We start from the raw sequence: 144,179 nt of genomic DNA on the forward strand, positions 1-144,179 counted from the left end.
CACATAGAATACTGTGGACAGTACTGGTCAGACCACACATAGAATACTGTGTACAGTACTGGTTAGACCACACATAGAATACTGTGTACAGTACTAGTCAGACCACACATAGAATACTGTGTACAGTACTGGTCAGACCACACATAGAATACTGTGTACAGTACTAGTCAGACCACACATAGAATACTGTGTACAGTACTAGTCAGACCACACATAGAATACTGTGTACAGTACTAGTCAGACCACACATAGAATACTGTGTACAGTACTGGTCAGACCACACATAGAATACTGTGTACAGTACTAGTCAGATCACACATAGAATACTGTGTACAGTACTGTTCAGACCACACATGGAATACTGTGTACAGTACTGGTCAGACCACACATAGAATACTGTGTACAGTACTAGTCAGACCACACATAGAATACTGTGTACAGTACTGGTCAGACCACACATAGAATACTGTGTACAGTACTAGTCAGATCACACATAGAATACTGTGTACAGTACTGTTCAGACCACACATGGAATACTGTGTACAGTACTGGTCAGACCACACATAGAATACTGTTTACAGTACTGGTCAGACCACACATAGAATACTGTGTACAGTACTGGTCAGACCACACATGGAATACTGTGTACAGTACTGGTCAGACCACACATAGAATACTGTGTACAGTACTGGTCAGACCACACATGGAATACTGTGTACAGTACTGGTCAGACCATACATAGAATACTGTGCACAGTACTGGTCAGACCACACATGGAATACTGTGTACAGTACTGGTCAGACCACACATAGAATACTGTGTACAGTACTGGTCAGACCACACATAGAATACTGTGTACAGTACTGGTCAGACCACACATAGAATACTGTGTACAGTACTGGTCAGACCACACATAGAATACTGTGTACAGTACTGGTCAGACCACACATAGAATACTGTGTACAGTACTGGTCAGACCACACATAGAATACTGTGTACAGTACTGGTCAGACCACACATAGAATACTGTGTACAGTACTAGTCAGACCACACATAGAATACTGTGTACAGTACTGGTCAGACCACACATAGAATACTGTGTACAGTACTGGTCAGACCACACATAGAATACTGTGTACAGTACTGGTCAGATCACACATAGAATACTGTGCACAGTACTGGTCAGACCACACATAGAATACTGTGTACAGTACTGGTCAGATCACACATAGAATACTGTGGACAGTACTGGTCAGACCACACATAGAATACTGTGTACAGTACTGGTTAGACCACACATAGAATACTGTGTACAGTACTAGTCAGACCACACATAGAATACTGTGTACAGTACTGGTCAGACCACACATAGAATACTGTGTACAGTACTAGTCAGACCACACATAGAATACTGTGTACAGTACTAGTCAGACCACACATAGAATACTGTGTACAGTACTAGTCAGACCACACATAGAATACTGTGTACAGTACTGGTCAGACCACACATAGAATACTGTGTACAGTACTAGTCAGATCACACATAGAATACTGTGTACAGTACTGTTCAGACCACACATGGAATACTGTGTACAGTACTGGTCAGACCACACATAGAATACTGTTTACAGTACTGGTCAGACCACACATAGAATACTGTGTACAGTACTGGTCAGACCACACATGGAATACTGTGTACAGTACTGGTCAGACCACACATAGAATACTGTGTACAGTACTGGTCAGACCACACATGAAATACTGTGTACAGTACTGGTCAGACCATACATAGAATACTGTGCACAGTACTGGTCAGACCACACATAGAATACTGTGTACAGTACTGGTCAGACCACACATAGAATACTGTGTACAGTACTGGTCAGACCACACATAGAATACTGTGTACAGTACTGGTCAGACCACACATAGAATACTGTGTACAGTACTGGTCAGACCACACATAGAATACTGTGTACAGTACTGGTCAGACCACACATAGAATACTGTGTACAGTACTGGTCAGACCACACATAGAATACTGTGTACAGTACTGGTCAGACCACACATAGAATACTGTGTACAGTACTAGTCAGACCACACATAGAATACTGTGTACAGTACTGGTCAGACCACACATAGAATACTGTGTACAGTACTGGTCAGACCACACATAGAATACTGTGTACAGTACTGGTCAGATCACACATAGAATACTGTGCACAGTACTGGTCAGACCACACATAGAATACTGTGTACAGTACTGGTCAGATCACACATAGAATACTGTGGACAGTACTGGTCAGACCACACATGGAATACTGTGCACAGTACTGGTCAGACCACACATAGAATACTGTGTACAGTACTGGTCAGACCACACATAGAATACTGTGTACAGTACTGGTCAGACCACACATAGAATACTGTGTACAGTACTGGTCAGATCACACATAGAATACTGTGTACAGTACTGGTCAGACCACACATAGAATACTGTGTACAGTACTGGTCAGACCACACATAGAATACTGTGTACAGTACTGGTCAGACCACACATGGAATACTGTGTACAGTACTGGTCAGACCACACATAGAATACTGTGTACAGTACTGGTCAGACCACACATAGAATACTGTGTACTGTACTGGTCAGACCACACATGGAATACTGTGTACAGTACTGGTCAGACCACACATGGAATACTGTGTACATTATTGGTCAGACCACACATAGAATACTGTGTACAGTACTGGTCAGATCACACATAGAATACTGTGTACAGTACTGGTCAGACCACACATAGAATACTGTGTACAGTACTGGGCAGACCACACATAGAATACTGTGTACAGTACTGGGCAGACCACACATAGAATACTGTGTACAGTACTGGTCAGACCACACATAGAATACTGTGTACAGTACTGGTCAGATCACACATAGAATACTGTGTACAGTACTGGTCAGATCACACATAGAATACTGTGTACAGTACTGGTCAGATCACACATAGAATACTGTGTACAGTACTGGTCAGACCACACATAGAATACTGTGTACAGTACTGGTCAGACCACACATAGAATACTGTGTACAGTTTTGGTCAGACCAGACATAGAATACTGTGTACAGTACTGGTCAGATCACACATAGAATACTGTGTACAGTACTGGTCAGACCACACATGGAATGCTGTGTACAGTACTGGTCAGACCACACATAGAATACTGTGTACAGTACTGGGCACCAGTGTACAATAAAGATATAGTGGAGCTGGAGAGGGTTCAAAGATGGGCAACCAGAGTAATATGGGGAATGGGAGGACTACAGGACCCAGAAAGATTATCAGAATTAGAGTTATTTAGTTTAGAAAAAAGAAGGCTTAGGGGCGACCTAATAGCTATGTATAAATATATCAGGGACCGTACAGAGATCTCTCCATGATCTATTCATACCCAGGACTGTATATATAACAAGGGGGCATCCTCTACAGAGGAAAGAAGGTTTCTACACCAGCACAGATGAGGGTTCTTTACTGTAAGAGCAGTGAGACTGTGGAATCCTCTGCTGAGGAGGTGGTCATGGGCAACTCTGTAAAAGAGTTCAAAAAGGGGTCTGGATGCATTTTTGGGGAATAATAACATCACAGATTATGTATATTAGATTTATAGGGACAGAACATTGATCCAGGGATTTATTCTGATGCCATATTTGGAGTCGGGAAGGAATTTTTACCTCTAGTATGAGTTTTTTTTGCCTTCCTCTGGATTAACTCAGTAGGGACTCATTAGGGTTATAGGTTGAACTTGATGGACTCTGGTCTTTTTACAACCTTATTAACTATGTTACCCCCATATCTGTAGTCAGTGTGCATGCTATCGCACCCAAACCTATCCCATGTGAACAGTGGTGTTGTATGATAGTGCCAGATCCATTCATCTACTTTACTATTGCCTTGTTAGTTTACACCATGACCAGACTGACCAGCCGGTCCATTCGGACGTGGTCCAAGGGCCCGGACGGGTAAAGGGCCCGCTGGTGCTGGGGATCCAGGACACTTGTCCAGGATGCCCAGACAGAAAAGCATTGCCTTTCAGGTCCGGCAGCTAAATTTCTCCTGTGAGCTGCGGGCTGCGCACTCTAGTTCTAGTCCCCAGCACCAAGTTCTATCAGCTGGGGCAGGGACACTGCCTCTTTAAGAACAGCAATGCTTTCTGGGACAGAAGTGCCATGCACACGTCTGCTCCCTCCCCTGACGTGTCCCTGCCTCAGCTCCTGTGCTCCGCACCGTCTTCCTTGAGAAAAAGTTCAGCCACATACCCCGGACATTCCTGGAGCCGCCTGGGCAGAGGAGAGAGCGAAGACAAGAGGCACTGACCTGGTGAGACCCCGTGCCGCCATGTGTCTGCAAAACTGTGTATTTAATCTTTTAATGTGTGCAACTGTCTGCTGTGCTCTGTATCTAAATCCGTTATGTGTGATACTGTCTGCTGAGCCCGTGTATCTAAATCCGTTATGTGCAATATTGTCTGCTGAGCCTGTGTATCTAAATCTGTCATGTGTGATACTGTCTACTGATGCTGTGTATCTAATTCTATCATGTGTCATACTACTGCTGAGCTCGGGGCTGGACTGGCAATTAAGCGATAAAGGCCATGTGAGATAGGCCACAATAAGGCTAGGTTCAGACTACGGAATCTCCGGGCAGAAAAATTTCCGCCCAGAGACCCCGAGTGCGGCCAGCGCTGACTGAATCAGTCGGCGCTAGGACCACGCGGACACTTCAGTCTCCAATAGACTGCAATGTGTTCCGCGAGTATTTCTGCCTGAAGAAAGAGCACCGCCATTCTTCAGGCAGAAATTTCCAAGTGGATTTTCCATTCACAAATTCCGCTTCACAAATTCCGAAGTGTGAATTTGTGAATGGAAACCCATTCACTTCACTGTACATTTTAGCAAGTGGAATTTCCGCCTGCAATTGCAGGTGGAAATTCCGTAGTCTGAACCTAGCCTTAAGGGGCCCTGAGCAGAGGAAAAAGGAGCAGAGGAGTAAGGAGGGTTTAGGGGTATGATGGGGTAAGAGGGATCTGGAGGAGGAGGGGACAGAGGGATCTGGAGGAGGACATAGTGGTGTTGGGACAGAGGGGTCTGGAGGAGGGGACAGAGGGATCTGGAGGAGGACATAGTGGTTTCAGGACAAAGGGGTCTGGAGGAGGGGGCAGAGGAATCTGGAGGAGGACATAGTGGTGTCGGGACAGAGAGGTCTGGAGGAGGGGACAGAGGGATCTGGAAGAAGACATAGTGGTGTCGGGACAGAGGGGTCTGGAGAAGGGGGCAGAGGGATCTGGAGGAAGACATAGTGGTGTCGGGAAAGAGGGGTCTGGAGGAGGGGCAGAGGGATCTGGAGGAGGACATAGTGGTGTCGGGACAGAGGGACCTGGAGGACATAGTGGTGTCGGGACAGAGGGGTCTGGAGAAGGGGGCAGAAGGATCTGGAGGAAGACATAGTGTTGTCGGGACAGAGGGGTCTGGAGGAGGGGACAGAGGGATTTGGAGGAAGACATAGTGGTGTCGGGACAGAGGGGTCTGGAGGAGGGGACAGAGGGTTCTGGAGGAGGACATAGTGGTGTCGGGACAGAGGGGTCTGGAGAAGGGGGCAGAGGGATCTGGAGGAAGACAGTGGTGTCGGGACAGAGGGGTCTGGAGAAGGGGGCAGAGGGTTCTGGAGGAGGACATAGTGGTGTCGGGATAGAGGGGTCTGCAGGAGGGGTCAGAGGGATCTGGAGGACATAGTGGTGTCAGGACAGAGGGATCTGGAGGACATAGTGGTGTCGGGACAGAGGGGTCTGGAGGAGGGGACAGAGGGATCTGGAGGAGGACATAGGGGTGTCGGGACAGAGGGGTCTGGAGGAAGACATAGTGGTGTCGGGACAGAGGGTCTGGAGGAGGGGGCAGAGGGATCTGGAGGAAGACATAGTGGTGTCGGGACAGAGGGGTCTGGAGGAGGACATAGTGGTGTCGGGACAGAGGGGTCTGGAGGAGGGGACAGAGGGATCTGGAGGACATAGGGGTGTCGGGACAGAGGGGTCTGGAGGAAGACATAGTGGTGTCGGGACAGAGGGTCTGGAGGAGGGGGCAGAGGGTCTGGAGGAGGGGGCAGAGGGATCTGGAGGAGGACAAAGTGGTGTCGGGACAGAGGGGTTTGGAGGAGGACATAGTGGTGTCGGGACAGAGGGGTCTGGAGGAGGGGACAGGGGATCTGGAGGAGGACATAGCGGTGTCGGGACAGAGGGGTCTGGAGGAGGGGACAGAGGGATCTGGAGGAGGACATAGTGGTGTCGGGACAGAGGGGTCTGGAGGAGGGGGCAGAGGGATCTGGAGGAGGACATAGTGGTGTCGGGACAGAGGGGTCTGGGGGGATAGAGAGGTCTGAAGGAGGATTTAGGGGTCTGAGGGAAAAGGGGTCTGGAGGCGGATTTAGGGGTGCAGGGGACAGATGGGTGTTAGGAATATATTTAGGGGGCACAGTATCTGGCAGGGGGTTATAATGATTATCTTCTTATGGAGGATGAGGATCTGCGGACAAAGTGAGAACCTATGATCTGCTTGTGTCACACTCTGCAGAGAAGATGGAGCTTGTAGAAGTCATGGCGTCTGGACCAGATAAAGAAGAAAAGAAGACAACAGAGAAGACATCACTCAGGTCACTGATATCATTGTGTGTTCTGTCTGACTGTCCCATCAGCCGGAGTCTATTGTAAGTTCTGCAGGGATGATGGGTGATAATGTACTCCAACCTGTGGCTTTGCAGCTATTACAAAACTACAACTCCCATCATGCCTAGAGCTCTCCAGCATAGTCCAAAATGATGGGAGTTGAGAGGTCAGGCAGGAACACTGGGTTGGCACAATCCTTTGTAGTGGACACTATTATGTTTTAACGGTCTCCTGTATGGTACAGCTATGTACTGAGCACACAGCCTATGTACTACTATACATGGCACACAGTGTGTGGCACTAGTATACCCTAGGGGCACAGTGTGTTACATTATTATATCCTATATATCCGGGCAGCACAGTATGTGACATTATTATATCCACAATAGGTGGAGGTCAGCACTTCCCTAGTTGTGGTGCACGTGGATGGATCAGGCCCAGAACATAGTAGAGAAGTAATCCCAGCACTCACCATATGTTCAGGGATATGCAATAAACTACATTGAATATATGGTAAGTGCTGGAATTACTTCTCTACAATTATTATTGGTGGCACAGTGTGGGGCACTGTTAAACCTGGTGGCACAGTGTGCAGCACTGGTATATCTAGGAGGCACAGTGTGCGGCACTGGTATATCTAGGAGGCACAGTGTGCGGCACTGGTATATCTAGGAGGCACAGTGTGCGGCACTGGTATATCTAGGAGGCACAGTGTGCAGCACTGGTATATCTAGGAGGCACAGTGTGCGGCACTGTTAAACCTGGTAGCACAGTGTGCAGCACTGGTATATCTAGGAGGCACAGTGTGCAGCACTGTTATATCTAGGAGGCACAGTGTGCAGCACTGTTATATCTAGGAGGCACAGTGTGCGGCACTGGTATATCTAGGAGGCACAATGTGCTGCACTGGTATATCTAGGAGGCACAGTGTGCTGCACTGGTATATCTAGGAGGCACAGTGTGCAGCACTGGTATATCTAGGAGGCACAGTGTGCTGCACTGGTATATCTAGGAGGCACAGTGTGCAGCACTGGTATATCTAGGAGGCACAGTGTGCAGCACTGTTATATCTAGGAGGCACAGTGTGCAGCACTGTTATATCTAGGAGGCACAGTGTGCGGCACTGGTATATCTAGGAGGCACAGTGTGCGGCACTGGTATATCTAGGAGGCACAGTGTGCGACACTGGTATATCTAGGAGGCACAGTGTGCGGCACTGGTATATCTAGGAGGCACAGTGTGCGGCACTGGTATATCTAGGAGGCACAGTGTGCGGCACTGGTATATCTAGGAGGCACAGTGTGCGGCACTGGTATATCTAGGAGGCACAGTGTGCGGCACTGGTATATCTAGGAGGCACAGTGTGCGGCACTGGTATATCTAGGAGGCACAGTGTGCGGCACTGTTAAATCCTGGTGGCATATAGAGTATGTAGCATTTTATAATTGCCCCCCACCCCTTCTTTTGTGCTAAGGGTGTAAGGGACCCGCTACGTACAGGTGGCCGTGACGTGGCTAGTGGGCTTGCACTTCATGATCATCAAGTACACTAACGACCCATTAGTGTAATACATTTTGCTGAAGATCACTGTGCATGTTGTAGATGTGCGACCATTTCTGAGTTATTTCTCTATTTGAATTCACAATATATATTCACTATATTTTCTAAAAACATTTTTTATTTTTTGTGTTGGAGTGAGACATGAGGAGGGATTTTGGTGGAATGGGGGCGAGGCCATGGCAGAGTCTTCTTTGATGTACAAGAAGATTTGATTTGTTATTAAAACTTTTTTCACATTCGGAACATGAAAATGGCTTCTCCCCTGTGTGAGTTCTTTGATGTTTAACAAGATGTGATTCCTGAGTAAAACATTCTCTACATTCTGAACATGAAAATGGCTTCTCCCCTGTGTGAGTTCTTTGATGTACAAGAAGATTTGATTTGTTAGTAAAACATTGCCCACATTCTGCACATGAAAATGGCTTCTCTCCTGTGTGAGTTTTTCCATGTTTAACAAGATGTGATTTCTGAATAAAACATTTTCCACATTCTGAACATGAAAACGGCTTCTCCCCTGTGTGAGTTCTTTGATGTACAAGAAGATTTGATTTGTTAGTAAAACATTGCCCACATTCTGCACATGAAAATGGCTTCTCCCCTGTGTGAGTTCTTTGATGTTGAATAAGATATGATTTCAAAGTAAAACATTTCCCACATTCGGAGCATGAATATGGTTTCTTTCCTGTATGAGCTCGTTGATGTCCAACACCCCTTCTGTGACCTTTATTTTGCTGAACATCCTGTGATGACTGAGAAGACAGGACCTGTATATAAGGATGAGATGACAGATCTTGGCTGTGAAGGGCTGAGGGTGTATCTGGGATAATGGAATGTTCTTCATATGTATCTTGTGTGATATCATCATCTGCTTTATAATCTGAAGATATAAGATTCTCCTCTGATCTCCTGCTACAAGAATCTGCAGAGAATAACACAGATTTTATTATCAGTATTAACCCCTTAACAACACAGGAAATTTAAGCTTTTGCGTATTCAAGAGCCAAAAATCTTATTTTGCTATAAGTCTTGTTTCTTGCGGCGCCGATCCTTCATTCACTGTGCGGTAAAATTATTTGTCAGGTGAATACGATCACTACGATACCTAATTTTCTTGGTTTTTGTTACGCTTTTCTACTTTGTAACCCCTTAAAGGGACACTCCACTGCCCCAGCGTTCGGAACATTTTGTTTTGAACGCTAAGTTCGGGCTGCGGGGGTTGTGATGTCACGGCCACGCCCCTTGTGATGTCAAGCCACGCCCTATCAATGAAAGTCTATGGGAGGGGCAGGCTGAAGGGGTCATGATGTCAAGACCACACCTTGCGACATCACGCCCCCTCAGTGCAAGTCTACGGGAGGGGGCATGGCAGCTGCCACACTCCCTCCAATAGACTTGCATTGAGTGGGCATAGCATGACATCATTTGGGGCGTGGGCATGACGTCACGACCCCCACAGCCCACACCCAGTGTTCGCAACAAAATATTCGGAACGCTGGGGCAGTGGAGTACCCCTTTAAAGGGGTACTGCAGCCAACATTTACTTATTCCTTATCCACAGTAAAGGGGATAAGTAGCTGATCATGGGGGGGGGGTCCAACTGCTGGGACCCTCCGTGATCACCGGAATGGGACCCTGGCTCTCTCAGTGAGGAGCGCGTGTCGTCTACCAGTAGTCCAATGATCCATTGATTTCTATGGGAATGCCCATGATGCCGGAGTGCTGGACTCGGGTCTTTTCGGAGCTTCCATAGAAATCAAAGGAGCGGGTGCCGTCTACCCCATGTGCTCCTCACTGCCCGGTCCCTTTTCAGAGATCTCAGGGGGTCCTGCGGTCGTTTTTGGCGCCATGATCTGTTTTTTTTAATCGGACAATTTTTGTTTTGCTGGAAATTTTTTATTCCTTTTTATTTTATATCATGTGACCAAAATCATCATTTTTGGCGCTTGTTATTTTTTAACACTTATGCTGTTCACTGTGTGGTATCATAAATATTATATTTTAATAGGCCGAACAATTATGAACACGGCGATTCCAATTATGTTTTGTTAGTTTTAGTTTTTTTTTTGGGGGGGGGGGGGGGGTTAGGGGGGTGTAAAATGGGAAAAAGGAATAATTACATTTTTTTGTTTATTAGGGTAGGGGCTGTTATATCATTTTAAAAACATTTTATTATTTTTTACCTGACACTTTTTTCAGTCACATAGTCACTTTTATATACAAACATCAGCTTTGCTGTATAATGCTGTGCTATGACATAGCATTATACCGGCTGATTGGCTAATTGGCTATTACTGATACAGCCTAGCCGGCCTACAACATTGAATCAGCAGTAGGGGCTGTAAGGAGATCCTCCACTATCATCTTAGCTTATCGGACCCCCGTGATCTCATTGCAGGCTTCTGGCAGCTTTCACTTTATACGTTGTGATCAGCCCGTCATTAGCAGAGAGTGTCCTGCTGATGGTAGCCGACACTGCTATGAAATGAGCGAAGCTCCTGCGCTCGCTTCAAAGTTGCTGAACGTTTCAGGTCGTACATTATGACCCTGGTGCGTCAAGACACTCACACTAGCACACAAGGTACTGACTTTAGTATCAGGACTTTGAGTGCAGCGGCCGCAGAGTGGCGAAGCTAAGAGATCCCAGCCCCTCCAATCATCCAAGTACTGGCCGGCCGTCAGGACACCCAGAACATCTGTAATGGCGCGGCAATGACGTCTTATTGCACCGCCAGCACCATGATAGAATATTATTTTATTTTTACATATAATCCACCACTTTGCTAATATGGAGTGGGGGGCGGGGAGAAGCCTACCTACCAAAGGAGGGATGGAGAAACCACCTACCTAAGGAGGGGAGGACTTAAGTCACCTATCTACTTAACGGGTAAAGGGTGGAGAAGCCACCTACCTACTAAAGGAGCGGGGATGAAGAAGCCACCTACCCACTTAACGGGGGGGGGGGGGACTAAAACCACCTACCAACCTGGTGGATGGAGAAGCCCCCTAATTACCTGAGGGGCTGTTAGATGGAGAAGCCACCTACCTAGGGTGGGGGAGCTGAAACCACCTACTTACGTAAGTACAGGGAAGAAGCAACCTACCTTCCCATCTGTCAATCTCAGTTAAGTGGGGGGGGGGAGGGGGCCTAATTGCTATATGGGGGCACAGAAGGGGCCTAATTGCTATATGGGGGCACAGAAGGGGCCTAACTGCTATATGGGGGGCAAAGAAGGGGACTAACTGCTATATGGGGGCACAGAAGGGGACTAACTGCTATATGGGAGCAAAGAGGGGCCTAACTACTATATGGGGGGACAGAAGGTGCCTAACTGCTATATGATGGCAAAGAAAGGGATTAACTGCTATATGGGGGCACAGAAGGGGACTGCTATATGGCAGCAAAGAGGGGCCTAACTACTATATGGGGGCACAGAAGGGGGCTAACTGCTATATGGGGGCACAGAAGGGGACTGCTATATGGCAGCAAAGAGGGCTTTTTAAAAATTTTTTGGGGGGGAATGACATGTTAACGCCATCCACTGTACGGGAATAATAACATAGATAGTTCAGACATTTACGCATGCGTCAATATCAAATATATATATTTTTTTAACACTTTTTGGGGTAAAATAGAAAAAAGGGTAAATTTTAATTTTTACTGGGGGAAGGGCCTATTTACTTTATTTTTTATGAGTCCCCCTAGGGCAGGGGTTCTCAACCAGGGGTATGTGTACCTCTAGGGGTACGCCACGGGTTGTGCGGGGGTACAGCAATTCGCTGACAAATACCGGCCATGCATTGGGCAGTATTTGTCAGCGCAGAGTGGGGATTGGACGCGCAGTCATCGCGGCAGCTCACAATATGGTACTGCGGCCAGAGCTGTGGCCACGGCCACTTTACGTGAGCTGCAGTGGCTGCCATGCCTGAGGTGCCGGCACAGCGCAGAAGGACGTCCCACGCCATTGCGGCCCTCTGACTCCCGCCGAACGGGATAGACACAGGCCTGGTAAGCATGTTAGACTAAGTGTAACACCACAGTATGGGAGGGTGTTATTGTATGTATGTCATATATTGGCCCAGGGGGACCAGAGGGGGGGATAATGGCACAAGGGGATTAAGTATCGCACTAGAAAATTAAGCACACACCATTATGAAATTACCATATGTTCTGGCGTATAAGACAACTTTTAAACCCAGTAAAATGTTCTCAAAAGTCGGGGGTCTTCTTATACGCCGGGTGCTGCAGTCGGCCGGGATGCCCAGAGTATGGATTATCCATAACCCGGGTGTCCCGTCCGAGATGAATTACCCCAGTCACATTTGGGACATCCCTGTCCCCTTAAATGGGCACTGTCACCAACTTTATTTTTTGATATGTTGTAGTACTTATGTACTACAACTTATCTCTAATATACTTTTATTTTTTTTTATTAAAATGGTTTAATTTATATTTGAAAACCGGCCACTAGGGGTCTCCCTCCTAGTGGCCGGCTGCAGCCTGGCGTGACGTCACGCCTGAAAAAGGACTGATGCGGCCGGGCATCGGTCCTTTTTCATTCAGCCTGCGCTCCCTGCCTGTCAATCAGACAGGCAGGGAACGAGCGCATTGGTTTCCCGGCCACTGGCTGGGAGGCCACTCCTCCCGCACATCGTCGCCGCCGCTGTCCCTGCACGCCCGCTGTCGGACTCTGCAGTAAGTGTAATGAGGGAACGGGGTATGCGGGCGGGGGGTTTGTGATGGAGGGAACAAGGTATGCGGGGTGCGGGGGGTGTTTGTGATGGAGGGAACGGGGTATGGCGCAGGGGGGAGGGAGACGGAGGGGATGGGCTAGCGCCGCATGTAACTAACTAATAGTTTTTCTACACAGGGTTCCTCCAGCTGTTTCAATACTACAACTCCCATCATGCCCTGACAGCCAATAGATATCAGGGCAAGCTGGGAGTTGTAGTGGTGAAACAGCTGGAGGCACCCTGTGTAGATGAACTAAGGGCAGAAGTCGCCCCCAGCAGGCACGTGGTGCCTGCTGGGGAAGTCTGCCTGATAGTGAGCACACTGCCAGGCAGACAAAAGGCATTTTTAATATAGTAAAAATAAAAATTAAAAGCAGGGAGGGGGTTAGGGATAGATTGGCAATAGGTAGGGACAGGAAAAAAAAATAGGATGGTGGGAGCTACTCTTTAAGGATCCAGCCAATTTTCAGTGTGGGACCAGAGCGTTTTTTGCACATCTGACCACTGTCACTTTAAGCATTAATAACTCTGAGATGCTTTTACCTTTCATTCTGATTCCGAGATTGTTTTTTCGTGACATATTCTACTTTATGTTATTGCTAAATTTTTCTTGATACTTTTGTTTGATTCCCAAATTTGATGAAAAAATAAAAAATTTAGAATTTTTCTAAATTTGAAACTCTCTGCCTATAAGGAAAATGAATATTCCAAATAAACTTTATATTTATTCACATATACAATATGTCTGCTTTATATTTGCATCATAATGTTGACAAGTTTTTACTTTTGGGAGACACCAGAGGGCTTCAAAGTTCAGCAGCAATTTTCCAATTTTTCACAACATTTTCAAAATCGTAATTTTTCAGGGACCAGTTCAGTTTTGAAGAAATTTACACCCCACTGGTGTTTGACAGATCTTTGGAACAGTGGACTGTGCAAATGAAAAATAAAATTTTTCATTTTCATGGACCACTGTTCCAAAAATCTGTCAGACACCTGTGGGGCGTAAATGCTCACTGTACCCCTTATTACATTATGTGAGGGGTTTAGTTTCCAAAATGGGGTCACATGTGGGGGCCATTGTTCTGGCTCTATGGGGGCTTTGTAAACCAACGTGGCCTTCAATTCCGGATACATTTTCTCTTCAAAATCCCAATGTCGCGCCTTCTCTTCTGAGCATTGTAGTTCGCCCGCAGAGCACTTTACATCCACATATGGGGTATGTTCTTACTCAGAAGAAATGGGGCTACAAATTTTAGGGGGGGTTTATATCCTATATTCCCTTGTGAAAATGAAAAATTAAGGGTAACACCAGGTTTTCCCATCCAAATTTAATGAAATTTCGTCAAAAAACTGTGGGGTGTTAAGGCTCACTATACCCCTTGTTACATTCCGTGAGGGGTGTAGTTTCCAAAATGGGGTCACATGTGGGTATTTATTATTTTACGTTTATGTCAGAACCGCTGTAAAATCAGCCACCCCTGTGCAAATCACCAATTTAGGCCTCAAATGTACATGTGCTCTCACTCCTGAGCCTTGTTATGCGCTCGCAGAGCATTTTACACCCACATATGGAGTATTTCCGTACTCAGGAGAAATTGCGTTCAAAATTTTGGGGGTCTTTTTTTCCTTTTACCACTTGGGAAAAAGTAAAAAGTATGGGGCAACATTAGCATGTTAGTGTAAATATTTTTTATTACACTAACTGGCTGGTATAGCCCCCAACTTTTCCTTTTCATAAGGGGTAAAAGGAGAAAAAGACCCCCAAAATTTGTAGTGCAATTTCTCCCGAGTACAGAAATACCCCATATGTGGCCCTAAACTGTTTCCTTGAAATACGACAGGGCTCCGAAGTGAGAGAGCGCCATGAGCATTTGAGGACTAAATTAGGGATTGCATTGGGGTGGACATAGGGGTATTCTACGCCAGCGATTGCCAAACAGGGTGCCTCCAGCTGTTGCTAAACTCCCAGCATGCCTGGACAGTCAGTGGCTGTCCGGAAATGCTGGGAGACTCCGTTTTGGAAACACTGCCGTACGATACGTTTTTCATTTTTATTGGGGGGGGGGGGGGGCAGTGTAAGGGGGTGTATATGTAGTGTTTTACCCTTTATTATGTGATAGTGTAGTGTGTTTAGGGTACATTCGCACTGGCGGGGGCTTACAGTGAGTTTCCCGCAAGGAGTTTGTGCTGCGGCAAAAAATTTGCCGCAGCTCAAACTTGAAGCAGGAAACTCACCCGTGTGAATGTACCCTGTCTGTCACATGGGGGAGCAAACCTCCAGCTGTTTCAAAAGTACAACTCCCAGCATGTACTTACAGACTGTGCATGGAAAACCTTCAGTTAGGTTCTGTTACCTAACTCACTATTTTCCAACCAGTGTGCCTCCAGCTGTTGCAAAACTACAACTCCCAGCATGTACTAATCGCCGAAGGGAGATGTAGTTATGCATCAGCTGGAGGTACGTACGCAACTACAACTCCCAGCATGCCGAGACAGCTGTTTGGGCATGCTGGGATTTGTAGTTTTGCAACATCTGGAGGGCTACAGTTTAGAGACCACTGCACAGTGATCTCCAAACTGTGGCCCTCCAGATGTTGCAAAACTACAAATCCCAGCATGCCCAAACAGCTGTCTTTTGCAACATCTGGAGGGCTACAGTTTAAAGATCACTGTATAGTGGTCTTAAACTGTAGTCCTCCAAATGTTGCTAGGCAACTCACCGGCTTCCGTAGGGACCGAAGGGGACCGTCGCCGTTCGCTGCCTCTGCCGATAGGAAGTGGACCTTTGGCACCTCTCCCCTTCGGTTTCCCCGTTCTGTCCCGCCTATTGTGGGTGGGCAGAATGGGGAAACCGAAAGTTAACCCCCCGCCAGCGATCTGCTATTGGTCGCCGCTTCTAGACGACCAATAGCAGGGATAGGAGGGGTGGCATCCCTGCCACCTCACTCCTATCCCTTCGGGGGATCGTGGGTGTCTTGGACAACCCCAATCCCCCTTATTTTCCGGGTCACCACAGACCCGTATGACCTGGAATAGCCGCAAATCGCCGGTCCGATGACCACCCCCCCCCTGGGCATTTGCACGGGGTGCCTGCTGATAAATATCAACACTCACCCCGGTCCGGTCCCCGCCCGATGAGGACCGGAATTCCCACGGATATACAGGTAAGCCCTGGGTCCTTAACTACCAGGAAGCCAGGGCGTACCCATACACCCTGGGTCCTTAAGAGGTTAAAAACACAGGGGCCTGGGAGGTAGTGCATGCAGAGACGTCACTGATGTCCCGTGCGCCCATGGAAACGGCAGAGCGGAGCAGCGAGGATGCGTAAGTTACCAGCATGTCATCTTCGGTGCTCTGACCACCGCTCCTCTGGTCCCGGGACCTACTGCTATGGCTGATAGGCCACAGCAGTAGATTGTGACCCCTGACCAGAGGAGTGGTGGTCGGAGCACTGAAGTGGGGCTGTACACAGGCATGCAGCCTCCAGCCATACACTGTATATGTATGTCTGTGGGGGCCACTGCCTACCAAATGTGGGGGAACTATACTGCCAACCTAATGTGGGGGAACTACAACCTAGTGTGGGGGGGGGGGGGAGAACTATACTGCCAACCTAATGTGGGGGAATTATAACCTAATGTGGGGGAACTACCGTATACTGGCAACCTAATGTGGGGGGAACTATACTGCCAACCTAATGTGGGGGGAACTACAACCTAATGTGGGGGAACTACAACCTAATGTGGGGGGAACTACCATATACGGGCAACCTAATGTGGGGGAACTATACTGCCAACCTAATGTGGGGGAAATACAAACTAATGTGGGAGAACTATGCTGACAACCTAATGTGTGTGTGGGGGGGGGGGGGGGGGACTATGTAAAAAACCTAATGTGGGGGAAGTATGCTGGCCACCTAATGTGAGGGGACTATATAGACAACCTAATGTAGTGGGAACTATGCTGCCTACCTAGTGTGAGGGAACTATGCTGCCTACCTAGTGTGAGGGAACTATGCTGCCTACCTAGTGTGGGGGAAACAAAAGCAAAGGTACAGTACATCGCAGTAGAGGGGTAGTCTTATACGGCGAGTACATCCCAAACTCTATATTTTAACTGCAACAGTTGGGCGTCGTCTTATACGTGGGAAAATACGGTAAGTACTTTTATGACTTATTTTGTCCACAGGTACCCCTCGCACGTAAGTTCCGCATGAGGGGTTTCCGCAGACATACTTTTACCCTTTGGGAGTACAGTCGCGAAAAAGGTTGAGAAAAGGTTGGGGACTTGCATGTTTGCTGAAAGGAGTACTCCGGCGCGCACTTTTTTCCTTTTATCCCGTCCGGGCTGCAAAATAAAAGAAAACACACTTTCTCTTACCTGCCAACGAGCCCCTGGAGCTCCGGAGGCGGGACATCGCTGCGGCCAGTGATAGGCTGAAGCTCAGTGTGACGTGCCGGGCTAACAGGAAGTAAGAAGAATACAGCCCGGGGACCCAACACCTGTACCGGAGTGTACCGGAGCTCCGGGGGCTCTTGGCAGGTAAGAGAAAGTGCGTTTTCTTTTATTTTGCAGCCCAGACGGGATAAAAGGAAAAAAGTGCGAGACGGAGTACTCCTTTAAACAAATCGATGGAGTACATATACACTGCATCTCAGTCACACCTGCGGGGGTCCCGCCGCTGGGCCCCCTGCGATCTCCCTGCAGCAGTGAGATCACAAGGGTCCCAGGTTTAAAATGATCCGAGAAAAGGGCCAGACTGGTGGTCACTTTTGGAATCTAGTGTCATTTAGGATTGAGAAAGACAAAAACTCCTGAAGATTTCTGGCCAAATCTCATCTTGTATAATTTCGGAGAGTCCACGAGAGAATTATTCCAGTGCACTTCTTCCAGACATGAGCTGCTCTGCCACAGAGTGAGAAAAGACAGGGAGATTAAAGGGGTATTCCACCCCTAGACATCTTATCCCCTATCCAAAGGATAGGGGATAAGATTTCAGATCGCCGCGGTCCCGCTGCTGGGGACCCCCGGGATCCCCGCTGCGGCACCGCGCTATCATTACAGCACAGAGCAAGTTCGCTCTGCACGTAATGATGGGCGGTACAGGGGCCGGAGCATAGTTACGTCATGGCTCCGCCCCTCATGACATCACATCCCGCCCCTTTTAATACAAGTCTATGGGAGGGAGCGTGGCGGTCGTCACGCCCCCTCCCATAGACTTGCATTAAGGGGACGGGCCATGATGTCACGAGGGGCGGCGCCATGACGTCACGCTGCTCCGTCCCCCGTATCGCCCGTCATTACGCACAGAGCGAACTCGCTCTGTGCTGTAATGATAGCGCGGTGCCGCAACGGAGATCCCAGGGGTCCCCAGCAGCGGGACCGCGGTGATCTGACATCTTATCCCCTATCCTTTGGATAGGGGATAAGATGTCTAGGGGCGGAATACCCCTTTAAAGGGGTACTCCGCTGCTCAAGAATTTGGAACATTTAGTACTGAGCACTGGGTGTGGGCTGTGGGGGTCATAAGGTCACGACATACCTACTCAATGAAAGTCTATGGGAGGGGGCGAGACGGTATTAAGGAAAAGCCTAAAACAGAATAAAGGAATGAAGTGAAGTCAGGACCGGGATCAGGAAACAGAGAGCATGTGGGACAGGTCAGGGTCATACATGGGTCATCACAACCAGGAACAACAGGAGAGTGCCTGAAGATCAGAGACCATTCAAGGGTAAAGCCATACAGAACTGTAGTAGATTAAATAGCCAGGACCCAGCAGGGAAAGGGCTGGTTAATTAGCTGGTAGCCATGGAACCAGTTGCTGTTTGATGAGAAACAAGTAATGGATCGGGAGAAGGGAGAGGACCCTAGTTATGTCACTATATCCATCCTCCAAAAGACTCTTCTGCTATCTAGTATATGTCTCCATGTTGTGTATGGTGTTATCTGGTATATGTCTCCATGTTGTGTACTGTGTTATCTGGTATATGTCTCCATGTTGTGTATTGTGTTATGTGGGGAAATATATGTCTCCATGTTGTGTATTGTGTTATCTGGTATATGTCTCCATGTCGTGGATTGTATTATCTGGTATATGTCTCCATGTTGTGTATTGTGTTATCTGGTATATATCTCCATGTTGTGTATTGTGTTATCTGGTATATATCTCCATGTTGTGTATTGTGTTATCTGGTATATGTCTCCATGTTGTGTATTGTGTTATCTGGTATATGTCTCCATGTTGTGTATTGTGTTATCTGGTATATGTCTCCATGTTGTGTATCGTGTTATCTGGTATATATCTCCATGTTGTGTATTGTGTTATCTGGTATATGTCTCCATGTTGTGTATTGTATTATCTGGTATGTGTCTCCATGTTGTGTATCGTGTTATCTGGTATATGTCTCCATGTTGTGTATTGTGTTATCTGGTATATGTCTCCATGTTGTGTATCGTGTTATCTGGTATATGTCTCCATGTTGTGTTATCTGGTATATGTCTCCATGTTGTGTATAACGGGTTATCTGGTATATGTCTCCATGTTGTGTATTGTGTTATCTGGTATATGTCTCCATGTTGTGTATTGTGTTATCTGGTATATGTCTCCATGTTGTGTATTGTGTTATCTGGTATATGTCTCCATGTTGTGTATTGTGTTATCTGGTATATGTCTCCATGTTGTGTATCGTGTTATCTGGTATATGTCTCCATGTTGTGTATTGTGTTATCTGGTATATGTCTCCATGTTGTGTATCGTGTTATGTCTCCATGTTGTGTATTGTGTTATCTGGTATATGTCTCCATGTTGTGTATTGTATTATCTGGTATATGTCTCCATGTTGTGTATTGTGTTATCTGTTATATGTCTCCATGTTGTGTACTGTGTTATCTGGTATATGTCTCCATGTTGTGTATTGTGTTATGTGGGGAAATATATGTCTCCATGTTGTGTTATCTGGTATATGTCTCCATGTTGTGTATAACGTGTTATCTGGTATATGTCTCCATGTTGTGTATTGTGTTATCTGGTATATGTCTCCGTGTTGTGTATTGTGTTATCTGGTATATGTCTCCATGTTGTGTATTGTGTTATCTGGTATATGTCTCCATGTTGTGTATTGTGTTATCCGGTATACGTCTCCATGTTGTGTATTGTGTTATCCGGTATATGTCTCCATGTTGTGTATTGTGTTATCTGGTATATGTCTCCATGTTGTGTATTGTGTTATCTGGTATATGTCTCCATGTTGTGTATTGTGTTATCTGGTATATATGTCCCCATGTTGTGTATTGTGTTATCCGGTATATGTCTCCATGTTGTGTATTGTGTTATCTGGTATAGGTCTCCATGTTGTGTATTGTGTTATCTGGTATAGGTCTCCATGTTGTGTATCGTGTTATCTGGTATATGTCTCCATGTTGTGTACTGTGTTATCTGGTATATGTCTCCATGTTGTGTATTGTGTTATCTGGTATATGTCTCCATGTTGTGTATTGTGTTATCTGGTATATGTCTCCATGTTGTGTATTGTGTTATCTGGTATATGTCTCCATGTTGTGTATTGTGTTATCTGGTATATGTCTCCATGTTGTGTATTGTATTATCTGGTATATGTCTCCATGTTGTGTATTGTGTTATCTGGTATATGTCTCCATGTTGTGTATAGTGTTATCTGGTATATGTCTCCATGTTGTGTATTGTGTTATCTGGTATATGTCTCCATGTTGTGTATTGTGTTATCTGGTATATGTCTCCATGTTGTGTATAGTGTTATCTGGTATATGTCTCCATGTTGTGTATTGTGTTATCTGGTATATGTCTCCATGTTGTGTATTGTGTTATCTGGTATATGTCTCCATGTTGTGTATAGTGTTATCTGGTATATGTCTCCATGTTGTGTATTGTGTTATCTGGTATATGTCTCCATGTTGTGTATTGTGTTATCTGGTATATGTCTCCATGTTGTGTATTGTGTTATCTGGTATATATGTCTCCATGTTGTGTACACATAGGGATATTTCATGTCCATATTGCAGAAGTAGTATCACATTAGTTTGCATTTTGGCTGAAAGGATGAATATACAGCAAGAGACAGGACAGATAGATTAAAGAATCTGTGACCCTTCTCTGTATTTAATGGTTACTAATCACCTGGGTGGTTACCTGTAGGAATGTCCTCCTTATACTGGTCATCACCGCTCACATCTGTCTCTTCTTCCTTTATATCTGTAGCATTAATATGGATCAGAACTTTCCCTGTAGGAATGTCCTTCTTATACTGCTCATCACTGCTCACATATGTCTCTTCTTCTTCCTTCATATATGAAGGATTAATATAGATCAGATCTTTCCGTGTAGGAATTTCCTTCTTGTACTGCTGATCACCGCTCATATCTGTCTTTTCTTCCTTTATATCTGTAGCATTAAAATTGTTCAGATCTTTCCCTGTAGGAATGTCCTCCTGAAACTGCTCATCACCGCTCATATCTGTCTCTTCTTCCTTTATGTCTGTAGCATAAAAATTGTTAACATCTTTCTCTGTAGGAATGTACTCTTTATACTGCTCATCACTGCTCACATCTGTCTCTTCTTCTTTCCTTAATTCTGTAGTATTATTATAGATCAGATCTTTCTCTGTAGGAATGTCCAACTTATACTGCTCATCACCGATCACATCTTTCTCTTCTTCTTCCTTCATATCTGTACGATTAATATTGATCAAATCTTTCTCTGTAGGAATGTTCTTCATATACTGCTCATCACCACTCACATCTGTCTCTGTAGCATTAATATTGTTTGGATCTTCTCCCTGATTCATAAGATATGAAACAAATATTGTAAAGGTCATCAGACATGAGCAGGAGATGAGGAATCATGGAGGGTGAGGGGACTGACCACAAGAGCTTCACAGCCCTTCTACAGATCATAGGGAATATCTCCATCTACCTGATCATCTTGTGGAAGAAGAGGACGGGGACACCTCTCTGGTGCTGTTCTCTTACTGGATCTGACTGTAGGGAACACATACAGAGACTGAATTCATTCTTTACATACAAATAATAAGAGGACGTGTGTATATAGTCATGTCTATTACCTGGTGATGTGAGGGGCTGCTGATCCTCCATCATGACCTGATCCTTGTACTGATCCTTGTGTCCTTCTACATACTCCCACTCCTCCATGGAGAAATAGACCGCCACGTCCTGACACCTTATAGGAACCTGACACATAATGATACAGTCATCACCCCGACCCCTCCAGTGGTGTTACTGTATAATGTCCCAGCATTCCCAGCAGGGTCACCTCTCCAGTCATCACCAGACCCCTCCATTACTGTATAATGTCCCAGCAGTGTCACCTCTCCAGTCATCACCAGACCCCTCCATTACTGTATAATGTCCCAGCAGTGTCACCTCTCCAGTCATCACCAGACCCCTCCATTACTGTATAATGTCCCAGCAGTGTCACCTCTCCAGTCATCACCAGACCCCTCCATTACTGTATAATGTCCCAGCAGTGTCACCTCTCCAGTCATCACCAGACCCCTCCATTACTGTATAATGTCCCAGCAGTGTCACCTCTCCAGTCATCACCAGACCCCTCCATTACTATATAATGTCCCAGCAGTGTCACCTCTCCAGTCATCACCAGACCCCTCCATTACTGTATAATGTCCCAGCAGGGTCACCTCTCCAGTCATCACAAGACCCCTCCATTACTGTATAATGTCCCAGCATTCCCAGCAGTGTCACCTCTCCAGTCATCACCAGACACCTCCATTACTGTATAATGTCCCAGCAGGGTCACCTCTCCAGTCATCACCAGACCCCTCCATTACTGTATAATGTCCCAGCAGTGTCACCTCTCCAGTCATCACCAGACCCCTCCATTATTGTATAATGTCCCAGCATTGTCACCTCTCCAGTCATCACCAGACCCCTCCATTACTGTATAATGTCCCAGCAGTGTCATCTCTCCAGTCATCACCAGACCTCTCCATTACTGTATAATGTCCCAGCATTACCAGCAGTGTCACCTCTCCAGTCATCACCAGACCCCTCCATTACTGTATAATGTCCCAGCAGTGTCACCTCTCCAGTCATCACCAGACCCCTCCATTACTGTATAATGTCCCAGCAGTGTCACCTCTCCAGTCATCCCCAGACTCCTCCATTACTGTATAATGTCCCAGCAGTGTCACCTCTCCAGTCATCACCAGACCCCTCCATTACTGTATAATGTCCCAGCAGTGTCACCTCTCCAGTCATCACCAGACCCCTCCATTACTGTATAATGTCCCAGCAGTGTCACCTCTCCAGTCATCACCAGACCCCTCCATTACTGTATAATGTCCCAGCAGTGTCACCTCTCCAGTCATCACCAGACCCTCCATTACTGTATAATGTTCCAGCAGTGTCACCTCTCCAGTCATCACCAGACCAATCCATTACTGTATAATGTCCCAGCAGTGTCACCTCTCCAGTCATCACCAGACTCCTCCATTACTGTATAATGTCCCAGCAGTGTCACCTCTCCAGTCATCACCAGACCCCTCCATTACTGTATAATGTCCCAGCATTCCCAGCAGTGTCACCTCTCCAGTCATCACCAGACCCCTCCATTACTGTATAATGTCCCAGCAGGGTCACCTCTCCAGTCATCACCAGACTCCTCCATTACTGTATAATGTCCCAGCAGTGTCACCTCTCCAGTCATCACCAGACTCCTCCATTACTGTGTAATGTCCCAGCAGTGTCACCTCTCCAGTCATCACCAGACCCCTCCATTACTGTATAATGTCCCAGCAGTGTCACCTCTCCAGTCATCACCAGACTCCTCCATTACTGTGTAATGTCCCAGCAGTGTCACCTCTCCAGTCATCACCAGACCCCTCCATTACTGTGTAATGTCCCAGCAGTGTCACCTCTCCAGTCATCACCAGACCCCTCCATTACTGTATAATGTCCCAGCAGTGTCACCTCTCCAGTCATCACCAGACCCCTCCATTACTGTATAATGTCCCAGCAGTGTCACCTCTCCAGTCATCACCAGACCCCTCCATTACTGTATAATGTCCCAGCAGTGTCACCTCTCCAGTCATCACCAGACCCCTCCATTACTGTATAATGTCCCAGCAGTGTCACCTCTCCAGTCATCACCAGACCCCTCCATTACTGTATAATGTCCCAGCAGTGTCACCTCTCCAGTCATCACCAGACCTCTCCATTACTGTATAATGTCCCAGCAGTGTCACCTCTCCAGTCATCCCCAGACCCCTCCATTACTGTATAATGTCCCAGCAGTGTCACCTCTCCAGTCATCACCAGACCCCTCCATTACTGTATAATGTCCCAGCAGTGTCACCTCTCCAGTCATCCCCAGACCCCTCCATTACTGTATAATGTCCCAGCAGTGTCACCTCTCCAGTCATCACCAGACTCCTCCATTACTGTATAATGTTCCAGCAGTGTCACCTCTCCAGTCATCACCAGACCCCTCCATTACTGTATAATGTCCAAGCAGTGTCACCTCTCCAGTCATCACCAGACCCCTCCATTACTGTATAATGTCCCAGCAGTGTCACCTCTCCAGTCATCACCAGACTCCTCCATTACTGTATAATGTCCCAGCAGTGTCACCTCTCCAGTCATCACCAGACCCCTCCATTACTGTATAATGTCCCAGCATTCCCAGCAGGGTCACCTCTCCAGTCATCACCAGACCCCTCCATTACTGTATAATGTCCCAGCAGTGTCACCTCTCCAGTCATCACCAGACCCCTCCATTACTGTATAATGTCCCAGCAGTGTCACCTCTCCAGTCATCACCAGACTCCTCCATTACTGTATAATGTTCCAGCAGTGTCACCTCTCCAGTCATCACCAGACCCCTCCATTACTGTATAATGTCCCAGCAGTGTCACCTCTCCAGTCATCACCAGACCCCTCCATTACTGTATAATGTCCAAGCAGTGTCACCTCTCCAGTCATCACCAGACCCCTCCATTACTGTATAATGTCCCAGCAGTGTCACCTCTCCAGTCATTACCAGACCCCTCCATTACTGTATAATGTCCCAGCATTCCCAGCAGTGTCACCTCTCCAGTCATCACCAGACTACTCCATTACTGTATAATGTTCCAGCAGTGTCACCTCTCCAGTCATCACCAGACCCCTCCATTACTGTATAATGTCCCAGCAGTGTCACCTCTCCAGTCATCACCAGACCCCTCCATTACTGTATAATGTCCCAGCAGTGTCACCTCTCCAGTCATCACCAGACTCCTCCATTACTGTATAATGTCCCAGCAGTGTCACCTATCCAGTCATCACCAGACCCCTCCATTACTGTATAATGTCCCAGCAGTGTCACCTCTCCAGTCATCACCAGACCCCTCCATTACTGTATAATGTCCCAGCAGTGTCACCTCTCCAGTCATCACCAGACCCCTCCATTACTGTATAATGTCCCAGCAGTGTCACCTCTCCAGTCATCACCAGACTCCTCCATTACTGTATAATGTCCCAGCAGTGTCACCTCTCCAGTCATCACCAGACCCCTCCATTACTGTATAATGTCCCAGCATTCCCAGCAGTGTCACCTCTCCAGACATCACCAGACCTCTCCATTACTGTATAATGTACCAGCAGGGTCACCTCTCCAGTCATCACCAGACTCCTCCATTACTGTATAATGTCCCAGCAGTGTCACCTCTCCAGTCATCACCAGACCCCTCCATTACTGTATAATGTCCCAGCAGGGTCACCTCTCCAGTCATCTCCAGACCCCTCCATTACTGTATAATGTCCCAGCAGGGTCACCTCTCCAGTCATCTCCAGACCCCTCCATTACTGTATAATGTCCCAGCAGGGTCACCTCTCCAGTCATCACCAGACCCCTCCATTACTGTATAATGTCCCAGCAGTGTCACCTCTCCAGTCATCACCAGACCCCTCCATTACTGTATAATGTCCCAGCAGTGTCACCTCTCCAGTCATCACCAGACCCCTCCATTGCTGTATAATATCCCAGCAGTGTCACCTCTCCAGTCATCACCAGACCCCTCCATTACTGTATAATGTCCCAGCATTTCCAGCAGTGTCACCTCTCCAGTCATCACCAGACCCCTCCATTACTGTATAATGTCCCAGCATTCCCAGCAGCGTCACCTCTCCAGTCATCACCAGACCCCTCCATTACTGTATAATGTCCCAGCAGGGTCACCTCTCCAGTCATCACCAGACCCCTCCATTACTGTATAATGTCCCAGCAGGGTCACCTCTCCAGTCATCTCCAGACCCCTCCATTACTGTATAATGTCCCAGCAGGGTCACCTCTCCAGTCATCTCCAGACCCCTCCATTACTGTATAATGTCCCAGCAGGGTCACCTCTCCAGTCATCACCAGACCCCTCCATTACTGTATAATGTCCCAGCAGGGTCACCTCTCCAGTCATCACCAGACCCCTCCATTACTGTATAATGTCCCAGCAGTGTCACCTCTCCAGTCATCACCAGACCCCTCCATTACTGTATAATGTCCCAGCAGTGTCACCTCTCCAGTCATCACCAGACCCCTCCATTACTGTATAATGTCCCAGCAGGGTCACCTCTCCAGTCATCACCAGACCCCTCCATTACTGTATAATATCCCAGCAGTGTCACCTCTCCAGTCATCACCAGACCCCTCCATTACTGTATAATGTCCCAGCATTTCCAGCAGTGTCACCTCTCCAGTCATCACCAGACCCCTCCATTACTGTATGATGTCCCAGCAGGGTCACCTCTCCAGTCATCACCAGACCCCTCCATTACTGTATAATGTCCCAGCATTTCCAGCAGTGTCACCTCTCCAGTCATCACCAGACCCCTCCATTACTGTATAATGTCCCAGCAGTGTCACCTCTCCAGTCATCACCAGACCCCTCCATTACTGTATAATGTCCCAGCAGTGTCACCTCTCCAGTCATCACCAGACCCCTCCATTACTGTATAATGTCCCAGCAGTGTCACCTCTCCAGTCATCACCAGACCCCTCCATTACTGTATAATGTCCCAGATGTGTCACCTCTCCAGTCATCACCAGACCCCTCCATTACTGTATAATGTCCCAGCAGTGTCACCTCTCCAGTCATCACCAGACCCCTCCATTACTGTATAATGTCCCAGCAGTGTCACCTCTCCAGTCATCACCAGACCCCTCCATTACTGTATAATGTCCCAGCATTCCCAGCAGTGTCACCTCTCCAGTCATCACCAGACCCCTCCAGTACTGTATAATGTCCCAGCAGGGTCACCTCTCCAGTCATCACCAGACCCCTCCATTACTGTATAATGTGTCAGCAGGGTCACCTCTCCAGTCAATAGCTCCATCATCTTGTTGATGAGTTCTCGGATCTTCTGTTCATCCATTTCCTCATGTATCAGGGACTGAGGTGGGGGCCCCGGGATTGGGTTCAGGGTTCCTCCCCATCCTTCACACACAGGGGCCCGACAGCGCCCACTAGAGGACTTCTTCACTACTGAGTAATCCTGTGTATGGAGAGATACATTAATATAATTAAATAGATACATACATAGATGTTACGCCGAGCGCCCCGGGTCCCTGCTCCTCCCCGGAGCGCTCGCGGCGTTCTTCTCTGTGCAGCGCCCCGGTCAGACCCGCTGACCGGGAGCGCTGCACTGGTATCACCGGCGGGGATGCGATCCGCGTAGCGGGACGCACCCGCCCGCCCGCGGGTCGCATCACAATCTCCTCACCTGCCCAGTCCTCTTGCTGTCCTGTCCCGGCGCGCGCGGCCCCGCTCTATAGGGCGCGCGCGCGCCGGTTCTCTGAAATTTAAAGGACCAGTGCACCATCGGTGCCTGGCCCAATCAGTACCACACTTGCTCTATGTGTATAAAAACCCACTTCCCCTTCCTGTCCTTGCCGGATCTTGTTGCCTTGTGCCCTGTGAAAGCGTTTAGTGTGTTCCCAAGCCTGTGTACCCAGACCTTCTGCTGTTGCCCATGACTACAACTCTTGCTGCCAGCCCTGACCTTCTGCTACGTCCGACCTTGCTCTTGCCCTGTCCCTGTGTAACGCGCCTGTCTCAGCTGTCAGTTGGGGTTGAGCCGCTATCGGGTGGAACCACTTGGGGGTTACCTGCCGCTGCAAGTCCATCCCGCTTTGCAGCGGGCTCTGGTGAAGACCAGTAACCCCTTAGACTCCGTTCCCCTGGTACGGCCCACGCCATCACCTCACTGACACAGAGGATCCACCACCAGTGTCCTCGCTGCATACCAGTCCGGATCCTGACAATAGATAAGAATGAGGTCATGTGACATCACTCCCAGAATCCCTCACCTCTCCAGTCATATCCATCTGTTATTACATAGATAGGAATGAGGTCATGTGACATCACTCCCAGAATCCCTCACCTCTCCAGTCATATCTATCTGTTATTACATAGATAAGAATGAGGTCATGTGACATCACTCCCAGAATCCCTCACCTCTCCAGTAAGCCGGAAGAGTATCTGTAGGGTGAGGTTTATGATCCTGTCGGCCATCTTGTTCCTGTCTCTCTCCATGGTTGATGGGTCATCCAGGAGAATTCTCTTATATAGAAGATATCAGCAGAGGATCCTGGATTGGAGAAACCTGAAGGGAAGAAGAGGAGACGATGATAAACCGCACCAGATTCTATGGAGAAATAAAATCCATTTCCTGGAGATAATCTGGGGAAACATCTGAGGAGACATTATAGTCAATCATGGAGGCTGTAAACCTAGTCAGGGGATCCATCATAGTCTGGGGCGGAGTCATGGGGGATGGGCAGAATATGGAGACAGGAATCCACCGTCCATGTTATCCAGGTAATACCAGAAGCCATGAGTGGTGAGAAGAGGGAAATGGTGGACAAAGTGTCTGAGGACTCTTCATCATCCAGTAGATGTGACCTGTCATGGTCGGAGGTCACTGTCCTATGTCACACACCTTCTCTTACCATCCTATTTTAACTATAGTCAGTTATTCTGATGCCAACTAGGTGTTTACCCTGACCACTGGAGGGCGCCAAATATCAGGACTCCAGACAATAAACAGTTACACATATAAGGGATTTGGTGACACCGCACTGGAATCATTGATAAAGGGATCATCCATCTGGGATATTTCCACACAGGATCGAGACCTTCTGCCTCCCACTAATCCCAAGGATTTCCTCACATTATCACCTTCTTTTATATACATACGTATACGCTTATTGTGAGCGGCTTTACCTCATCTCACCTTCTCTCATAGTGGACTGAGGACATCTAGACCTGATATTCCTTCATTGTATGTATCCCACTGCAAACAAACCATTGTGCCTCCCCTCAGGGGTGTAAAGACCTTCACTCAGAGCAAACATGGTGGAAACATTACAACAACGAGACACAAACAAACCATTGTGCCTCCCCTCAGGGGTGTAAAGACCTTCACTCAGAGCAAACATGGCGGAAACATTACAACAACGAGACACAAACAAACCATTGTGCCTCCCCTCAGGGGTGTAAAGACCTTCACTCAGAGCAAACATGGCGGAAACATTACAACGAGACACAAACAAACCATTGTGCCTCCCCTCAGGGGTGTAAAGATCTTCACTCAGAGCAAACATGGCGGAAACATTACAACAACGAGACACAAAAACCATTGTGCCTCCCCTCAGGGGGTGTAAAGACCTTCACTCAGAGCAAACATGGCGGAAACATTACAACAACGAGACACAAACAAACCATTGTGCCTCCCCTCAGGGGTGTAAAGACCTTCACTCAGAGCAAACATGGCGGAAACATTACAACAACGAGACACAAACAAACCACTGTGCCTCCCCTCAGGGGTGTAAAGACCTTCACTCAGAGCAAACATGGCGGAAACATTACAACAACGAGACACAAACAAACCATTGTGCCTCCCCTCAGGGGGTGTAAAGACCTTCACTCAGAGCAAACATGGCGGAAACATTACAACAACGAGACACAAACAAACCATTGTGCCTCCCCTCAGGGGTGTAAAGACCTTCACTCAGAGCAAACATGGCGGAAACATTACAACAACGACACACAAACAAACCATTGTGCCTCCCCTCAGGGGTGTAAAGACCTTCACTCAGAGCAAACATGGCGGAAACATTACAACAACGACACACAAACAAACCATTGTGCCTCCCCTCAGGGGGTGTAAAGATCTTCACTCAGAGCAAACATGGCGGAAACATTACAACAACGACACACAAACAAACCATTGTGCCTCCCCTCAGGGGTGTAAAGACCTTCACTCAGAGCAAACATGGCGGAAACATTACAACAACGAGACACAAACAAACCATTGTGCCTCCCCTCAGGGGTGTAAAGATCTTCACTCAGAGTAAACATGGCAGAAACATTACAACAACGAGACACAAACAAACCATTGTGCCTCCCCTCAGGGGTGTAAAGACCTTCACTCAGAGCAAACATGGCGGAAACATTACAACAACGAGACACAAACAAACCATTGTGCCTCCCCTCAGGGGTGTAAAGACCTTCACTCAGAACAAACATGGCGGAAACATTACAACAACGAGACACAAACAAACCATTGTGCCTCCCCTCAGGGGTGTAAAGACCTTCACTCAGAGCAAACATGGCGGAAACATTACAACAACGAGACACAAACAAACCATTGTGCCTCCCCTCAGGGGTGTAAAGACTTTTGTGACACGGTCACATGACACATTTCTGTGCTTTTCGTACTTTAGTTCACATAAAGCTTTGGTGGGATCATAGTTGAATGGATCCGCGTCACACTGGGAATTATTGTCCAGAATCCGGGCAGAAAGACAATCTGGTCTCCAGGGTTGGGACGACACTATGTCGGGAGTTTGAATCCTGACGTGGATGTTGTCCCTCCAGGTAACCACATTATGGATCCTTTTCATCTGGAACACGTTGTTTGTGGTAACAAAGGGGATGGAACAGAGGGGCCCGAGCAGAGAAGGCTGAGGGAGAAGCCTCTGAGGAGAGACCATATGTTACCGCTGTGCCTCGTGTGCAGTCTGTGCGGCCGTAAGGAAGGAGGTAGAAGCAGCCACCGGGACCACAGCGGCGGCCATCTTAGATTGCTGTATGGAAGAAATGGCTAATACCCAGAGAAGAATTTAACCAGATGACAGGATGGGCGGGGAGGTGACCTGCAGCCCTTCACTATACAAACACGCCTCATTCCATAGACCTGCATTGAGAGGGCGTGACAGAACGAGGGGCGGGGCTTTGCCAGCACAACCCCCGCTCCAATCGTTCTGAACACTAGGGCAGCAGAGTACCCCTTTAATGGGTTAATCATTAGCAGTGAGTCCTGGCTGCTTATAGCTCCTAAGCTCTAAATCCCATATGGGGTGCAGAGCGTAAATTAGCGCTGGGCGTTATACCGGTTCATACCGAATACCGACATTTTTGTGCTGCACGATATGAATTTTAACCCATACCGCAATACCAGTTGGGCCCCTCCCCTTCAGGAATGAATGAGCCCAGCGCTGCGCTGTCCCCCACATCGGGGAACTAATCAACAGTCACCCGCGAGCGCTGTTCTGCCCCCCAATTAATTATCAGCCCAGCGCTGTCTCCATCGGGGTAAATACTGATATGTCACACGCATGCGCTGCCCTCCTCATCCTCATGATTGTTGCGGCCGCCGGCGCTGACACTCTATACCAGTGGTCTTCAACCTGCCAACGGCTGTCCGGGCATGCTGGGAGTTGTAGTTTTGCAACATCTGGAGGTCGGCAGGTTGAAAACCACTGCTCTACACTGTGTGGTATCCCTATGTCCGGGATGCAAAAAATAAACAAAATAATCTTTAACTCACCTCCCATTGGTCCGGTACCGGCCTCATCTGCTTCCTAGTGAATGGAACGTCGGACAGCCGTCAGCCTATCACCGGCCACTGATAGACTGAGCCCACTGTCATGTAAGAAGACGCCCAGAGCTCCTTACATGACAGTGGGCTCAGCCTATCAGCGGCCAAGGCGGAACATCGCTGCGGCCGGTGATAGGCTGACGGCTGTCTGACGTTCCCGTCCCTAGCGTAAGGCCAACGTCGGAACATGCGTGAGTTTATTTTGTTTACCTTGTGTCAGCGCCGGCGGCCGCAACAAACAGCATTAGGAGGGCAGCGCTGGGCTGATAATTTTTGTTGGGGGGGCAGAATAGCGCAGCGCTGGGCTAATTAATTTTTGTTGGGGGGGGGCAGAATAGCGCAGCGCTGGGCTGATAATTAATTTGGGGGGGAGGAAATACTGTTTTATACCATGGAACCGCCGAAAGTTACAAAAATACCGTGATACGCACATTTGGTCATACCGCCCAGCCCTAGCGTAAATGTACCGCATGTTCATAAAGGAGTTTTGTAGGGACCCCCTGCGATCTCTTGTACGGGGCCGCGACAGTCCACAGGAAGGGGGCAAGCCAACCCCTGCATGGAGTGGCGGCCAAAACGCCCCAACCATGTATCCCATAGAAATACAGGGAGGAAGTGCTTCGGCAGCTGCTTCCTGCGAAATGATGGGGACCCGTACAGGAGATCGCGGGGGATCCCAGCAGTTGGACACCCGCAATCTATAACTAATGTTATTTTTCACTGCCCTAGTCCTTTAAGGGTTAATAACATCCCCAATAATCCTGATCTGATGGTGACTGCACACACATACCTGTATCTGTAGAGGAGCCGTGTGCTTACAGGACCTGCGATTATGTCACCGTCATGTGATCAGTCACATTGAGGAGGAGTCACATGATCAGGGGCTGCTGTTCTGAGAGATCTCCACACACAACAGCAGTGACTGCCCCACCAGGACCTGCTCTGTATCTGCTACATGCTGGAGGTGTAGGACCTGTGATGATGTCACAATCATGTGACCAGTACATTTTGAGGCAAAGTTTAGCAGTATAGATGTGACTGTGGATGAAGGACCTGTGGGAGGATCATGTGACAGAGGGCGGGGCTGAGCAATTCAGGACAGGAGAGATTGTATTTGAAGGACCTGTGATAATGGTCATGTGACAGCAGAGTCCTTCATACACTGAGCAGATGAGCCTAGAGCAGCAGCCCCTGATCATGTGACTCCTCCTCCTCTATGTGACTGATCACATGACGGTGACATCATCGCAGGTCCTGTAAGTACACGGCTCCTCTAGAGATACAGGTAGGTGTGTTCTCTCCCTGTCAGGATTCTCTTACGTCCCTCCAGCAGCACAGATGGTATATTCCTCCCCCCCCCGCACACTGGTATGACCCATGCATTGTACTGACAATAAAACCTTACAAGGGTTAATCGCACCCCCTCCCCTATATAGAGGCCGATCCCCTCATCATGTGATTTCTCCTTTGGGGATTATTTTTATGTATTTTTGTGTTTTTTTTTACTTTAATATAATTTTATCTTTGCTCCCTGGTGAGAGAAGGGTTAATATATTGTGTTGTTTCTGCTGCTGTTTGTGTTATTCCGCCATCTTTACTCATTTCCTATATCTCCGCCCAGTTGGCCCCCAGCTAGAAGCCCCGCCCTCCTGTCCTTGTGGCCCTATTCCTGTTATGTCTTTACCTCTAATATGTCAGGTTCTTCTTCTCCTTCTGGTTCTCTCCCCGCGGTGTCCACATGTCTCCCCGGCCGCCGCCATCTTGTAGAAGGAGGTTTATGGAGAACTGGGCCGACTCCTCTGTGGATCCAGGCTCTGCCGACACGCCCCCTCCCATAGACATGAATGGAGGGGGTGTGGCTGTGACATCATGAGGGGCTGTGACATCACAAGGGGGTGTGGCTGTGACATCATGAGGGGTTGTGGCTGTGACATGAGTCTCATGATAGATTCTACCAGACGTGGCCCCCGTGGATGTGATTCCAGGATCCTGTGGAGTCGCCGTCCTGTTGTGTCCTCCAGCGTGTTCTCTGCTATATTGCTGGGTCATGTGATTGGTCGTCCATTCCCGCCTTATGCTCCCCCCCCCCCCCCCCCCCTTGTTCCCCTTCACCCTCTATCCTCCCTTTTCCTTCTCTTTTCTTTACGTTTACCTTCTTGTCTTTCTTTTCGTGTTCTCGGTGTTTGTTCTTCTGTATTTGATTCTTTGCCGCCAAAGATTCTGAAAGATTTTCTGGTAAATTTCCGAGGACGTCATCATAGAGGAGAACTCATCCGAAATCATTGTGACTATAATGTCTCCTCAGATGTTTCCCCAGATTATCTCCAGGAAATGGATTTTATTTCTCCATAGAATCTGGTGCGGTTTATCATCGTCTCCTCTTCTTCCCTTCAGGTTTCTCCAATCCAGGATCCTCTGCTGATATCTTCTATATAAGAGAATTCTCCTGGATGACCCATCAACCATGGAGAGAGACAGGAACAAGATGGCCGACAGGATCATAAACCTCACCCTACAGATACTCTTCCGGCTTACTGGAGAGGTGAGGGATTCTGGGAGTGATGTCACATGACCTCATTCTTATCTATGTAATAACAGATGGATATGACTGGAGAGGTGAGGGATTCTGGGAGTGATGTCACATGACCTCATTCTTATCTATGTAATAACAGATGGATATGACTGGAGAGGTGAGGGATTCTGGGAGTGATGTCACATGACCTCATTCTTATCTATGTAATAACAGATGGATATGACTGGAGAGGTGAGGGATTCTGGGAGTGATGTCACATGACCTCATTCTTATCTATGTAATAACAGATGGATATGACTGGAGAGGTGAGGGATTCTGGGAGTGATGTCACATGACCTCATTCTTATCTATGTAATAACAGATGGATATGACTAGAGAGGTGAGGGATTCTGGGAGTGATGTCACATGACCTCATTCTTATCTATGTAATAACAGATGGATATGACTGGAGAGGTGAGGGATTCTGGGAGTGATGTCACATGACCTCATTCTTATCTATGTAATAACAGATGGATATGACTGGAGAGGTGAGGGATTCTGGGAGTGATGTCACATGACCTCATTCTTATCTATGTAATAACAGATGGATATGACTGGAGAGGTGAGGGATTCTGGAATAAGGAAATGGATGAACATAAGATTCTAGAACTCATCAACAAGATGATGGAGCTGCTGACTGGAGAGGTGACCCTGCTGGGACATTATACAGTAATGGAGGGGTCTGGTGATGACTGGAGAGGTGACACTGCTGGGAATGCTGGGACATTATACAGTAATGGAGGGGTCTGGTGATGACTGGAGAGGTGACACTGCTGGGACATTATACAGTAATGGAGGGGTCTGGTGATGACTGGAGAGGTGACACTGCTGGGACATTATACAGTAATGGAGGGGTCTGGTGATGACTGGAGAGGTGACACTGCTGGGACATTATACAGTAATGGAGGATTCTGGTGATGACTGGAGAGGTGACACTGCTCGGACATTATACAGTAATGGAGGGGTCTGGTGATGACTGGAGAGGTGACACTGCTGGGACATTATACAGTAATGGAGGGGTCTGGTGATGATTGGAGAGGTGACACTGCTGGGACATTATACAGTAATGGAGGGGTCTGGTGATGACTGGAGAGGTGACACTGCTGGGACATTATACAGTAATGGAGGGGTCTGGTGATGACTGGAGAGGTGACACTGCTGGGACATTATACAGTAATGGAGGGGTCTGGTGATGACTGGAGAGGTGACACTGCTGGGACATTATACAGTAATGGAGGGGTCTGGTGATGACTGGAGAGGTGACACTGCTGGGAAATTATACAGTAATGGAGGGGTCTGGTGATGACTGGAGAGGTGACACTGCTGGGACATTATACAGTAATGGAGGGGTCTGGTGATGACTAGAGAGGTGACACTGCTGGGACATTATACAGTAATGGAGGGGTCTGGTGATGACTGGAGAGGTGACACTGCTGGGAATGCTGGGACATTATACAGTAATGGAGGGGTCTGGTGATGACTGGAGAGGTGACACTGCTGGGACATTATACAGTAATGGTGGGGTCTGGTGATGACTGGAGAGGTGACACTGCTGGGACATTATACAGTAATGGAGGGGTCTGGTGATGACTGGAGAGGTGACACTGCTGGGACATTATACAGTAATGGAGGGGTCTAGTGATGACTGGAGAGGTGACACTGCTGGGACATTATACAGTAATGGAGGGGTCTGGTGATGACTGGAGAGGTGACACTGCTGGGAATGCTGGGACATTATACAGTAATGGAGGGGTCTGGTGATGACTGGAGAGGTGACACTGCTGGGACATTATACAGTAATGGAGGGGTCTGGTGATGACTGGAGAGGTGACACTGCTGGGAATGCTGGGACATTATACAGTAATGGAGGGGTCTGGTGATGACTGGAGAGGTGACACTGCTGGGAATGCTGGGACATTATACAGTAATGGAGGGGTCTGGTGATGACTGGAGAGGTGACACTGCTGGGACATTATACAGTAATGGAGGGGTCTGGTGATGACTGGAGAGGTGACACTGCTGGGACATTATACAGTAATGGAGGGGTCTGGTGATGACTGGAGAGGTGACACTGCTGGGACATTATACAGTAATGGAGGGGTCTGGTGATGACTGGAGAGGTGACACTGTTGGGACATTATACAGTAATGGAGGGGTCTGGTGATGACTGGAGAGGTGACACTGCTGGGACAATATACAGTAATGGAGGGGTCTGGTGATGACTGGAGAGGTGACACTGCTGGGACATTATACAGTAATGGAGGGGTCTGGTGATGATTGGAGAGGTGACACTGCTGGGACATTATACAGTAATGGAGGGGTCTGGTGATGACTGGAGAGGTGACACTGCTGGGACATTATACAGTAATGGAGGGGTCTGGTGATGACTGGAGAGGTGACACTGCTGGGATATTATACAGTAATGGAGGGGTCTGGTGATGACTGGAGAGGTGACACTGCTGGGACATTATACAGTAATGGAGGGGTCTAGTGATGACTGGAGAGGTGACACTGCTGGGACATTATACAGTAATGGAGGGGTCTGGTGATGACTGGTGAGGTGACACTGCTGGGAATGCTGGGACATTATACAGTAATGGAGGGGTCTGGTGATGACTGGAGAGGTGACACTGCTGGGACATTATACAGTAATGGAGGGGTCTGGTGATGACTGGAGAGGTGACACTGCTGGGACATTATACAGTAATGGAGGGGTCTGGTGATGACTGGAGAGGTGACACTGCTGGGACATTATACAGTAATGGAGGGGTCTGGTGATGACTGGAGAGGTGACACTGCTGGGACATTATACAGTAATGGAGGGGTCTGGTGATGACTGGAGAGGTGACACTGCTGGGACATTATACAGTAACACCACTGGAGGGGTCGTGGTGATGACTGTATCATTATGTGTCAGGTTCCTATAAGGTGTCAGGACGTGGCGGTCTATTTCTCCATGGAGGAGTGGGAGTATGTAGAAGGACACAAGGATCAGTACAAGGATCAGGTCATGATGGAGGATCAGCAGCCCCTCACATCACCAGGTAATAGACATGACTATATACACACGTCCTTTCATTATTTGTATGTAAAGAATGAATTCAGTCTCTGTATGTGTTCCCTACAGTCAGATCCAGTAAGAGAACAGCACCAGAGAGGTGTCCCCGTCCTCTTCTTCCACAGGATGATCAGGTAGATGGAGATATTCCCTATGATCTGTAGAAGGGCTGTGAAGATCTTGTGGTCAGTCCCCTCACCCTCCATGACTCCTCATCTCCTGCTCATCTATAATATCCCACGTGACTTCTCCTACTGTCTGATGACTTTTACTATATTTCTTCCACATCTTATGAATCAGGGAGAAGATCTGAACTATGTTAATGCTCCAGAGACACATGTGAGTGGTGATGAGCAGTATAAGGAGGACATTCCGACAGGAAAATATCTGAACAATATTAATGCTACAGATATGAAGGAAGAAGAAGAGACAGATGTGAGCGGTGATGAGCATTATAATGAGGACATTCCTACAGGGAAAGATCTGAACAATATTAATGCTACAGATATAAAGGAAGAAGAAGAGACAGATGTGATCAGTGATGAGCAGTATAAGGAGGACATTCTGACAGGAAAAGATTTGAACAATATTAATACTACAGATATGAAGGAAGAAGAAGAAACAGATGTGAGCTGTGATGAGCAGTATAAGGAGGACATTCCTACAGGAAAAGATCTGAACAATATTAAGGCTACAGATATGAAGGAAGAAGAAGAGACAGATGTGAGCAGTGATGAGCAGTATAAGGAGGACGTTCCTACAGGTAACCGCCCAGGTGAGTAGTAACAACTTAATATAGAGAAGGGTCACAGATTCTTCTGCTGTAATAATTGTGTAGAATTCTCTAATCTCTCTGTCCTGTCTCTTGCTGTATATTCTTCTAGTCACCCAAAATGTAAACTAATGTGATACTACAGCTGGAATATGGACAAGAAATATCCCTATGTGTACGAGGCCATCACGCCCGCTCCCATAGACTTGCACTGAGGGGGCACGGTGTGACATCATGACCCCCACAGCCCACACCCAGCGTTTGGAACTAAATGTTCTGACCGCTGGGGCAGTGGAGTTCCCCTTTAATCTCCCTGTCCATTCTCCCTCTGTGGCAGAACAGCTCATGTCCATGTATCAGAGATCTCGAGGAGCTTTTGTCTTTCACTATTCTAATTGACACTAGGTTGCGAGAGAGAGATCACCATTTTGGGACCCTTTGAGGAGGCCTTCTGTCAGATTGTCACCTCGCCTTTCATGCCCCCCTCACGCCTCCATCGCCTCCCTCACCTCCCATGCCTCCCTCACCTCCCATGCCTCCCTCGCCTCCCATGCCTCCCTCGCCTCTTATGCCTTCCTTGATCATATAGTGACGGTATAATACTACCGTACTGATACTGAATGAAACCCCTGTACGCAGACCACTATCACCCTAACCTCTTAAGGACGCAGGGTGCACCCGCTCCCGTGCTGTAACACAGGGTCGGGCCCGGCACCTAGCAATGACCGGGACCGGTGGCTAGTACCGGACATCACTGATTGCGGTGATGCCCGGTATTTACCCTTTAGACGCGGCAATTAAAGTTAATTGCCGCATCTAAAATAAATAAAAAATGCTTCCCGGCAGCTCAGTCAGGTTGATCAGGGACACTGTGTCGAAACCGTGATGTCCCGATCAGCTGTGAGGATGCGGAGGGTCCCCACCTGCCTCCTCGGCGTCCGATCGTCGCTCTATTGCTCTATGCCTGAGATCCAGACAGGAGCAGTGGAGTGCCAATAACACTGATCAGTGCTATGCTTTGGTACAGAACAGTGTTTTCAATCAAAGCATTGTATGTAATAGTCTCCTATGGGGGCTATAAATGTGTAAAAAATATAGTTAATAAATTTGATTTAACCCCTTCCCTAATAAAAGTTTGAATCACCCCTCTTTTCCCATAAAAAAAAAAAATGTAAAGAAAAATAAATATAAACATATGTGGTATCGCCGCGTGCGTAAATGTCCGAACTATAAAATATATCGTCAATAGCGAAATCGTAAAAAAAAAAATTCCAAAGTCCAAAATAGCATCTTTTTTTGTCACTTTTTATACCATAAAAAAAAATGTATAAAAAGCGATCAAAAAGTCAGATTAAAACAACAATAGTACAGATAAAAACTTCAGATCACGGCGCAAAAAAAGAGCCCTCATAATGCCCCATACGCAAAAGTAAAAAAGTTATAGGGGGTCAGAAGATGAGAATTTTAAACGTATAAATTTTCCTGCCTGTAGTTATGATTTTTTCCAGAAGTCCGACAAAATCACCTATATAAGTAGGGGATCATTTTAACCGTATGGACCTACAGAATAATGATAAGGTGTCATTTTTACCCAAAAATGAACTGCATAGAAACGGAAGACCCCAAAAGTTACAAAATACCGTTTTTTTTTTTTTATTTTGTCCCACAAATATCTTTTCACCATAGATTTTTGGGTAAAATGATTGATGTAATTACAAAGTACAGCTGGTGGCACAAAAAAACTGTGCAAATATGGAAAAACGTTGAGTCCTTAAGGGGTTAAACCCCTTTCCACCCTAGAGGGGTACTCTGGTGGAAAAATATTTTTTAAAAAATCATCTGGTGCCATAAAATTATACAGATTTGTAAATTAATTCTATTATAAAATCCTAATCCTTCCAGTACTTATCAGCTGCTGTATGCTCCACAGGAAGTTTTTATTTTTGCACTTTCATTTTTTCCCTTATCACCTTCTAAAAATCATAATGCGTTCAATTTTGCACCTACAGACACACATGAGGCTTGTTGTTTTTTGTGTCACCAATCGTACTTTGTAATGACATCAATTATTTTATAACAAAATCTGCGGCGAAACAAAAAACTTTGCTTGTGGGGTGAAATAAAATAAAAACTCGCCAATTTCTAGGGCTTCCGTTTTTATGCAGTGCACTTTTCGGTAAAAATGACACCTTATCTTTATTCTGTAGGTCCAGACGGTTACAAGGATACACAATTTAAATAGGTTTTATTTTATTTTACTACTTTAAAAAATTCATGCACCAACATTAACCCCTTAAGGACCAAGGACGTACCGGTACGTCCTTGGTCCTGCTCTCCTGATATAGCGCGGGGTTACACAGTAACCCCACGTCATATCACGGCGGGCCCGGCGTCATAGTGAAGCCGGGACCCGCCTCTAATAGCGCGCAGCGCCGATCGCGGCGCCGCGCGCTATTAACCCTTTAGCCGCGCGCTCAGAGCTGAGACGCGCGGCTAAAAGTGAAAGTGAAAGTTGCCGGCTAGCTCAGTCGGGCTGTTCGGGATAGCCGCGGCTAATCGCGGCATCCGGAACAGCTGACAGGACAGCGGGAGGGCCCCTACCTGCCTCCTCGCTGTCCGATCGCCGAATGACTGCTCAGTGCCTGAGATCCAGGCATGAGCAGTCATCCGGCAGAATCGTTGATCACTGGTTTCTTATGAGAAACCAGTGATCAGCATAGGAGATCAGTGTGTGCAGTGTTATAGGTCCCTATGGGATAACAATGATCAGTGTGTGCAGTGTTATAGGTCCCTATGGGATAACAATGATCAGTATAAGAGATCAGTGTGTGCAGTGTTATAGGTCCCTATGGGATAACAATGATCAGTATAAGAGATCAGTGTGTGCAGTGTAATAGGTCCCTATGGGATAACAATGATCAGTATAAGAGATCAGTGTGTGCAGTGTTATAGGTCCCTATGGGATAACAATGATCAGTATAAGAGATCAGTGTGTGCAGTGTTATAGGTCCCTATGGGATAACAATGATCAGTATAAGAGATCAGTGTGTGCAGTGTTATAGGTCCCTATGGGACCTATAACACTGCAAAAAAAAAGTGAAAAAAAAAAAGTGAATGAATATCATTTAACTCCTCCCCTATTAAAAGTTTGAATCACCCCCCTTTTCCAATAAAAAAAAAAAAAAACTGTGTAAATAAAAATAAACATATATGGTATCGCCGCGTGCGGAAATGTCCGAACTATAAAAATATATCATTAATTAAACCGCACGGTCAATGGCGTACGCGCAAAAAAATTCCAAAGTCCAAAATAGTGCATTTTTGGTCACTTTTTATATCATTTAAAAATGAATAAAAAGCGATCAATAAGTCCTATCAATGCAAAAACCGTTACCGTTAAAAACTTCAGATCACGGCGCAAAAAATGAGCCCTCATACCGCCCCATACACGGAAAAATAAAAAAGTTATAGGGGTCAGAAGATGACAATTTTAAACGTATTAATTTTCCTGCATGTAGTTATGATTTTTTCCAGAAGTACGACAAAATCAAACCTATATAAGTAGGGGATCATTTTAATCGTATGGACCTACAGAATAAAGATTAGGTGTCATTTTTACCGAAAAATGTACTACGTAGAAACGGAAGCCCCCAAAAGTTACAAAACTGTGGGTTTTTTTTCAATTTTGTCGCACAATGATTTTTTTTTCCGTTTCACCGTAGATTTTTGGGCAAAATGACTGACGTCATTACAAAGTAGAATTGGTGGCGCAAAAAATAAGCCTCATATGGATTTTTAGGTGCAAAATTGAAAGAGTTATGATTTTTTAAAGGCAAGGAGCAAAAAACGAAAATGCAAAAACGGAAAAACCCCCGGTCCTTAAGGGGTTAATATGTTTAAAATTCTCCTCTTCTGAGCTCCATAACTTTATTTTTCTCTTCCATATACGCGTCTGTATGAGGGTCATTTTTTGCGCCGTGGTCTGTAGTTTTTATCGGTACCATTTTTTTTTATGGGACTTTTTTACCACAATTTATTAATATTTTAATGATATATGAAGTAACCAAAAATGCACAATTTTGGACTTTGGTATTTTTTTACGTGGACGCCATCGACCGTGCTGTTTGGCTAACCTTATATTTTAATAGTTCGGACATTTATGCACACGGCGGTACCACATGGGATTTTTTATTTTTTTATTACATTTATTTAAAAAAAAAAGAAATGGGGGATTCAAAATTTTATTAGGGGAGGGGCTTATTCACATGTATTAACTTTTTTATTTATTTTTTTGCCCCCATAGGGGACTATTACCTGCAATGTTCTGATTGTATATACTGATCAGTGCTATGCCATAACATTGATCATTGTTATCAGTGCTCTGCTGCTTCAGTCTTGGAGTAATAGAACACTGATCAGACGGCGAGGAGGCAGGTAAGGGCCCTCCCACCGTCCTCTCAGCTGATCGGGACATCAGGATTTTGTGGTGATAAAGGAATAAAAGGGATGAATAATTGCACCACATCATGACCACCACCATTACCACCATATAGTGACGGGATAATACTGCCATACTGATACTGAATAATACCCCTGTACACAGACTAATATCCCCCCATACAGTGCCCCCGGCTCTACACAGGCACTGCAGACCATATAAGTGATTACAGTGCAGTTACATGTAGTGAATCACAGGGGGCGTCTTCCTGAAGTCGTTCTCTTTCCTTTTCGTCCCCACAGTATCTGCCGGAGAAACATGTTAGGCACCGCACGTTTCCAGCACATTTCCCAATTCTTTCCTCAGTGCCCTAAATAGTGTCGATAACGCCAGTATGAAGGCAGATAATGGCGGTAGGTAGATAACGTTGGTAGGTAGACGGTGTAGGTAGGTAGTGGTGGTAAGTAGATAGATCATTTTACCACAAAAACAAACAAAAAATACATAATTTGTGGCTTCCATTCTTATGCAGCGCACTTTTCGGTACAAATGATGCCATCTATATTGTGTCCAAACAATGACATCGATACCCAATATATATAGGTTTTGTGTTATTGGATTACCGTATTTATCGGGGTATACCACGCACCGGCCTATAACACGCACCCTCATTTTACCACGGATATTTGGGTAAAAAAAGTTTTTTACCCAAATATCCATGAAAAAATGAGGGTGCGTGTGTGCGCGTGTATACCCCGATACACCCCCAGGAAAGGCAGGGGGAGAGAGGCCGTCGCTGCCCGCTTCTCTCCCCCTGCCTTTCCTGGGGTCTAGAGCTCTGCTGCCGGCCCTTCTCACCCCCTGGTTATCGGGGCTGCTGCCCGTTCTGTCCCCCTGACTATCGGTGCCGGCGCCGACAGCCAGGGGGAGAGAAGGGGCAGCGGCACCCATTGCCGGCGCCGCTGCCCCGTTGCCTCCCCCCATCCCCGGTGGCATAATTACCTGAGTCCGGTCCGCGGACTGACGTCATGCGCCGCGCCGTTCAGCGCATAGCAATGACGCCGGGGACGCACGACGGAGGCCTGGAGCAGCGCGGACCGGACTCAGGTAATTATGCCACCGGGGATAACCAGGGGGTGAAAAGGGCCGACAGCAGCGCTCTAGACCCCAGGAAAGGCAGGGGGAGAGAAGCGGGCAGCGACGGCCTCTCTCCCCCTGCCTTTCCTGGGGGTGTATCGGCGTATAACACGCACACAGACTTTAGGCTAAAAATTTTAGCCTAAAAAGTGCGTGTTATACGCCGATAAATACGGTATATTATTATTGTATTCTATTGTATTATAACTTTTTTGTAATTTTTTTGTAATATTTCTGCCCCCCCCCATAACACTTTATTTTCCTGTATGAGGGATTGTTTTTATTTGCACCGTGATTTGTAGTTTTTGTATAGATTGTTCTTTTGTTTCGCTTTTTATACTTTTTTTTCCTGCTATTTCTTACATTTGCACCATTCACTGTGCGGTTTAATTAACAACATTATATTATAATCGTTCAGATATTTACACCAAATATGTAAAAAAAATTTTTGTTTTACATTATTTTATTCCAAAAATGGGAAAAGGAAGAGTGGGGGGTGGGGGGGGGGGTGGGGGGTGTAATCAAACTTTTATTAGGGGAGGGGCTATTTCACCTTTATTTAAAAAAAAATTCAATATTTTTATTTACTATTTTTTCTGCTATAAATCAGTGATCTGAAACCTAAGGCTCTCTGCCTGCTGCAAAACTACAACTCCCAGCATGTTGCAATATATAATAGTATAGGTCCTGGTACAACATGCTGGGAGTTGTAGTTTCGGGTCGGCTGCAAAGCCAGAGGCTGTGTCAAGGAATGCTGAGAGTTGAAGTTTTTACTACATCATCCAGCATGCTCTGATACGGCCTATGGCTCTGCAGCTGACCCAACCCAAAACTACTCCCAGCATGTTTCACCATATACTAGTATAGTAAAAGTAATGGTGCAACATGCTGGTAGTCACAGTTTTGGGTCTGCTGCAGAGGTATAGGCTGTATGAGGGCATGCTGGGTGTTGTAGTTGGTAACTGCCACTCCCAGCATTCTTTGAATCCCAGCATCCGTGACATCACACATCCCCGCCCCCGCCCACATTCCCCCCCCCCTGCAGCCCGCCCCCTCCAATAGACTTACACTGATAGGGCGTGGCTTGACATTACTAGGGGTGTGACCGTGACATCACGACCCCCGCAGCCCGAGCCCAGCATTCATAACAAAATGTTTTGAACCCTGGAGCAGTGGAGTGCCCCTTTAAGGGGTTACAAAGTAGTAAAGCGTAACAAAAACTATGCAAACTGAGTATTCACCTGAGAAATAATTGTACCGCACAGTGAATGAAGGAAAAAATGTTATGGCAAAATAAGAGTTTTGGCTCTACTCTTTTCCTTCAAGCCTCCACCCAATTACCCCCCCCCCCCTCCCCTCCGTCTCCTTATAACTCTAATCTAAATATTAAGTTTTATATCTTGTCTATTCTCCCTATGTCTTAAACAACTTATGATTATTTGAAGTTTGTTGTCCGTGCCCATGAACAATTCATACAGTATATTTTTATATCATGGCTAAATTCTGTAATAATTTATTACAATGAATTATCTTAAAATGAAGTATTAATGTCCGGATATCCCCTATGATATTTAGAGACTCATTGTCTGAGGAGTTAAAGATGCCCCCCCCCCCCTCTCTGGTCCGTGATGGGCTAGAACTCAGTACACATTGCGCCGTAGCCAGTGTGATGTCTGTGTCTTAGCCATAGACCTACCTGTCAAATACCCTAATATCTGTCTACATCATCGCTCCGTGCCGCTAAGTGATTAGGCATCGGCTCTGACGTGCGCAGCTGCACACGCCCTCGGTGGTTGCGTCGACCGGGGGCGGGGCCTAGCGCATACTTAGCCGCGGCCATGAACGGATGTGACGTCAGACGCCACACGCTCGCCGGAACCTGCGAGAGAGCCAGTAATTCCCGGCTCCCTGCTGGATGCAGGTGTCTCACGCCGGACAACTGTATAACTGCAGTAACCGTGAGTACTATAGTCTGTCACCGTACAGATCTATAGAAAATTCTCTCCACAGGACACTATTGTGAGTGGGATTCTTTTGTTTTATTTTGCAGGTGATGCACAATATCAGCGGCATCTGAACAATTGAGCCTTGGGACATATTCATATATATGAGGAAATACAATTTCTTTTTCCCTTACAGGACTGTCATAGTGCAGATGTAGCCATATACTTTGTACATGATTCTGTCGTTTGGGTCCATGGGCTAATTGTATCATATTATTTTGCAACTGCTGGAGGCTGCCTTTAAATTGCCTCCGATTCTTGTGATTCGCTGTGGTTATAATCATGTCCACAGCATCATATAGTTGTCTTGATTTAAACAGCCCCACTTACTTGACTTTAGTGGGCTCCATTTCTATGTGAAGTTACGATTGTCTTTTGCATATACTTCCCTGATGACACCACCAAGGCCGGTGGTAGAAACGCGTTGGCGGTATATTTAGAGTTTCTGACACTGTTTTTTTTAACAGTTTATGCGCGGGACTTTGTGTGGCTGGGCCCAGCCGCACTTAGCCAGTGCATTCTTTCTTTTTTTTGCCATTGTGCAATGTTATATTAACAACACTAAGTAATTTACCTTTTTAACTTAGTAATAATAATTAAAGGTTACGTTTTATAGCACATCCCGAGAAAGATATTCTCTATTTTGTTGTTCTCAGAAGAAAGCTTATATTTCCTGAGTTGTTAAGGGGTTAAAATAAAATCTGTGTTATTCTCTGCAGATTCTTGTAGCAGGAGATCAGAGGAGAATCTTATATCTTCAGATTATAAAGCAGATGATGATATCACACAAGATACATATGAAGAACATTCCATTATCCCAGATACACCCTCAGCCCTTCACAGCCAAGATCTGTCATCTCATCCTTATATACAGGTCCTGTCTTCTCAGTCATCACAGGATGTTCAGCAAAATAAAAGTCATAGAAGGGGTGTTGGACATCAACGAGCTCATACAGGAAAGAAACCATATTCATGCTCAGAATGTGGGAAATGTTTTACTTTTAAATCAGGTCTTGTTACACATCAAAGAACTCACACAGGGGAGAAGCCATTTTCATGCTCAGAATGTGGGAAATGTTTTACTCAGCAATCACATCTTGCTGTACATAAAAGAACTCACACAGTGAAGAAGCTATTTTCATGTTCAGAATGTGGGAAATATTTTAGTGAGAAACCAAGGCTTGTTAAACATCAAAGAATTCACACAGGGGAGAAGCTATTTTCATGCTCAGAATGTGGGAAATGTTTTACTAATAAATCATACCTTGTTGTACATCGAAGAACTCACACAGGGGAGAAACCATTTTCATGTTCAGAATGTAGGAAGTGTTTTATTGACAAATCAAATCTTGTTCAACATCAAAAAACTCACACAGGGGAGAAGCCATTTTCATGTTCAGAATGTGGAAAATGTTTTACTGAGAAATCAAGTCTTCTTTATCATCAAAAAACTCACACAGGAGAGAAGCCATTTCCATGTTCAGAATGTGGAAAATGTTTTATTCAAAAATCACATCTTGTTAAACATCAGAGAACTCATACAGGTGAGAAGCCATTTTCATGTTCAGAATGTGGAAAATGCTTTACTTGCAAATCAGGTCTTGTTAAACATGTAAGAACTCACACAGGGGAGAAGCCATTTTCATGTGCAGAATGTGGGAAATGTTTTACTGAGAAATCAAATCTTAAAAAACATAAGAATTCACACAGGAGAGAAGACAATTCAGAGCAATAAATGACGCAGATAACACATCTATATATTAACCATGTACATAGGATATCTGACATTTATATATATATATCTCATATACTGCAGGGTCTCAAACTGGTGGCCCTCCAAATGTTGCAAAACTTAATTTCCTAGCATGCCTGTGAGGGAAGTCTGCTTGTTATACATTTTATATAACCTTTTATAATAATCCTTTATATGATTATACGCCATTTTGTATATCATCACCATGTTGTGTATAGTCCACCATCTTGTCTATGTTCCTTCATTATGAACGGAGTGTGAACTTTACCAGAATTATAACCAGGAAACTTGTAAACAAGAACCACAACTGCTGAGCGTACAGAAAACTCCAAGGCTACTGAGTCTGAAGATGTTCACACTTCCCGTCCTTCCTACTTACAGATAAGACGCCTGTTTGTAACCAGGTATCATTGGGGAGTTTGCCGTCCTTTCATCTTTGTCTATAAGAATTCTGCTGTATGTAGTAAACGTCAGAAGACGCTGTATACAGATCCCAGTCTGTGTCATTTCTTCCAATCTATCAGGCCTGATTGATAAAACATTTCCAATTTGGCCTCGAACAGCAAATGTACCTGAAGGAATTGGTTAAATTCCTTAACATGGCCGACAACGGTTATCTGCAGCCAACGGCTGTCCGGGCATGTCCTGGCATGCTGGGAGTTATACAACATCTGGAGGGTCACCAGTTTGAGACCCCTGATATACTGCATCTCCAAACTTGTTACCAATTATTAATAAAGGTTTTCTTTCTTATATGATTTATTATTCTTATATTCATCTCCGCACACTGGACTTATAATAAATGTAATATTGTCCCTGAGGTTGTTTATAGGGAATGTAACGCGTCAGGTTCTTAAATCTTAATATTTAACCCCTTCAGGACCCCCCCTAAAAAAAAAAAAAAAAAATCCCCCTGACCCCCTAATAGGTCCTCAAGGGTCCGCATTTGGCCCCCTTTAATTTTTTTCTTATAATGGTGTGTGATTTCTTTTTTTTTTTTTATATAACAATTTTATAAATTTTCCAATGCCTTAGATACAATAATAAGAAAAAAGCGTGATACATCGCCAAAGGTTAAGCTTGACATTGAGTATTGACAAGACATTTGCAGCAAATATAGTAATATAATAAATCCAACGTATCAAATCAGCGATATTCTCCGTACCGCTTCTCGTTCACCTGACACTATCATGTTTGTACGCAACGGCCATCATAGATGCGTTACTAGTAATAAGTCTACTATTGTGATGACCGCATTGAGACATATCAGAAATAACGAATAAACAGTATTCGAGAACAAAACATATAAACATTATAACCGGCTCTCTTCAAGCATTCATTCCCTCCCCTCTACTGCAAGCGCTCCTAGAGTTCCCCATAAAGACTCCATAGTGTACCACTCAGTCCTACTGAATTTATTCATCAGATGTCTCCTGTCCCCATCAGGCATGATCCTCTCTATAACTTTCCTCCACTTGGAGAAGAAGGCCCTTGTGTGTTTGTCTGGATCTTTCAGAGTCTCCCCTGCCTCCAATCCCAGTAGATGAATTAGTGTATCCCTGACCTCCGTGAGCGTCGGCACAGTAGCCACAAGCCAGTGGCGTAATAAGCACTTCACCCCTATCAGCAAAGTAACATGGACATCTTTAGCCGCGAGCGTGGCCAAAGCACTGTCATTTGTCGGTTTAGGAATATGGTGAAAGATAAAGTGTAGTGGTTCCAAGGGAATGTGTATGTTCCAAATATGGGAAATGAAGGCCTGAATAGTCTTCCAATACTCCCTCACCTGGTCGCATTCCCAAAGGCAGTGCCACAGGTCAGCCCTGTCCCAATGGCATTTCGGGCATGCTGTTAAATAATGAGCAGGAACTTCCCAGTGTGAAAATGAAAAGCATAAATCGCCCTGTGGAGAATCTTGAAGTGCATTTCCCTCCAGTCCTCCCCATTTCCCTCCAGTCCTCCCGTGTGATTTCTAATCACACACTGTTATATATAAATTACACCAAACAAATTAACTACACACTTCCCTGATAAGACCTCTGGGGGTATTTTTTTCTCTGGGTCATAGGTCACTGAGTCACTATCAGGGACTTTTTTATGTTGCCTCAAATGCGCAGCGCTCTCCACATGAGCGGCGCATTTGAAGCAACAGGTTAGGGACGGCCACACACATCACATTCCCAGAATGATGACTCAGAGCATAGGGTTTGGGGCGGGCATATTTTTTAGTTTTGGCTATGCTCTGGGTCATCAATCTGGGAACATAACAACCTATTTTGTAATTTTACGTCCCACTGTACCCCAATTTAGTAACTCAGTGTACCCCATGTAATGTTCCTTGAGGGGGGGTCCCACTCTTCTGGCTCCATAGGCAGCTATGTAAATGCTCGAGGCCCCTGACTGTGCTCCTGCTCCTCCAAGACCTGGTGTGCGCCCGCAGAGCTGTTTATGTCCTAATATGAGGTATTTTCTTACTCCAAAGAAATGTATGTACAAATGTACAGTGACATTTTATCCTATTACCACTTGTGAAAATGAAAAATTTGGGGTAACCCCAGCATTTTAGTGTAAAAAATCAAATTTTTCCTTTTCACATCCCATTATAATGAACATTTATCAAACACCTGTGTGGTGTTAAGGCTTACTGTACCCCTTGTTACATTCCTTGAGGGGGTTTAGTTTCCAGAATAGTATGCTATGGTTTTTTTTTGTTTTTTTTTGCTGTTCTGGCATCATAGGGGCTTCCTAAATGCGACATGCCCCCCAAAAACCATTTCAACAAAATCTGCTTTCCAAAAGCCAAATGTGACTCCTTCTCTTCTGAGCATTGTAGTGCGCCCGCAGAGAACTTTTTTTTATTATTCTTTATTTTTCTCTTCTTTTCGTATATACATAAAACATAAACATATTGGCATAAAATTGTAGGATTATACATTTACAAATTTGGGCAACAAAAGTTTAAAGAAAAAGAACGAAGAGAACAGGGGAAAAAGCAAGAAAGGGAAGGGGAGAGAGAAAGAGGAAGAAGAAAAAAAAAGGGGGGGGGAGACGGAGTTATTAAGATCTAAATTCAAGCCAATTTGCCCATATAGAAGTAAATCTTGACAATTGGTTATTAGCAGAAGCAATGGATTTTTCCATACTATAATTATAGTGGATTTTATTGATAATATACTGAAGGTCAGGTGTTTCTACGCTTTTCCATTTTAGTGCCACTGCCGCTCTGGCAGCTGTGAGAAAATGTCCCACTATAACTGCATCTGCAAAATGGACCTCCTCGAGGCCCAGGTTCAGTAATGCCACTTCTGGGCCCCAAGGGGGAGTGTAGCCTATAATTGTACGCAGAGTAGAGTACACTTTACACCAAAAGGGTTGTATCTCTCTACAATCCCACCATACGTGAATCATATTGCCTTCTCCTTCATTGCAGCGCCAGCATATGTTAGATTGGCCTGGGAACATTTGTGCCAGTTTATACGGTGTTAAATACCATCCATATAGAATTTTTTGAGCTATTTCTAAATGAGAAATATTATGGGAGATCTTAATATTCAGACTTTATATTCTGCCCACAGAGAACTTGACGTCTACACATGGGGTATTTCCATACTCAGAAGAGAAGGGGTTACAAATTTTGGGGGGCATTTTCTCCTATTACCCCTTGTAAAAATTAAAAATTTGGGGAAAAACCAGCATTTTAGTGAAAAGAAATTCCTAAATGTGACATGCCCCCCAAAAACCATTTCAGAAAAACACTCTCCAAAATCCCATTGTCGCTCCTTCCCTTCTGAGCCTTGTAGTGCACCCACAGAGGACTTGACATACACAAATGAGGTATTTCCTTACTCGAGAGAAATTGGGTTACAAATTTTGGGGGATTTCTCTCCTTTTACCCCTTGTAAAAATTCAAAAACTTGGTCTACAAGAACATGTGAGTGTAAAAAATGAAGATTTTGAATTTTCTCCTTCACTTTGCTGCTATTCCTGTGAAACACCTAAAGGGTTAACACACTTACAGAATGCCATTTTGAATACTTTGAGGAGTGCAGTTTTTATAATGGGGGTCATTTATGGGGTATTTGTAATATCAAAACTGAACTGGTCCCTGAAAAATTCTAATTTTGATAATGTTGTGAAAAATTGGAAAATTGCTGCTATACTTTGAAGCCCTCTGATGACTTCCAAAAGTAAAAACATGTCAACTTTATGATGGAAACATATAGTAGACATATTGTATATGTGAATCAATATATAATTTATTTGGAATATCCATTTTCCTTATAAGCAGAGAGTTTCAAAGTTACAGAAAATGCTAATTTTTTTTAATTTTCATCAAATTTTGGAACTTTTCAACAAGAAATGATGCATGTATCATCGAAAATTTTCCACTAACATAAAGTAGAATATGTCACAAAAAAACTATCTCGGAATCAGAATGAAAAGTAAAAGCATCCCAGAGTTATTAATGCTTAAAGTGACAGTGGTCAGATGTGCAAAAAATGCTCTGGTCCTTAAGGTCGAAATGGTCTGAGTCCTTAAGGGGTTATAATGCATCAGCTGGAGGACTCTATATGACAATATGACGGTGAGCCACCTCAGTGGATTCCTCCTCGTCTACAGTCAAATGGTGCGGTGGAAATGTCCAACCTAGACACTGTGTTTCCTCATCTCTGTCTTTGTCCCCCTCCTACTGCTATGCAGAAGGATAGCACTAGCCACAAGGAGAGTCAAGCTTTAGAGTGTGTTGCCAAGGTGGTGGAGGGGGAATTGGTGGCCGAGCTTAGCACCCGCAGGACTGGTGGTGGTAGGTGTGATGAGGAAAATTTAAGGTGTCATAATGGCTATGCTGAGGGCAAGCAAGGAGCCCAAGAAGTTTATGAAGAAAGGAGTAGTTTGGATGAAGAGGAGTTTGTTTTTGAGGATATTGTGTGGGAGAAGACATGGGAACCAGTTGAGGAGGAGTTGACGTGTTCAGAGCAGGATGGTTGTGGCAGTATCAGCGAAGAAAAGCATAGTCAAAGTAGGTGGTAAAAACTGTGAAATGTAACAGATGTAGGGCTGCTGTTCTGATGAGCTCAGGTGACACAGACGCTGCTGCATGTGTAGGTTCTATAAAACACCTTCCAGAGGAGGAGCACAGTCAGGTGGAGCAGTCACTGCCCGGTATTCTTTTCTACCTTACCAGATGCAGACAACGTGGTACTATGTCATCTGTACATACAGAGAGTAAGCCGTGGCCAGGGTCCGAGTATAAGAACTACGTCTCTATGTAGCCATATGGAGTGTCACCACATGGGACTGTCAAGACTGTATCAGTTGGAGAATCTATGTCCTCCAGACAACAGTATTTACCCTGTTGTACTGCGCCTTAATTTGCACCTGGTCAAGCTGTTGGTAGGTGTTCCCGCACTATCTTGTTGACTCCACGGCCTTCAGGCTTCTGTGAGCAGAACAATGCATGCTACCATAGATACATGGAGTAGTAGCTATAGCCAGGGCCAATACATGTCCCAATGGTTCAACATCCTGCAGAATGAGGCTTCACTGTAACAAGGCCAGGTAATTTTGGTGACACCACCACGGTTGCACTAATCAGGTTGAACTGCTAAAACCACCCGCCTATCCTCCCCCTCATGCGGGTCCTCCTCTTCCACAAACATCTTGCATCACCCCACAGGGAAGAGCATATCTTATCCTTCTCCCTCCTTTCATCACTGCATAATCAAGCGCTGCCATGCTGTGTTACATCTGCTTAGCCTGGGAAACACACAGGAAGTTTTATCACACTGGCTCTTTGGTCGTGATCTGACATTAACCCCTTAAGGACTTAGCCCTTTTTCACCTTTAAGGACTCGGACGTTTTTTGCAATTCTGACCACTGTCACTTTAAACATTAATAACTCTGGAATGCTTTTAGTTATCATTCTGATTCTGAGACAGTTTTTTCGTGACATATTCTACTTTAAAATAGTGGTAACATTTTGTGGTAACTTGCATCCTTTCTTGGTGAAAAATCCCAAAATTTGATGAAAAATGTGAAAATTTTGCATTTTTCTAACTTTGAAGCTCTCTGCTTGTAAGGAAAATGGATATTCCCCAAAAAAATTTATTCACATTTCCAATATGTCTACTTTATGTTTGCATCATAAAATTGACGTGTTTTTACTTTTGGAAGACACCAGAGGGCTTCAAAGTTCAGCAGCAATTTTCCAATTTTTCACAAAATTTTGAAACTCGCTTTTTTTCAGGGACCAATTCAGGTTTGAAGTGGATTTGAAGGGTCTTTATATTAGAAATACCCCAAAAATTACCCCATTATAAAAACTACACCCCCCAAAGTATTCAAAATGACATTCAGTCAGCGTTTTAACCCTTTAGGTGTTTCACAGGAATAGCAGCAAAGTGAAGGAGAAAATTCACAATCTTCATTTTTTACACTCGCATGTTCTTGTAGACCCAATTTTTGAATTTTTACAAGGGGTAAAAGGAGAAAATTTATACTTATATTTGTAGCCCAATTTCACTCGAGTAAGCACATACCTCATATGTCTATGTAAAGTGTTCGGCGGGCGCAGTAGAGGGCTCAGAAGCGAAGGAGCGACAAGGGGATTTTGGAGAGTACGTTTTTCTGAAATGGTTTTTGGGGGGCATGTTGCATTTAGGAAGCCCCTATGGTGCCAGAACAGCAAAAAAAAAAAACACATGGCATACCATTTTGGAAACTAGACCCCTCTTGAGGAACGTAACAAGGAATAAAGTGAGCCTTAATACCCCACAGGTGTTTCACGACTTTTGCATACGTAAAAAATAAATTAAAAAAATTCACAAAAATGTGTTTCCCCCCAAATTTCCCATTTTTGCAAGAGTTAATAGCAGAAAATACCCCCCAAAATTTGTAACCCCATCTCTTCTGAGTATGGAGGTACCCCATAAGTTGGCCTGAAGTGCACTACGGGCGAACTACAATGCTCAGAAGAGAAGGAGTCATATTTGGCTTTTTGAGACCAAATTTTGCTCGGGGGGCATGTCGTATTTAGGAAGCCCCTATGGTGCCAGGACAGCAACAAAAAAAACACATGGCATACCATTTTGGAAACTAGACCCCTCGGTGAACATAACAAGGGGTTAAGTGAACCTTTATACCCCACAGGTGTTTCACGACTTTTGCATATGTAAAAAAAAATTATTTTTTTTACCTCTAAAATGCTTGTTTTCCCAAAAATTTAACATTTTTAAAAAGGGTAAAAGCAGAAAATACCCCCCAAAATTTGTAACACAATTTCTCCCGAGTAGAGCGATACCCCATATGTGACCCTAAACTGTTGCCTTGAAATACGACAGGGCTCCAAAGTGAGAGCGCCATGCGCATTTGAGGCCTAAATTAGGGATTGCATAGGGGTGGACATAGGGGAATTCTACGCCAGTGATTCCCAAACAGGGTGCCTCCAGCTGTTGTAAAACTCCCAGCATGCTTGGACAGTCAACGGCTGTCCGGCAATACTGGGAGTAGTTGTTTTGCAACAGCTGGAGGCTCCGTTTTGGAAACAGTGGCTTACCAGACGTTTTTCATTTTTATTGGGGAGGGGAGGGGGGCTGTGTAGGGGTATGTGTATATGTAGTGTTTTTTACTTTTTATTTTATTTTTTGTTAGTGTAGTGTAGTGTTTTTACGGTACAGTCGCACGGGCGGGGGGTTCACTGTAGTTTCTCGCTGGCAGTTTGAGCTGCGGCAGAAAATTTGCCGCAGCTCAAATTTGCAGCCGGATACTTACGGTAAACCTCCGCCCATGTGAGTGTACCCTGTACATTCACATGGGGGGGGGGGACATCCAGCTGTTGCAAAACTACAACTCCCAGCATGCGCTGACAGACTGTACATGCTGAGAGTTTTAGTTTTGCAACAGCTGTAGGCACACTGGTTTTTTAGCTATTTCCTAACCAGCAGATGGACCGGGTCCTTTATCCTATAGTATCAGCCTTTTTATGTAGCATAAGCTATTTCCTAATCATCAGATGGACCAGGTCCTTTATCCTATAGTATCAGCCTTTTTATGTAGTATAAGCAATTTCCTAATCATCAGATGGACCGGGTCCTTTATCCTATAGTATCAGCCTTTTTATGTAACATAAGCTATTTCCTAATCATCAGATGGACCAGGTCCTTTAGCTGCCTCATCTAGGGTTTGTGATAAATAAAAGTATCTGCAGCGTCTTATGTTCAGAAGAGACGATCTTCAAGGGAGACGCGCGGATCCTGTCTGACGCCTTGAATTAAAGTCTCTATAATCATAATGAGAAGGGGGCGGGGACAACACTGACGCGTTACATTCCCTATATACAACGTCAGGGACAATATTACATTTATTATAAGTCCAGTGTTCGGAGATGAATATAAGAATAATAAATAATATAAGAAAGAAAACTTTTATTAACAATTGTTAACAAGTTTGGAGATGCAGTATATCAGGGGTCTCAAACTGGTGGCCCTCCAGATGTCGTATAACTTTAACTCCCAGCATGCCAGGACATTCCCGGACAGCCGTTGGCTGCAGATAACCGTTGTCGACCATGTTAAGGAATTTAACCAATTCCTTCAGGTACATTTGCTGTTCGAGGCCAAATTGGAAATGTTTTATCAATCAGGCCTGATAGATTGGAAGAAATGACACAGACTGGGATCTGTATACAGCGTCTTCTGACGTTTACTACATACAGCAGAATTCTTATAGGCAAAGATGAAAGGACGGCAAACTGCCCAATGATACCTGGTTACAAACAGGCGTCTTATCTGTAAGGAGAAAGGACAGGAAGTGTGAACGTCTTCAGACTCAATAGCCTTTAGGGGGCGTGGCCTGACAGCCGAGGCGCATGGTCGCAGTTTAGAGCAGCTCCGTACAGAAGCCTACTAAAACGACAAAGAAACCGCCACACACCGTTCTTTTGACTCCCCATCACCTCCGGAACATATGCCACTATGACTGCCAGGCGACGGAGACAAGCCAAGTTAGATTCCCTGGCGCAATTCCTTTTTGTCCCCCGAACGGCACGGGTCAAGATGGCGCCGGCGGCCCTGCAGCACACACAAGACGCGCTCAGCAGAGTGGCGACAGAGCCTGCAACTCTCCGCCGCTCCAGCGCAGAACGTCCTTGGTACCTGCCACACATACCTCTGCAGAGCCGCCTGCACGGACGGAGCAGCGCCTAGCTTGTCCGGGGGTCCGAGCTGCCCAGCGACACAGCAGCTGAAAGCAGGAAACGGGCTTCCTCCATGAACCCTCCAGCCTCTCCAATGGTCGGCTCTCTGGAATGCAGCCCCCTCTCTGAGCGCTCTCTTCTGCTGCCCAACACCGATGGCACTGAGGTAGGACACTGGGGGGTTGTTGCTTGTGGGACCCTGGATGCAGATGACCCACTGGCTAATGTGCCGGTCTCCAATCAAGCCCTTACAGATACAGCCCTTAAAGAAATGCTGTTACTCTTACGTTCCTCATTTTTGCAAGATATGCACAAATTAGTTAACCCTCTCAGTGCCACAGTGAAAGATCTTGAGAGCAGAGTAGACCAGGTAGAACAGAAATTTGGAGAGTTTGCGACATCCCACAATTCGGTTATTGACAAAACTAACGATGTGGAAGATGAAGTGCTTGCCCTGAAACTTAAAGTGGCAGACCTTGAGGACAAGAGCCGCCGCAATAACATTAAACTGCGTGGCATACCGGAAAATGTGGCTCCTGGAGATATACCAGACTTTGTCCTTTCCCTGCTTCAAGCCGCATTGCCTGACTGCTCCAGGTCTGAATGAATTGTGGACAGAGCTCATAGGGTCTCCAGACCCAAACATCTGGAGGACACTGTACCACGCGATGTCCTGGCACGCATTGATTTTTTCCAAATCAAGGAAAAGCTGATGGAATATGCACGCCGCAATAATGGTTTAGCTGCTCCATATCGCAAAATAACAGTCTACGCAGACCTATCTGCCTCCACCCTGCAGACTCGCAGATCGCTTCTTCCCATAACCTCAGCTAAAATTCTGTACCAGTGGGGCTTTCCGGTTCGCCTGCTTATCCGACATGACAACTCTATGCATGTTGTCCGTTCTCTCCAGGAAGGGGAAAAACTGCTGGCTCAATGGAACATTGCACCAATTTACTCCTCTGCAGGCTCCCAACCTTCAAGAACCCCGGACAAGGTGACCGACTGAGCTATGGCCTGAAAATCGTCTCCATGGACGGTGTAGTTTTCGACTGTGTTTTGTGTGGGCTCCGTGCTGTGACCAGAGTGCACAGTTTCAGAATGGACTCTGACCCCTATTGTTTGTGGGATGGTGCATGCTACGGCACACCATTCTTCTTTCTTTATGTGTTTTATTCATGTTCCTTTGTTCTAATTTGTTGTATACACATTGGTGCCCCTATCTTGCTTAGTCTACCTGTAGTGCTCAGTGATAACCGGGAGGATGCACGCTGGCTGGGGGGTGCGTCTTGCCGCTCTGATATTCATTACAAGCCTGTTAGTTATCTTCTCAGAACAACGTTGTTAGTATGGCTATAACTGTTGTTAGTATTAATGTCAACGGGCTAAACGCCCCCCGTAGAAGGGCGTACCTATGAAAGGAAGCTCAAATGTTGAAATGTGATGTTTTATGCGTGCAGGAATCGCATTTACTAGCTAGGGATGCCCACCGTCTACACCACCCTACACATACTCACCTTTTTCACTCTCATTTTAGTTCCAAAGCACGAGGTGTCTTCATAGCAGTCAAGAACTCTGTCGCATTTACCCTGAAAGATTATATCGTTGACGAACAAGGGAGGTACGTAATACTCCGTTGCACCATCAACACTGCCCAATTTACTATTGTGTCTCTATATGCACCTAACAAGGGCCAAACGCGCTTCTTGCAGCGCTTAATGAAAAAGGTGAAAACCACAGCCTGGGGATCCCTAGTGGTATGTGGGGACTTTAATTCAGTTGTAGACCCTGCCATAGACTCTACCTCCTCCTCACGTTTTCATTCCTCCTCCTTAACTCATTTCCTCTCTGCAACAGATCTTTATGACATATGGCATATCCACCACACCACAGAGAGGGCCTATTCTTTTTTATCTGGTGTACATAACTCATACTCCCGTATAGATATGTTTTTGATAGATAGGTCACTTATTAACCTATCTTTCTATACTGACATTCAACCGATAAAATGGTCGGACCACGCAGCGGTGGTTCTGAAAATTCGTGATCACACCTCTTCTCCTCAGAGCTATGCTTGGCGCAACAATCCCTATTTGTGGTCTCATCCGATCTATGCTCCAGGCTTAAGAAAGGAAATAGATGACTACTTCACAAGCAACTCTGGCTCCGTTACGGACGCTATCCTAGTATGGAAATGCCATAAGGCAGTTATACGGGGTCTGTGCATTAAGTATAGTTCTATCTTGAAAAAACAAAGAGAACAGCTTATCAATGACACCTTAGCCCAATTTCAACAAGCTGAACAAACCAACCAAATGTCCCCCTCTCCCGCTCATGCAGAAATAGTGTCGAACATAATAAGAGATTTACGTTGCATGCTTCTCTCCTCTTATGAGAAGTCTTATAGGAAACTGCAGGCACGATACTATTCCCAGAACAACAAGGCCAGCAAATTACTAGCTAGCTGCCTAAAGCAGCGCCAGGTGAAATCTCGTATACAATACCTTTTACATCCCATTACCAACGACAAACTTTATATCCCATCTGATATTGCTAATGGATTTAGCTCCTTTTACTCGCATCTATACAACTTGACGGACTCTATCCCCTCTCCACCTGATCTCCCATCCTCTATACATTCCTATCTTTCTAGTCTACACCTACCTACCCTTACTCAGACTCAACTACTAGATCTCAATTGTGAGGTCACACTTCCTGAAGTCTTGATGGTTATTAAATCCCTACCCACAGACAAGGCCCCAGGTCCGGATGGCTTTGCTTCTTCATACTACAAAACTTTTCGCAAACAGCATGCCCCACATATTGTGGAGTTTTGCAGTGCTGCAATACGTATAGGCAAATTCCCTACAGAAAATTTGCAGGCCATAATTACCACATTGCCGAAACCGGGAAAAGAGCCAGACAGTCCTCAAAACTTTTGGCCTATCTCGCTCTTAAACCAGGATGTTAAAATCTACGCAAAGCTCCTGGCCTGCCGCCTTTCTAAAGTTTTACCATCCTTAGTGCACATAGACCAGTCGGGGTTTGTTGTCAGCCATCAAGGATCTGACAACACTTCTACCATCTTGAACGCACATCTACCCCGGCAGTTATACTAGCATTGGACGCAGAGAAGGCGTTCGACCGACTCCGTTGGTCGTTCGCCTTCTCGGTCTTAACGCACATGGGCTTCACTGGGAGTATTGTTTCCGCTCTTACCGCTTTATATTCCACACCAACGGCTAAGGTGTTGGTGAATGGCGCCCTCTCTACACTGTTCCCGATAATAAATGGCTCTCGTCAGGGATGTCCCTTATCTCCACTGATATACGTTCTTTCCATGGAGCCCCCTTGCACACTCTATCAGACGGGATGGGCAGATGTCTGGAGTCATGGTGGGAGTGAGCACATCATCTCGTTTTATGCGGATGACGTCACACTCTCACTGACCAACCCAACAATCTCGCTCCCTGCAGTTATGTGTAACATATTGTTGTATGGTAACCTATCCTACTATCACTTAAACAACACAAAAACCCAAGCCTTACCTATAAACCTCCCCCCATCAGTATTGCTGAAGCTCAAAACGATATACCCCTTCGAATGGCGATCCTCTAACATACAATATTTGGGCATTCACTTATCTTACCCCTCTAAATTACTATATGCGGACAATTATGAAAAATTGTTAACTACCTTACAATCGGACATGGCTCACTTGGCTAAATTGGAGATCTCCTGGGTGGGTCAGGTAGCAACCTACAAAATGTTTCCCTTGCCTAAACTTTTGTATCTGTTTCGAACTCTACCTATACTTCTTCCCTCCTCCTTTTTTCTTAAAGCGCAAAAAAGGACTCTCCTCCTTCATATTGGCCGGCAGGTTTCAAATTTGTTTATTAGTTTATCAATTATACAGAATACACAATACAAATCAAACAACAACAAAAAAATAATAATAATTCACAACCACACATTTACTCCTCATCCTCGCCCTTACACCATCGCCTCCTCAAGTTCTCCCTTACTATCCTCGGTACTTTATTTACTTCATACAATTAATTCATACATTTTCCCCCCATTTTTCTAGTTTTATTTTGAAGTTAGCCCACATCTCTGTTCTTTCAGCCCTTTTTTTTTTATGTCTCCTAGTCTCTCCAGCCGCAAACTTTCCATAGTGCACACTTGGAAAGCTACTATTTCCTTTATGTTTGGTACCTCTGTTGTTCTCCAGCATTTTGCTATGGGGCTCTGGGTGGCTGCCAGAATGTGGAAAGCTATGGTTAAATTCATGTGGTCCCCAGTTCAATCCCACTTCTTCCCCCAGTACTGAGTGTAGGAGCATGTATGTTTCCTCCCACAACCGATGGACCATCGAACATCCCCACCATAAATGGATTAAAGATCCTTTCACTCTTTCGCATCTCCAACATACTGGGGATGATTTCGGATTAAACTTTGCTAATTTATCTGGTGTATAATACCAGCGGTACATCAATTTGTGATACACATCTTGAGGTTCTGAATGGGATTGAATATACCCTAGTCCACGCCTCTCTGGTTATCTGGAGTTCCAGATCTCTTTCCCATTTTTCATGGAACTGCATCTTTACTGGCTCACTGAGGCTTTGTAGGGCCTTATAAATCCTAGTTATTCCCCCTTTCTTCATCTGTCTCTCTATATCCAGGATCCCCCGTCCCGTTGCGGGCCTCCTTCCTTCAAGGGAGAGAATCCAGTGACGGATTTGCAGATATTTAAAAAAATCTTTTGACGGAACTTTAAATTTATCAACTATATCTGAAAAAGGTAAAAGGATATTTCCGTCACTGATGTCTCCCAAGATGATACCCCTGCTCATCCATTGAGAGATGTCCGTCTCGGCCAGGAGATGCTGGATCAAATTCTGAGGTATTTTGGATCAATTAACTGGTGCGACAGGGCAACTAGCCAAATATCTACACTTGCCCTCAAGGTTGAACTATTCAGATTCCTCGTCCTCCCTAACAAGGTTGCTTCCCACAATGCCAAGCAAGGTAAGGACATTCCACTTAGTTGGGTCTCCATATTCACCCAATGTGCCGAAGCATCGTTTTGCCACAGCCTCTGCGCTTGGGCGACTAGGGATGCCCGGTCATATGTTAATGCCCGGCAAGTATAGTATTTTACTTGATGTTCTGGGTTTTTTATTTCTCCAAATAAACCGTGATAAAATATTTTGTATACTCTTTATTACTGATCTTGGGATTGTAATTGGGAGGTTCTGAAATACATATAATATTTTGGGCAGTAAGACCATTTTAATGACCGATATACGCCCTATCCACAAAATTGGTAACTTAGAGTAGGATGCTATATCTGCGTTTAATTGTATTTTTAATGTTTCTATGTTAATTTGCCTTGTTTCTTTAAGAGAACTGGTCAATTTTATCCCGAGGTAGTCCAAGTGGTCCCTTGCCCAAACATAAGGATATTTCGCCTCTAATTTATTTTTAGTATTTCTATCTATGTTTAAAGGTAGTAAAATGGATTTTGTCACATTTAATTTATAATAACTTACACTTCCGAAGTCCTTTACTAATGTCATTACTGTCTCAAGGGACCTACATGGTTCTGTGCATGAAATCAATATGTCATCCGCAAACAAAGTAATACGGTGATCTATGGTTCCTACAGGGATGCCCTGAATCTCCGCAGACTCCCGCACCTGTTGAGCTAATGGCTCTATTGCTAGAGAAAAGAGCAACGGGGATAGGGGGCACCCCTGTCTTGTACCATTCGTTATGCAGAACTTTCTTGACACTGTACCTCCTATACATACTCTTGCCGCTGGACCTTCATACAGAGCCATGATTGCAGATATTAATTTGGGGGTACACCCAAATTTCCCCAGTACGGCTCTCAGATATCCCCAGTGAACGCGGTCGAATGCCTTCTCCGCATCCAAAGCTAGGAGTAGAGAAGGCATCCGACCGCGTGTCGCCCCTTCAATAAGGTTTAAGATCCGTCTTGTCCCATCGAGGGATTGTCGGCCCTTTATGAACCCCACCTGATCCATATTAACTAACTTCGGCAGCTCTAGACCTACTCTCGCCGCCAGTAATTTCGCATAGAATTTAATATCACTATTTAGCAGGGAGATAGGTCTATAGCTGCTCGGTACAGTTGGATCTTTCCCTGCTTTGGGTAAAGCTCTTACAGCTGCCTCAAGCATTTCTTCTGGAATTTTCCCAGTCATTAAAATTTCATTGAACAGATACGTTAAGCAGGGAACCAACTTGTCCAAGTGGATCTTAAAGAATTCATTTAAAGGGGTACTCCGCCCCTGGCATCTTATCCCCTATCCAAAGAATAGGGGATAAGATGTTAGATCGCCGCGGTCCCGCTGCTGGGGACCCCAGGGATCGCCATTGCGGCACCCCACCATCATTACTGCACAGAGCGATCTCTGTGCGTAATGACGGGCGATACAGGGGCCGGAGCAGCGTGACGTAATGGCTCCGCCCCTCATGACATCACGGCCCATCCCCTTAATGCAAGTCTATGGCAGGGGGCGTGACAACTGCCACGCCCCCTTCCCATAGACTTGTAATTGACGGGGGCGGGCCGTGACGCCACGAGGGGCGGAGCCGTAACGTAACGATGGTCCGGCCCCTGTATTGCCAGTCATTACGTGCAGAGTGATCTCGCTCTGCGCAGTAATGATAGCGGGGTGCTGCAGCAGTGATCCCCGGGGTCCCCAGCAGGGGATAAGATGTCTAGGGGCGGAGTACCCCTTTAACAGCCCGTCCGGACCTGGAGATTTATCTGATTTAAAAAGACGGATATGATTTTTAACTTCCTCTCTAGTAAAGGGGGAGGATAATTCAGCAGCTTGTATGCTAGAGAGACATGGCAACGATGCACTCACCAGGAACTCGTTTATTACTTCTGGAGTTGGATGAGTGGTCTCATGGTCATCCTTTAAGTTATACAGAGTTTCATAATAGCTGGCGAATGCGTCTGCCATGCCCTTGGGATCATAGACTCTTCCTACTTTGTCTAACATGATATATGGTATTTTGTTTTGTACTTCTCTTTTCTTTACCTGTTTTGCCAGGAAAACTTTTTTCGTTGTTTGATTTGTATTGTGTATTATGTATAATTGATAAACTAATAAACAAATATGAAACCATATGGGCGGGCAGGAAACCCAGGCTGTCCTCGCACATTATGTCACGCCCCAGATTAGCTGGTGGTCTGAGCGCCCCGAACATACAATTCTACTATGTGGCTACATTGGTGGCTTTGATTAAGTGTTGGTGGTGCAACTCAGCATCCCTCCCTTGGATCAAAAAGAAAACTTTTACGTAGCCCCATTTAGACTGAAAGATGTATTATACGCCACATATTGGAACACCCCCCCCCCCCCCCCCCCTTACTCACCAATCCTATAGTTAAGGCTTCCTATATGGCCTGGACATTTTTTCTATCTCATATGGTGAACCCAGTCCCCTTGGTGAGAACTGACTTACCACTGACATTCCTGAAAGCTCAAATCCCGAATTTGGATTTATCCCCTTGGATAGTGAAGGGCATTCTACAACTTAGACACATGCTCATAGATGGAATGTTGATGTCCTACTCAGACTTAACCCTGAAGTATGACATCCCGCCACGTGATTTTTACAAGTTCTTACAACTTAGGCACCTCTTACAGAATCTACATCCTGCTCAGGGAAATATGGATGGCTCAGCTATCAATTACTTACATCACCACAGAAAGGTCTAAAACCAATATATTTAGCCTTATTACAAACGAACACACTTTCAAAACCTTACCCCTTGAGAATGTGGGAGAGGGAGCTACATACATCCTTTCCAATGCCTACCTGGCATGAAGCTTTTCGTAATGCTCCTCACACGTAGAATCGGCCTATAAAACAATCTTACGCTGGTATCATACTCCAGACAAGCTAGCTGTTTTTTACCAGTCTGTCCCAGATACATGTTGGCGAGGTTGTGGACACAGGGGCACACAGTATCATGTGCTATGGACGTGCCCTATTGTCCAACCCTTCTGGTATGCCTGCGCCGGGCTAATGAAAAGCATTCTAGGAGTCACCATACCCTGGTCTCCACAATCGGTGTTATTTCTATCCCTATCATCCTTGCCAGCTCCCGAACGCGAATTATATTGCATTATAAGTATGATAGCCAGACTCAGTAGCCTTGGAGTTTTCTGTACGCTCAGCAGTTGTGGTTCTTGTTTACAAGTTTCCTGGTTATAATTCTGGTAAAGTTCACACTCAGTTCATAATGAAGGAACATAGACAAGATGGTGGACTATACACAACATGGTGATGATATACAAAATGGCGTATAATCATATAAAGGATTATTATAAAAGGTTATATGAATACGTATAACAAGCTGACTCCCCTCACAGGCATGCTGGGAGTTGAAGTTTTGCAACATCTGGAGGGCCGCCAGTTTGAAACCCCTGCAGTATATGATATATGTATAAATGTCAGATATCCTATGTACATGGATAATATATAGATGTGTTATCTGCATCATATATTGCTCTGAATTGGCTTCTCTCCTGTGTGAGTTCTTATATGTTTTTTAAGTGTTGCTTTCTCAGTAAAACATTTCCCACATTCTGAACATGAAAATGGCTTCTCCCCAGTGTGGGTTCTCTGATGATTAACAAGACGTGATTTCCAAGTAAAGCATTTTCCACATTCTGAACATGAAAATGGCCTCTCCCCTGTGTGAGTTTTTTGATGATGAACAAGACTTGATTTCTCAGTAAAACATTTTTCACATTCTGAACAGGAAAATGGCTTCTCCCCTGTGTGAGTTCTCTGATGTTTAACAAGATCTGATTTCTGAGCAAAACATTTTCCACATTCTAAACATGGAAATGGCTTCTCCCCTGTGTGAGTTTTTTGATGATAACCAAGAGCTGATTTGTCAGCAAAACTTTTTCCACACTCTGCACATGAAAATGGCTTTTCCCCTGTGTGAGTTCTTTGATGTGTAACAATATATGATTTCTTAGTAAAACATTTCCCACATTCTGAACATGAAAACGGCTTCTCTCCTGTGTGAGTTTTTTGATGATCAACAAAGCTTGATTTCTTAGTAAAACATTTCCCACATTCTGAGCATGAATATGGTTTCTTTCCTGTATGAGCTCGTTGTCCAACACCCCTTCTGTGACTTTTATTTTGTTGAACATCCTGTGATGACTGAGAAGACAGGACCTGTATATAAGGATGAGATGACAGATCTTGGCTGTGAAGGGCTGAGGGTGTATCTGGGATAATGGAATGTTCTTCATATGTATCTTGTGTGATATCATCATCTGCTTTATAATCTGAAGATATAAGATTCTCCTCTGATCTCCTGGTACAAGAATCTGCAGAGAATAACACAGATTTTATTTTAACCCCTTAAAGGGTGACTTATTAAAACAAATTTTTGCTATTGCACCCCTTATGGTGAATACAAATATTTCTAATATACTTAGTTTAAAAAAATGAAGTTTTCTATGTTTTATTTGTACTTAAAAAAGCTCAAGAGCACATTTTCCTCCATCTTATACACAGACTTAGGACCAAAGTCCAAACACAGAAAGTGCGCCTGAAGTGCTGCGGGGCGGGGGGGGGGGCGGTGTGTTCAGCCTCATCCAATCATCGCTCCTCTCACACGTAACTGCCATATGCTGTTGGTTGGACCCCCCTTTGGACTTCGGTCCAAAGTCTGTGTAAGAGATGAGGGAAAATGTGCTCTTGAGCTTTTTTAAGCACAAATAAAACATGGAAAACTTCATTTTTTTTTAACCCCTTAAGGACCGAGCCATTTTATACCTTAAGGACCGGAGCGTTTTTTGCAATTCTGACCACTGTCACTTTAAACATTAATAACTCTGGAATGCTTTTAGTAATCAATCTGATTCCGAGATAGTTTTTTCGTGACATATTCTACTTTAACTTAGTGGTAAAATTTTGTGGTAACTTGCATCCTTTCTTGGTGAAAAATCCCAAAATTTGATGAAAAAAATGAAAATTTTGCATTTTTCTAACTTTGAAGCTCTCTGCTTGTAAGGAAAATGGATATTCAAAATATATTTTTGTTGGGTTCACATATACAATATGTCTACTTTATGTTTGCATCATAAAATTTATGAGTTTTTACTTTTGGAAGACACCATAGGGCTTCAAAGTTCAGCAGCAATTTTGACATTTTTCACAAAATTTTCAAACTCACTATTTTTCAGGGACCAGTTCAGTTTTGAAGTGGATTTGAAGGGTCTTCATATTAGAAATGCCCCATAAAAGACCCCATTATAAAAACTACACCCCCTAAAGTATTCAAAAAAACATTCAGTAAGTGTATTAACCCTTTAGGTGTTTCACAGGAATAGCAGCAAAGTGAAGGAGAAAATTCAAAATCTTCATTTTTTACACTCGCATGTTCTTGTAGACCCAATTTTTGAATTTTTGCAAGGGATAAAAAGGAGAAAATTTTTACTTGTATTTGAAACCCAATTTCTCTCGAGTAAGCACATACCTCATATGTCTATGTTAATTGTCCGGCGGGCGCAGTAGAGGGCTCAGAAGGGAAGGAGCGACAAATGGTTTTTGGGGGGCATGCCGCATTTAGGAAGCCCCTATGGTGCCAGGACAGCAAAAAAAAAACACATGGCATACCATTTTGGAAACTAGACCCCTCAGGGAACGTAACAAGGGGTAAAGTGAGCCTTAATACCCTACAGGTGATTCACGACTTTTGCATATGTAAAAAAAATATATTTTTTTTTTACCTAAAATGCTTGGTTTCCCAAAAATTTTACATTTTTAAAAAGGGTAATAGCAGAAAATACCCCCCAAAATTTGAAGCCCAATTTCTCCCGATACAGAAAACACCTTGCATGGGGGTGAAAAGTTCTCTGCTGGCGCACTACAGGTCTCAGAAGAGAAGGAGTCACATTTGGCTTTTTGAAAGCAAATTTTGCTCTGGGGGCATGCCGCATTTAGGAAGCCCCTATGGTGCCAGAACAGCAAAAAAAAAACACATGGCATACCATTTTGGAAACTAGACCCCTCGGGGAACGTAACAAGGGGTAACGTGAACCTTAATGCCCTACAGGTGTTTCACAACTTTTGCATATGTAAAAAAAAAAATTTTTTTTTACCTAAAATGCTTGTTTTCCCAAAATGTTTACATTTTTAAAAAGGGTAATAGCGGAAAATACCCCCCAAAATTTGAAGCCCAATTTCTCCCGATTCAGAAAACACCCCATATGGGGGTGAAAAGTGCTCTGCTGGCGCACTACAGGTCTCAGAAGAGAAGGAGTAACATTTGGCTTTTTGAAAGCAAATTTTGCTCTGGGGGCATGCCGCATTTAGGAAGCCCCTATGGTGCCAGAACAGCAAAAAAAAAACACATGGCATACCATTTTGGAAACTAGACCCCTCGGGGAACGTAACAAGGGGTAATGTGAACCTTAATACCCTACAGGTGTTTCACGACTTTTGCATATGTAAAAAAATATATATTTTTTTTACCTAAAATGCTTGGTTTCCCAAAATTTTTACAATTTTAAAAAGGGTAATAGCAGAAAATACCCCCCAAAATTTGAAGCCCAATTTCTCCCGATTCAGAAAACACCCCATATGGGTGTGAAAAGTGCTCTGCTGGCGCACTACAGGTCTCAGAAGAGAAGGAGTCACATTTGGCTTTTTGAAAGCGAATTTTGCTCTGGGGGCATGCCGCATTTAGGAAGCCCCTATGGTGCCAGGACAGCAAAAAAAAAAACACATGGCATACCATTTTGGAAACTAGACCCCTCGGGGAACGTAACAAGGGGTAATTTGAACCTTAATACCCTACAGGTGTTTCACGACTTTTGCATATGTAAAAAAAATATATTTTTTTTACCTAAAATGCTTGTTTTCCCAAAAATTTTACATTTTTTAAAAGGGTAATAGCAGAAAATACTCCCCAAAATTTGAAGCCCAATTTCTCCCGAGTACGGCGATACCCCATATGTGACCCTAAACTGTTGCCTTGAAATACGACAGGGCTCCAAAGTGAGAGCGCCATGCGCATTTGAGGCCTAAATTAGGGACTTGCATAGGGGTGGACATAGGGGTATTCTACGCCAGTGATTCCCAAACAGGGTGCCTCCAGCTGTTGTAAAACTCCCAGCATGCCTGGACAGTCAACGGCTATCTGGCAATACTGGGAGTAGTTGTTTTGCAACAGCTGGAGGCTCCGTTTTGGAAACAGTGGCGTACCAGACGTTTTTCATTTTTATTGGGGAGGGGGGTTGTATAGGGGTATGTGTATATGTAGTGTTTTTTACTTTTTATTTTATTTTGTGTTAGTGTAGTGTAGTGTTTTTAGGGTACAGTCGCACGGGCGGGGGTTCACAGTAGTTTCTCGCTGGCAGTTTGAGCTACGGCAGAAAATTTGACGCAGCTCAAACTTGCAGCCGGATACTTACTGTAATCCTCCGCCCATGTGAGTGTACCCTGTACGTTCACATTGGGGGGGAACATCCAGCTGTTGCAAAACTACAACTCCCAGCATGTATGGTCTATCAGTGCATGCTGAGAGTTGTAGTTTTGCAACCGCTGGAGGCTCCGTTTTGGAAACAGTGGCGTACCAGACGTTTTTCATTTTTATTGGGGAGGGGGGCTGTGTAGGGGTATGTGTATATGTAGTGTTTTTTACTTTTTATTTTATTGTGCGTTAGTGTAGTGTAGTGTTTTTAGGGTACAGTCACACGGGCGGGGGGTTCACAGTAGTTTCTCGCTGGCAGTTTGAGCTGCGGCAGAAAATTTGCCGCACCTCAAACTTGCAGCCGGATACTTACTGTAATCCTCCGCCCATGTGAGTGTACCCTGTACATTCACATTGGGGGGGGGGGGGACATCCAGCTGTTGCAAAACTACAACTCCCAGCATGTACGGTCTATCAGTGCATGCTGGGAGTTGTAGTTTTGCAACAGCTGGAGGCACACTGGTTGTGAAACACCGAGTTTGGTAACAAACTCAGTGTTTTGCAACCAGTGTGCCTTCAGCTGTTGCAAAAGCTACAACCCCCAGCATGTACGGACAGCGGAAGGGCATGCTGGGTGTTGTAGTTATGCAACAGCTGGAGGCATACTACTTTGGCTGGGGATGCTGGGGATTGTAGTTATGCAACAGCTGGAGACACACTGGTTTGCTACTTAACTCAGTGTGCCTTCAGCTGTTGCAAAACTACAACTCTCAGCAGTCACCGACAGCCAAAGGGCATGCTGGGAGTTGTAGTTATGCAACCACCAGATGCACCACTACAACTCCCAGCATGCACTTTAGCTGATTGTGCAAGCTGGGAGTTGTAGTTACACAACAGCTGAAGGTACACTTTTACATAGAAATAATGTGCCTCCAGCTGTTGCAAAACTACAAGTCCCAGCATGCCCATAAGGGCATGCTGGGAGTTGTGGTGGTCTGCCTCCTGCTGTTGCATAACTACAGCTCCCAGCATGCCCTTTTTGCATGCTGGGAGCTGTTGCTAAGCAACAGCAGGAGGCTGTCACTCACCTCCAACGATCCAGCAGCACAGGTCAGTCCCTCGTCGTCTCCGCCGCCGCCGCTGCTCCTGGGGCCCCGATCCCAACAGGGACGCCGGGGATCGGGGTCCCCAGCACCCGGGGTGCACGTCCCGCACCCGCTCACGTCCTCCGGAAGAGGGGCGGAGCGGGTTGCGGGAGTGACACCCGCAGCAGGCGCCATGATTGGTCGGCCGGTAATCCGGCCGACGAATCAGGGCGATCGTGAGGTGGCACCAGTGCCACCTCACCCCTGCTGGCTCTGGCTGTTCGGGGCCGTCTCTGACGGCCCCGATCAGCCAATAATTCCGGGTCACCGGGTCACTGGGGACCCGATTGACCCGGAATCCGCCGCAGATCGCTGGACTGAATTGTCCAGCGATCTGCGGCCATCGCCGACATGGGGGGTCATAATGACCCCCCTGGGCGATATGCCCCGATGCCTGCTGAACGATTTCAGCAGGCATCGGGGACCGGCTCCGCTCCAGATGGTTGCGGGGGGCCGGTAAAACACATGACGTTCTCATACGTCATGTGTCCTTAAGGACTCGGAAATGGAGACGTATGAGAACGTCATGTGTCCTTAAGGGGTTAAACATATTAAAAAGTATATTAGAAATATTTTTTATTCACCATAATGAGAGTGCCCACTTAACAACTCAGGAAATTTAAGCTATTCTCTAAGAGGCAAATCTCTTATTTTGCCATAACTAATTTTTTGCGGCTCCGATCCTTCATTCACTGCGGTAAAATTATTTCTCAGGTGAATACGATCACAAGAATACTCAATTTGCATAGTTTGAAATAAATGTAATTAAAAAAATTGACACCTTCTCTTTATTCTGTAGGTCCATACGATTAAAATGATCCCCTACTTATATAGGTTTTATTTTGTCGCACTTCTGGAAAAAATCATAACTACATGCACGAAAATTATGTTTAAAATTGTCATCTTCTGACCCCTATAACTTTTTTTTTTTTTCTGTGTACGGGGCGGTATGAGGGCTCATTTTTTGCGCCGTCATCTGAAGTTTTTATCAGTATAATTTTTGTTTTGATAGGACTTTTTGATCGCTTTTTATAGTATAAAAAGTGACCAAAAATACGCAATTTTGGACTTTGGAATTTTTTTATGTGTTCGTCATTGTCGATATATTTTTATAGTTTAGACATTTACGCACACGGCGATACCACATATGTTTATATTTATTTTTCTTTACATTTTTTTTTTTTTATGGGAAAGGGGGTGATTCGAACTTTTATTAGGGAAGGGGTTAAATCAAATTTATTAACTATATATATATTTTTTTACACATTTATAGCCCCCATAGGAGACTATTACATACAATGCTTTGATTGCAGACACTGTTCTGTGCCATAGCATAGTATTGATCAGTGTTATCGGCGCTCCACTGCTCCTGTCTGGATCTCAGCAATAGAGCGATGATCGGATGCAGAGGAGGCTGGTGGGGACCCTCCACGTCCTCACAGCTGATCGGGACACCATGGTTTCATCATGGGGCATGGGAGGTGAGGGAGGCATGGGAGGTATGAGAGGTGAGGGAGGCATGGGAGGTGAGGGGAGACATGGGAGGTGAGGGAGGGCATGAAAGGCAAGGTGACAATCTGACAGAAAGCCTCCTCAAGGGGTCTCGAAATGGTGGTTTCTCTCTCTGAACCTAGTGTCAATTAGGATGATTAAAGACAAAAGCTCCTCGAGATCTCTGACCACAACCTCATCTTGTCATGATGTCACACCGTGCCCCCTCAGTGCAAGTCTATAGGAGCGGGTGTGATGGCCTCATACACATAGGGATATTTCTTGTCCATATTCCAGCTGTAGTTTCACATTAGTTTGCATTTTGGGTGAATAGAAGAATATACAGAAGAGAAAGGACAGAGAGATTAAAGAATTCTACACAATTATTACAGCAGAAGAATCTGTGACTCTGCTCTATATTAACCCCTTAAGGACTCATGACGTACCGGTACATCATGAGTCCTTTCCCTTTCTATAAACGCGGGGCCACGACGGCTGGGACCTGTGGCTAATAGCGCGCGGCAGTGATCGCAGTGCCGCGCGCTATTAACCCTTTAGACGCGGCGTTCAAAGTTGAACGCCGCGTCTAAAACGAAAGTGAAAGCATGCCGGTTAGCTCAGGGAGCTGTTCGGGATAGCCGCGGCGAAATCGCGGCATCCCTAACAGGTAACAAGACAGCTGGAGGGTCCCTACCTGCCTCCTCGTTGTCCGATCGCCGAATGACTGCTCAGTGCCTGAGATCCAGGCATGAGCAGTCAAGCGGCAGAATCATCGATCACTGGTTTCCTATGAGAAAACAGTGATCAATGTAAAAGATCAGAGTGTGCAGTGTTATAGGTCCCTATGGGATAACAATGATCAGTGTGTGCAGTGTTATAGGTCCCTATGGGATAACAATGATCAGTATAAGAGATCAGAGTGTGCAGTGTTATAGGTCCCTATGGGATAACAATGATCAGTATAAGAAATCAGTGTGTGCAGTGTTATAGGTCCCTATGGGAGCTATAACACTGCAAAAAAAAGTGAATAAAGATCATTTAACCCCTCCCCTATTAAAAGTTTGAATCACCCCCCTTTTCCCATAAAAAAAACACAGTGTAAATAAAAATAAACATCGATCATTAAGTCCTATCAATGCAAAAATGGTACCGCTAAAAACTTCAGATCACGACGCAAAAAATGAGCCCTCATACCGCCCCATACGCGGAAAAATAAAAAAGTTATAGGGGTCAGAACAGGACAATTTTAAACGTATACATTTTCCTGCATGTAGTTATGATTTTTTCCAGCAATACGACAAAATAAACCTATATAAGTAGGGGATCATTTTAATTGTATGGACCTACAGAATAAAGAGAAGGGGTCATTTTTACCGGAAAATGTACTGTGTAGAAACGGAAGCCTCCAAAAGTTAAAAATGGTGTTTTTTTTTTTTTATTTTGTCCCAAAATGATTTTTTTTTTCCCGTTTCGTCGTAGATTTTTGGGTAAAATGACAAAGTAGACATAGTAGAATTGGTGGCGCAAAAAATAAGCCCTCATATGGATTTTAGGTGCAAAACTGAAAGGGTTATGATTTTTTTAAAGGTAAAGAGGAAAAAAGGAAAGTGGAAAAACGCTCAGTCCTTAAGGGGTTAAAGGGGTATTCCAGGAAAAAACTTTTTTTATATATCAACTGGCTCTAGAAATTTAAACAGATTTGTAAATTACTTCTATTAAAAAATCTTAATCCTTTCAGTACTTATGAGCTTCTGAAGTTGAGTTGTTCTTTTCTGTCTAAGTGCTCTCTGATGACACGTGTCTCGGGAACCGCCCAGTTTAGAAGAGGTTTGCTATGGGGATTTGCTTCTAAACTGGGCGTTTCCCGGGACAGGTGTCATCAGAGAGGACTTAGACAGAAAAGATCAACTCAACTTCAGCAGCTCATAAGTACTGAAAAAGGATTAAGATTTTTTTAATAGAAGTAATTTACAAATCTGTTTAACTTTCTACAGCCAGTTGATATATAAAAAAAAGTTTTTTCCTGGAATACCCCTTTAAGTTGTTGCTACTCACCTGGACGGTTACCTGTAGGAATGTCCTCCTTATACTGTTCATCACCGCTCACATCTGTCTCTTCTTCTTCCTTCATGTCTGTAGCATTATTATTGTCCATATCTTTTCCTGTAGGAATGTCCTCCTTAAACTGCTCATCACCACTCACATATGTCTCTTCTTCATCCTTTATGTCTGTAGAATAGATCAGATCTTTCCCTGTAGGAATGTCCTCCTTATACTGTTCATTTCCGCTCACATATGTCTCTTGTTCTTCCTTCATGTCTGTAGCATTAATAAAGATCAGATCTTTCTCTGTAGGAATGTCCTCCTTATACTGCTCATCACCGCTCACATCTGTCTCTGGAGCATTAATATTATTCGGATCTTCTCCCTGATTCATATGATGTAAAATAAATATAGTAAAGTCATCAGACAGTAGGAGAAGTCACGTGGGATGTTATAGATGAGCAGGAGATGAGGAGTCATGGAGGGTGAGGAGACTGACCACAAGAGCTTCACAGCCCTTCTACAGATCATAGGGAATATCTCCATCTACCTGATCATCCTGTGGAAGAAGAGGACGGGGACACCTCTCTGGTGCTGTTCTCTTACTGGATCTGACTGTAGGGAACACATACAGAGACTGAATTCATTCTTTACATACAAATAATGAGAGGATGTGTGTATATAGTCATGTCTATTACCTGGTGATGTGAGGGGCTGCTGATCCTCCATCATGACCTGATCCTTGTACTGATCCTTGTGTCCTTCTACATACTCCCACTCCTCCATGGAGAAATAGACCGCCACGTCCTGACACCTTATAGGAACCTGACACATAATGATACAGTCATCACCCCGACCCCTCCAGTGGTGTTACTGTATAATGTCCCAGCAGTGTCACCTCTCCAGTCATCACCAGACCCCTCCATTACTGTATAATGTCCCAGCATTCCCAGCAGTGTCACCTCTCCAGTCATCACCAGACCCCCCATTACTGTATAATGTCCCAGCAGTGTCACCTCTCCAGTCATCACCAGACCCCTCCATTACTGTATAATGTCCCAGCAGTGTCACCTCTCCAGTCATCACCAGACCCCTCCATTACTGTATAATGTCCCAGCAGTGTCACCTCTCCAGTCATCACCAGACCCCTCCATTACCGTATAATCTCCCAGCAGTGTCACCTCTCCAGTCATCACCAGACCCCTCCATTACTGTATAATGTCCCAGCAGTGTCACCTCTCCAGTCATCACCAGATCCCTCCATTACTGTATAATGTCCCAGCAGGGTCACCTCTCCAGTCATCACCAGACCCCTCCATTACTGTATAATGTCCCAGCAGTGTCACCTCTCTAGTCATCACCAGACCCCTCCATTACTGTATAATGTCCCAGCAGTGTCACCTCTCCAGTCTTCACCAGACCCCTCCATTACTGTATAATGTCCCAGCATTCCCAGCAGTGTCACCTCTCCAGTCATCACCAGACCCCTCCATTACTGTATAATGTCCCAGCAGGGTCACCTCTCCAGTCATCACCAGACCCCTCCATTACTGTATAATGTCCCCGCAGTGTCACCTCTCCAGTCATCACCAGACCCCTCCATTACTGTATAATGTCCCAGCAGTGTCACCTCTCCAGTCATCACCAGACCCCTCCATTACTGTATAATGTCCCAGCAGTGTCACCTCTCCAGTCATCACCAGACCCCTCCATTACTGTATAATGTCCCAGCAGTGTCACCTCTCCAGTCATCACCAGACCCCTCCATTACTGTATAATGTCCCAGCAGGGTCACCTCTCCAGTCATCACCCCGACCCCTCCATTACTGTATAATGTCCCAGCAGTGTCACCTCTCCAGTCATCACCAGACCCCTCCATTACTGTATAATGTCCCAGCATTCCCAGCAGTGTCACCTCTCCAGTCATCACCAGACCCGTCCATTACTGTATAATGTCCCAGCAGTGTCACCTCTCCAGTCATCACCAGACCCCTCCATTACTGTATAATGTCCCAGCAGTGTCACCTCTCCAGTCATCACCAGACCCCTCCATTACTGTATAATGTCCCAGCAGTGTCACCTCTCCAGTCATCACCAGACCCCTCCATTACTGTATAATGTCCCAGCAGTGTCACCTCTCCAGTCATCACCAGACCCCTCCATTACTGTATAATGTCCCAGCAGTGTCACCTCTCCAGTCATCACCAGACCCCTCCATTACTGTATAATGTCCCAGCAGTGTCACCTCTCCAGTCATCACCAGACTCCTCCATTACTGTATAATGTCCCAGCAGTGTCACCTCTCCAGTCATCACCAGACTCCTCCATTACTATATAATTTCCCAGCAGTGTCACCTCTCCAGTCATAACCAGACCCCTCCATTACTGTATAATGTCCCAGCAGTGTCACCTCCCCAGTCATCACCAGACCCCTCCATTACTGTATAATGTCCCAGCAGTGTCACCTCTCCAGTCATCACCAGACTCCTCCATTACTATATAATTTCCCAGCAGTGTCACCTCTCCAGTCATCACCAGACCCCTCCATTACTGTATAATGTCCCAGCAGTGTCACCTCTCCAGTCATCACCAGACCCCTCCATTACTGTATAATGTCCCAGCAGTGTCACCTCTCCAGTCATCACCAGACCCCTCCATTACTGTATAATGTCCCAGCATTCCCAGCAGTGTCACCTCTCCAGTCATCACCAGACCCCTCCATTACTGTATAATGTCCCAGCAGTGTCACCTCTCCAGTCATCACCAGACTCCTCCATTACTGTATAATGTCCCAGCAGTGTCACCTCTCCAGTCATCACCAGACCCCTCCATTACTGTATAATGTCCCAGCAGTGTCACCTCTCCAGTCATCACCCCGACCCCTCCATTACTGTATAATGTCCCAGCATTCCCAGCAGTGTCACCTCTCCAGTCATCACCAGACCCCTCCATTACTGTATAATGTCCCAGCAGTGTCACCTCTCCAGTCATCACCAGACCCCTCCATTACTGTATAATGTCCCAGCAGGGTCACCTCTCCAGTCAGCAGCTCCATCATCTTGTTGATGAGTTCTCGGATCTTCTGTTCATCCATTTCCTCATGTATCAGGGAGTGAGGTGGGGGCCCCGGGAATCTTCCCCATCCTTCACACACAGGGGCCCGACAGCGCCCACTAGAGGACTTCTTCACTACTGTATAATCCTGTGTATGGAGAGACACATTAATATCACTACATACATTCCCAGAATCCCTCACCTCTCCAGTCATATCTATCTGTTATTACATAGATAAGAATGAGGTCATGTGACATCACTCCCAGAATCCCTCACCTCTACAGTCATATCCATCTGTTATTACATAGATAAGAATTAGGTCATGTGACATCACTCCCAGAATCCCTCACCTCTCCAGTCATATCCATCTGTTATTACATAGATAAGAATCCAAATCCCAGAATCCCTCACCTCTACAGTCATATCCATCTGTTATTACATAGATAAGAATCCAAATCCCAGAATCCCTCACCTCTCCAGTAAGCCGGAAGAGTATCTGTAGGGTGAGGTTTATGATCCTGTCGGCCATCTTGTTCCTGTCTCTCTCCATGGTTGATGGGTCATCCAGGAGAATTCTCTTATATAGAAGATATCAGCAGAGGATCCTGGATTGGAGAAACCTGAAGGGAAGAAGAGGAGACGATGATAAACCGCACCAGATTCTATGGAGAAATAAAATCCATTTCCTGGAGATAATCTGGGGAAACATCTGAGGAGACATTATAGTCACAATGATTTCGGATGAGTTCTCCTCTATGATGACGTCCTCGGAAATTACCAGAAAATCTTTCAGAATCTTTGGCGGCAAAGAATCAAATACAGAAGAACAAACACCGAGAACACGAAAAGAAAGACAAGAAGGTAAACGTAAAGAAAAGAGAAGGAAAAGGGAGGATAGAGGGTGAAGGGAAACAAGGGGGGAGGAGCATAAGGCGGGAATGGACGACCAATCACATGACCCAGCAATATAGCAGAGAACACGCTGGAGGACACAACAGGACGGCGACTCCACAGGATCCTGGAATCACATCCACGGGGGCCACGTCTGGTAGAATCTATCATGAGACTCATGGATGGCGACTAATCTATCACCTTGGACACCAGAGCCGGAGGAGATGGGAAGATTTATAGGATGTGGGAGATGAAGGGTTAATGTATCATTTTACTATATTTTATCTATAGATCAATGTCTGTCCCCTCCCCCAGAGAGAGAGAAGATGTCTGGGGGCGGAGTCACCTTTATAGGGGTTCATTGTGTCACGTCACAGCCACAACCCCTCGTGATGTCACAGCCACACACCCCTCATGATGTCACAGCCACACCCCCTCGTGATGTCACAGCCACACACCCTCGTGACGTCACAGCCACACCCCCTCGTGATGTCACAGCCACACCCCCTCCTTTCATCTCTATGGGAGGGGGGTGTCGGCAGAGCCTGGATCCACAGAGGAGTCGGCCCAGTTCTCCATAAACCTCCTTCTACAAGATGGCGGCGGCCGGGGAGACATGTGGACACCGCGGGGAGAGAACCAGAAGGAGAAGAAGAACCTGACATATTAGAGGTAAAGACATAACAGGAATAGGGCCACAAGGACAGGAGGGCGGGGCTTCTAGCTGGGGGCCAACTGGGCGGAGATATAGGAAATGAGTAAAGATGGCGGAATAACACAAACAGCAGCAGAAACAAGACAATATATTAACCCTTCTCTCACCAGGAGCAAAGATAAAATAATATTATAGTAAAAATACATAAAAATACATAAAAATAATCCCCAAAGGAGAAATCCCAGGATGAGGGGATCGGCCTCTATATAGGGGAGGGGGTGCGATTAACCCTTGTAAGGTTTTATTGTCAGTACAATGCATGGGTCATACCAGTGTGCGGGGGGAGGAATATACCATCTGTGCTGCTGGGGGGACGTAAGAGAATCCTGACAGGGAGAGAACACACCTACCTGTATCTGTAGAGGAGCCGTGTACTTACAGGACCTGCGATGATGTCACCGTCATGTGATCAGTCACATGGAGGAGGAGGAGTCACATGATCAGGGGCTGCTGCTCTAGGCTCATCTGCTCAGTGTATGCAGGACTCTACTGTCACATGACCATTATCACAGGTCTTTCAACTACAATCTCCTCTCCAACACTGCTCAACCCCGCCCACTCCTGTCACATGATCCACCCCACAGGTCCTTCAGCCACAGTCACATCTATACTGCTAAACTCCCCCCCCCCCCCCCCCCCCCCGAAATGGGTACTGGTCACATAATTGTGACATCATCACAGGTCCTACACCTCCAGCATGTAGCAGATACAGAGCAGGTCCTGGTGGGGCAGTCACTGCTGTTGTGTTGTGTGTGGAGATCTCTCAGAGCAGCAGCCCCTGATCATGTGACTCCTCCTCCTCCTCCATGTGACTGATCACATGACGGTGACATCATCGCAGGTCCTGTAAGCACACGGCTCCTCTACAGATATAGGTATGTGTGTGCGGTCACCATCAGATCAGGATTATTGGGGATGTTTAATATTTACCCTTAAAGGACTAGTGCAGTGTAAAATACCATAAGTTATAGATTGCAGATGCCTGACAGCTGGGATCCCCCGCTATCTCCTGTATGGGGGGGCCCAGCAGTTTGCAGGAAGCAGGCGATCTGAAACCCACAGGAAGCAGCTGCCAAAGCTCCCTCTTCATGTATTTCTATGGGATACATTGAGGGGGCGTTTTGGCCACCACTCCGTGCAGGGGTTGGCACGCCCTCTTTCTGCGGACTGTCAGGGCCTCGTACAAGAGATCGCAGGGGGTCCCAGCAGTCAGACCCCCGCGATCTATAATTTGTTCCCTATCCGTTGGTTATTTTTTACTACAGAACTCCTTTAAGAACATGCAGTACATTTACGCCCTGCGCCCCATATGGGATTTAGAGCTTAGGAGCTATAAGCAGCCAGGACTCCCCGCTAATGATTAACCCATTAAAGGTGTACTCTGCTGCCCTAGTGTTCCGAACGATGGGAGCGAGGGTTGTGCTTGCATAGCCACACCCATTGTTCCGTTACGCCCTCTCAATGCAGGTCTATGGAAGGGGCGTGTTTGTATAGTGAAGGGCTGCAGGTCACCTCCCTGCTCAACCTGTCATCTGGTTAATGTCTTCCCAGGGTACTAGCCATTTCTTCCATACAGCAATCTAAGATGGCCACCACTGTGGTCCCGGTGGCTGCTTCTACCTCCTTCCTTACGGCCGCACAGCCTGCACACGAGGCACAGCGGTAACATATGGTCTCTCCTCAGGATTCTCCCATCTCTGCTCGGGGCCCCTCTTTTCCATCCCCTTTGTTACCACAAACAACGTGTTCCAGATGAAAAGGATCCATAATGTGGGCACTCCCGACATAAAGATGTCTTTACACCCCCTAAGGGGGAGGCACAATGGTTTGTTTGCAGTGGGATACATACAATGAAGGAATATCAGGTCTAGATGTCCTCAGTCCACTATGAGAGAAGGTGAGATGAGGTAAAGCCGCTCACAATAAGCGTATACGTATGTATACAGACACTTTGTCCACCATTTCCCTCTTCTCACCACTCGTGGCTTCTGGTATTTCCTGGATAACATGGACGGTGGATTCCTGTCTCCATATTCTACCCATCCCCCATGACTCCACCACAGACTATGATGGACCCCGACTAGGTTTACAGCCTCCATTATTGTGACTATAATGTCTCCTCAGATGTTTCCCCAGATTATCTCCAGGAAATGGATTTTATTTCTCCATAGAATCTGGTGCGGTTTATCATCGTCTCCTCTTCTTCCCTTCAGGTTTCTCCAATCCAGGATCCTCTGCTGATATCTTCTATATAAGAGAATTCTCCTGGATGACCCATCAACCATGGAGAGAGACAGGAACAAGATGGCCGACAGGATCATAAACCTCACCCTACAGATACTCTTCCGTCTTACTAGAGAGGTGAGGGATTCTGGGAGTGATGTCACATGACCTCATTCTTATCTAAGTAATAACAGATGGATATGACTGGAGAGGTGAGGGATTCTGGGAGTGATGTCACATGACCTCATTCTTATCTATGTAATAACAGATGGATATGACTGGAGAGGTGAGGGATTCTGGGAGTGATGTCACATGACCTCATTCTTATCTATGTAATAACAGATGGATATGACTGGAGAGGTGAGGGATTCTGGGAGTGATGTCACATGATCTCATTCTTATCTATGTAATTACAGATGGATATGACTGGAGAGGTGAGGGATTCTGGGAGTGATGTCACATGACCTCATTCTTATCAATGTAATAACAGATGGATATGACTGGAGAGGTGAGGGATTCTGGGAATGTATGTAGTGATATTAATGTGTCTCTCCATACACAGGATTACACAGTAGTGAAGAAGTCCTCTAGTGGGCGCAGTCGGGCCCCTGTGTGTGAAGGATGGGGAAGAACCCTGAGCCTAATCCGGGGGCCCCCACCTCACTCCCTGATACATGAGGAAATGGATGAACAGAAGATCCGAGAACTCATCAACAAGATGATGGAGCTGCTGACTGGAGAGGTGACCCTGCTGGGACATTATACAGTAATGGAGGGGTCTGGTGATGACTGGAGAGGTGACACTGCTGGGAATGCTGGGACATTATACAGTAATGGAGGGGTCTGGTGATGACTGGAGAGGTGACACTGCTGGGAATGCTGGGACATTATACAGTAATGGAGGGGTCTGGTGATGACTGGAGAGGTGACACTGCTGGGACATTATACAGTAATGGAGGGGTCTGGTGATGACTGGAGAGGTGACACTGCTGGGACATTATACAGTAATGGAGTGGTCTGGTGATGACTGGAGAGGTGACCCTGCTGGGACATTATACAGTAATGGAGGGGTCTGGTGATGACTGGAGAGGTGACACTGCTGGGAATGCTGGGACATTATACAGTAACACCACTGGAGGGGTTGGGGTGATGACTGTATCATTGTGTGTCAGGTTCCTATAAAGTGTCAGGACGTGGCGGTCTATTTCTCCATGGAGGAGTGGGAGTATGTAGAAGGACACAAGGATCAGTACAAGGATCAGGTCATGATGGAGGATCAGCAGCCCCTCACATCACCAGGTAATAGACATGACTATATACACACGTCCTCTCATTATTTGTATGTAAAGAATGAATTCAGTCTCTGTATGTGTTCCCTACAGTCAGATCCAGTAAGAGAACAGCACCAGAGAGGTGTCCCCGTCCTCTTGATGAGAAGAATATGGAGGACATTACCACAGGGAAATATCTGATCTATATTAGTGCTACAGACATAAAGAAAGAAGTACAGACAGATGTGAGCGGCTATGAGCAGTATAAGGAGGACATTCCTACAGGGAAAGATCAGACCTATATTAATCCTACAGATATAAAAGATGAAGATACAGATGTGAGCGGTGATAAGCAGTATAAGGAGGACATTCCTACAGGGGAAGATCTCATCTCGATTAATGCTACAGACATAAGGGAAGAAGAAGAGACAGATGTGAGCAGTAATGAGCAGTATAAGGAGGACATTCTTACAGAGAAAGATCTGATCTATATTAATATGACAGATATAAAGGAAGAAGAGGAGACAGATGTGAGCGGTGATGAGCAGTTTAAGGGGGACATTCCTACAGGGAAAGATCTGATCTATATTAATGCTCCAGACATAATAGTAAAAGTAGAAGAAGAGACAGATGTGAGCGGTGATGAGCAGTATAAGGAGGACATTCCTACAGGTAACCGCCCAGGTGAGTAGTAACCACTAAACACAGAGAAGGGTCACAGATTCTATTAAGTCACCGGCTGCAATAATATTTTTCGGAAGTATTAGTGTAACTGGAATCTTTGGGACTTCAGGGCAAACAGGTGACGTCGTTCTCTTCCCTTTTGTACGCTGAGTGGACGCATTTTGCAGTAACTCTGCATAGATCCCATGTCTTTAATTGTCCTGGACACTTTCTTCTGCCCCAAAGACCCCGAAAAGCCTTAGTTCAGTTACCCCAGCTATGGGTCCTACCAGGGGTCAGTCAGCGACAAAGAAGCTGCAAACTTATGTCCGAACCGCTACACAAGATGGCGTTGGTACCTTCCAAAGAATTCTGAGGAGAGGGAATAATTGTCTGATCATGGGGGTCCGGCCGCCGAGACCCCCATGATCTCCTGCCTGGCACCCCCGATCTCTCCAGGCACAGGTGACCTCCGCTCCGTGCAGGGATTATTGTCCACCACCGCACTAAGAGGTGCCCGACATGTCTCTCCATAAATCTCTATGGGAGAGCCGGAGATACACAAACAGGATACCAGGATGGAGATCGTGGGGGTCTCAGTGGTCGGACCCCAGTGATCAAACATATATCCACTATCCACAGGATTCAAGGCCACCGTAGGACACCCAGCAAGTTTCATGCATGACCCTTCTTCTGATGAATGGTATGTGCACTGGCCTTTAAAGGGTTACTCCGCCTCTAATCATCTTATCTAAAGGATAGGGGATAAGATGTCTGATCACAGGGGTCCTGCTGCTGGGAGATCTATGGAAGAGCTGGAGATACATGGCCACACCCCCTCCATTCCTGTCTATGGGAGGGGGTGCGACAACACGAGGGGGAATGGCCGTGACGACACGACCACTGCTCCAGGAATCTGGCTTTTGTTTAGAATGGGGAGGTGCTGCGGGAGATCCTGGGGGTCCCCAGCAGCCGAACCCCCGCAATCAGACATCTTATCCCCCATCCTTTGGATAAGATGTCTAGCAGTGGAGTACCCTTCTAAATCCCTTTATTCTTTCCCTCTGATACAGAAATGTTCCTGTTCGGGTCACCTGTGTGGGTCCAAATGGAGGTATAGGTGCGGCTGGCGAGCCGAGAGCGAAAATCATTAAAAATAAAGGTTCCTCTTATAACTTGGTTCCTGGAAAACTTCACTAACGTTATTAGGACATAAGTCTTTCTATACGTGTAAATAGACAAAAGACAAACATTTTATACTCTGCCTAGACAGGATAGGGGATACATTATAGATCACGGGGGTCCCACCCTTTGGACTCCCCGTGATCTCCTGAATGGGGCCCCAGCAGTCTGCCGGAAGCGCCCGTTCTGACCCCCACAGGATGCCGCGGCAGACATACCCCCTCCATGTATCTCTATGGGATACATGGAGGGGGGAGTGTCAGCCGCCGCTCCATGCAGGGTTTGGTCCGCCCCCTTCAAGCAGACTGCCAGGGCCCCGTTCAGGAGATCGCAAGGAGTCCCAAGCGTCGGACCCCCGTGATATATAACGTATCTCCTATCCCATTGGTTCTTTATTTGCCTGAGTGCCCCTTGACAGCCCATTCCCCAAAAATTGTCCCCCCATATTAGAGACATTTTGTAATGATTATAGTATAATTCATATGCTTCACTTTCCTCTATAACACGCCACCTGTTCCTTTCCCTATCCCCCCCCAGTCCCCCGATTTACAGGTGACATCTTCTCTAACCGGGGTTGTTTTCTTATCTTCACTATCTGGCCTAGACCGCCATGAAGATTTCTCCCATACAAGACGTTTTCACAAAACCAGACAAACAAACATTTTGGCTCCTTTCTGCAGTACAATATCCATCTATTTACAGACTCCCCATGTTTATTGTCACTCACAATAATAGGACCCGCTTTGTGTCCCCTTAAAGTTGTAAGACTTCCTCTGTACCCCCAAATATAGCTGTTGGCCCCCAAACTGTCCCCATATATAGTTGAAGGAGTGGAGCAACAAAGCTGATGGTAGTTCCTGCCCACAGCACCCAGTGCCCGCTCTTCCCCTTTGCTGTCCTCCTGCTCCTCGGTGCAGTGACGTCGGCCGACCATTTCTTACAAGGTGGTCCAGACCAGTTACCAGTGGCTGTGGCTGCCATTACTGAGTTTTTTCAAATACCCCCTGGAGAATTGCTAAGTACCCCTGGGGGAGAACCACTGCTCTATCCTTCTTCTGAATTCTCTGGCTGGCATGAGGATTATAAAGGGGGTGGTTTTGATGACTGCTACATTATAACCTGCGGGGTCAGGTGGATTGGGGGGCACAGTCATTTGGTCCCTCATCGGGCCCCATAGCAGTGATTTTCCCTGAGGCTGTGTCCACATGGTTGTCAAAGACGGGTGTCCCTGCTCCTTGTAAGGCAGTGGTGTCAAACCCAGATCTTGCAAAACTTCAGCTCCCGGGCATGCTGGGAGTTAAGTTTTGCAACATTTGGAAGGCCGCAGTTTCAAAGCCACCGCACTAAGGGATACCATGAGAGGGAAGCCTTGATTTACCTTTCGAGGACAGTGTGCATCCTCTAGAGGAGGCAGACAAAACTTTTGGTGTCCAGGCCTGCTGGGAGTATAAGTTTTGCCGTATGTGTAGGGCCACAGTTTGACACCACTGTTGTATGGCTGCTCCGCTATCATAGTAACTATCTTTCTTCAGTTTTGCAGTAAATCTTATTTAAAAATGAAGGGTGGATTTACAAAGTGCTATTGCTTAGAAATACAAAAGTGTCCTGGGTTGTTAAGGAGTTAATTCTGATAATAAAATCTGTGTTATTCTCTGCAGATTCTTGTACCAGGAGATCAGAGGAGAATCTTATATCTTCAGATTATAAAGCAGATGATGATATCACACAAGATACATATGAAGAACATTCCATTATCCCAGATACACCCTCAGCCCTTCACAGCCAAGATCTGTCATCTCATCCTTATATACAGGTCCTGTCTTCTCAGTCATCACAGAATGTTCAGCAAAATAAAAGTCACAGAAGGGGTGTTGGACATCAACGAGCTCATACAGGAAGGAAACCATATTCATGCTCAGAATGTGGGAAATGTTTTCCTTTTGAATCAGGTCTTATTGTACATAAAAGAACTCACACAGGGGAGAAGCCATATTCATGTTCAGAATGTAGAAAATGTTTTACTCAGAAATCACATCTTGTTCAACATCAAAGAACTCACACAGGGGAGAAGCCATTTTCATGTTCGGAATGTGAGAAATGTTTTACTGATAAAGCAAATCTTTTTAAACATCAGAGATGTCACACAGTGGATAAACCATTTTCATGTTCAGAATGTGGGAAATATTTTACTGAGAAAGCAAGTCTTCTTAAACATCAAAGAACTCACACTGGGGAGAAGCCATATTCATGTTCAGAATGTAGAAAATGTTTTACTCAGAAATCACATCTTGTTCAACATCAAAGAACTCACACAGGGGAGAAGCCATTTTCATGTTCGGAATGTGAGAAATGTTTTACTGATAAAGCAAATCTTTTTAAACATCAGAGATGTCACACAGTGGATAAACCATTTTCATGTTCAGAATGTGGGAAATATTTTACTGAGAAAGCAAATCTTCTTAAACATCAAAGAACTCACACAGGGGAGAAGCCATTTTCATGCTCAGCATGTGGAAAAAGTTTTACTTACAAATCAACTCTCGTTGAACATGAAAAATCTCACACAGATAAGAAGCCATTTTCATGTTCAGAATGTAGGAAATGTTTTACTAAAATATCAAATCTTAAAAAACACCAAAGAACTCACACAGAGGAGAAGCTATTTTCATGTTCAGAATGTGGGAAATGTTATACTCGGAAACCAAACCTTATAAGTCATCAAAGAACTCACACAGGAGAGAAACCATTTTTATGCTCAGAATGTGGGAAATGTTTTACTTGGAAATCAGCTCTTCTTCAGCATCAAAGAACTCACACAGGAGAGAAGCCAATTCAGAGCAGTAAATGATGCAGACAACACATCTATATATTACCATGTACATAGGATATCTGACATTTATACATATATCATATACTGCATCTCCAAACTTGTTACCAATTGTTAATAAACGTTTTCTTTTAGAACGTAGTCACCGATCCAGCGATGTCATGTCATACAGCTCAGCTACATGTGTATATATATATTTTTTTAAGTATTAACTTTTTTGTTTTGCATACAATAAAGAAATACAACAAGAAAGTGTAACAAGTAGAGATGAGCGAACTTACAGTAAATTCGATTCGTCACAAACTTCTCGGCTCAGCAGTTGATGACTTATCCTGCATAAATTAGTTCAGCTTTCCGGTGCTCCCGTGGGCTGGAAAAGGGGGATACAGTCCTAGGAAAGAGTCTCCTAGGACTGTATCCACCTTTTCCAGCCCACCGGAGCACCTGAAAGCTGAACTCATTCATGCAGGATAAGGCATCAACTGCCGAGCCGAGAAGTTTGTGACGAATCGAATTTACTGTAAGTTCGCTCATCTCTAGTAACAAGCAACAGGTGCCTCCGGAGGCCCACAGGTTAACTCCAGCACAGTGACCGGGATATCATAAACGGGAAAGGCAACTAAGCACATAAGGAAAGAGAATCCCCGGTACCTTCCAGAAGAGTCCCACACCACGAGACAAGCATTCATTCACACCCACACATCCCAATGACTCCAAAAGCCCCCCCCTACAATATTAATATCCTGTTATAGGGAACCTAATGGACCACTCCAGACGGCTGGTCAGCTGAAACATCCAATAAAAGCCATGGAGTCCACACCCTGTCAAATTTCTTCAGGCACCTACATATACAAGGCTTGTTACAATGGGACAAATATATTTACCAGGTTCAGCCAGCGAGACAAAGGAGGAGGTGAAGCATCCTTCCAGGTCATTACTACCACTTTACAGGCACAGAATAGCAAGAATCGGATCAATATACGTCCATGCAAACCAGAGACTCATTTATGACTCCCAGCAAGCACACCACCGGGGTAAGCAGGAAGGGAAAATCTAGATTGTCTGCCAAAAAACCCATTACTTCCCTCCAAAAAGAGGCTATAACTGGACACTCCCAAACCGCATGCAGGAAGGTACCTACCGCCACAGAACAACGAAAACATAAGTCAGACAGGGAAACCCAAATACATTTAAGCTTAGCAGGGGTATAATATAACCTCAAAACATACCGAGACTGAATCTACAGATCCCTACTACTCACCACCGGGGAGTAACATGAGCCCTCAACTTCCTTCCACTGGCGCTCAGACAGATCAGGAATATCAGCCACCCATTTATGATAAGCATTCGAGAACAGGCTAGGCCCCAGTGTCTGAAGGAGAGCATAGGACTGGGTAAGGGGTTTAGTGAGATCTGCAGTGCCCAGGAGAATCTCCACCTCAGAAAGCACAGGGGTAAATGTCAGGGAGCCAAATTGTGCTTGAGCCGCCTGCCTCAGCTGAAGATACCTATAAAAGGCACTGCCAGGGACACCATAACGTTCTTTCATTTCTGCAAAGGACAAGAAATCCTGATCCTCTCGGAGCAAGTGAATCACGAACCTGACTCCATGAGAACCCCAGAAACGGGCCTCCTGTAACCCATGAAGGTGAGGTAAATGTACATTCCCCCACAGGAATGCCCTAGGAGACACCAAAGGCTGCGGAAATTTACTCAACACCAGGGACCACACTTTAGCTATAGTTTGCAAGGGAAGAGGATAAGAGGAACGAGAATGGTACCTGTATAGTGAGTTAGTGAGAGCTTCATATGAACCCATCAGTGCTCCAGCCAAGGCAGTCATCGAGTTTGACAGATCCTGGTCAATCCACCACGCTGCACAGACCAACTGAGAGGCAAGAAAATAGTTATAGACATTAGGATTGGCACCACCTCTCTGTTTAGGAGCCTGAAGAAGAACCCGACCAAGTCTGGGAGACTTCCCCTGCCAATAGAAGGATCCCAGAGCACCACACAGTCTATTAAAATATTTCTTAGGGGGGGAGGGAGTCACAGGAGCCAGATGGAAGTAATAAAGAAATTTAGGGAAATAAATCATTAAAAAAATATTAATCCTTCCAGCTAGGGAGAGAGGACCAGGCATTCAACCGTTCAACTGTGGAGGTCAAGAACGGGTCTAAATTCAGGGTCATATATTCCTCTATAGTTGCAGAGACCTCTATCCCGAGATACCTGAAGCAGGAGACTGCCTGTACCCCTGCCGGGAGAGAGGAGGGAAGTACAATATCAGGTAAGAGTGCCATGAGAGAGGATTTAACCCAATTTACCTGCAATCCTGAAACAGAGCTAAACCTATCAAGTAGGTTAATTAAAGAAACAAAGGAGCCCTCTGCATCTGCTAAATACACCAATGTGTCATCAGCATCTACAATGGACCCCCTGGGAATGCCACAGATTGTGGGATCTCTACGTATAGCCGCCGCCAAAGGCTCGATCGCCAGCGCAAAAAGGAAGGGAGATAGTGGACACCCCTGCTTTGTCCCAGAAGGAAGGAAGCCGAAACATCTAGGTTAGTGCGAATACGAGCCCTAGGACAATCATACAACAAGCGGACCCAGGCACAAAACAGAGGGCCAAACCCAAACATGATTAAAACTTCACTTTTAATAGTAGCTAGTAAAATAACCAAAAAAAAAAACAAACAAAAGATCTAGTGCACAAAATATTAACGGACCACCACCATTAATAAGAGATATCGCTAGTAGAAGCTCAAATATCTGCTATTGGGCAGTCCTAGAAAAATGAAGGAGTACTGTAGTCGTAGGGCTCTCCTCCAGAGGGAGGCAGAATGGACCTTTAGATTAGATACTGTCAAGCCAAAAGGGCTTAATGACTTCATTTCATATGCCTGTTTTATATAACACCTCCCCTTTCTTGTCTCTAGGCTTACCAATAGCTATTATATCTTACTGAGACAAAGATGACGAGGGCAGCAGACACTCATGGATAAAAACAACAATTTAAATGTGAAAAACAAATTAACTAATACTCAAGTGTCTTGCAATTAGTTACAAATTTAATCTCTAGATGTCACTTGCAAAGAACTAGAGTGCTGAAGTACACATATGGTTAATATATACCTGTTTGAGTAGACGGTCCCGATCGGCATCAATATCGAGATCTGAAACGCAAACCACTGGTGTCTATAGTTTCCCAAGTCAGAACGAGGCGTGAAGCGCTACCTGACGTCACATACCTCCTCCCTTTACAGCGTGATATCTCAGATCCTCGGGATGGGTCAGGGGCGCGTCTATGACGCGTATGACCCAGACTGAGGGAGTCATGTGATGTAGGGGGAGGAGCTAACCAGCTTAAAAAACAGCGCGAACGAGATATTCTTTGTACGGCCGCCACCAGAGTCGCACATACAGAAATGAGCACATGGATCAAACTATAATAAAGAGCCAAGACGTTGGTCCCTGATGATTGATGGCAAAGGAAACGCGTAGGACCCCTGCTCTGGACATGATAAGATATGTAACTATGCTGCTTTATTAATGCATTTGTTATTGGATTAGATGAAGGACAGCTGCAGCACATAGGGCTAAGTGCAATGACTATGGATGGATGTTGGAACCAATAGCTTGTACTGCTGCTTACTGCAAGTTATCTGCAGCTACTGAATTAAGTGCAATATATAACTGCTGCACAACTGAAGGGCTAAGTGCAATGATATCAATTTTGCTTTGGTGCCAACTCTATAATCTGCTGCTATATATCACTGCTGCTATGTTGGAAAGTGCAATATCTACTGTTGCAGAATTGAGTACAATGACGGTATGCTGCTAAGATATGTGCTATCTATTGCTGCTTGTTGACGCTGCTACCAGTATTTCTGCTGCTATGCTGGAAAGTGCAATACTAATTGCTGCAGAACGGAGTGTTATGATGATATGCTGCTAAGATACGTGCTATCTATTGCTGCCTATGTATGCTGCTATCAAGGCCTTGTACCACTGGGATATAGTGACTAGCAGAGTCATTACTGCACTATGACAACCACTATTTATGCTGGAAGACGCACCTTATGCATATGAATTATGGTAACATGCACCTTTGTTGAAGGAAGATCAGCAGTAGTGATCTAGTGACTATTGATACATAGTAGCCCTACGACTACAGTACTCCTTCATTTTTCTAGGACTGCCCAATAGCAGATATTTGAGCTTCTACTAGCGATATCTCTTATTAATGGTGGCGGTCCGTTAATATTTTGTGCACTAGATCTTTTGTTTGTTTGTTTTTTTGGTTATTTTACTAGCTACTATTAAAAGTGAAGTTTTAAATCATATCTGCAATATAAGGTTCCCTTTCGCTTTATTGGAAGAATTTTTTTGGGAGACCTAAACCTTTAGCTAGAAGCTATATCAAGTATACCCAAACCCAAACATGCCCAAGATTTCCCAGACAAGGAAAAAGTAAAAAAAAAGGGCTCCAGTTGCGCAATAAGTCCCCTTAAGTGCTATAAATGCACTAGTCAGTCATGTACAGTAAAAAAGCTACATTTATTAGTCCATAACAAGCGCTTTCAGAGTTTGAACAACTCCTTCAGGTTCAAAGACTATGATACACAAAACTATAAATACAGAATATATACACATACATAAAACAGCGGAAATAAAACAATTCATTAGTGTGCACCTTAATCACGGCATTCACATGTATTGCGGCGTCCGCATGCATCCACAATTCACCAGAAGTGTGCTAGAGAAGGAGGAACTACGGAAGTTACATCACTATTCAATCATAGCAAAAATTTACATGATTCTCAAAATGCCTTAAAAAGTATATGAATCCACACGACAATGGTGTCTCATTGTATTCGCACCACTATATTTGGAATATACAAAAAAACATGACAGTGGTGCGAATACAATGAGACTTCAATTTTTGCTATGATTGAATAGTGATGTAACTTCCGTAGTTCCTCCTTCTCTAGCACACTTCCGTCGAATTGCGGATACATGCGGACGCCGCAATACATGTGAATGCCGTGATTAAGGTGCACACTAATGAATTGTTTTTATTTCCGCTGTTTTATGAATGTGTATGTGTATATATTCTGTATTTAGAGTTTTGTGTATCATAGTCTTTGAACCTGAAGGAGTTGTTCAGACTCCGAAAGCGCTTGTTATGGACTAATAAATGTAGCTTTTTTACTCTACATGACTGACTAGTGCATTTATAGCACTTAAGGGGACTTATTGCACAACTGGAGCCCTTTTTTTACTTTTTCCTTGTCTACATATGTCTAGTCCAACCCGGTCTTAGTCTCCGCGCTGCACGTTCCTGGCCTTCCCCCCGTAGAGGGATTAACGTATAATAGTGTTGTGGCTAACCCACAACCTATACAGGTGAGCACCCTGTTTATATACATCATATAGCTGTTTTCTAACGAAGGATAATATTCTATGAGGCGCTCCGTGTTCTCTTTTTTTGTCTTCCATATGACAAGATTTCCCAGAGATATGGCCACAGTACAGAATCAAATGCCTTATAAATATCTAGACTAAACACCATCCCTGTAGGAAAGTCTTCCCCCACCGCTGCGATATTCAACTGAAGGAGATTCACGTTAACATCAGTAGCCCTGCCCGGCATGAACCCGGTTTGGTCAGGATGAACGATAGAGCCAATGACCCCATACAGGCGAGAAGCCAGTATTTTAGCAAAGATCTTAATATCAACATTTAATAGGGAGATAGGTCTGTAACGTCAGGTAGCAACGGATCCTTCCCAGGCTTATGGAGTACCACTATCAGAGTCCGGAAGGTAGTCAGCCTCAGCCACCGAATGAAATAATTGAAGGAGTATAGGGGCCAAACGCTCCTTGTTCATCCCATACCAATCACCTATGAGCCCGTCCAAACCCAGGGTCTTCCCACTGGGAAGCTCCCTAATAGCCTGTTTCACCACCTCCAACGTAAAAGGGGTATCTAACGCATTTGCCTGAGTACGACTAAGCTTTGGGAGGGATAGGTTCTGTAGAAAAAACAGAAGTTCCCCCTGACAGGGTCTAGAAGGAGCAGATTATTGGGAGGAGTAGAAATCCCTAAAGATAGAGTTAATTAACTGAGGGTCAGACAATATGGAACCATCTAACCCCTTAATACAAGGAATAGAAGCGGCAGGGCGACTAGCCTTTGCTAGGTACGCTAGGTAGCTTCCCATTCTTATCCCCGAATGCAAAAAGCGCTGCTTCCGTATTTGCAAAATTCAATTGAATCCTATCCTTCTGGACAACCAGCAGAGATATTGTGTAGGATCCCGAATATAAGCCACCTCAAAAGCACTAACATCTTGAAACAACGTATTCTTCGTGGCCGACCTAAGCTCCCGCTACCCCCGCTATAAAAGTGCCCCCAATCCTAGCCTTATAAGCATCCCACTGAACTAGAGGATCAGGATAAGAAGCATTATGCTCCCAGTACTTACTATGGGCAACCCCTAAAGCCTCCACCACTGCCTCAGCCCTTAGCCAACCAGGGTGCATGCGCAAAATACGGGAGGGGAACGAAGACCTAGATTGAGAACTAACAATACAGCAGAGTGGTCTGAGATCCCCCTAGTGGTGTAGAAAACATCTCTTACTGCCTGGAGGAGATCCTCGGAGGCCAGAGCCAGATCAATGCGGGAGAAGGATCTATGGGCAGCAGAGTAAAAGGAGAAAGCAGAAGACGTGGGATATTTCCACCTCCAGAGGTCAGTCAAGCCCAACGCCTTGCACCAAATATTAAAAGATGAAGAACCAGGGTCAATAGCAGTGGAGCGAGGATCAGGAACAACATTAAAATCTCCTACAAGTAAAACAGGATCAGAGGGAAAAGACAAAATGTTGTTAGCAATAGAAGAATAAATGAGAAGGAGCCCAGAGAACAATGCAAAATGACAAACCTCCCAAAGTGATCACAGGCTACCTGGGAAACCACCAAGGGCAAGGACTTTGTAACTAAACTGAGACACCCCTGGTATAACTAGAATAGGAAGCACGGTAACCCTGAGCCATCCATGCACTCTACAGGGCGAGAACCTTCTGTCCCGTGATGTGAGTCTCCTGTAAGGAGATAGTATGGGGAGACTGGCGTTTCACAAAGTCTAAAAACATAAGGCCCTCTTGAACTTGGAGTTAAGCCCCCGACGTTCCAGCTAAAAACCCTTAATGTCCCAATCACTACTCACAACCAACTATATCAGCAGAAGGAAGCAAAGGAAGGCCAGGAGGAAGAAGGACGGCGCACCAGGACCAAACATACCACAAAAAGACAAACAGAGCACAAACACCAACCAACAAAACACAAGCAGCAAAGCATAACAAGCTTAATATAAACATTCCCAAAAACACCCTGTCTAACACTAATCGGGACGGAGAAAATTGTTAGTCCCTGACACAGTGCAGACCTAGACCCTAAATACAACTGCTATGGGCGTTAAAAGAACGCGAAAGAAGACTAAATCACAACTACTAAAACTCCCTCCCGCCACCCCCCAAGAAACTAAAGTGGCCGGTAAGTAAGGAATTACCCAGGGAGCTCCTAAGGAGACTGGAACCTGTGGATGTCCTAGGGCTACATGTATATTACATATACAGCTCTACTGTGTACACATACAGCTCAGCTACATGCACATTACACATATGCAGCACTACTGTGTACACATACAGCTCAGCTACATGTACATTACACATATACAGCTCTACTGTGTACACATACAGCTCAGCTACATTACACATATACAGCTCTACTGTGTACACATACAGCTCAGCTACATGCACATTACACATATGCAGCACTACTGTGTACACATACAGCTCAGCTACATGTACATTACACATATACAGCTCTACTGTGTACACATACAGCTCAGCTACATGCACATTACACATATACAGCTCTACTGTGTACACATACAGCTCAGCTACATGTACATTACACATATACAGCTCTACTGTGTACACATACAGCTCAGCTACATGTACATTACACATATACAGCTCTACTGTGTACACATACAGCTCAGCTACATGTACATTACACATATACAGCTCTACTGTGTACACATACAGCTCAGCTACATGTACATTACACATATACAGCTCTACTGTGTACACATACAGCTCTACTGTGTACACATACAGCTCAGCTACATGTACATTACACATATACAGCTCTACTGTGTACACATACAGCTCAGCTACATGTACATTACACATATACAGCTCTACTGTGTACACATACAGCTCAGCTACATGTACATTACACATATACAGCACTACTGTGTACACATACAGCTCAGCTACATGTACATTACACATATACAGCTCTACTGTGTACACGTACAGCTCAGCTACACGCACATTACACATATACAGCTCTACTGTGTACACGTACAGCTCAGCTACACGCACATTACACATATACAGCTCTACTGTGTACACATACAGCTCAGCTACATGTACATTACACATATACAGCTCTACTGTGTACACATACAGCTCAGCTACATGCACATTACACATATACAGCTCTACTGTGTACACATACAGCTCGGCTACATGCACATTACACATATACAGCTCTACTGTGTACACATACAGCTCAGCTACATGTACATTACACATATACAGCTCTACTGTGTACACATACAGCTCAGCTACATGTACATTACACATATACAGCTCTACTGTGTACACATACAGCTCAGCTACATGCACATTACACATATACAGCTCTACTGTGTACACATACAGCTCAGCAACATGTACATTACACATATACAGCTCTACTGTGTACACATACAGCTCAGCTACATGTACATTACACATATACAGCTCTACTGTGTACACATACAGCTCGGCTACATGCACATTACACATATACAGCTCTACTGTGTACACATACAGCTCAGCTACATGTACATTACACATATACAGCTCTACTGTGTACACATACAGCTCAGCTACATGTACATTACACATATACAGCTCTACTGTGTACACATACAGCTCAGCTACATGCACATTACACATATACAGCTCTACTGTGTACACATACAGCTCAGCTACATGTACATTACACATATACAGCTCTACTGTGTACACATACAGCTCAGCTACATGTACATTACACATATACAGCTCTACTGTGTACACATACAGCTCAGCTACATGCACATTACACATATACAGCTCTACTGTGTACACATACAGCTCAGCTACATGTACATTACACATATACAGCTCTACTGTGTACACATACAGCTCAGCAACATGTACATTACACAATATACAGCTCTACTGTGTACACATACAGCTCAGCTACACGCACATTACACATATATACAGCTCTACTGTGTACACATACAGCTCAGCTACACGCACATTACACATATACAGCTCTACTGTGTACACATACAGCTCAGCTACATGCACATTACACATATACAGCTCTACTGTGTACACATACAGCTCAGCTACATGTACATTACACATATACAGCTCTACTGTGTACACATACAGCTCGGCTACATGCACATTACACATATACAGCTCTACTGTGTACACATACAGCTCAGCTACATGCACATTACACATATACAGCTCTACTGTGTACACATACAGCTCAGCAACATGTACATTACACATATACAGCACTACTGTGTACACATACAGCTCAGCTACATGTACATTACACATATACAGCTCTACTGTGTACACATACAGCTCAGCTACATGTACATTACACATATACAGCTCTACTGTGTACACATACAGCTCAGCTACATGTACATTACACATATACAGCACTACTGTGTACACATACAGCTCAGCTACATGTACATTACACATATACAACTCTACTGTGTACACATACAGCTCAGCTACATGCACATTACACATATACAGCTCTACTGTGTACACATACAGCTCATCTACATGCACATTACACATATACAGCTCTACTGTGTACACATACAGCTCAGCTACATGCACATTACACATATACAGCTCTACAGTGTACTCATACAGCTCAGCTACATGTACATTACACATATATACAGCTCTACTGTGTACACATACAGCTCAGCTACATGCACATTACACATATATACAGCTCTCCTGTGTACACATACAGCTCAGCTACATGCACATTACACATATATACAGCTCTACTGTGTACACGTACAGCTCGACTACATGTACATTACACATATACAGCTCTACTGTGTACACATACAGCTCAGCTACATGTACATTACACATATACAGCTCTACTGTGTACACATACAGCTCAGCTACATGTACATTACACATATACAGCTCTACTGTGTACACATACAGCTCAGCTACATGCACATTACACATATACAGCTCAGCTACATGTACATTACACATATACAGCTCTACTGTGTACACATACAGCTCAGCTACATGTACATTACACATACAGCTCTACTGTGTACACATACAGCTCAGCTACATGTACCTTACAGATATACAGCTCTACTGTGTACACATACAGCTCAGCTACATGTACATTACACATATACAGCTCTACTGTGTACACATACAGCTCAGCTACATGTACATTACACATATACAGCTCTATTGTGTACACATACAGCTCAGCTACATGTACATTACACATATACAGCTCTACTGTGTACACATACAGCTCAGCTACATGCACATTACACATATACAGCTCTACTGTGTACACATACAGCTCAGCTACATGTACATTACACATATACAGCTCTACTGTGTACACATACAGCTCAGCTACATGTACATTACACATATACAGCTCTACTGTGTACACATACAGCTCAGCTACATGCACATTACACATATACAGCTCTACTGTGTACACATACAGCTCAGCTACATGTACAGTACACATATACAGCTCTACTGTGTACACATACAGCTCAGCTACACGCACATTACACATATATACAGCTCTACTGTGTACACATACAGCTCAGCTACACGCACATTACACATATACAGCTCTACTGTGTACACATACAGCCCAGCTACATGCACATTACACATATACAGCTCTACTGTGTACACATACAGCTCAGCTACATGTACATTACACATATACAGCTCTACTGTGTACATATACAGCTCAGCTACATGTACATTACACATATACAGCTCTACTGTGTACACATACAGCTCAGCTACATGTACATTACACATATACAGCTCTACTGTGTACACATACAGCTCAGCTACATGCACATTACACACAGCTCTGCTGCAGACATATATAACACACACATACACAGCTCTGCACCACGCACATCACACACACACACAGCTCTGCTGCATACACATAACTTCAGCTCATCCAGCAGCGATCACAACCAGCACAGCAGAGTCCTGCATACACTGAGCAGATGAGCCTAGAGCAGCAGCCCCTGATCATGTGACTCCTCCTCCTCCTCTATGTGACTGATCACATGACGGTGACATCATCGCAGGTCCTGTAAGTACAAGGCTCCTGTACAGTCTGCAGGTGGAGGTATATACGGTTGTGGTGACATCAGGAGCGCTGGGGGAGGGGACATTACTATTAACCCCTTCAGGTACACAAGGTTTTATGGGTAGCTCTCACCAAACCTCTGTTTTTCTTTCTGTCATTGTCTATTACCCATCTATCCCTAACCCCCTCCCTGCCTTTAATTTTATTTTTTTACTATATTAAATATGGCTTTTTGTCTATCTGGTTGTGTGCTCAGTATCAGGCAGACTTCCCCAGCAGGTACGATGTCACTGATGCCTGCTGGGGGGCCGACTTCTGCCCTTAGTTCATCTACACAGGGTGCCTCCAGCTGTTTCATTACTACAACTTCCAGCTTGCCCTGACACCTATTGGATGTCAGGGCATGCTGGGAGATGTAGTGGTGAAACAGTTGGAGGCACCCTGTGTGGAAAACAATAGGTTAGGGCCATGGCCGCGGCGCTACCTCCTCCGCTCGGCCCCTTTTTGTGTATTTGTCTCTTTCTTTGTTGTTGTTTCTATTAGCAGCCGCCATTTTTCATCGTCTCCTCTTCTTCCCTTCAGGTTTCTCCAATCCAGGATCCTCTGCTGATATCTTCTATATAAGAGAATTCTCCTGGATGACCCATCAACCATGGAGAGAGACAGGAACAAGATGGCCGACAGGATCATAAACCTCACCCTACAGATACTCTTCCGACTTACTGGAGAGGTGAGGGATTCTGGGAGTGATGTCACATGACCTCATTCTTATCTATGTAATAACAGATGGATATGACTGGAGAGGTGAGGGATTCTGGGAGTGATGTCACATGACCTCATTCTTATCTATGTAATAACAGATGGATATGACTGGAGAGGTGAGGGATTCTGGGAGTGATGTCACATGACCTCATTCTTATCTATGTAATAACAGATGGATATGACTGGAGAGGTGAGGGATTCTGGGAGTGATGTCACATGACCTCATTCTTATCTATGTAATAACAGATGGATATGACTGGAGAGGTGAGGGATTCTGGGAGTGATGTCACATGACCTCATTCTTATCTATGTAATAACAGATGGATATGACTGGAGAGGTGAGAGATTCTGGGAGTGATGTCACATGACCTCATTCTTATCTATGGAATAACAGATGGATATGACTGGAGAGGTGAGGGATTCTGGGAGTGATGTCACATGACCTCATTCTTATCTATGTAATAACAGATGGATATGACTGGAGAGGTGAGGGATTCTGGGAGTGATGTCACATGACCTCATTCTTATCTATGTAATAACAGATGGATATGACTGGAGAGGTGAGGGATTCTGGGAGTGATGTCACATGACCTCATTCTTATCTATTTAATAACAGATGGATATGACTGGAGAGGTGAGGGATTCTGGGAGTGATGTCACATGACCTCATTCTTATCTATGTAATAACAGATAGATATGACTGGAGAGGTGAGGGATTCTGGGAGTGATGTCACATGACCTCATTCTTATCTATGTAATAACAGATGGATATGACTGGAGAGGTGAGGGATTCTGGGAGTGATGTCACATGACCTCATTCTTATCTATGTAATAACAGATGGATATGACTGGAGAGGTGAGGGATTCTGGGAGTGATGTCACATGACCTCATTCTTATCTATGTAATAACAGATGGATATGACTGGAGAGGTGAGCGATTCTGGGAGTGATGTCACATGACCTCATTCTTATATATGTAATAACAGATGGATATGACTGGAGAGGTGAGGGATTCTGGGAATGTATGTAGTAATATTAATGTGTCTCTCCATACACAGGATTACACAGTAGTGAAGAAGTCCTCTAGTGGGTGCTGTCAGGCCCCTGTGGGTGAAGGATGGGGAAGAACCCTGAGCCCAATCCCGGGGCCCCCACCTCACTCCCTGATACATGAGGAAATAGATGAACAGAAGATCCGAGAACTCATCAACAAGATGATGGAGCTGCTGACTGGAGAGGTGACTCTGCTGGAACATTATACAGTAATGGAGGGGTCTGGTGATGACTGGAGAGGTGACCCTGCTGGGACATTATACAGTAATGGAGGGGTCTGGTGATGACTGGAGAGGTGACACTGCTGGGACATTATACAGTAATGGAGGGGTCTGGTGATGACTGGAGAGGTGACACTGCTGGGACATTATACAGTAATGGAGGGGTCTGGTGATGACTGGAGAGGTGACACTGCTGGGACATTATACAGTAATGGAGGGGTCTGGTGATGACTGGAGAGGTGACACTGCTGGGACATTATACAGTAATGGAGGAGTCTGGTGATAACTGAGAGGTGACCCTGCTGGGATATTATACAGTAATGGAGGGGTCTGGTGATAACTGGAGAGGTGACACTGCTGGGAATGCTGGGACATTATACAGTAATGGAGGGGTCTGGTGATAACTGGAGAGGTGACACTGCTGGGACATTATACAGTAATGGAGGGGTCTGGTGATGACTGGAGAGGTGACACTGCTGGGACATTATACAGTAATGGAGGGGTCTGGTGATGACTGGAGAGGTGACACTGCTGGGAATGCTGGGACATTATACAGTAATGGAGGGGTCTGGTGATGACTGGAGAGGTGACACTGCTGGGACATTATACAGTAATGGAGGGGTCTGGTCATGACTGGAGAGGTGACACTGCTGGGACATTATACAGTAATGGAGGGGTCTGGTGATGACTGGAGAGGTGACCCTGCTGGGACATTATACAGTAATGGAGGGGTCTGGTGATGACTGGAGAGGTGACACTGCTGGGACATTATACAGTAATGGAGGGGTCTGGTGATGACTGGAGAGGTGACACTGCTGGGACATTATACAGTAATGGAGGGGTCTGGTGATGACTGGAGAGGTGACCCTGCTGGGACATTATACAGTAATGGAGGGGTCTGGTGATGACTGGAGAGGTGACACTGCTGGGAATGCTGGGACATTATACAGTAATGGAGGAGTCTGGTGATGACTGGAGAGGTGACACTGCTGGGACATTATACAGTAATGGAGGGGTCTGGTGATGACTGGAGAGGTGACACTGCTGGGACATTATACAGTAATGGAGGGGTCTGGTGATGACTGGAGAGGTGACACTGCTGGGAATGCTGGGACATTATACAGTAATGGAGGGGTCTGGTGATGACTGGAGAGGTGACACTGCTGGGAATGCTGGGACATTATACAGTAACACCACTGGAGGGGTCGGGGTGATGACTGTATCATTGTGTGTCAGGTTCCTATAAGGTGTCAGGACGTGGCGGTCTATTTCTCCATGGAGGAGTGGGAGTATGTAGAAGGACACAAGGATCAGTATAAGGATCAGGTCATGATGGAGGATCAGCAGCCCCTCACATCACCAGGTAATAGACATGACTATATACACACGTCCTCTCATTATTTGTATGTAAAGAATGAATTCAGTCTCTGTATGTGTTCCCTACAGTCAGATCCAGTAAGAGAACAACACCAGAGAGGTGTCCCCGTCCTCTTCTTCCACAGGATGATCAGGTAGATGGAGATATTCCCTATGATCTGTAGAAGGGCTGTGAAGCTCTTGTGGTCAGTCCCCTCACCCTCCATGACTCCTCATCTCCTGCTCATCTATAACATCCCACGTGACTTCTCCCTCTGTCTGATGACTTTTAATATATTTTTTCTACATCTTATGATTTAGGGTGAAGATCCGAACAATATTTATGCTCCAGAGACAGATGTGAGCTGTGATGAGCAGTATAAGGAGGATATTCCTACTGGGGAAGATCTGATCTATATTAATGCTACAGTCATTAAGGAAGAAGACGAGACAGTTGTGAGCGGTGATGAGCAGTATAAGGAGGACATTCCTATAGGGGAAGATCTGATCTATATTAATGCTACAGACATAAAGGAAGAACAAGAGACAGATGTGAGCGGTGATGAGCAGTATAAGGAGGACATTCATACAGGGGAAGATCTGATCTATATTAATACTACAGACATAAAGGAAGAACAAGAGACAGATGTGAGCGGTGATGAGCAGTATAAGGAGGACATTCCTATAGGGGAAGATCTGATCTATATTAATGCTACAGACATAAAGGAAGAACAAGAGACAGATGTGAGCGGTGATGAGCAGTATAAGGAGGACATTCATACAGGGGAAGATCTGATCTATATTAATACTACAGACATAAAGGAAGAACAAGAGACAGATGTGAGCGGTGATGAGCAGTATAAGGAGGACATTTCTACAGGGGAAGATCTGAACTATATTAATGCTAGAGACATAGAGGTAGAAGAAGAGACAGATGTGAGCGGTGATAAGCAGTATAAGGAGGATATTCCTACAAGTAACCGCCTTGGTGAGTAGTAACCACTAAATATAGATAAGAGTCACAGATTCTACCACCATTCTGTCTTCTGTCAGATTGTTACCTCGGTTTTCAACCCCCCCCCCCCCCCCCCAATGCCTCCTGGTTCCAGATCCTCTTTAAGGGTCAGACCAATGCAGCTCAGGTCCACCCCCCTTTCTGCTGAGGAGAGGGATTAGAGTAGGAGGTAGGGGCTGTGTCTTTATTGTGGCAAATCGGGCCCTTAGCTCTGATCATGCCAATCCTGGCCGGGAAACACTTGGTCCTGTTCCATCCCAGGGACAGCTTTTGGGTGGGCTTTCTTCATCCACAGAGATCCACAAGGACAAACCTATGAATAAGATTATCCTCTCATGGGCTAATTCCTCTGTGGTCACGCAGGCCCTTGTAGTCTCCAGTGCCGATGGGTATTTTGATGATGTGTTTGTAGCTTCAGGTCCTCACCTCCTTCCCTTGAAGCAATTGATTGAAGACCCTTACACCCCCCTCACCCTATTCCTGAGACAGTTCCCTTGTCTGTGTTGCTAGGGCCTCAGTCATATTAAGTTCTTACCCAAAGTAGACTTAAAGGTGTTACCTGGCCAATGACTAAGGGAAAGGATAAGGGGATAAGATGTCTGATCCCGTGATCTCCGTGCAGCACCCGCATTCTATGCTGGGCTGCGTCTCCAATTGCGGAAAGCTCTTTGTTTCCGGGACTGGAGACGAGATGTTACGTCACACCCCCTCGTGACACCACACCCCTCCCATAGACATGAATGGAGGGGGCATGGCATGACATTACGAGGGGGCGTGGCATTTTGTCACGTCTCCAGTCCACACAGGATATCCCCAGGGTATTACAAAGGATGCGCTAAGACCCAGGTGCCCAGAGTGTACCTGTACGCCCGGAGTCTTTTAGAGGTTAAAAATAAATACAATAAACTCTATCACCCCCCACCCCACCCCCTCCAATACCATTTTCCAAATCAGAAAAATTTGGAGTCCCTATGTAATGAATTGTCTCAACTATTGAAATATAATGTAACAGTGTAAACAAAAAAACAAAAAATAATCAAACGCCAGAATTTTATTGATTTTAATCCCATCCCAGCAAAAATGGAATAATGAGCGATAAAAATGTTCCATTTGTGCCATAATGGTAAAGATAAAAACTACCGATCACGCAAAAAAAAAAAAAATAACATCGAAGCAGTAAAAACATATTGAAAACTAAACAAATTGGGTGTTTTAGCGATTGTAGTAATACAACGAGAAAAAAAAGGTACATGGCAACACCAAAAAGGGGGAAAAAAGGATTTTATTATGGGAAAAAATAAGCTATATAAATTGGGTATTGCCATGATCGCGCCGACTCACAGAATAAAGATCATCATTTTTACCAAGCAGTGAATGCCGTAAAAAAAAAAAATGCCAGAAATTTTCACATTTTTCACAATATTTGAAAAAAAATTGTCACAAAAAATACTGAATGTTTCAACAAAAATGTAGCACTTACTAATATAAAGTACAATGTAAAAAAATAATATATATATATATAGCAATCTGATGTACTCTGATTATTTATCCGAGAATCTTAGTCCAGTGCGTGACCCTTTTGCACGAAATTGGAAAAAATAGTGGAAAATTAGACTGGTTTTCTAGGATTGTGGGGATAAAAAGATGTATTACTGTAAACGGGAAAACAAATACATATAAACATACATGAAAATATTCATAAAACATTTAAAGATTACCAGGAGTCTCGTGGTCACAGGGCCCTTGTAGCCACCTACTCATTCAGTCGTCATCATTACAAGTCATACAGTAAATTTCAATCACACAAAGCATGACGGTACAATATACAGCACAGGTTCACTAAGCTATACACCGTACCACATGCTGCACTAAGCTATACACCGTACCACATGCTGCACTAAGCTATACACTATACCACATGCTGCACTAACACTCCGCTTCATCACTTGTTATCTAATAAAACAACCCATTACAGATGAATGGAAACAAATAAAAAACAAAAATGTTTTTTATAATACTGTTGAGTGTATGGAGAGGTTGGTGGAGGGTTTACGTCTTCTCCTTTACTCCAGCAGTGTGCTAGCAGTGACTGGAGATGATCGCATACATTGGGCCTCACTTACTTAAAGGGGTACTCTGCTGTTCCCGGCGCCGGGAGATCATAACGTCACGCACCACCCCCTCAATGCAAATCTATGGGAGAGGGCGTGACGGCTGATCGCAGCATCGTAAGGGTTAATACCGGACATCACCGCGATCTGTGATGTCCGGTATTGGCCTGGGTCCCGGCTACCATTAGCCACCGGGACCGACCTTATATGACTCGGGGTCACCGTGGGCAAAAATGTGTACAGTAACCCCCCGACATGCGATGGCCCCGACATATGATCAAATCGACATACGATGCTTTTATATGTCGGGGCCATCGCATTAACTTCTATCTGACAGCGCAAAATGCTTAAGCTGCTGTCGGATAGCAGTTTAAGCATCCCGGACAGGTTCACTTACCTATCCCCGCTGCTCCGGGTCTACTTTTGCGATCCTCTGGCGTTTTCCGCATCTTCTCCGGGGTCCGGGCCTCGCTTTCCTGTATCGTTATTATGTCGCTTCGCACGCCGTGCCGACGCAGCAACGTAATAACGTCACCAGAAAGCGAGGCCCGGACACTGGAGAAGATGCGGAAGAAGCCGGAGGATCCCGAAGAAGACGCCGGAGCAGCGGGACAGCATCGGGAGCGGTGAGGACACGGTCCGGAGCGGCGGGGACAGGTGAGTATAACTTTCTATACTTTACATTGCACGAATCCCTCAACATACGATGGATTCGACAAACGATGGGTCGTTTGGAACGAATTACCATCATATGTTGAGGGACCATTGTATTAGAGCCACGTACAGGAAATACAAAGGTCACAGTAGAATAAAAGATGCCAGGTGAATGTCCTGTGATGATCTGAGAATTTTTTTGTTTTTTTCTTCCATTCCTGGATAAACCCTTTAATGGAGCTGTTCGGTGCGGACTATTCCTATTCCATCCAGCCCAGGCTGTAAAAAAAAAAAAAAGAGAAAACAAACTTTCACTTACCTTCCTACGTCCCCCCCCCGGAGCTCCGCAACAGCTGATTGGTCGGCCGGGCTGTCTACATCCCACTTCATCTAGCCCGGGATGTCACACTGCGCTTCAGCCTATCACCTGCCGCAGCAATGTCCCGCTTCAGTCAATGATAGGCTGAAGCGCTGTGTGATGTCCCTGGCTGAAGGAAGTGGGATGTAGACAGCCCGGCCGACCAATCAGCTGTTGCGGAGCTCCGGGGGGGACGTAGGAAGGTAAGTGAAAGTTTGTTTTCTCTTTTTTTGCAGCCCGGGCAGGATGGAATAGGAATAATCCGTACTGGACATCTCCTTTAAAGGGGTACTCCGCCCGTAGACATCTTATCCCCTATCCAAAGGATAGGGGATAAGATGTTAGATTGCCGTGGTCCCGCTGCTGGGGACCCCGGAGATCGCCGCTGCAGGACTGCGCTATCATTGCTGCACAGAGCGAGTTCGCTCTGCACGTAATGACGGGTGACAGAGGGGACGGAGCAGCGTCATGTCATGGCTCCGCCCCTCGTGACATCACGGCCCGTCCCCTTAATGCAAGTCTATGGTAGGGGGCGTGACGACCGCCACGCCCCCTCCCATAGACTTGTATTGAGGGGGGTGGGCTGTTACATCAGGAGGGGCGGAGCCGTGACGTAACGATGCTCCGGCCCTTGTATTGCCCGTCATTATGTGCAGAGCGAGCCTCCCCAGCAGCGGGACCGCGGTGCTCTGACATCTTATCCCCTATCCTTTGGATGGGGGATAAGATGCTAGGGGCGGAGTACCCCATTAAGGCTTTTCCGAGTAGATTTTGTTGCATGTGTGTTACGCCAGAATTTCCAACAAAAAATCCAAAAAACCCACTAACTCTCCACTTTACTCAGAAAACCCTACAAAGGGGACGGGGCCATCAGGGAAAAGGGGCGTTTCTCAGAAAATATATATTTTCAAATGAAATCTACAAATTTAGTAAAGTTTCAGCATAAAACGTGGTGAATTTGAGCTCTGGAAAACACAATAACTCAGAGCAATTGTAAGAAGAGGAAAACGTAGGGAAATGGCGAGTATGTGCGTCTGTTACTAATGGGGATCACACTAAGGGCTCGTTCACACGAGAGGATTTATTTGCAGGTTTCCCGCTACTTGTTATAAAGGGGGCGGGCTATCCACAGGAGATTTTCGGCTGTGGAATTTCCGATCCGGAAAACTCGCCGCAAGCCCCATTGAAGAGCCCATCCCCCTTTCTAACACGAAGCAAGAACCATGTATATAAATCAGCTCGTGTGAATGAGCCCTAAGTGTGTGCGGCAAGATGGTAAGACGCACTACTAGCTCCACTATTTTCTATTCCTCTCTACATCATTCCCACTACACACATTCTTTCCTTTTTTTTACCAATTTTTTTTTTACTGTATTTTTATTAATTATAATTCTTAAAATGTTATATTTTTTGTTAATTTTATTTAATGTTTCATTTAAAAAAAAAACTTTTTTCTTATTTTACCAGTTTTTATTTATTTATTTTTTTTAAAGTTTTTTAAAGTTTTTTCATGTTTAATTTATTTATTTTTTCTTTTTCTCTGTCATATCTTTTTTTTTTTATCCTATTATATTAATGTCCCATTATAGTTATGTTAATATCTAACCACAATACATCATAATGACTATTTTTTGTTTTTTTAAGTTTAATAATTTCATCTTTTATCCCCACAATCCTAGAGAACTAGTTTACTATTAAAGGGGTACACCACTGGAAAACATCTTTTTTTAAATGAACTGGTGCCAGAAAGTTAAACAGATTTGTAAATTACTTCTATTAAAAAATCTTAATCCTTCCAGTACTTATCAGCTGCTGTTATGATCTGCAGGGAGTTCTTTTCTTTTTAATTTCCTTTCTGCCAGACCACAGTGCTCTCTGCTGACACCTCTGTCCATTTTAGGAACTGTCCAGAGTAGGAGCAAATCGCCATAGAAAACCTATCCTGCTATGGACAGAGGTGCCAGCAGAGAGCACTGTGGTCAGACAGAAAGGAAATTCCAAAACAAAAGAACTTTCTGTGAATCATAACAGCAACTCATAAGTACAGAAGGATTAAGATTTTTTAATAGAAGTAATTTACAAATCTGTTTAACTTTCTGGCACCAGTTGATTTAAAGGGGTACTCCACCCCTAGACATCTTATCCCCTACTAAAAGGATAGGGGATAAGATGTCTGATCGAGGGGGTCCCGCCTCTGGGGACCCCTGCAATATAGCAAGCAGCACCCACCTGTATCTGCTTCAGGCAGCGCTGGAGGTTCTGGCTCCCGACCACGGGAACAGAAGATCGTGACGTCACAACTCCGCCCCCGTGGGACATCATGCCCCACCCCCTCAATGCAAGTCTATGGGAGGGGGCGTGACAGCTATATTGCGGGGTGGGTGCTGCATGCGGTGGGACCCCCGCGATCAGACATGGAGTACCCCTTTCATTTTCCACTATAAACTACAATACATAACGTAAAAACAATATCAGAATCGCTTCAGTCAGTAAAAGCGCCACAAAGGTAATACAACATAGAGAGACACAGGTTGTATTTGAAAATGGGTCTTGGTAATTAAAGGGGAACTCCGGTGGAAAACAATTTTTTTAAATCAACTGGTGCCAGAAAGTTAAACAGATTTGTAAATTACTTCTATTAAAGTAATTTAACCTCTTAAGGACCCATGACGTACCGGTACGTCATGAGTCCGCTCCCGTTCTATAACGCGAGGCCACGGCCACTAACAACGGCTGGGACCCGTGGCTAATAGCGCGCGGCGCTGATCTCGGTGTTGCGCTATTAACCCTTAAACACGGCGTTCAAAGTGGATTGCCATGACTATAGTAAAATTAAACTAAGGCCGGTTAGCTCAGGGGCCTGTTCGGGATCGCCGCAGTGAAATCGTGGCATCCCAAACATCTGTAGGACACGAGGAGGGTCCGCTTACCTGCCTCCTGGTGTCCGATCACCTAATGACTGCTCAGTGCCTGAGATCCAGGCATGAGCAGTCAAGCGGCAGAATCATTGATCAATGGTTTCCTGTGAGAAACCATTGATCAGTGTAAAAGAAGATCAGTGTGTGCAGTGTTATAGCCTCCTATGGGATAACAAAGATCATTGTGTGCAGTGTTGTAGCCCCCTATGGGATAACAATGATCAGTGTAAGAGATCAGTGTGTGCAGTGTTATAGTCCCCTATGGGAAACCAATGATCAATGTAAAAGATCAGTGTGTGCAGTGTTATAGCCCCCTATGGGATAACAGTGATCAGTGTAAATAAATCAGTGTGGGCAGTGTTATAGTCTCCTATGGGATAACAATGATCAATGTAAAAGATCAGTACATCCAGTGTTATAGTCTCCTATGGGATAACAATGATCAGTGTAAGAGATCAGCGTGTGCAGTGTTATAGTCTCCTATGGGATAACAATGATCAGTATAAAAGATCAGTGTGTGCAGTGTTATAGTCCCCTATGGGATACCAATGATCAATGTAAAAGATCAGTGTGTGCAGTGTTATAATCTCCTATGGGATAACAATGATCAGTGTAAAAGATCAGTGTGTGCAGTGTTATAGTCTCCTATGGGATAACAATGATCAACATAAAAAATTAGTGTGTGCAGTGTTATAGTCTCCTATGCGATAACAAAGATCAATGTAAGAGATCAGTGTGTGCAGTGTTATAGTCTCCTATGGGATAACAATGATCAATGTAAGAGATCAGTGTGTGCAGTGTTATAGTCTCCTATGAGATACCAATGATCAGTGTAAAAGATCAGTGTGTGCAGTGTTATAGTCTCCTATGGGATAACAATGATCAGTGTAAGAGATCAGTGTGTGCAGAGTTATAGTCTCCTATGGGATAACAATGATCAGTGTGTGCAGTGTTATAGTCTCCTATGGGATAACAATGATCAACATAAAAAATTAGTGTGTGCAGTGTTATAGTCTCCTATGAGATAACAAAGATCAATGTAAGAGATCAGTGTGTGCAGTGTTATAGTCTCCTATGGGATAACAATGATCAATGTAAGAGATCAGTGTGTGCATTGTTATAGACCCCTATGGGATAACAATGATCAGTATGAGAGATCAGTGTGCAGTGTTATAGTCCCCTATGGGATAACAATGATCAATGTAAGAGATCAGTGTGTGCAGTGTTATAGTCTCCTATGAGATAACAATGATCAGTGTAAGAGATCAGTGTGTGCAGAGTTATAGTCTCCTATGGGATAACAATGATCAGTGTAAGAGATCAGTGTGTGCAGAGTTATAGTCTCCTATGGGATAACAATGATCAGTGTGTGCAGTGTTATAGTCTCTTATGGGATAACAATGATCAGTATAAGAGATCAGTGTGTGCAGTGTTATACTCCCCTATGGAATAACAATGATCAGTGTAAGAGATCAGTGTGTGCAGTGTTTTAGTCCCATATGGGATAACAATGATCATTGTAAGAGATCAGTGTGTGCAATGTTATAGTGTCCTATGGGATAACAATGATCAGTGTAAGAGATCAGTGTGTGCAGTGTTATAGTGTCCTATGGGATAACAATGATCAGTGTAAGAGATCAGTGTGTGCAGTGTTATAGTGTCCTATGGGATAACAATGATCAGTGTAAGAGATCAGTGTGTGCAGTGTTTTAGTCTCCTATGGGATAACAATGATCAGTGGAAGAGATCAGTGTGTGTAGTGTTATAGCCCCCTATGGGATAACAATGATCAGTATAAGAGATCAGTGTGTGCAGTGTTATAGTGTCTTATGAGATAACAATGATCAGTATAAGAGATCAGTGTGTGCAGTGTTATAGTTTCCTATGGGATAACAATGATCAGTGTAAGAGATCAGTGTGTGCAGTGTTATAGTCTCCTATGGGATAACAATGATCAGTATAAGAGATCAGTGTGTGTAGTGTTATAGTCCCCTATGGGATAACAATGATCAGTATAATAGATCAGTGTGTGTAGTGTTATAGTCTCCTATGGGATAACAATGATCAATGGAAGAGAACAGTATGTGCAGTGTTATAGTCTCCTATGGGATAACAATGATCACTGTGTGCAGTGTTATAGTCCCCTATGGGATATCAATGATCAATGTAAGAGATCAGTGTGTGCAGTATTATAGCCTCTTATGGGATAACAAGGATTAGTGTAAAAGATCAGTTTGTGCAGTGTTATAGTCTCCTATGGGATAACAATGATCAGTATAAGAGATCAGTGTGTGCAGTGTTATAGTCCCCTATGGGATAACAATGATCAGTGTAAGAGATCAGTGTGTGCAGTGTTATAGTCTCCTATGGGATAACAATGATCAGTATAAGAGATAAGTGTGTGCAGTGTTATAGTCTCCTATGGATTTTTAGGTGCAAAATTGAAAGAGTTTGGATTTTTTTAAGGTAAGTAGGAAAAAACGAAAGTGCAAAAACTGAAAAACCACGGGTCCTTAAGGGGTTAATAGTACTTATTAGCTTCTGTATGCTCCACAGAAAGATGTGTAGTTTTTTCAGTCTGACCACAGTGCTCTCTGCTGACACCTCTGTCCATGTCAGGAACTGTCCAGACCAGGAGAGGTTTCCTTCAAAGGCTTCAAGGAAAGTAATTATAACTATTTGCACAAGTGTGTTTTTTTACATGCACTACAACATTACATAGGGTCTTTAAGATGTGAATACTCCTTTAAAGTTATTAAAATCTGTGTTATTCTCTGCAGATTCTTGTACCAGGAGATCAGAGGAGAATCTTATATCTTCAGATTATAAAGCAGATGATGATATCACACAAGATACATATGAAGAACATTCCATTATCCCAGATACACCCTCAGCCCTTCACAGCCAAGATCTGTCATCTCATCCTTATATACAGGTCCTGTCTTCTCATTCATCACAGAAAGGTCACAGAAGGGGTGTTGGACATCAACGAGCTCATACAGGAAGGAAACCATATTCATGCTCAGAATGTGGGAAATGTTCTACTAAGAAATCAGATCTTGTTAAACATCAAAGAATTCACACAGGGGAAAAGCCATTCTCATGTTCAGAATGTGGGAAATGTTTTACTCAGCAATCGCAACTTGTTCAACATAAAAGAACTCACACAGGGGAAAAGCCATTTCCATGTTTGGAATGTGGAAAATGTTTTGCTGAGAAATCACATCTTGTTCAACATAAAAGAACTCACACAGGGGAAAAGCCATTTTCATGCTCAGAATGTGGTAAATGTTTTACTGAGAAATCAAATCTTGTTAATCATAAAAGAACTCACACAGGGGAGAAGCCATTTTCATGCTCAGAATGTGGTAAATGTTTTACTGAGAAATCAAATCTTGTTAAACATCAAAGAACTCACACAGGGGAGAAGCCATTTTCATGCTCAGAATGTGAGAAATGTTTTACTGAGAAAGCAAGTCTTGTTATACATCAAAGAACTCACACAGGAAAGAATCCATTTTCATGTTCAGAATGTGGAAAATCTTTTTATTTTAAATCAAGACTTGTTAAACATAAAAGAACTCACACAGGGGAAAAAACATTTTCATGCTCAGAATGTGGAAAATGTTTTGTTAAGAAATCAAGTCTTGTTAAACATCAAAGAACTCACACAGGTGAGAATCCATTTTCATGTTCAGAATGTGGAAAATCTTTTAATTTTAAATCAAGACTTGTTAACCATAAAAGAACTCACACAGGGGAAAAACCATTTTTATGCTCAGAATGTGGGAAATGTTTCACAGAGAAATCAAATCTCGCTAAACATCAAAGAAAACATTTTCATGTTCAGAATAAAGCAATCAAGACTAGTTAAACATCTAAATACTCACACAGGAGAGGAGCCATTTTCATGTTCAGAATATAGGAAATGTTTTAATGAGAAATCAACACTTAAAAGACATCTTAGGGTATGTTCACACTACGGAATTCCCGCGGAATTCCACGGTGTGAATTTAACATTAGTGTGAATGGGTCTCCGCAAGACCCATTCACACTGCGGAATTTGTTCAGCGCAAAGAAAGAACATGTTCATTCTTTGTGCGGAAGTCCGTGAGTACTGCATAGCCATCAATGGTGACGGCGCAGTGCCACGCGGTCCTACCACCGCTGTCGGCTGCCAGGCTGAATCTCAGCTCGCGGAATTCTGCGAGCGGAGATTCCGTTCACACTCTGTAGTGTGAACAGACCCTAAGAATTCACACAGGAGAGAAGATATTTTAGAGCACTAAATGATGCAGATAACACATTTATATATTAACCCCTTGCAGCAGAACGCTGTTTTAAATGGCGCTGCGGCAAGGTTATGAATCTAGCTCAGGAGCTGAGCTTGCATCATACCTGCATGGTCCCGGCTGCTATCAGCAGCCAGGACCTGTGACTTATGCCGGACATCGCCGTTCAGGTAGATGATCGGCATTTACTATTTAGACACGGCACTATTTACCGTATATACTCGAGTATAAGCCGACCCGAGTATAAGCCGAGACCCCTAATTTCAACCCAAAATCCCAGGAAAAGTTATTGACTCGAGTATAAGCCTAGGGTGGGAAATACCTCATCCCCCCCTGTCATCATCCAGACCCGTCATTAACATCCTCATCATCATCCCCTTGTCATCATCCCACACATCCCCCCTTCATCATCCTCTTATCATCCCACACATCCCCCCTTCATCATCCCCTTATCATCCCACACATCCCCCCTTCATCATCCCCTTATCATCCCACACCCCCCCCCCTTCATCATCCCCTTATCATCCCACACATCCCCCCTTCATCATCCCCTTATCATCCCACACCCCCCCTTCATCATCCCCACCCCCCTTCATCATCCCCACACCCCCCCTTCATCATCCTCTTCTCATCATTCGCCCTCAGTGGTCTTCAACCTGCGGACCTCCAGAGGTTTCAAAACTACAACTCCCAGCAAGCCCGGGCAGCCATCGGCTGTCCGGGCTTGCTGGGAGTTGTAGTTTTGAAACCTCCGTAGGTCCGCAGGTTGAAGACCACTGCGGCCTTCAACATCATCCAGCCCCCTCTCACCCCCTTTAGTTCTGAGTACTCACCTCCGCTCGGCGCTGGTCCGGTCCTGCAGGGCTGTCCGGTGAGGAGGTGGTCCGGTGAGGAGGTGGTCCGGGCTGCTATCTTCACCGGGGGCGCCTCTTCTCCGCGCTTCCGGCCCGGAATAGAGGCGTTGCCTTGACAATGACGCAGAATTACGTTGGCAATGAACGCACCTCTGCGTCGTTGTCACGGCAACGTGACTATTCTGAGGCCGGGCCCGAAGCGCTTAGAAGAGGCCTCCCCGGTGAAGATAGCAGCCCGGAACACTATCCCACCGGACCACCTCCTCACCGGACAGTCCTGCAGGACCGGACCAGCGCCGAGCGGAGGTGAGTACTCAGAACTAAAGGGGGTGAGAGGGGGCTGGATGATGTTGAAGGCCGCAGTGGTCTTCAACCTGCGGACCTCCGGAGGTTTCAAAACTACAACTCCCAGCAAGCCCGGACAGCCGATGGCTGCCCGGGCTTGCTGGGAGTTGTAGTTTTGAAACCTCTGGAGGTCCGCAGGTTGAAGACCACTGCGGGTGGGGGAGTTCACTCGAGTATAAGCCGAGGGGGGTGTTTTCAGCACGAAAAATCGTGCTGAAAAACTCGGCCTATACTCGAGTATATACGGTAAGTGCTCTCTGATGACACCTGTCTCGGGGACTGTCCAGGGTAGAAGCAAATCCCCATAGCAAACCTCTCCTACTCTGTGCAGTTCCCAAGACAAGCAGAAATGTCAGCAGAGAGCACCGATGCCAGACAGAAAACAACAACTCAGATTCAGCAGCTGATAATTATTGGAAGGATTAAGATTTTTTAATAGAACTAATTTACAAATCTGTTTAACTTTCTGGTGCCAGTTGATATAAAAAAAATTAAAAAAAAGTTTTATTTCTGGAATACCCCTTTAAGTTTTAGGCTAGAAGTCGGGATTTTGTATTTATTTTCCTATCTATTTCTTTTTGTTTTGTCGTCTTTCTTGTTCTCTTTTTAAAGTGTTTATATTTGTCATTTTGTTATTGTGGCAACATGAATGTTATTGTTACATAACATGATTTTGAATTGTCTTTTCTTTGTTAACAAATAGAGAAATTTGAAAATAAAAATCTTTTACCAGTTTGGTTAGTACGAAGCGGTAAAAGTGAGAAATCTCATGAACAGCGTGCGGTTTTGGCTTCTGGAAGAAGGGGGTGGAGCAGGGGCAGTGACATGACATCAAGGTCACAGCATATCACATAATAACCCAGGTTATCATATAACTTGCTGCTATAAGTGTCAATCAGCTTAAAGGCCAATAGGAGACAACAAGGGGTAGGGTTTTACACAGTTAATGGATCACAAGCCAATCCCCATGATGGCAATGGGAACAGCAGACAGAAAGAGATAGATACAGTAATACAGAGGGAGAGAGAGATTGGACAGATATAGGGAACAAAGATAAACAGAGTGTGTGTGAACAGAAGCCATAATCCCTATCCTGGTGGCTGAGCTATATGATAACATACATAAAAGAAGCATAGCGCCCTTACACACATGTACAGGGATTAATCGCAAAAAAAGTATACCTACAGGTTTTCACATCAGACTGACTGCAGCACGTGTAAATAAAAACACATCAGCCTGATAAACACTGTGGTCCTCATTAATCAAACTGTGTGAGAGAAAAAAAATAGTGATTTCCCCACAGTAGCCAATTACAGCTCAGCTAACTAGCTCTGGTAAAGTGAAAGCTGAGCTGGGATTGGTTCCTGTGGGGAAATATCTATATTTTTTTTCTCTCATACAGTTTGATAAATCTGGGCCACAGTGTTTATTTTCATGGTTCAAAAAAAGACGCATTATATCTTCCTAGTTGTTAAAGGGGTACTCCAGCTCTAAGACATCTTATCCCCTATCCAAAGGATAGGGGATAAGATGCCTGATCGCGAGGGTCCCGCCCCTGGGGACCCCCGTGATCTAGCACGCAGCACCCCATTACAATCAGTCCCCGGAGCACGTTCGCTTTGGGTCTGATTACTGGCGATCAAGGGGCCGGAAAAATTGTGACGTCACGGCCCTGCCCCGTGTGACATCATGCTCCGCCCCCTCAATGCAAGCCTATGGGAGGGGGCGTGACAGCCCATAGACTTGCATTGAGGGGCGGAACGGGACATAACACGGGGTGGGGCCGTGACAGCTTTCACACCCCCTTCCATAGGCTTGCATTGAGGGGGCGGAGCGTGACATCACAGGGGTGGGGCCATGACGTCACAATGCTCAGGCCCTGTGATCGCCAGTCATCAGACCCGGAGCAAACATGCTTCGAGGACTGATTGTAACTGGGTGCTGCAAACAGGATCAAAAAGGTATCTTATCCCCTATCCTTTGGATAGGGGATAAGATGTCTTAGCACCGGAGTACCCCTTTAAATAACATGGAAGTAAAAAGCGTGTGCAACTGAAATGCCTCTTCCCTGTTGACACACTGTTTGTGATTATGATTGGATGATCCGACTTTCAAGAATATGAAATTAGTCAGAAAAAACACAAATCCAGAAATTTGTCGAAAAAGGATATGATTTTAAATGATTAAAAAAGGAAAAACTGTTCAAACTTTGAATAGAAAAGAACTATTAAAACCAGCTGTACCAAAAAATAATGAGAAACAAGATTGTACAATGGCCCTGATTTACTAGTGAGTGTTGTGCAGGTTTCTTTGTGGGTTTTAATTACCTACAATTTTATTTTCCACGGTATTTATTTTACTAAGGTTTCCCATAATTTTGCACTTTTCCCTATATTTTGCTTTTTTTTTTTTTTACACATTTTCTGATCTGTCAGGTTTTCCTCAGCTCAAATCCACCACATTTTATGTGGAAACCTTAGTAAATATGTTGGGCTTTTGTGAAAATGTTGAACACGCCCCTTTTCGGAGACCACGCCCCTTTCCATGGTGGCCACGCCCCCTTTTCTGGTTTTCTTCCTTAACTAATAACAACCTATAGGTCACTAAGGTGACCCAAAAATACCCATTTTCTTATACATAAACAACTTATCTTTATTGTTTACTAAACACACTTAGACAAAGGAATTAAAATTCCAGTGAAACTCGCTCCATATGATTTTATAATTACATATGAGTAACGAACTGGCCACTTTCATTGATTGTTCATTTGGTGTCCTCGTGTATCTGCAGCATACATCGGAGGTATTGGAGTGATCACTGTAATTAAGACCAATCACTCGACCCCCCACTACATGTTTCGCTGCTTAACGCAGCTTTGTCCAGAGGCAGCGGGCAATGAGTGTAAAAAACGCCGAGCAGGGGGTTTTAAAACCTCCCATCATGACAGCTTCCTGATCGGAGTTCAGAGAAGCTGAGATCTGATTGGCCGAAACGGTGTCACATCCTATCGGCTGTCTGCTGACATCATGAGCACAGTGCTCTCTGCGAACATCTCTGTCCATTTTAGGCCCCTATGGGATCACAATGATCAGTATAAGAGATCAGTGTGTGCAGTGTTATAGGTCCCTATGGGATAACAATGATCAGTATAAGAGATCAGTGTGTGCAGTGTTATAGGTCCCTATGGGATAATAATGATCAGTATAAGAGATCAGTGTGTGCAGTGTTATAGGTCCCTATGGGATAACAATGATCAGTATAAGAGATCAGTGTGTGCAGTGTTATAGGTCCTTATGGGATAACAATGATCAGTGTAAGGGATCAGTGTGTGCAGTGTTATAGGTCCCTATGGGATAACAATGATCAGTATAAGAGATCAGTGTGTGCAGTGTTATAGGTCCCTATGGGATAACAATGATCAGTGTAAGGGATCAGTGTGTGCAGTGTTATAGGTCCCTATGGGACCTATAAGACTGCAAAAAAAATTTGAAAAAAAAGGGAATAAAGATCATTTAACCCCTTCCCTATTAAAAGTTTGAATCACCCCCTTTTCCCATAAAAAAAAAAAATACAGTGTAAATAAAAATAAACATATATGGTATCGCCGCGTGCGGAAATGTCCGACTTATAAAAATATATCGTTAATTAAACCGCACGATCAATAGCGTGCGCGCAAAAAAATTCCAAAGTCCAAAATAGTGCATTTTTGGTCACTTTTTATATCATGTTCTCCAGACACCGGGTCCAATGAGTTTCTGTATTGCAGCCCCTTATGGAGGAATAGGCGATTTCGCTGTCGCCACAACTGTCTCAGTTCAAAGTCCCCTTGCTGCTTGTGGAGTCGAGTGGGCACCTTCTTGTGGAGGCAGTAATTCAAGAGGTCCCCTATGACCCAGTTTTCATCCTGCAGAGTCTTCCACGTGTATTGGTCTTCAGGGACTTCCAGAGGTCCGGGTTCGTCACCCTCTTGGGCCGTTAGAGCATTCTGGCTCATGAACCGTTGGTAGAAGGGTGGCATTTCCACATCTTCCCATTCGTCCCCTGCAGGGGGTTCTTCACCTGGGGCCATCCGGGAGAGAGCATCCGCATTGACATTGGATTTTCCACTGCAGTACTTAATACTGAAGTTATAATTGGCCAACCGGGAGACCCAGCACTGTTCAATAGCCCCCAACTTAGCAGCGTTCAAGTGGGCCAAGGGATTGTTGTCCGTATAGACCGTGAAGGGGGTGGCCGCCAGATAATCCTTGAATTTTTCAGTGATGGCCCAGACCAGGGCCAAGAGCTCCAACTTGAAAGAGCTATAGTTGTCATCGTTCATTTCCGCGCCTCGAAGATGACGGCTGGCGTAGGCTATTACCCTCTCTTTACCATCTTGGAGGTGAGATAAGACGGCTCCCAGTCCTTCGAAACTGGCCTTAGTATATAAGCGGAACGGCTTACCGTAGTCAGGATAGGCCAAGATAGGAGGTTCTGTAAGAAGGTACTTTAAAGCTCGGAAGGCAGTTTCTTGGTCTTCAGCCCATTGTGTCGGGAGCCTCCCATTATAATTTTCCTTGGCAGTACCCCTCAGTAAGGCAGTCAAGGGGCCAGCAATTTGTGCAAAGTGAGGGATGAAAAGTCGGTAGTAGCCGGCAAATCCCAGGAAACTTATGACGTCTCGTACTGTCTTGGGTGTAGGCCAGTTCCTCACAGCACTTATTGTTACGCCTAGCGCTCCGGGTCCCCGCTCCTCCCCGGAGCGCGTACGGCGTCTCTCTCTCCGCAGCGCCCCGGTCGGTCCCGCTGACCGGGAGCGCTGCACTGTCATGGCCGTCGGGGATGCGATTCGCACAGCGGGACGCGCCCGCTCGCGAATCGCATCCCAGGTCACTTACCCGTTCCCGTCTCCTGCTGTCATATGCTGGCGCGCGCGGCTCCGCTCTCTAGGGCGCGCGCGCGCCAGCTCCCTGAGACTTAAAGGGCCAGTGCACCAATGATTGGTGCCTGGCCCAATTAGCTTAATTGGCTCCCACCTGCTCCCTGGCTATATCTGAGCTCCTCCCTTGCACTTCCTGGCCGGATCTTGTTGCCCTTGTGCCTAGTGAAAGCGTTTTGTGTGTCTAAAGCCTGTGTACCAGAACTTCTGCTATCCACCCTGACTACGTACCTTGCCGCCTGCCCCCGACCTTCTGCTACGTCCGACCTTGCTTCTGTCTACCCCCTTGTACCGCGCCTATCTTCAGCAGTCAGAGAGGTTGAGCCGTTGCTAGTGGATACGACCTGGTCACTACCGCCGCAGCAAGACCATCCCGCTTTGCGGCGGGCTCTGGTGAAAACCAGTAGTGACTTAGAACCGGTCCACTAGCACGGTCCACGCCAATCCCTCTCTGGCACAGAGGATCCACCTCCTGCCAGCCGGCATCGTGACAGTAGATCCGGCCATGGATCCCGCTGAAGTTCCTCTGCCAGTTGCCGCCGACCTCCCTACATTGGTCGCCCGACAAGAGCACCAGCTGTCGTACTCGACCACCATGACACAGCAACTCCAGTCGCAGCTACAGCAGCTCCAGTCACAGCAACAGCAATTTCAGTCTCAGCTACAGCAGCAACAACCATCTCCTCCGCCAGCTCCTGCACCTCTTCAGCAGCGAGTGGCCACTCCTAGCCTCCGTCTGTCCTTGCCGGACAAATTTAATGGGGACTCTAAGTTTTGCCGTGGCTTTCTTTCGCAATGTTCCCTGCACTTGGAGATGATGTCGGACCAGTTTCCTACTGAAAGGTCTAAGGTGGCTTTCGTAGTCAGTCTTCTGTCTGGAAAAGCCCTGTCATGGGCCACACCGCTCTGGGACCGCAATGACCCCGTCACTGCCTCTGTACACTCCTTCTTCTCGGAAATTCGAAGTGTCTTTGAGGAACCTGCCCGAGCCTCTTCTGCTGAGACTGACCTGCTGAACCTGGTCCAGGGTAATTCTTCCGTTGGCGAGTACGCCATACAATTCCGTACTCTTGCTTCAGAACTATCCTGGAATAATGAGGCCCTCTGCGCGACCTTTAAAAAAGGCCTATCCAGCAACATTAAAGATGTTCTGGCCGCACGTGAAACTCCTGCTAACCTGCATGAACTCATTCATCTAGCCACTCGCATTGACATGCGTTTTTCTGAGAGGCATCAAGAGCTCCGCCAGGAAAAAGACTTAGATCTCTGGACACCTCTCCCACAGTCTCCATTGCAATCTGCGCCTAGGCCTCCCGCCGAGGAGGCCATGCAAGTGGATCGGTCTCACCTGACCCTGGAAGAGAGGAATCGCCGTAAGGAAGAGAATCTTTGTCTGTACTGTGCCAGTACCGAACATTTTTTGGTGGATTGCCCTATCCGTCCTCCACGTCTAGGAAACGCACGCTCGCACCCAGCTCTCGTGGGTGTGGCGTCTCTTGATGCTAAGTCGGCTTCTCCACGTCTCACGGTGCCTGTACGGATTTCTACTTCAGCCAGCTCTTCCCTCTCAGCCGTGGCCTGCCTGGACTCTGGTGCCTCTGGGAATTTTATTCGGGAGTCCTTGGTGAATAAATTCCGCATCCCGGTGACCCGTCTTGTCAAGCCACTCCACATTTCCGCGGTCAACGGAGCCAGGTTGGATTGCACCGTGCGTTATCGCACGAAGCCCCTCCTAATGTGCATCGGAAATCATCACGAAAGAATTGAGTTTTTGGTCCTCTCCAATTGCACGTCCGAAATTCTCCTGGGACTACCCTGGCTTCAACACCATTCCCCAACCCTGGATTGGTCCACAGGGGAGATCAAGAGCTGGGGTACCTCTTGCTTCAAGGACTGCCTTAAACCGGTTCCCAGTACTCCCTGCCGTGACCCTGTGGTTCCTCCTGTATCCGGTCTCCCTAAAGTCGTTATGGACTCTGCCTGCCTTAAGAAGTGCCTCTCCCCCCCTCCCAGTCCAGTCAGGCAAGCCTCGGTGCCTCCTCATGGCCCTCGTCCTGGTGTCACACTGCCCCGTGCCAGGCCTCGCCCTCTGCCCTCCCTCCTCATTCCTACCCCTGCTGTTCTGCCTGCCGTTGAGGAATCCCTCCATCCTTTCCCGGTCTCCTCATCCCAGGGGAGGCAGTTACCGGTCAAAGAGAAGGGGAGACCTAAGGGGGGGGGTACTGTTACGCCTAGCGCTCCGGGTCCCCGCTCCTCCCCGGAGCGCGTACGGCGTCTCTCTCTCCGCAGCGCCCCGGTCGGTCCCGCTGACCGGGAGCGCTGCACTGTCATGGCCGTCGGGGATGCGATTCGCACAGCGGGACGCGCCCGCTCGCGAATCGCATCCCAGGTCACTTACCCGTTCCCGTCTCCTGCTGTCATATGCTGGCGCGCGCGGCTCCGCTCTCTAGGGCGTGCGCGCGCCAGCTCCCTGAGACTTAAAGGGCCAGTGCACCAATGATTGGTGCCTGGCCCAATTAGCTTAATTGGCTCCCACCTGCTCCCTGGCTATATCTGAGCTCCTCCCTTGCACTTCCTGGCCGGATCTTGTTGCCCTTGTGCCTAGTGAAAGCGTTTTGTGTGTCTAAAGCCTGTGTACCAGAACTTCTGCTATCCACCCTGACTACGTACCTTGCCGCCTGCCCCCGACCTTCTGCTACGTCCGACCTTGCTTCTGTCTACCCCCTTGTACCGCGCCTATCTTCAGCAGTCAGAGAGGTTGAGCCGTTGCTAGTGGATACGACCTGGTCACTACCGCCGCAGCAAGACCATCCCGCTTTGCGGCGGTCTCTGGTGAAAACCAGTAGTGACTTAGAACCGGTCCACTAGCACGGTCCACGCCAATCCCTCTCTGGCACAGAGGATCCACCTCCTGCCAGCCGGCATCGTGACACTTATTTTCTGGGGGTCAGGTTGGACACCATCGGCACTTACGACAGGTCCTAGATAGTGCACTTGTGGCTTTAACAGGTGACACTTGGATGGCTTGACCTTCAGTCCTTGCCGTATAAGGACCTGGAAAACTTCTCTTTTTTTTAAATCTGATATTTTTATTAAGATCTAAAACATACAGGACCCTGACCCATTCCAAAAATCTGCCACCCAAACCTCTCCATCGCCGGCCTGAGGTAGCTACAATCTACCCTGTCGAAGGCCTTCATGGCATCTATCGACAGGATGGATCGGAGCCCCTACTCCGGCATATGAATATTAGCAGACAGCTTAATCAAATTATCATGACTATTTCGGCTCGGTACAAAGCCGGTTTGGTCAGTAGCAATAATTTTGTTACAAACCTTTGCCAATCTCATTGCCAAAAACTTGGCAATAGTTTTGTCATCTGAATTTAATAGAGAGATGGGTCTATATGAATCAGCTGAAAGAAGGTTCTTTCCCATTTTTAACAGCAGAATTATGTTTGCTTCACGCATAGTCAATGGGAGAGACCTACTAATACAGGATTTTATTACAAGCAAGAGGCGAGTATTATAGTGCCAAATCTTTCTTTTAGTGAAAAAACAGCAGCAAAAGAGTTAACGGAAATAAGAAGAGAAAAAACACAGGTGAACGCAGGTGATAGCAGGTAGGTAATCAGCAAGGTATCCACCAATCAGCACACGGCATAGGTTATAAGAGGTATAGGCGTTCCTTAACCCCTTAAAGGGGTTATCCAGGGAAAAACTTTTTTTTTAAATATCAACTGGCTCCAGAAAGTTAAACAGATTTGTAAATTACTTCTATTAAAAAAGCTTAATCCTTTCAGTACTTATGAGCTTCTGAAGTTTAGGTTGTTATTTTCTGTCTAAGTAATCTCTGATGACACGTGTCTCGGTAACCGCCCAGTTTAGAAGAGGTTTGCTATGGGAATTTGCTTCTAAACTGGGCGGTTCCCGCGAGATTCTATCTCTGTCCCTCTCTCCACTATTCAGCATTACGCGCCCGTTACCTCACAGGCTCCTCAGACTGCCGTGTCATTGGAGTCTTCAGATTCCCAGTATTTTCTCCAACTAGTTGTTTCTCTTTACTCATTTAGCCCTCTGGTTTTCCAATAGTCTCTTGCTGGACAAATATTAACCCCTTAAGGACCCAGCCATTTTACACCATAGGACCCAGCCATTTTTTGCACATCTGACCACTGTCATTTTAAACATTAATAACTCTGGAATGCTTTTAGTTATCATTCTGATTCCGAGATTTTTTTCGTGACATATTCTACTTTAACATAGTGGTAACATTTTTTGGTAACTTGCATCCTTTCTTGGTGAAAAATCCCAAAATTTGATGAAAAATTTGAAAATTTTGCATTTTTCTAACTTTGAAGCTCTCTGCTTATAAGGAAAATGGATATTCCAAATAATTTTTTTTATTCACATATACAATATGTCCACTTTATGTTTGCATCATAAAATTTACATGTTTTTACTTTTGGAAGACACCAGAAGGCTTCAAAGTTCTGACGCAATTTTCCAATTTTTCACAAAATTTCCAAAATCACAATTTTTCAGGGACCAGTTCAGGTTTGAAGTGGATTTGAAGGGTCTTCATCTTAGAAATACCCCACAAATGATCCCATTATAACTGCACCCCTCAAAGTATTCAAAATGATATTCAGTCAGCATTTTAACCCTTTAGGTGTTTCACAGGAATAGCAGCAAAGTGAAGGAGAAAATTCACAATCTTCATTTTTTACACTCGCATGTTCTTGTAGACCCAATTTTTTTATTTTTACAAGGGGTAAAAGGAGAAAATATATACTTATATTTGTAGCCCAATTTCTCTCGAGTAAGCACATACCTCATATGTCTATGTAAAGTGTTCGGCGGGCGCAGTAGAGGGCTCAGAAGCGAAGGAGCGAAAAGGGTATTTTGGAGAGTACGTTTTTCTGAAATGGTTTTTGGGGGATATGTTGCATTTAGGAAGCCCCTATGGTGCCAGAACAGGAAAAAAAAAAACACATGGCATACAATTTTGGAAACTAGACCCCTTGAGGAACGTAACAAGGAATAAAGTGAGCCTTAATACCCCACAGGTGTTTCACGACTTTTGCATGTTAAAAAAGAAAAATAAAATTTCACAAAAATGTGTGTTTACCCCCAAATTTCACATTTTTGCAAGAGTTAATAGCAGAAAATACCCCAAAATTTGTAACACCATCTCTTCTGAGTATGGAGGTACCCCATAAGTTGACCTGAAGTGCACTATGGGCGAACTACAATGCTCAGAAGAGAAGGAGTCATATTTGGCTTTTTGAGAGCAAATTTTGCTCGGGGGCATGTCGCATTTAGGAAGCCCCTATGGTGCCAGGACAGCAAAAAATACATGGCATACCATTTTGGAAACTAGACCCCTTCAGGAACGTAACAAGGAATAAAGTGAGCCTTAATACCCCACAGGGGTTTCACGACTTTTGCATACGTAAAAAAAATATTTTTTTTTTCACTAAAATGTGTGTTTCCCCCCCAAATTTCACATTTTTGCAAGGGTTAATAGCAGAAAATACCCCCCAAAATTTGTAACTCCATCTCTTCCGAGTATGGAGGTACCCCATAAGTTGACCTTAATCGTACTACGGGCGAACTACAATGCTCAAGAGAAGGAGTCATATTTGGCTTTTTGAGAGCAAATTTTGCTCGAGGGGCATGTCGCATTTAGGAAGCCCCTATGTTGACAGGACAGCAAAATAACCCCCACATGGCATACCATTTTTGAAACTAGACCCCTTGAGGAACATTACAAGGGGTACAGTGAGCATTTACCCCCCACTGGTGTCTGTCAAATCTTTGGAAAAGTGGGCTGTACAAAATTTGCCCACTGTTCCAAAGATCTGTCAGACACCAGTGGGGTGTCAATTCTCACTGCACCCCTAGTTTCCGAAATGGGGTCACATGTGTTTTTTTTTATTTTTTATTTTTCGTTTGTCAAAACCTCTATAACAATCAGCCACCCCAGTGCAAATCACCTCAAATGTACATGGTGCACTCTCCCTTCTGGTTGTGCGCCCCCAGAGCACTTTGTGCCCACATATGGGGTATCTCCGTAGTCGGGAGAAATTGCATTTCAAATTTTGGGGGGCTTTTTTCCCTTTTACCTCTTGTCAAAATGAAAAGTATAGGGCAACATCAGAATGTTATTGTAAATGTTTTTTTATTTTTTTACACTAACATGCTGTAGCATGATGTAGACCCCAACTTCACCTTTTCATAAGGGGTGAAAGTAGAAAAAGCCCCCCAAAATTTGTTAGGCCCTAAACTGTTGCCTTGAAATACGACAGGGCTCCAAAGTGAGAGCGCTATGTGCATTTGAGGCCTGAATTAGGGCTTTAATAGGGGTGGACATAGGGGTATTCTACGCCAGTGATTCCCAAACAGGGTGCCTCCAGCTGTTGCAAAACTCCCAGCATGCTTGGACAGTCAACGGCTGTCCGGCAATACTGGGAGTTGTTGTTTTGCAACAGCTGGAAGCTCCATTTTGAAAACAGTGGCGTACCAGACGTTTTTCATTTTTATTGGGGAGGGGGGCTGTGTAGGTGTATGTGTATATGTAGTGTTTTTTACTTTTTATTTTATTTTGTGTTAGTGTAGTCTAGTGTTTTTAGGGTACAGTCACATGGGTGGGGGATTACAGCGAGTTTCCCGCTGCGAGTTTGAGCTGCCGCACAAAATTTGCTGCATCGCAAACTTGCAGCCTGATACTCACTGTAAGCCCCTGCCCATGTGAATGTAGGGGGGGGGGGGAATCTCCCAGCATGCACAGTCTATCAGTGCATGCTGGTAGTTATAGTTTTGCAACAGCTGGAGGCACACGGGTTGGGAAACGCTGAGTTAGGAAACAAACAATGTTTCCCAACCAGTGTGGCTCCAGTTGTTGCAAAACCACAACTCCAAACATTCTCAGGCATGCTAGAAGTAGTAGTTCGGCGACATCTTTAGAGCCAGATGTTGCTGAACTACATCTCCCAGCATACTTGGAGTTGTAGTTTTGCAACATCTGGAGGACTACAGTTTGCAGACTACTTATACAGTGGTTCCCAATCTGTGCCCTTCCAGATGTTGCAAAACTACAACTCCCAGTATGCCAAAACTGTCCAGGCATGCTGGGAGTTGTAATTCTGCAACATCTGAAGGGCCAGATGTTACAGAACTGCAACTCCCAGCATGACTGGACAGTAAGGGCATGCTGAGGATGTGTAGTTTTGCAACATCTGGAAGGGCACAGTGGTCCCAAAACTGCGGACCTACAGATGTTGCAAAACTCCAAGGACTGTCTGGGTATGCTGGGAGTTGTAGTATACAGGGCTTTATGGCGACGTGCATTGCTGTAAAGGGCCTGACCGCGGCTGAAGATCCACTCACCTGTCGCCGCCGCTGCCGTCTTCATCGCCGGGATCCGGGTCTTCAGGGACGAGGTAGGTAACGGGGCCGGGCCCCAGCACTCCCCCGTCGCGTCCTCCGGTCTTCCTCCTGTCCTCTCCGGACTTCCAGGGGCCGGGCAGGGCGGGAGGAAGTAACCGCCCCCCACCCACCCCATGCGATTGGTCGGTTAGCTAACCGAAGAATCGCAGGGGATAGGAGGAGGTGGCACCTCGCTCCTATACTTTAGCATGGTCCTGGCCTTCTGTGACAGCCGGGATCATGCAAAATTACCGTGCGGTCGGGTCCCAGAGACCCGATCAGCCCGGTATCGCCGCAGATCACAGCGGCGATTTCCCTAGCGATTTGCGGCGATCACCGACATGGGGGGCCTACATGGCCCCCCTCGGCGTTTGCCCTGGATCCCTGCTGAAGGATTTCAGCAGGGATCCGCTTGCGATCTCCACCGGGTGAGCGGCGGAGACCAGGAAAAGACCATGACGTATGCATACGTCATGGGTCCTTAAGGGGTTAAGAATATTACTTGGCATTAATATTAATAATATATTACCTTTCTGTCATTGACATTGTGTCCCAGTCACTGCCACACATTAGACTTGTGCACTACAAAAAATTTAGTTTTGTTTCGTTTCGTTTTTTCGTTTTGGAAAAAACTTTTCGCTTCGGCAATATTTTCGGTTTTGATTCTTCGGATACATTCAGTATTCGGTATTCGGGTGTTTGGGGTTGATTTTTTTCGGATACATTCGGTATTCGGGTACATTCGGTAAATCTTTTTATTCTTTTTTTGGACTTTAGCGATCCTAAAAAATTATGGAGATGCCTTTTTTAGTAAAGTTTCGTAGGGTACCATAAAAAAAAATCATAACAAAAAAGATACAGTAGTGATGGAAAAAATTGTATCTAACGAAATGTATCTCTTTTATTATGAAATGTTTATTAATTTTTAAAGAGGGATCAATTTATGTGAGCGGGTAAAGCACTAAAAATGTAGCCGACAATAATGAAAATGTAGTGTGTGCGTGTTTTTCACTTTTTTTTTAAAACATTTTTTAGGTAGTACTACTACTCCCAGCATGGAACACACTCTTCCATGTTGGGAGTAGTAGTTACCTGTACTAATTGACAGATCGCTGGGGTCCCTTGCGATCTTCTTGTATAGATGGGGCGGCAGCTCTTCTATGGTCCCCTGCACTCACGTATATATACACATATTCATATTTCCCGCAGAGCTGTGATATGTCTCGCTACAATATGTCTATTAATGCAGGTACTACAGCTCCCAGCATGGAGCAGAGTGTGCTCCATGTTGGGACTATTAGTACCTGCAGTAAGGGACAGATCCCAGCGGATGTCACTCCTCCTGACACCTTCTGCAATGTCCTGATGTGAATGTCGGGATCAGCTGTTCTCATGGCTACAGAGCCGGGAGAACAGCTGACGCTGAGCCGTAGGTATACATGGTATATCTACTGCCCAGCAAGAACTTACAGTGAGCCTGCAATGTGTATACAGTATACACATTGCTGGCTCACTTAACCCCTTGCTGAGCTGTGCGCTATGCGCAAGCCCAGCAAGGGAAGAGTGAACTTACACTGCTGGACAGTGTAGGTTAACCCTTTGGGCGGTATACACTATATACAGCTATCTATAGATAGCTGTATATAGTGTATACAGAAGACGAAGTCCGCTTACTTCTTTCGAGTACCGGGCAGGTCTGTGTAGCTCCGCCCCTAGTGATGATGTCATTAGGGGGCGGGGCTACAGAAGGGAACAAGGCTAGTTAATCTGAAGCTCTGTTCACATTGTCCGTTTTGTATAATGTGAACAGACCTTTCTGGCAGTGTCTACCCAGACAGGGAGACTCCAGCTGTTGCTAAACTACAACTCCCAGCATGCCCAGACAGCCAGAGGCTGTCTGGGCATGCTAGGAGTTGTAGTTTTGCACCAATTGGTGGCTCCCTGTTTGGGTAGACATTGTATCATGGGTGCTCTCCCCAGCGGACAGCGGCAAAAATGTCATAACCATTTTTTTGTGGTTTTTTTCTTCTCGTTTCAGATCCGTGTATGCAGAGGATTACTGCGGATTCGATGGATTACGGTGGATTATTATTTTTTTCTTTTAATAAAATGGTTAATGAGGGCTGTGGGGGAGTGTTTTTTTAAATAAAATAATTTTTCCAATGTGTTGTGTTTTTTTTAATGAATTTTCAGGGTTAGTAGTGGAAGCTGGTCTTATTGACTGAATCCATTACTAAGCCAGGGCTTAGCACTAGCCCCAAAAACAGCTAGCGCTAACCCCCAATTATTACCCCGGTACCCACCGCCACAGGGGTGCCGGGAAGAGCCGGTACCAACAGGCCCAGAGCGTCAAAAATGGTGCTCCTGGGCCTAGGCGGTAACAGGCTGGCGATATTTAGGCTTGGGAGGGCCAGTAACAATGGTCCCCGCCCACCCTGGTAACGTCAGGCTGTTGCTGTTTGGTTGGTATTGTGCTGAGAATGAAAATACGATGAACCCTATACGCTTTGTTTTTTTTGTTTTTTTTTAAATAGTTGTAGTTCTGTAACATTTGTCCCTTCAGATTTAGCAATTTTCATGAAATTTTTGAAAATTGCTTCTCTACTTTGAAGCCCTCTAATTTAAAAAAAAAAGCAAAAATATGTCCATTTTATGATGCCAACATAAAGTGAACATATTGTACTTGTGAAGAAAAATAAAATTTATTGTGAATATCAATTTTCCTTACAAGTAGAGAGCTTCAAAGTTAAAAAAATGCTAAATTTTCAAAATTTTCATTAAATTTGGGGATTTTTCACCAAAAAAAGGATGCAAGTAACGCCGAAAATGTACCACCAAAATAAAATAGAATATGTCACGAAAAAACAATCTCAGAATCAGAATATTCGGTAAAAGTGTTTTCGCGTTATTAATTCGTAAAGTGACGGTGGTCAGAATTGAGAAAAAAAGCCCAGTCCTTAAGGTGAAAAAGGGTTGCGTCCTTAAGGGGTTAAGAAACACCTTATTTTCTGTGCGCCAATACAAAATTCTCTAATAGTGCCCCTCCCGAGACTAGACTCTGGATCCGCCCCTGGTTGTGGTTAAACTTTACTTTCATGGAAAAGTTTCTGAGTTGCCCATAGCAACCAATCAGATTGCTTCCTTCATTTTTCAGAGGCCTTTTCAAAAATGAAAGAAGCAATCTGATTGGTTGCTATGGGCAACAGCACAACTCTTCATCTGCACTGGTTTTGCTGAATCTCCCCCAGAGAGGAAGATTTATCAAAACCCAAAACCTGTCCAGAGGAAAAGTTTCTGAGTTGCCCATAGCAACCAATCAGATCGCTTCTTTAATTTTTCATAGGCTTTTTCAAGAATAAAAGAAGCAATCTGATTGGTTGCTATGGGCATCTCAGCAGCTTTTCCACTGGTCAGGTTTTGATAAATCTCTCTCTATGGGGGAGATTCATCAAAACCAGTGTAGAGGAAGAGTTATGCAGTTGCCCATAGCAACCAATCAGATTGCTTCTTTCATTTTTGAAAAGACCTCTGAAAAATGAAGGAAGCAATCTGATTGGTTGCTTTGGGCAACTCAGAAACTTTTCCAGAAATGGAGGATGCTAACTTTTTGTATCTTATATGGAATTATTCCTATATTCATACATTTTGGAATCATCGATGTTATTGAAAAAAGGTATAACATTAAGATCGAACGAGACCCTTAGATGCTTATCCTTGGAGATGTCGGGGAGTCTATATATAAGAAAAGTTTAATTAGACTATTTCCTTATGCAAAGGTGCTGTCCGGGCATGCTGGGAGTTGTGGGTTTGCAGCGGTTGGGGGTTCACAGCTTAGAGACCACTGCTATAGAGGGTGCAAATGTATCCGAGCCCTGGAACTCAAATAATGTGAAATATGAGATGATCAAAATGGAGCCCCTGCACTAATTACTTGGGTTCTGGGGTCTGTAAGGTCCATAGTAGAAACATCAGGTTCTGTCCATAGCAGATACTAAATCATGGCAGCTCTAAGAAACAAGCAGTCATCGTGACATCAGACATGTGATGTCATAGACAGCTGGAGTCCTGACATTCCACTGACAGCCGCCCGAGCCTTCATTCTGTAGATTGTTACAGTGCGATTAGCAACTTCTATTTCTTCTTCTTGACTGAGATGGAGCTAAAAGGTTTGGGGTTCGTCCCCCTTCTGTTGGCGTTTTGGTGTGTGGCCTGGCTTGCCACCAGCTACATCGTGACGGTCGTCCTCGGCCATGCCGCCTCGCCACTGATGCACATCAGGTAAGATAAACAAGCACAAGATTCTTATTTCATGGGTTGGGAGTGAGGAAATATCCATAATAACATTGGTTTCTTTTCCTTCACAGTGACGTGGGAAATTTCTTTCCCGAAAACATATTATTGAGAATTGGTTTCATAGGGACATCCATTGGCACTTTGGTACTAACCTTTCTTATTTATAAGTATATGGTTATGCATACTGAAGAGTTCAGGGGTCATCAGGTCCTGATCCAGAGGATCCTGCTGGCCATTGTGTGGGCCTCCTGTTTTGGTACAGCTGTCATGCATGTATTGTCCCCCGAAGAATATCCCAGGATACACTTTGTCAGCACGGTAATTTCCATTACATGTGAAGCCTTATACTACCTTGGGCAGTCCATCCAGATGTATAAATTACCAGGAGCAAACAAAGTCATCCACCATAGTAGATGCACCTGCTGTGGCCTGACTTTTACCTGCGCAATTTTCTACTTTGGATATAAAACATTACAGGAATTATTCTATGATGATGAAGACTGGGACGAGATCCGTGAAATCACCACCATAATCATCGAGTGGGTGATGCTTCTACTGATCCTGATAAACACCGTGACCTATTATTCCACCATGCAGAGGTTAATGTTAACCGTCTCCAGGAACAGCTGCAAACTCTCTCTTAGAGTAAGAATTGATGACTTCGGGGTGTAGACCACCACGTGGGCCATCAAGTGGACTTCTGGGAGAGATACTGCACAGGACACGGGAAACCATAAAAAAAATAATATGAGCTGGTAATATTACCTATACAAAAAAATAAAAAACATAAAAGAAAAATATTGGTGTGTGACGTGTAATACCTACCGTATATACTCGAGTATAAGCCGAGTTTTTCAGCACCATTTTTCGTACTGAAAATGCCCCCTCGGCTTATACTCGAGTGATCTCTCCGCCTGTCAATCCCTTTTCAGTGGTCTTCAACCTGCAGACCGCCAGATGTTGTAAAACTACAACTCCCAGCATGCCCGGGCATGCTGAGTGTTGTAGTTTTGAAACCTCTGGAGGTCCGCAGGTTAAAGACCACTGCGGCCTTCGTCATCATCCAGCCCCCTCCTTTTGTTTTGTACTCACCTCCCCTCGGTGGGAAGGAAGGGTTAGCTGGTTCGGGCCCTCTATGGTGCAGGGACCATCCGGTGGGGAGGGTTAGCCGTTGCGGGCTGTCCATTTTCACCAGGGGGCCCTCTTTTCCACGCTTCGGGTCCGGTCCCGGACTAGTGACGTTGCCTTGATGACGACGCACAGGGACGTTCATGCACAATGTCCCTGTGCATCGTCGTCAGGGCAACGTCACTAGGACCAGCTCACCCTAACTTCCTGCCGAGGGGAGGCGAGTACAAAACAAAAAGGTGAGGGGGGGGGGGGGGGGGGGGCTGGATGATGACGAAGGCCGCAGTGGTCTTCTACCTGCGGACCTCCAGAGGTTTCAAAACTACAAATCCCAGCATGCCCGGACAGCTGATGGCTGTCCGGGCATGCTGGGAGTTGTAGTTTTGCAACATCTGGAGGCCCGCCGGTTGAAGACCACTGATGAAGGGATTGACAGGCGGTGATGATGAAGGGGGGGGGGGGGTGATGATGAAGGGGAGGGGGATGATGAAGAAGGCCGCAGTGGTCTTCAACCTGCGGACCTCCAGAGGTTTCAAAACTACAACTCCCAGCATACCCAGACAGCCGATGGCTGTCCGGGCATGCTGGGAGTTGTAGTTTTGCAACATCTGGAGGTCCGCAGGTTGAAGACCACTAATGAAGGGATTGACAGGCGGTGATGATGCAGGGGGTGGGATGATGACGGGGGTCTGGATGATTACATGGGGGGTTGATGTATTTCCCACCCTAGGCTTACAGTCGGGTCAATAACTTTTCCTGTTTTTTTGGGGTGAAATTAGGGGCCTCGGCTTATATTCGGGTCGGGTTAGAAAACCAGAATCAAATTCATCAGATTCTTTTCATTTGACCGAATGGAATGTTCTTCTTCCATTGTTTCCAATGGCAACTGTTAAAGTCGAGGTAGCTGTTTGCATCCACCTTCTCAAAATAGGTGGCAGTATGCAAACAGCCATCCGGAATATAGATATTTAAATCCAGAAACTCAAATTTTTGGGGGGACTGATGCAGCTCTGCCTTTGGCAATCTCTGGCTCTGCCATAGCGCTTTTTTTGAAGGGACGTGTCGGCTGCCGCTTCGTCTGGTGGTCAACAAGCGCTATCTGGCCAGCGAGCCAGGGCCCCATACAGGAGATCGCGGGGGCCCACCAGCGGTCGGACTCCTCGCAATCTGAAACTTATCCCCTATCCTTGGGCTTTTCAGCACTGGACTACTCCTTTAATGGCCTCCAAAATGAAGTTCCTCCGATGTATGGGCATCAAGGGATCTTCCACTAAAAAAGATGACACAGCTTCCACTCCTCTGTCATGTGGTATATTACTATATAATGAAGAAACATCTAGTGTTGCCCACATATAGTCCTCTTCCCGTATGATATCTCTCTATAGGGTTAATAAATGCCCTTTATCTCTGAGGTTTGCTGGTAAAGACACCGCACATTTCTGTAACTGATGGTCTATATATTCAGATAAACATCAGGCAACTATCGGACAACAAGGGGATTTTTTTTTTCCGGTCTTTATGTACCTTAGGTAGAAAATAAAAATAAGGTACATTTGGGTTGGTTTTAAATATATATCATGTTTTTCCCTCTTAACCCCTTAAGGACTCAAGGCCCATTTTGGCCTTAAGGACTCAGACAATTAAATTTTTACGTTTTCATTTTTTCCTCCTCGCCTTCTAAAAATCATAACTCTTTTATATTTTCATCCACAGACTAGTATGAGGGCTTGTTTTTTGCGCGACCAGTTGTCCTTTGTAGTGACATCACTCATTATATCATAAAATGTATGGCGCAACCAAAAAACACTATTTTTGTGGGGAAATTAAAACGAAAAACGCAATTTTGCTAATTTTGGAAGGTTTAGTTTTCACGCCGTACAATTTATGGTAAAAATGACGTGTGTTCTTTATTCTGAGGGTCAATACGATTAAAATGATACCCATTATTACATACTTTTATATTATTGTTGCGCTTAAAAAAAATCACAAACTTTTTAACCAAATTAGTACGTTTATAATCCCTTTATTTTGATGACCTCTAACTTTTTTATTTTTCTGTATTAAGCGGCGGTATGGGGGCTCATTTTTTGCGCCATGATCTGTACTTTTTTTTGATACCACATTTGCATACAAAAAACTTTTAATACATTTTTTCTAATTTTTTTTTAATAAAATGTATTAAAAAAGTAGGAATTTTGAACTTTTTTTTTTTTCGTTCACGCCGTTCACCGTACGGGATCATTAACATTTTATTTTAATAGTTCGGACATTTACGCACGTGGTGATACCAAATATGTCTATAAAAAAAGATTTTTTACGCTTTTTGGGGGTAAAATAGGAAAAAACTGACGTTTTACTTTTTTATTGGGGGAGGGGATTTTTAACTTTTTTTTTTACTTTTACTTTTACATTTCTTTACATTTTTTTTTACACTTGAATAGTCCCCATAGGGGACTATTCATAGCAATACCATGATTGCTAATACTGATCTGTTCTATGTATAGGACATAGAACAGATCAGTATTATCGGTCATCTCCTGCTCTGGTCTGCTCGATCACAGACCAGAGCAGGAGACGCCGGGAGCTGCACGGAGGAAGGAGAGGGGACCTCCGTCCGGCGTTCTGAATGATCGGATCGTTCATTTAAATCACGCACTGCCGCAGATGCCGGGATCTGTATTGATCCCGGCACCTGAGGGGTTAATGGCGGACGCCCGCAAGATCGCGGGCGTCGGCCATTGCCGGCGGGTCCCTGGCTGTGATGCCCGCGGTTATGCACAGGACGTAAATGTACGTCCTGGTGCGTTAAGTACCACCTCACCAGGACATACATTTACGTCCTGCGTCCTTAAGGGGTTAAAGGGGTACTCCGCACCTAGACATCTTATCCCCTCTCCAAAGGACCCCCGTGATATTGGTTGCAGCACCCTGCTGTCAGCAAACTTGCTCTGTGCTTAATGACGGGTGATACAGGGGCCAGAACATCGGCATAGCCATTGTCTGTCCTGGCACGCTGGGAGTTTTGCAACAGCTGGAGACACCCAATTTGGGAAGCACTGCCGTAGGGTAATTTGGTGGTGGATGCAAATCCCTAATTTAGGCCTCAAATGCGCATGGTGCTCTTTCACTTTGGAGCCCTCTCATATTTCAACGGAACAGTTATGGGTTACACATTTTTTTTCTCTTCTTTTACCCCTTAGGGAAAGGTAAATTTGGGGTCTACACCAGCATGTTAGTGTAAACAAATTACATATTTTACACTAACATGCTGGTGTTGCCCCATACTTTTAATTTTCACAAGAGATAAAAGGAAAAAAAAATTGTATATTTTGACGCAAAGTGCTCTGCAGGCGCATAACATGGCTCAGAAGGGAGAGTGTACCATATACATTTGAGGCCGAAAGTCACAGCAGTTCTGACATAAACATAAAAAAAACACCCACATGTGACCCCATTTTGAAAACTACACCCCTAACGTACAGTAACAAGGGGTATAGTGAGCCTTAACATCCCACAGGTGTTTGACATATTTTTGGTAAAGTTGGAGGTGAAAATAAAAAAATGCATATTTTTTTCACTAAAATACTGGTGTTACCCCAATTTTATCATTTTCCCAAGGGGTAATAGGAGAAAAAGCCCTGCAAAATTTGTAACCCCATTTCTTCGGAGTCAGAAAATACCCCACATGTGGATGTAAAGTGCTCTGCGGGTGAACTACAGGGCTCAGAAGAGAAGGAGCGCCATTGGGCTTTTGGAGAGAATCTGGCTGAAATTGAAGGTCATGTGAGTTTAGGCCTCCATGATGCCGGAACAGTGACCCCCCCCCCCCTACATCTGACCCCATTTTGGAAACTACACCCCTAATAAAAGGTGCAGTGAGCATTTACACCTCACATGTGTCTGATAGATTTTTTGAGCAGTGGTCTGTGAAAATGAAAAATGAAAATTTTTCATTTGTACAGCCCACTGTTCCAAAGATCTGTCAAGTGCCAGTGGGGTTTAACATACAAATATGAGGTATTTCCTTACTCGAGAGAAATTGGGCTACAAATTTTGGGGGGCTCTTTCTCCTATTACCCCTTGTAAAAATTCAAAAACTGGGTCTACAAGAACATGCAAGTGTAAAAATATTGAGATTTTGAATTTCCTCCTTCACTTTGCTGCTATTCCTGTGAAACACCTAAAGAGTTAACACACTTACTGAATGTCATTTTGAATACTTTGAGGGGTGCAGTTTTTATAATGGGGTCATTTGTGGGGAATTTCTAATATGAAGACCCTTCAAATCCACTTCACAACTGAACTGGTCCCTGAAAAATTCCGATTTTGAAAAGTTTGTGAAAAATTGGAAAATTGCTTCTGATCTTTTAATCCGTCTGATGTTTTCTAAAAGTAAAAACATCTCAACTTTATGATGCAAATATATAGTAGACATATTGTATTTGTAAATCAATATATAATTTATTTGGAATGTCTGATATCCTTACAAGCAGAGAGCTTCAAAGTTAGAAAACTGCAACATTTTAAATTTTTTCATCGAATTTTGGAATTTTTCCACCAAGAAATGACGAAGTATCGACAAAAATTTACCACTAACATAAAGTAGAATATGTCACGAAAAAACAATGTCAGAATCAGAATGAAAAGTAAAAACATCCCAGAGTTATTAATGCTTAAAGTGATAGTGATCAGAATTGCAAAAAATGCTCCCGTCCTTAGGGTTATAATGGGCTCCGTCCCCAAGGAGTTAAGAGGGAAAAACATGATATATATTTAACCCCAACCTAAATGTACCTTATTTTTATTTTCTACCTAAGGTACATAAAGACCGAAAAAAAATACATCAGAGGAACGTCATTTTGGAGGCAATTAACCCCTTCCCGACCTATGACATACCTGTACGTCATGGGTGGCAAGGTGTTCCCGACCCATGACATACAGGTACGTCATGAACATTTTTGCCGCTACTCGCGGCATCCCGCAGCGCCCGGAAAGATGGCGGCTATCACTGATATCCAGCCATCTTACCATGCGACCACGGGGGGTTTCATCCCCCCCCCCCCCCCCCCCCAGCGATCGCTGCTATCAGCTGGTCAAATCTGACTAGCTGATAGCAGCGTTTCGCTATCAGAATACTTAGCAGCGCGGTGTGTGAGTCCCGATCACGGGGAGCGGGACACACACCGCTCTGCTAAGTGTCCCTGACCTGTCCCCCGGCGTCACTTACCCGTCCGAGCAGTGTCCCGAGCGGTCCCGGCGCGAGCGGCGTCCTCCATGCGGTCCCGGCGGCGCTGTGTCCCGGAGGTGAGTTTCAAAACTGGGAGTTTCAAAACTGCAACTCCCAGCATGCCCAGACAGCCTTTGGCTTTCTGGGCATGCTGGGAGTTGTAGTTTTGCAACATCTGGAGGTCCTCAGTTTGGAGACCACTGTATAATGGTCTCCAATCTGTGCTCTTCCAGATGTTGCAAAACTACAAATCTCAGCATGCTCAGTCTGTCCAGGCATGCTGGGAGTTGTAGTTCTCTAACATCTGGAAGAGCACAGATTGGAGACCATTATACAGTGGTCTCCAAACTGTGGACCTCCAGATGTTGCAAAACTACAACTCCCAGCATGCCCAGACTGCCCAAGCATACTGGAAGTTGTAGTTCGGCAACATCTGATCCTTCAGATATTGCCGAACTACAACTTCCAGCATGCCTGGGCAGTCTGGGCATGCTGGGAGTTGTAGTTTTGCAACAACTGGAGGCACACTAGTTGGGAAACATTGTCCGTTTCCTACCTCAGTGCCTCCAGCTGTTGCAATTGTTGCAAAACTATAACTCCCAGCATGCACTGACAGACCATGCATGCTGGGAGTTGTAGTTTTGCAACAGCTGGAGGCACACTGGTTTGGAAACACTAAGTTTGGTTGCAAAACACTTGAAAGTTTATTACTTAACTTAGTGTTTCCAAACCAGTGTTCCTCCAGCTGTTGCAAAACTACAACTCCCAGCATGCACGGACAGCCAAAGGGCATGCTCAGAGTTTGCAACAGCTGGATGTTTGCCCCCTCACCCCAATGTGAATGTACAGGGTACACTCACATGGGCGGAGGTTTACAGTGAGTGCTGCAAGTTTGAGATGGCGCAAATTTTGCGCTGCAGCTCAAACTTCCAGCGGCAAACTTGCTGTGAACCTCTGCCCATGTGACTGTACCCTAAAAACACTACACTACACTGACACTAACCTAAAATAAAAAGTAAAAAACACTACATATACACATACCCCTACACAGCCCCCCTCCCCAAAAAAATGAAAAACGTCTGGTACGCTACTGTTTCCAAAACGGAGCCTCCAGCTGTTGCAAAATAATAACTCCCAGTATTGCCGGACAGCCATTGACTGTCCAGGCATGCTGGGAGTTTTGCAACAGCTGGAGGCACCCTGTTTGGGAATCATTGGCATAGAATACCCCTATGTCCAGCCCTATGCAAATCCCTAATTCAGGCCTCAAATGCGCATGGCGCTCTCTCACTTTGGAGCCCTGTCGTATTTCAGGGCAACAGTTTTGGGACACATATGGGGTATCGCCGTACTCGGGAGAAATTGCCTTACAAATTTTGGGGGGCTTTTTCTTCTTTAACCCCTTATGAAAAGGTATAGTTGGGGTCTACACCAGCATGTTAGTGTAAAAAAATTAATTTTTTACACTGACATGCTGGTGTTGCCCTATACTTTTCATTTTCACAAGAGGTAAAAGGGAAAAAAGACCCTCTAAATTTGTAATGCAATTTCTCCCGACTACGGAGATACCCCATATGTAGGCGTAAAGTGCTCTGTGGGCGCACAGCAAGGCCCAGAAGGGAGAGTGCACCATGTACATTTCAGGTGATTTGCACAGGGGTGGCTGATTGTTACAGCAGTTCTGACATAAATGCAAAACAATAAATATCCATATGTGACCCCATTTTGGAAACTACACCCCTCACGGAATGTAATAAGGGGTGCAGTGAGCATTTACACCCCACTGGTGTATGACAGATTTTTGGAACAGTGGTCTGTGAAAATGAAAAATAAAATTTTTGATTTGCACAGTCCACTGTTTCAAATATCTGTCAAACGCCAGTGGGGTGTAAATGCTCACTGCATCCCTTATTAAATTCTATGAGGGGTATAGTTTCCAAAATGGGGTCACATGTGGGGGGGGGTCCCCTGTTCTGGCACCATAGGGGCTTCCTAAACGGGACATGCCCCCCAAAAACCCTTTCAGAAAAACTCACTCTCCAAAATCCCCTTGTCGCTCCTTCCCTTCTGAGCCCTCTACTGCGCCCGCCGAACACTTTACATACGCATATGAGGTATTTCCTTACTCGAGAGAAATTGGGTTACAAATTTTAGGGTGATTTCTCTCCTTTTACCCCTTGTAAAAATTCAAAAATTGGGTCTACAAGAAAATGCGAGTGTAAAAAATGAAGATTTAGAATTTTCTCCTTCACTTTGCTGCTATTCCTGTGAAACACCTAAAGGGTTAAAACACTTACTGAATGTCATTTTGAATACTTTGGGGGGTGCAGTTTTTATGATGGGGTCATTTATGGGGTATTTCAAATATGAAGACCCTTAAAATCCACTTCCAACCTGTACTGGGCCCTGAAAAATTACGATTTTAAAAATCTTGAGAAAAATTGGGAAATTGCTGCTGAACTTTGAAGCCTCTGATGTCTTTCAAAAGTAAAAACTTGTCAATTTTTTTATGCAAACATAAAGTAGACATATTGTATATGTGAATCAATATGTAATTTATTTGGAATATCCATTTTCCTTTCAAGCAGAGACTTTCAAAGTTAGAAACATGCTAAATTTTCATGAAATTTTTTGATTTTTTACCAAGAAAGGATACAAATATCAGTGAAATTTTACCAATAACATAAAGTAGAATATGTCACGAAAAAACCAATCTCGGAATCAGAATGATAAGTAAAAGCATCAAAGAGTTATTAATGTTTAAAGTGACAGTGGTCAGATTTTCAAAAAATGCCCAGGTCATGAAGGTGAAAATGGGCTGGGTCATGAAGGGGTTAAATCAACTCTAAATAACTATACAGCTAAATATATACCAAAGGGGAACAAATATAAACGATTAAAACTAAATCCTACATGGCTGACAAATTATGTTAAAAGAGCAATAAACAACAAAAAAAATAGCCTTCAAAAAATACAAATCTGATGGGTCAGCGATAACATTTAAACAGTACAAGGAGCTTAATAAAATCTGTAAAAATGTAATAAAAACAGCAAAAATTCAAAATGAGAGACAGGTGGCCGAAGAAAGCAAAACTAATCCTAAATATTTTTTTAGATATATAAATGCAAAAAAACCAAGGACAGAGCAAGTAGGGCCCCTTAATAATGATAATGGGGAGGTTGTCACGGGCGATCAAGAGAAGGCGGAGCTACTGAATGGGTTCTTTAGTTCTGTATACACTATGGAAAAAGGAGCTGACATTGGCCAGATCAGTGCTGGTAACACATCATGTACAGGTCAGTGCTGGTAACACATCATGTACAGGTCAGTGCTGGTAACACATCATGTAATGTACTGAACTGGCTTAATGTAGAGATGGTACAAGGTAAGTTAAGTGATATAAATGTAAGCAAATCCCCAGGACCGGATGGACTACACCCAAGAGTTCTTAGAGAGGTAAGTTCAGTAATATCTGTACCCCTGTTCATGATATTTAGAGATTCTCTGGTGTCTGGTAATGTGCCAAGGGACTGGCGCAAGGCTAATGTGGTACCAATCTTCAAGAAGGGCTCTAGGTCTTCGCCAGGCAATTATAGACCGGTAAGTCTAACGTGCATTGTGGGTAAATTGTTTGAAGGACTTATAAGGGATTACATACAGGAATACATAGGGGATAATAGTATTATAAGTGATAGCCAGCATGGGTTTACTAAGGATAGAAGTTGTCAAACCAATCTAATTTGCTTTTATGAAGAGGTGAGTAGAAGCCTTGACAGAGGAATGGCTGTGTATATAGAGGGGGGCTGTGTATATAGAGGGGGGCTGTGTATACAGAGGAATGGCTGTGGATATAGTGTTTCTGGATTTTGCCAAAGCGTTTGATACTGTCCCTCACAGACGTCTGACAGGTAAGTTAAGGTCTTTGGGTTTGGAAACTTTAGTTTGTAACTGGATTGAACACTGGCTCATGGATCGTACCCAGAGAGTGGTGGTCAATGATTCGTACTCTGATTGGTCCCCGGTTATTAGTGGTGTACCCCAAGGTTCAGTACTGGGACCGCTGTTGTTTAATTTATTTATCAATGATATAGAGGATGGTATTAACAGCTCTGTTTCTATCTTTGCAGATGACACCGAGCTTTGTAGCACGGTACAGTCTATAGAGGATGTGTATAGGTTACAAGATGACTTGGATAGACTAAGTGTCTGGGCATCCACTTGGCAAATGAGGTTCAATGTGGATAAATGTAAAGTTATGCATCTGGGTACTAATAACCTGCATGCATCGTATGTCTTAGGGGGGCTGTGTATATAGAGGGGGGCTGTGTATATAGAGGGGGGGCTGTGTATATAGAGGGGGGCTGTGTATATAGAGGGGGGCTGTGTATACTAATAACCTGCAGCATCGTATGTCTTAGGGGGGATTAAACTGGCAGAGTCACTGGTAGAGAAGGATCTGGGTGTACTTGTAGATCACAGACTACAGAATAGCATGCAATGTCAGGCTGCTGCTTCCAAAGCCGGCAGGATATTGTCATGTATAAAAAGAGGCATGGACTCAAGGGGCAGGGACATAATACTCCCCCTTTATAAAGCATTGGTACGGCCTCGACTGGAATATGCTGTTCAGTTTTGGTCGCCTGTTCATAAAAGGGACACTGCGGAGTTGGAAAGGGTGCAGAGACGCGCGACTAAACTAATATGGGGCATGGAACATCTTAGCTATGAGGAGCGATTAAAGGAGTTACAATTGTTTAGTCTTGAGAAGAGACGTTTAAGGGGGGATATGATAAACGTATATAAGTATATTAATGGCCCATACAAAAAATATGGAGAAAAACTGTTCCAGGTTAAACCCCCCCCAAAGGACGAGGGGGCACTCCCTCCGTCTGGAGAAGAAAAGGTTTAGTCTAAAGGGGCGACACGCCTTCTTTACCGTGAGGACTGTGAATTTATGGAACGGTCTACCTCAGGAACTGGTCACAGCAGGAAAAATTAACAGCTTTAAAACAGGGTTAGATACATTCCTGGAACAAAATAAAGGCTTATGCAGAATTATAAAACTACATCCCCTTCCCTTATCCCCTTACACCCTTCACTTCAATTCCCTGGTTGGACTTGATGGACATATGTCTTTTTTCAACCATACTAACTATGTAACTATGTTCCTTGTTCTTCATGATGCTCTCTGCGCTTTAAACGGACCTCTGAGACTATCACAGTGCAGGTGCATCTATACGGAGACTTGATTACACACAGGTGGATTCTATTTATCATCATTAGTCATTTAGTTCAACATTGGATCATTCAGAGATCCTCACTGAACTTCTGAAGAGCGTTTGCAGCACTGAAAGTAAAGGGGCTGAATAATTTTGCATGCCCAATTTTTCAGTTTTTTATTTGTTAACAAAGTTTGAAATATCCAATAAATTTTGTTCCACTTCATGATTGTGTCCCACTTGTTGGTTCTTCACAAAAAATTACAGTTTTATATCTTTATGTTTGAAGCCTGAAATGTGGCAAAAAAGTCAAAAAGTTCAAGGGGGCCGAATACTTTCACAAGGCACTGTATATGCAATCTTCTGATTGCATACACAGTTCAATGCTATGCCATAAATGGCTTTTATTTTTTTAAATTTCACCCCAGAAATAAGCTTTTCTTTTGTTTCGTCACAGACTATTTTATGGAAAAAAAAAGTGATGTCATTACAAAGTACAATTGGTGTCGCAAAAAACAAGCCCCTATATGGGTCTGTAGGTGCAAAATTGAAAGCGTTATGATTTTTTAGAAGGTGAGGAGGAAAAAACAAAAGTACAAAAACATAAATTGCCCAGGTCCTCAAGGGTTTAACTCCTTGAAATCCTCAGTTACGTATTAAATATGCTGAACAAGTATGTAGTTGGCAAGGTTGGCACCTATTTTCTTGCCAATTCACTTTTTGGGCCAGGCTGGATATAGTTGGGTATTATACCGGGGCCCTTACTCTTTATATTTCCACCCTTAGGTTGGTGGCCCAACAGCGTTTAAGCCCTTCAAATCCTCAGTTACTTATTCGAAACGCTTCTTTTTTATGCATTGTTTACTATTGTTTTTTCTGAATCAGATTGTTCCCAAATAATATTCAACATTTACGTATAAAAAACAGGTTTACTGCAGAGGAATAAGAGGAGAGAACTACAACTCCCAGAATGTATAAGATCATGTGACTGCAGAGGAATAATACATGCTTTTTTCCCTATCTTAAGGGAATCCGGGCAAGGACCATAGAGGCATATGTTTGCTAATCAAAAATGGTGATTGCATTGCTGCGCTCCCCGCCTTCCACGCCACCAACGTATCCCTTTCTATAGCTGAGCCCTTTAAAAGGACCAGGAATAGCCCCCTTAGAGTGAAGAAGGGCAGGTAAGGACCAAGGGTGCATCAATCCCGACTCCAGAGCTGTATTAGAATAGGCATCAAAACCCCTAACCCAATCAATACAGTGACGATATACACAGGATAAATTATAGTGTTTGTGTATAGTGTTTAGGCTGCCAAACGGGCTACCAGAATTTTAAAGACCGATTTAAGGTCATGATTTATTAAAGATATGGGACGATCTTGGGTAAGAAGATATTTCCCAGGCAAGACCTTTACATAGTCTGTATTCATAGAGCAGGGTATGGGGCTCCCCTGCAGGTAAGAGTTGAAGAGTCCCAACAACGTCGGGGTAGTCTCCCCCTTGAGAATGCTATAAATCCCCCGAAAAGCCATCTGGACCTGGCGCCTTATTTACCGCCAACCCCTTAATCGTTCCATCAAGTTCTTCCGTTATGGGTGCATTAGTGTG

General features: G+C 45.0%; 4 protein-coding genes across 4 annotated transcripts; 2 read left to right on the forward strand and 2 right to left on the reverse strand.

Moving 5' to 3' along the window:
- Positions 1-6,563: 6,563 nt before the first annotated feature.
- LOC130298099 (oocyte zinc finger protein XlCOF7.1-like) lies at positions 6,564-32,863 on the reverse strand. Its single transcript, XM_056550990.1, has 8 exons — positions 32,727-32,863; positions 28,510-28,657; positions 27,368-27,547; positions 22,111-22,237; positions 21,963-22,027; positions 21,168-21,825; positions 8,393-9,199; positions 6,564-6,580 (listed from the first exon to the last, which is right to left on the reverse strand). Exons 2-8 carry the CDS (start codon positions 28,585-28,587, stop codon positions 6,564-6,566), a joined length of 1,932 nt encoding a protein of 643 aa, XP_056406965.1. The 5' UTR covers positions 28,588-28,657; positions 32,727-32,863.
- A 1,180-nt stretch (positions 32,864-34,043) lies between these two features.
- On the forward strand, positions 34,044-113,445 carry LOC130298100 (oocyte zinc finger protein XlCOF7.1-like). Its single transcript, XM_056550991.1, has 10 exons — positions 34,044-34,478; positions 35,053-35,153; positions 37,426-37,552; positions 37,636-37,700; positions 37,867-38,341; positions 46,636-47,514; positions 85,984-86,879; positions 101,901-101,960; positions 102,127-102,793; positions 111,642-113,445. The coding sequence occupies exons 2-10, from the start codon at positions 35,094-35,096 to the stop codon at positions 112,733-112,735; spliced, it is 4,323 nt and encodes a 1,440-aa protein (XP_056406966.1). The 5' UTR covers positions 34,044-34,478; positions 35,053-35,093; the 3' UTR covers positions 112,736-113,445.
- On the reverse strand, positions 64,295-79,085 carry LOC130298089 (oocyte zinc finger protein XlCOF7.1-like). The gene is made up of 7 exons (XM_056550983.1): positions 79,046-79,085; positions 77,562-77,709; positions 77,070-77,237; positions 74,734-74,860; positions 74,586-74,650; positions 74,048-74,420; positions 64,295-66,264 (listed from the first exon to the last, which is right to left on the reverse strand). The coding sequence occupies exons 2-7, from the start codon at positions 77,637-77,639 to the stop codon at positions 65,414-65,416; spliced, it is 1,662 nt and encodes a 553-aa protein (XP_056406958.1). The 5' UTR covers positions 77,640-77,709; positions 79,046-79,085; the 3' UTR covers positions 64,295-65,413.
- A 16,986-nt stretch (positions 113,446-130,431) lies between the features above and the next one.
- On the forward strand, positions 130,432-131,731 carry LOC130298091 (DNA damage-regulated autophagy modulator protein 1-like). The gene is made up of 2 exons (XM_056550985.1): positions 130,432-130,978; positions 131,065-131,731. The coding sequence occupies exons 1-2, from the start codon at positions 130,854-130,856 to the stop codon at positions 131,663-131,665; spliced, it is 726 nt and encodes a 241-aa protein (XP_056406960.1). The 5' UTR covers positions 130,432-130,853; the 3' UTR covers positions 131,666-131,731.
- The last annotated feature ends 12,448 nt before the right edge of the window (positions 131,732-144,179 follow it).

Source organism: Hyla sarda, assembly GCF_029499605.1.
Source record: "Hyla sarda isolate aHylSar1 chromosome 1 unlocalized genomic scaffold, aHylSar1.hap1 SUPER_1_unloc_20, whole genome shotgun sequence".
Classification (NCBI taxonomy): domain Eukaryota; kingdom Metazoa; phylum Chordata; class Amphibia; order Anura; family Hylidae; genus Hyla; species Hyla sarda.

Excerpts from the sequence above, each read along its gene's own strand:
- LOC130298099 (XM_056550990.1), bottom strand. The coding sequence starts at position 28,587 with ATGGAGAGAGACAGGAACAAGATGGCCGACAGGATCATAAACCTCACC. Across the intron at positions 27,548-28,509 it reads TCTTCCGGCTTACTGGAGAG|GATTACTCAGTAGTGAAGAA; the intron begins GTGAGGGATTCT and ends CTCCATACACAG. Across the intron at positions 9,200-21,167 it reads TCCTACAGGTAACCACCCAG|ATTCTTGTAGCAGGAGATCA; the intron begins GTGATTAGTAAC and ends TATTCTCTGCAG.
- LOC130298100 (XM_056550991.1), top strand. The coding sequence starts at position 35,094 with ATGGATGAACATAAGATTCTAGAACTCATCAACAAGATGATGGAGCTG. Across the intron at positions 101,961-102,126 it reads TTCTTCCACAGGATGATCAG|GGTGAAGATCCGAACAATAT; the intron begins GTAGATGGAGAT and ends CTTATGATTTAG. Across the intron at positions 102,794-111,641 it reads TCCTACAAGTAACCGCCTTG|ATTCTTGTACCAGGAGATCA; the intron begins GTGAGTAGTAAC and ends TATTCTCTGCAG.
- LOC130298089 (XM_056550983.1), bottom strand. The coding sequence starts at position 77,639 with ATGGAGAGAGACAGGAACAAGATGGCCGACAGGATCATAAACCTCACC. Across the intron at positions 74,861-77,069 it reads TGGAGCTGCTGACTGGAGAG|GTTCCTATAAGGTGTCAGGA; the intron begins GTGACCCTGCTG and ends ATTATGTGTCAG. Across the intron at positions 66,265-74,047 it reads TCCTACAGGTAACCGTCCAG|ATTCTTGTACCAGGAGATCA; the intron begins GTGAGTAGCAAC and ends TATTCTCTGCAG.
- LOC130298091 (XM_056550985.1), top strand. The coding sequence starts at position 130,854 with ATGGAGCTAAAAGGTTTGGGGTTCGTCCCCCTTCTGTTGGCGTTTTGG. Across the intron at positions 130,979-131,064 it reads TCGCCACTGATGCACATCAG|TGACGTGGGAAATTTCTTTC; the intron begins GTAAGATAAACA and ends TTTCCTTCACAG.